The sequence below is a fragment of the Podarcis cretensis genome, assembly GCF_951804945.1.
Source record: "Podarcis cretensis genome assembly, chromosome: 4".
NCBI classification, from domain to species: Eukaryota; Metazoa; Chordata; class Lepidosauria; order Squamata; family Lacertidae; genus Podarcis; species Podarcis cretensis.
In genome coordinates, this window is record NC_137173.1 from 70,326,403 (window position 1) to 70,470,581 (window position 144,179).

Consider the following 144,179-nt stretch of genomic DNA (forward strand, 5'->3'; position numbering starts at 1 on the left):
GTTACATTCATGCCTCCTTATCTATACTACCAAATCAGAACACATAAGACAATAGCTCATATGTGAACTAGGGTCAATTTATGCTGAAGTTGTAAACCACTGTGTGTGTGTGTGTGTGTGTGTGTGTACACACACACACAGTGCTTTCTCCCACTAAAAATAATGTTTAGTGGTACTCTCATTTTCCTACTCATATTGAAATACTGCCCCCCAATGAGGCCAAACTTAGATTCACAAAATGTTTAGGGGTATGCATCCCCCTGCATCCCCCCAGAAAAAGCACTGTATATATCTTATAGAAAAGTGGTATATAACTATTTTAAATACAAACACAAAATACAAATAGCTTCAGCCTAATCCCCCCCTCCATAAAATTGCTTTTTCTAAGTAGGTTTTTCATTTTCATTTTAGACCTCTCATTCTCATATATGTTCAGAAACCGCTGCAAATGTATTTCTCAAAATCAAAATTCATGAAAAATTCATTTACTGGAGATGTAGCCAATATTAGTCATACTTAGAATAGATACTCTGAAATGAATGGATATGACTATCCTAGACCCATTAATTTCAACGAGTCTAGTCTGCATATAATTTAGTGGGAAACGAGGGTATAATCCTACACACACACACATACACCTGCCAGCAAAGCTGTGTGGAGCACCCCTGCTGCTCATAATGCCCATGGTGGAAGGTAGGTGGGGAACAGGATTATTGGACCCAATCCAGGTTGATTGCTGCAACAGGTCCAGGCTCAGCACAGTGGCCCAACCCAAATTGGGTCGATGGTGCTACGCAGTTGGCAGTGAGACTGTCTTAGGATCCAGGGCATCTTGGCTCAGCCATGCTTCCTTCCTGCGCTCAGAATGCCTCGTTTGGAGGATTTTCACTGCCTCCCATTCACCCACATGATCAGTGGATGGCAGGCAGCTGGCTTAGCTGGGAGAGCTGAACAGAAGAACACCTCTGCTCATTCCAATGCCTGCCCCCTCTGCCTGGTGTAAGGGGAGTTCATGTTGCTCTGTACAGCAATAAATCCAGCAGCTACAAAGTCAGACCAAAAATGTTTTAAATAGATATTAAAAAACAACCGAGCGTCAATGGCAGCGAAGGCCTTGGAGGAGAAATGAGTTATGAATTCTTCTTTTATACATTATCCCCATACATTCTCTTTCCCATCTTACCATTGTGTCAGTCTCAATGGAATTTCATGATCTTTGACAGACAGGAGATAGGGGGGAAAAGGTCATTAAATGTCTATGAAATAAAATGTACAACGTGTGAGTTGAATGAAAAGAGGAATATTTAACATCTATGGATGTGGAAATGCAAATTCCGTTCTCAATTGCTCTGGTGACTGAAATGGCATTCAGTACTATTACATCCAATTTTTCATAGCTCAGAACTAGAATTACAGAGCGATTGTGGAAGAATTCAGCAAGGAGCAATAAAGTTAATGAGATATCCAGTGAGTTAAAAAGCAAAGATAAACAGCTGCTAATTTACCGAATTCGATGAAGCAAAAACCAAGGTTAAAATGCATTCCTAAAATTATTTCAGAAGAACAAATAGAACAGATGTAATTACATCTCATTTACGTGCAAATTAAGGTTACTGTGTGCATGCAGATTGTATAGAGGCATATAGATTTAAACTAAGGTGTGGGTGAAAGGCAAGGCAGTGGCAAACAGACTTGGAGGAAAATAAGAACAAGAATGCAATGCTGACATTTCAAAACCTTGACATTTACCATAAGATTTTGGCCATAAGATTTCAAACTGTAGTACTAGAGGGAATCCTGGTGGGATTGCTGTCAATCTGGGATGTGAAAAAAAGAGAACGATGACTTCATGTTCCACCTTTTCAGCTGTTGTTCACTAAATGCACTGTAAAGTTTGAGTCAAACAGAGAGTGTGCCGGGGTGTCTTGAGTTGTGTGCAGTGATGGGGGTGAAATCTGATTCAGTTTGCATCTTAATATCAACCTGAGGGTAGCCTGCAAAAAAAAAAAAGGGGGGGGGCTGAGAATAGTCTTATTGTTATATTGCAAAGAAGTGAGGAATACCAGGGCAGTAATTGATAGTGTTGCAGATCCAAGTTCCAGCTCCAACCACAATATAGCTATTTCTTTGCAGATTTGATGAATACATCTTAATTGAAACACCCCACAGTACGTCTGCAGGTGGGACACTCCACATTGATACTCCTTACAAAGGAGAATTCTCTGCGTTTGACCTCTCCCACTAAACATATAAAAAGCAGAACTTTTATGGGTAGTGAGGTGTCTCCTGCATGTAGGACCATCTGGTGATATTTTAAGGTGTTTCATAACCAGCTACAACTTTTGTGTGTGGATAAAGATGCTCCTCTCTGATTCAGCTCCATCTTAGATACAATGGAAGGGCAGAATCCTTCTTTGTCAATGTCACCTTACAAGTGCTTGTTGTGTAGGTTTGTACGATTTGGAAGGGACTTACAGGTCATCCATTGCAACACCTACTTAATAGAAGAAATTCAAAGGTATAGCATACCCAAAAGATGACTGATCACCCTCTGCTTGAAAAACAGCAACAAGGAAGAGCGCACCACCCCTCTAGGTAATTGGGTCTACCATTGAACTGTTCTTACAGAGCCACCATTTCCCCCTTTATGATGATTGTTTTAATGACATTCTTGCTAAGCCACACCATTTGGCACCAATAAGGCATATAAATATTTTAAATAACACACCAAAATGTATATTGCAGCAAAGGCCTCCTTCTGATTGGCTTAATGGAATGAAAGCAGTCTTTGATTTAATTCAGGTTTTGTTACATTTGGTTTAGGCGAACTCTGCTGTCGTATCTGTGGATATATTGGTGAGAAATTTCAAGAGGATTCAAAAGCTGGTCTCAAGATAAGAGCATGTCAAATGCTCTTATGAACAACCAGATAAATATTTTTGCCACATACAATCCTAATCCTTAGAAGCGAAGAAGCAATGTTGTTTGATACAAGTTGGAGGGAAAAGATTTGATCCATCCTCTTCAGGTTCTAATACTGGGATTTTGGATAAAGTGAATGAGTTTCATCTTGTGAAAAATAAAAGTAGATTTTATTGAGTGGAGGAAAAGTTTTATAACAGAGCTGCATTAAGAGTTGTCAACTTTTCACTCTTAACTTTGTATAAAAAGGTAGATGCTTTAGATAACAAGAGCCTCTTACTTTTATGAAAGGAGAGATTACTGAGGAATGGGGCCACATTCCTGACCCTGCTCCTCGTGTTGGGCATCCTGCTGGCCCCATCTCTTATCTCCACACATTAGTCCACCCACCATTAAGAAGCTGCTCATGTGTTTGGTTCTATGTGACTGAGACATGGGCACAATGTAATCACATGACCTTTTCTCTTTCCTTTTAAAGAGCAAGAAGATAACCCCATATGGGAAATTTATAGTTTAGATCAGGGGTAGTCAACCTGGTCCCTACCGCCCACTAGTGGGCGTTTTAGGATTCAAGGTGGGTGGTGGGGGTTCTACTGCACAAGCTGAACCCTCCTTCCATCTAGCACTGGTGGGCGGTAAGGAAATTTTACCATCAAGAAAGATGCATTTGTGGGCAGTAGGTATAAAAAGGTTGACTACCCCTGATTTAGATGGTAAAACTGGAATGTTAGTAGCATGGATAACAGTTACATCTAAGTTTGGAAACTTTTTCACATGTGATTCTCAAAGATTACCCATGCTATTTATTCGTTTATTTTCAAATGCAGGAGTGAATACTAAGAACATAAGTACATAAGACAAGCCCTGCTGGTTCAGGCCAAAGGCCCATATCAGCTGGCACTCAGTTTTCACAGTGGCCAATCTGCAGGGGCAGCATGACCCATTTCGCTGCTTGAGGCGAAACAGGAAGTGCCACATTGCCTTGCTGCTGATTCCACTCCCATACCTGCTGCTGCCACCACACGCCCTGCTGCATCAATTGCTGGCAGAGAAATGGTGGCACCATCTCTCTCTCTCTCTCTCTCTCTCTCTCTCTCTCTCCACACACACACAAACATTTTGAGGAATTGAACCTTTACTACACGTTAGCTTGTTTTTGTAACTTTAGTACAGTGGTACCTTGGGTTAAGTACTTAATTCGTTCTGGAGGTTCGTTCTTAACCTGAAACTGTGCTTAACCTGAGGTACCACTTTAACTAATGGGGCCTCCCGCCACCGTGCGGTTTCTGTTCTCATCCTGAAGCAAAGTTCTTAACCTGAGGTATTATTTCTGGGTTAACGGAGTCTGTAACCTGAAGCATATGTAACCTGAGGCATCAGTAACCACTGTATGTGATAAATACGCTGCAGGTTTGTTTGATTGTCTACTTACGCGATTTATTTCTTGTGAAAATTTCCCAGTTGTTCTGTTTATTCTTTTCAGTTTATTCCATTCTGCTTGCTGCCTGTTTTCTGTGAGGAGTGGATGTGACCGTGTACTTGATACGTGACGCTACTATTGTGTGTGTAAGGGAGAATTAAACAGAATCCTTTTAAAAACCATATCAAAAAATGTCTCCTTTGAAATGGCAAAACGAAGAAAGCATTCCGGATAGATAATGGCATTGAGGGGAGGGATCAGGGATAGAGAGCTTCTAATGGGGAAAGGAAGCCTTCAGTCTGTGCAGTGTGAGCTCTTGCTGGCACTCCAGCATTGTAATTAGGTCTTTTTGTAATTATTCTGGAATCCCTCATGGGGTCCTTATATCAAAGAGAACTCATGTGTTTCTGCAAGTGCTTTCTCACTCATGGAAACACAATGGAAACACTGCCACCTGGCGTCTCAGTTGACATAACAGTCTAGCTGCTTTTGTATCATCATCATCATCATCATCATCAAATAAAATAATAGTGTACATTATTTGCTCTAATGTAAAATAACACATATTTTCACAGCTTTCCCCAAACTCTTAGGTTCTGCATCGTATTTGAGCTTTCTGGAACTCTGGTGGAATACTGCGCAAGTTTAGTGCTCATTTCCATATTATTTGCAAATTGATTTTTCTGGAAGCAAATAACACAGAAACGAGCTCTAAACTTGTGCGATATTCCACTATAGTTCCATAACGGTTAGGGAAAAGTCAGGGAACTGGAATGAACTGCCTTGTGAATGCAGCCCTAATTTCTTTCTACATTACCAAATACAGTCACAATCAAATACAGAGTGAAGCACGTTTGATCATATTCATTTCAGTGGACTTAAGAATGCAGCTGCAGTTTGGGGTTTTCTTTGGGAGTCAATTTCTGCTGCATTTATTCAGACAGTGTTGCCACATCCCTTTCTTCAACTCATGGATACTCTTACTAAGCAAACACTTGCTATAGTTATTTTCTTTTTAACTTTTTTTCAAATTCCATAGACACCTCCTTGAATAAGGCTTATAGGTCTTCTGGGGATCTTTCCAATTTACCTGACAGGAAATCTTTCAGCATGGTGATTTTTTTTTCCTGAGCAAACACTATCTGCACTCCTGAATCTGAGCTGGGATTTATGTTGTGCAATTTACTTTTGGGTTTAACTCTTTGATTATTCCGCAAGGTTCCTCACCCTTGCCTTCCTGTTATTGATTTTGGTTGAGCACAGTTTCATTGTGAGGAAACCTTTAATATATCCACCAAAGTTTGCAGTTGCAGCTTTCAGTTGTTACAGAGTGTTTTATCACGTACTATTGTGTACCAAGTATTAGCCTATCTGGAGGACAGGACGCACCTGTGAAGAAATCACAAATTGGTCGCTGCAGAGCTTCTAATGATGCATTTTCTGGTTAATCTTTAGGATTGTGATTGGGCATATGGGAAGAGGTGGTCTTTCAGGATAGGGGAAGCAGAGGATAACACACACAACCTTGAGCTCCTGAGTGGAAAAGCAAGATACAAAGATATGTTGCACAGCGCTTCGTTAACCTATGAAATATAGGGTGGCGTTTTGGTGAGGATAACAATATGTGAAAACAGTGAAGAACACAGCAAGTCCCAAGTCAGGCCCACTGGTCCATGTAGCTCAGTACACTGATGTCAGGAAATGGTCTGGATCTGAAGATTGGGGAATGCAGTCGCAGGCAGATCAGCTTCTCTCAGAAGATGAGGGGAAATATTTGTGCCCCCCAACTCCAGTGTTTTCAGAAGCAGAGAAAGAGGCAGACACAGACACAGAAGCTGAACAGCTTAGAGAGGAGTTACCTAGCTACGAGATAATGGCAAGGGAATCAGAAGGGAGGGGACGGCTAGGAGAGATGTCAATCAAGAGTGTGGGGGACCCCTCCCCCACAATGGAATGAATCAGAGAACAAAGGAGGCAGAAGGAGGGGAGGAACTTCCCGTTGGTGCCTTTCTTGCTGCAGAAATCAGAAGGAGGGTTTAGAGTAGGCAACTACCCTCCTTGCGGGGGGCTGTATATTGTGCTTGCAACACAATGCTATAATAAAAGGACTATAAATATACCAACTGCTCGTTAATTCTTACCTGTGAAGTTACCGAAGGGAGGGGGAGGACTTGCCACGCTTGACAACTGACCAGCCGTGGTCTCCTGGGTTCTGGACAGAAGTCAATCCCAGTCCTACTGAGGATTGAGTCTGGGATCTTCTGCTGTGTGGAACAGCCCCTATCTCCATCACCCAAATGCATCTTCTTCCACCCCTTTGCTTCTTCCCACCTCAGTTTTGGTTTCTGCTTTCTTTGCCCCTCCTTTGCACCCTCATGTAAACTATCTCTGCACCTGCCTCATCCATTCCACATTTCCTTATGTATCTCTTCCCCACTTTCTCTCCTGGTTCCTCAATCTCATGTCTCTAGGTGTATCTCTTTCTCTCCCTTCTCCTATTTCTCCTAGCAAAAAGTCTGTTATGTGAGTCCAACAGTTTTATTTTTACTGGCAATTGACATGGGTGAATTAGGCATCCACTGTACATGAATATTTGTTTCCTAGCCCCCCTTTTTTTGGGGGGGGGAGCATGATTATTGCTTCCCTTGTCCTCCGATTTTTGTGATTTTGCAAACCTCAGAGTTCAGCTAAGCATGCTTGCATACCCTTCAACTGCCCTGGAAAACACAGGACATTCCATTTTCCCCTGTGAGAGTATGGCAACCATTTTGGGCCCCTTGCTTGCTGACCGTTCTGGGCTGAGACCTTGCCCCGTAAAGCATTTTTTGGGGGGTCCGCAAACCGGTGCGGGTTGCATGAGTCACATGGGATTCAGTGTCCCAGATTTAGGCTGTGTTGTGTTGGAGGGTATGTATCTGTTATCTCCTTTTTGTGGGCGGCTGCTGCTGCTTTAGCTCCATAAGCTTTGGTGCACCATAAACATTGGGGTGGGGGTGGGAAAGAGCGAGCGACTGAAACGGTAATGAAAAAATAAAATTATGCAGGGACCTAGTATCAAGTTTAAAGCTCACAAATTCCAAAGGGCCAAGGCTAAGCTCACTGTTAGTTCTGAGGAAACTAGACAGGTCTGAAGACAGCCTGAGAGGCACTAGAGTGGTCTTTGAGAGAATTGTGGTTAAAGTCCTGTTGGTAGTCAGATAAACACAAGTGGGAGGTCTTGTTCATGTGTGCATGGATGGCTTTGAATTCTGGCCGCCTAAGGGATTCTAGCAAAAGTATGCAATGACACTGAAAACAGGCTTCCTGTTTTGAACATTCTCACCTCAGTAGTAGGACAAGAATTACATATTCATATATAAACATTAATGAGGAAAAGAAACATAAGGAAGGTGGGCTGGATTTGTCAGCATGTCTTTAAAGTTCATTTTTATGATAAATATTTAATTTTTTGTGTAGGATTGCCTGGCTGACATCTGTCTAGTTCAGAATATTCTGGGACTGAAGAATATTATTTCGTGGGCTGACATCCTGATTTAGAAAGCGGAGGTCACAAGTTTCAAGTAATTTTTTCTGGTTGTATAGACCATTAATTTTAATAAGCCTTGTATTGGCTTTGTCAGGGACCGGGCAAATGTATTTGCTTACATGTACTCTTTCTGTTTTCCCTTAAAGAAATTTGAGATTAATTTCCCCCTTGTAAAATTAATTGCATGAGGTATTTATTGAATTTTCACAGGGTGAAACTTCCCTGGAATTATACTGTTCTTGAGTTATATTGGACAGGATTAATCCAGCAGCACAAAACATGATACTGGTGGAGAAGAACATCACATCAACATAATGATGTCCCTGCATCTGCAGGATGCTACAGACAGCAAAATCTTTAAGCAGGTGGGAAATTGCAGGGGAAAGTGGCAGAAAAAGGAGCAGGGACATAGTGAGGGAGGAGAGGAGTTTAGGAGGGATCATATGCTTTCTCAGGGTTTGCAGATATCCTGTGATGGCATAGCTATCCTTGCAAAACAGGTGCAAGGTTAGGACGCAAGATATAGCTAATCATATCCCAGTAACATGCAGGTGAGATTATTACAATGTGCTGTATCTGCAATTGCTTTTGAAGACTGTTATACACCTTGGCTGCCATATTCTGTACCAGGTGAACTTGATGCAGTTGATGAATCTGTTGTTCAGGACATATTATTCCTGTCTTAAAATACTTCCACTGGCTTCCAGTTTGTTTCTGGGTACAATTCAAAGAACTGGCTCTGACTTATAAAGTTCTAAACAACTGCAACCAGGGCATGGGGAATTTTGCCTGCCCACCCTCTGAGGCCCACCTTTAGAGGTGGGTGGTGACCAGGGATAGGGCCTTGTAAGTTGTGGTGCCTTGGTTGTGGAACATCTCCCCCAGACAGCTTAATCCTCCAGCGCCAAGTAAAAAAATAGTTTCATTTGCTCAACCAATTTTATATTATGCTTCTACTGCTTTTTTGGGTCTATTCGTTTATTTGAAGAGTTTTAACTTGTTTTGTTTTTCTGGTGGAATTTGCATTTTATGGGTTGGATCTAGACAGGCAGTGCAATCAAAACTATTGGAAGCCATCACATTTTATGGCCAAGGTAAAATATGCCAATGTACCTGAACCTGGCCACCATTTTGCCAGTTCTTAGGTCATGTTGCTAGGTCATGTGACTGAGCTGAACAGACCTTGGAATAAGGGTAAGCCTCCCCCTGCTAGGGCTTACCCCAACCTCAACTCAGCCATATTCAGCTGAACTCTGATTAAATCCCAACTGACCTTGGATGGAGAACTTCAACTTTTGTATTTCCAGCTGAGCTGGTATGTTGAACTTCAGCCAATGTAGCCACAGCTGAGTGCAAGCTTACTTGGAAATCCAGCTATTCCAGACACCAAACCCTGGCAGATCTAGGGTGCAGATTGCTCCCTCAGTTAGTTGAAATCATTGGGACTTGGGTCTTAAGTTGAACTAACCACCTGGATCCAATGCTGTGTTTAAATGTATTAATTATGCGAATCACATTGAAGGCTTATTGCATGGAATGGTGAGATACAAATATTTTAAGTAGGTTAATAAATAAGTTAAAACATGCCCACTGAAGTCAGTGGGCAACCCTCAACCATTGATACCTGTCACCTCCTTTTGCCCAGCTCAGTTGCATAACTCCTGTGATGTGTGAAACGATCACTTGCTTTCCCTGTCCCATCCCAACCCCACGGGAACTTCACTTGTCTGTTGTCACATCCTGGATCACAACTATCGTATGATGCTGGTTTCAGTCTTGGATGTCAATGGAATTATTGAAGATAAATCAAGTTATTACCATCTCAGTATCTCATCTCTAGTTTGGCCAAAGTTAATTCTTACTCATGTTCACATTTGCAATGGAAAGGAATTATTCCAAGCAAACGACACCGCTATGGTATTTGTGATGTTAAGGTAGTTTCGACCTGCCTAGAGCTGTCAGAATCCGAGCCAAAGAAAGCAACTATATGGGGAACAAAGCACTTTTTGAGAAGGTGTCGTTTTCATGGCGGCACTTCTGAAAAAAACAACACATTAATTGGACACTGCAAAGCTAGACTAAATTAGACCCAGCAGCTGTGTTTTGGTTTGCAGACAGGTGTGCCTACAGGACTATATTCTCCCACTGAGCCTCTTCATTTGTCAACAGGCAAAATGCTGAAGGTATAGATAAATGCACATACTTTGGTGAACATCTTTTAGGCTGCTCCTTCCCCGGTTTATGACTGTAAGGCAAAGTGTTATTGCAAGGCAAACCTGGGTTCTATGTACGTAATTTATGACGTAGTTTGGAATTGCTGTGGTTGGCATTATTGCGAGTCTGCAAATAATTTCTGGGCTTCTGATTCCCCCCCCCCCTGGCAGTTTGCTAAATAAGTTTGGCTGGGAGAATGCTAAGCTGTTTGCTCAAAAGCACCATCCTCACGGGTGCATCAAAAATAAAAATAAAATAAAAATAATAGTAGTTATTATTTGGTTTTTGGTTTGTTTCTGTTTGGTTATGTATTTTGTATTCTTATTTTGTATTTTTCTGTTGTGAACCAGCCTGGGATCTTTGAATAAAGGACAGTATACAAATTAAAAGACAGACAGACAAACAGATAGAAAATTAGTAAGGTAGTTCTATCAACCACATCTCTGGGACAGGCAACTTTTGTTTTGATCCCTGAGGAGGCGAATTGAAGCCAACAAGTCAATACCAGAAACAGGGGGACTCTAAGTCACTGACACTTGTATGGGAAAGAGATAACAGCAAATTTTGGAATTCTAGGAGGGAGGGAAGGAATATGGTCTGAACACCAGGTTCCTGGTGATTATTGGGACTAGTGGTTGTGAACAGGGTTAGCCATTCACTATATTTGTTCTAGTCTCTACCCTTCTTCAGGTGTTCCTCGTGTGAAGAGAAAACTGCTGCAGGGCCATACACTTAGCCCCACCCCAAAGTCACACTGAATATACATAAGTCTATTTTGCATAACTCTCTCCACCTTGGAAACCTGATGCGATATAATGCAAGATGTGTGTACTTCAGGTAGGTGTATAGAAATGGAATTTTTGTCATGCAGGGCAAGAGACATTCCCTCATCTACAGTATGTTTTCTTTTTGATTGAATTTTTTTTACTGCATATTTATTAAAGAAATTAAAAATAAGAAATAAAAACACAAAAAGGGGAAAGCAAAACAACAATAAACAAGGAGAGAATTGTCAGCCCACATCCACAACAGACATCAATAGATCCATCTTAATTTACACATACAGGTTGATATATTCCATCCAAAAATGTCCAAATAGGTATTATTGAAGCTGATGTTTATAGAAAGTATGTGGCAAGGGCATTAACTTCTTCAGGCTGTTGTGTTATAGATGGAGAGTATTTATACTTCCAGGCTCAAAGTATCAGTCGCTTGGCGACCATAAGGGCTTGTAAAAACCCATTTTTGTTGTCCCTCTTCTATGCTGAATTTCTCCCTTCTATGTATTTATTAAAGGTGCAGAGATGCCTTATTGTCCTTTGCACATGGTCACCTTAAAATTTACCCATGTATTTGAAATATAATTAAGTTTTCCTCTCTTTCTGCTAATAAATAGATTTGACTTCCATGCACACTTTTCTCACCAAAGTAAGTTTAAGGCTTGCAAAATAAACATGTCAAGGATTACGGTGCTATTACTTTAATGGGTTCTTCTGTCATGAACCTGCTGGTTTTCTGACTTCCCGGCTAAAATCTTGGTGTGAATATTGATTTGGGGCTGGTGATTATTGTAAATATTCCTTGGAAATGATTATTTAAACCTCAACCAGAATTCCTTTTAAATGATCTTTTTTATGCACTGTTAATTACTCCACATTACCAGTATGTGGCAGTGTTTTCTGTAGAAAAACAACCAATGACCTTCATAAAGCCTGATATTCAGGAAAGGTGGCTTATAGTTTCAGAGTTTCTAGCATTAGAGACTAGTTTCATATTATTGAACATCCATCTTTGTACTCCAGATTTTTCACTGGCTTGTTTGGGGACTGTATAAGTGTTGTTTCTGTTAGAATTACTTTCTATATTGAGCTCAGAAATACCTTTTCCATCTATCAGCAAGAACATGAGAATGCTATGATGTAAAACTTTCTAAATTATTATCCATTTCAAAATGGGTGGTGAGAAGAGAATTTCTAATATCAAAATGCAAAATGAAACCATGGCTAATGGTTGCTAAAAAGATAGTTCAAAAGGATACGTTTGTTTGCTTAGTGTGTGACTAATTCTATTATTTGTGGCTTCAAAAGGTCAAGCGTACTTCTGTGAGAAACTCAAATAATCATTCCTCTTAGGATTGCAAAAAATGTGAAAACTGTACATTTGACTTGCTTCCAAAACTGTGTTCTGTTAACCATGTAGTTTAATCCCTTTCACTGCAATGAAGGTATACATAGATACTTATAAATGTGCTGTTATGTTTTATTGGGTGTTTCCCTGACTACTTTATTTACAGAAGGATTGAACTAGTATCTGCTGTCTAGAGCTGCAGTCCCAAGGTTGCTTGCTTATAAGTGAGCAGGGTTTTATAAGACATTCCTGAGCTCCAGCTAGCCTGGGAAATCACATTGTGATTCAGACATTATTCCAAATAATGACTAACGAAGTTTAATTGTGGGTTTTTGTAATGTTTCTGTTGACAAACCATAGTCACGTCTTTGCAATCACCCTTCAAAGCTGCTGTGCATTTGAGACAGGTATGTTGAGCAGGAAAGCAAAAGCAGAGAAGCAGTTCTGAAACATGCCTTGCCAGTACATTTTATGGCTCATTTTATGGTTTGGTTCATAAGCTACGTTCAGTACAGTCTATGGTTTCAGGTGTCATGCAAACCGTGGTTCATAGCTATGCAAACAAGCAACAAATCTTAGACATATACATTATGTACCTTCTTCTCCTGTCATGAGTGATGGTTCCCTTTTCTGGTCTGAGGCAAACCATAGGTTGCCATTTCATGTAGATTGGCAAAATATAGCTTGCATTTGTTCTGAAAATCAGAACTCAACAATAGAATGAAACCATAGTTAGGGCATAGAAGGGATGTGGGTGGCGCTGTGGGTTAAACCACAGAGCCTAGGACTTGCTGATCAGAAGGTCGGTGGTTCGAATCCCCGCGACGGGGTAAGCTCCTGTTGCTCGGTCCCTGCTCCTGCCAACCTAGCAGTTCGAAAGCACGTCAAAGTGCAAGTAGATAAATAGGTACCGCTCCGGCGGGAAGGTAAACGGTGTTTCCATGCACTGCTCTGGTTCACCAGAAGTGGCTTAGTCATGCTGGCCACATGACCCGGAAGCTGTACACCGGCTCCCTCAGCCAATAAAGCGAGATGAGCGCTGCAACCCCAGAGTCGGTCACGAATGGACCTAATGGTCAGGGGTCCCTTTACCTTTTTATAGTTAGGACAAGCACAAACCATAGTTGCTGGTTCATAAAAAATAGGAAACGGGGAAGGATTTAGGGAATCACTGTGGGGTTGGGCAGTGAAAAGAACAAATGCATGAACCAGAGGCTGTTTTTGCAGTCTCATACCACTGAAACAACAGGTTGGCATTTTCTCTCTATGATCTCCTTCCTGGAAGGGGGTGGATGCAGAATACCATTTACCTGGAGGCGAGAGGTAACCTTTCACCATATACATATGCACACTAGTTAAATGCTCACTTTTTTACATCTTCATATGATTTACTTTCTTTATCTCTACCATTTCCTAGGGGTAAAGCGGTAGAGGAATATTCCTCATGTGCCATGTTTCTTTTTAGATTATAAGGACTGTGCCATTTTAATTTTTGTAAAATGGCTTGGCTGCAATCCTAACCTCACTTACCCAAGAGTAAGGAAGCAATAGGACTTCCTTTTGTCTTATTATGTCCCTATTATGTCTTTTTAGCTAAACAACATATCAAACTGGTGATCTAGAACATCTTCTTGCCAAACGGCATTCTCCTATTTCTTGATAATTCTAGCTGCATTCTGAGGACTGGTAATGTTTTTCTCATTATTTGCCATGATGCTACAGGTCACTGGTTATATGCATAGTTACATGTACTGTAGTAAGTTGTCACTTGGTTAATTTCCATCTGTATTCATTCAGAGTATAAAACAGATGTGTAGTGACTGAAAATGATTACACCGAGCTATTTCACTTGTTAAATGTCAACAAATACAGTTTTTGTCAGTTTATGTACTTAAGACAGGGAGCTACAGCCAATCCCATCTCTCTGTGTAAATGTTTGCTACATGCACACATAATACGCATGTGAAATATTCTTAAGTGAACTGCACTCTGTACATGCCCAGATGATTTCTGCCCTTTAGTATTACTACTGATTTCCCAAGATGGAGCTCTCTCATTGAAAAGAAATTCCCAGACTTCAGTCATGGCTCAAATCAAGCCTTTCAAGTAATTTCCCTTGGAATTGAGGGGACTTGTACCTAAATGAATGTACAACCAAGGATTGAGTGCAAGTAGTGTTCCCTCTTTATTATAGCCTGATCCTGCACACATCTAAGTTCAATCAAAATCAATAGACTTATTTCCATGTAAATGTATTTTAGGGCCGGGTTGGGTGTTCCTGCTCCTTGGAGGACAACATTTTATGTGGGAATCCAATTTTACTGGCGTAGAACAGCCAGCCTTTTGTCTGAACAACCAAGCTCCCACTTAAAAGGAATTCAAAGCAAGACTGATGATCTTGGTAACTATGACCTTTCTAACACAACCAACTGCATAATCTCTGTAACTACTCACTTTCAAATGAATAAGGGCTTTATGTCCTTTCTGCAGCTTTTTAATCTAAGGAAAGCAGAATTCATAGATTTTTTTTTAAAAAATGTGATCATGTTATACAAACATATGTTGATAATATTACTAGACATTAAAGTGAACAATGGAAAGTTGGAGAATTTTTAAACTTTTTTTAAAATAAAAAAATACATTTTAAAGTGAATTGGCATATATAATACCTGGTCACAGATTGCAAATATAAAAAGTACTGAATCTTGTCAAAGTCATTTATTGTTTCTTTCTAGACTTGGCTCTGCCAGAAAGTAAATGTGGAAATCCTTCTGTGAATCTATCCCCCCCCCCCATTATTGCCCACCAGCAAAGCTTTATTTTTATTTATTTCTTGCAACTGAATGACACTCTCAGTGCAATCTTGTGCATATCCCCACTAAGCCCCTTTGAACTCAACGAGTCTCACAGAATCGTATCGTCATGCTGTAGATGCCACAGTGTGTTGAAATTCCATATGTTTGCTCTGTGTTGGTGCTTCAATCCAAAAGGACAATAATAAATTCATCTTTTAGTCACAGGAGCGCCAACAAGTCCTGAAGCAGAGCCCAAGTTGTGTCAGTTCCTGATGGGTTTCATGCAAATCAGTAAAATAAAAATATGCATTAACTATTAAAGTGAACACATTGATCTAGGGAGGTACTGGTGAGCAGCGCTCCCCAACCCCAGGGGTTATGCAAGGGTATGCAGTATCATTGTAAGAGGGTTCCAGGAACAGTAAAGTGACCCTGACGTTCTAGGTGCATGCTTGCTACTGAAGACTGCTCATTTTAGGTTTCGGCAGAACAGTATGCTGTTTTATTATACAGCGGTACCTTGGGTTACAGACGCTTCAGGTTACAGACTCCGCTAACCCAGAAATAGTACCTCAGGTTAAGAACTTTGCTTCAGGATGAGAACAGAAATCGCATGGCGGTGGAGCGGCGGCAGCAGGAGGCCCCATTAGCTAAAGTGGTACCTCAGGTTAAGAACAGTTTCAGGTTAAGAATGGACCTCCAGAACGAATTAAGTTCTTAACCCGAGGCACCACAGTATTTTATTATATTTTGGCAGGCCATAAGCTGTCTTTCTTATGTTTCCCTTTATATTCTTATTTAATTAATTTGGAACCTGGAACTTAATTGGATTCTTGCTCCACCCAAGTAATAATAATAATAATAATAAAATTGCACACAAAAGCTTATACCGAGAACAAACATAGTTGGTCTCTAAGGTGCTACTGGACAATTTTATATATATATATATATATATATGTATATATAATCTCGACTGCTTCAGACCAACACAGCTACCTACCTGACTCTAGAACAGGGCCTTTTTTTGGTGGGGAGAGGGGGGTACTCAAGGATACACAGTACTGGCACCTCTTTTTGTTGTTGTAAAATAATGTGACACTGACTGTAACAACATCATGGTGAGCACCTATTTCTCTAGGGGGGAAAGCACTGCTTGTGAGGCTGGTCATCTGTAGTGGATAGCATGGCTTGGCTGGATACCTTTCTTGATTTGCTGATGCTAGGGGTATCTGCTGGTAACGGAGAAAGAGGATTAAGAATTAAGGTGGCAATGAGATCAGCACGGTGCAGGCTCAGCAGCAGGAATAGTGGACTGTCGCTGTGCCTGCACCATACTGACCTCTCCCTTGCTCACTCCCGCTCTTGTTAACTGGCAGTGATACCTCGGGTTACATGCACTTCAGGTTACATACGCTTCAGGTTACAGACTCCGCTAACCCAGAAATAGTGCTTCAGGTTAATAACTTTGCTTCAGGATGAGAACAGAAATCGTGCTCCAGCGACGCAGGAGGCCCCATTAGCTAAAGTTGTGCTTCAGGTTAAGAACAGTTCCAGGTTAAGAACGGACCTCCGGAATGAATTAAGTACTTAACCCGAGGTACCACTGTATTTGGAAGCCAGGTAAGCAGTGCTGCCCCAAACAAGTGACCACTACTGGTAATTGATCCAGACTTGTATAGGGATACCGAATACATTCACCCAATTTTAAAAAGCAGCATTTTTGACAGTTCTACACCTATAGGAAGAGGTAACATGGTTGTTTGGGGCTTCATTGATCATTGTTTTGATGTTGTCATCTTCCTGGAAATGGGCTTTCAAATTTGCTGGGAGGCTACAGTATGTCAAAGCCAGTAATAAGCATTTTCTGGTCTACATTTCATGGTCATACAAACTATGGTTTACGGGTACTAGGCAAATGTATGGGCTCTCAAGGAGGATCTCCCAGCTGCTTTCCTCCTCCCCAGTCTTCTTTTACTCAACTACATGGCGACTGGAGGCCGAAAAAATGGCACTCCTCTGGAATCTGTGGTTGTTATATGTAACCTCATGGTAAGGCTGAGTCTCCCAGGGGTCTAAAGTATCAGAGTTTAACAGAGCTAAGAGGGAAGTAGCATTTAACTTACATTTCTTACTGATAATATATAATCTGGAGCCAAAATATTCTGCCCTATGAGAAAAACTTTCTTACCTTTTAAAGGTTATATTCACAACATTATGGTTTAAATTAGGCTGCAGTATCTCTCCCCCTGTCATCTCACATGGTGTTGCTATTGAGGTAAAGCTAAACAACAGCAGCAGCAACAAAAGTGGGATGAAAAACAAGGCATGAAGCCAGTTTACAGTTAGTCGGGTTAGTTTGTTGACAAAACATAGGGGGTTCTTGTGACAGTGAGCCAGAACAGGGGGGAAGAATTTGTTAGTTTTTGCTAATTTCCAGAAAAAAATATAAAAGAATGAATAACTTTTTTGAGGAGCAGAATAGGCCCATTGGGGGCTGTGATGATTCTTCACATCTTTTGAATTAGCCTGTTGGGTCCAAATTCTCCAGTAAATGAAATGCTAGTTTATAAGTAATCTGCCTATTTCAGTGCAATAGGTCCCACTGAAATTACTGGAATTTACTTTTGAGTGGAGATGTATTGGTGTGCCCTGCATATAAAACCACAGTAGCAATACCACAGGACCTATGCTGCATGTACTATTGGTGTATCAGGCAAAGGTAGATATAACTTACGGCACAATCCTAAGCATGTTTATTCAGAAATCCTACCGAATTCAAAAGTGCTTTCTCCCAGGTCAGTAGGGTTAGGACTTTGGTATTAGTTGTAGTCCAGCAGTGAATGTGACTCACAGGTTGGGTATATATGGGGTGGTTTTAGATCTTAACTGAAAGCAAAACATGGACACAATACTTAAAGCATTAGCGTGACCAGCTATTTTACTGATTCAACCAATAAAACACTTTTTTCTTAGCATACCAGTACAGAGGCTTAAAAAGCCAATATACAAACCCTTGAACACACACACGCTACAGAATGGAATGGAATTGTTTCACTCCCCAAGTGGCCTATAGATGAGATTCATGTACACACCTTTGTGAATTGGAGGTGGGAGCAGAAAACCCCTGTGTGCATACTGAACAGGGCAGATGCCACTTTAGAACCCAGAACCAAACATGGTTTATCAGAGTCGTAACTGGTGGGTGGGTAGCCAGGTGCTTTGCCCCAGGTGAAGTCTCCAGAGGGGTGCCATTGAGGCTCTGAGCCTGTGTGTGTGTTGTGTGTTTACGTAAATGCATGCGGGTGTGCGGGTGTGCCAAACTGGGTCTTTGACCTGGGTGAAATAAAGTCTAGTTTCGCCTCTGGGTTTATATTGATTACTTGAATATCTGTTAACACTAGTGATTTGAGCACTCTGAAGCCCAATCCCATGCACTTTTACTTGGAGATATGTCCCACTAGTGAATTGATGCAATGCATATTTGTTCAAAATTAACAGGCCGAGTTCAATGGGATTTACTCTTAAATAAATTGACAAAAGAGGGTAGCCACTGTGGGACTTATTTCTGAGTAAAGTTACATAGGATTGGGCTGCAAATTTCTTGTGTCATGCTTATCTTCATGGAATGGAATGTGTGCTTAGCTGCATATTTAATACAAGTTAAATTCTTTAAATTCCCTGGCATTTACCTCTTAAGTACCTTTAATCTTAAGTACATCTAATGGAGGTTGGCAATGGAGTCCCCTGCTAATATATTATAGAAATGAGTCTAATGGGGACAGATCAGTTAGATATAAACAGAGTATGTTAGGTAGAAGTGATACACTTTGCAACACTTTGTTTCATTTATTTCTTTTTGTTTCTCTTAATAACATGCATCTCTATTGAAAAGAAACATACTGATGTAGCATATGCACTCTTCAGGTTTTCCTTCCATGAAGAGGCAAGGGTGGTAAAATGGGGGCAGTGGGACTATGCTTTTAGTCAGACCCCCCCAAAGTCTCATGGTTCCTTCTGCCCATGCCATGTTGGGACCCTGTTTTATGCATGGATACTGATGGCATGGTTTAGGAACCCTCATCTCCCAGGCTTCTAAATTGTCTGGAGCATCTACACTGCTACGGCAGAGGTGTATGCCCACTGGGTGGTTATGCCCATTGGGTGGGGGTGGGTGGGAATAGCAAGGCATATGCCTTTGGGAAGTGTTGCTAAATGTGCACTTCCACAGCCCCCTTACACTTTGCATGAAAGTAATGCCTGAAGAAGGCTAAAGTCAGTCAAACGTATATTATAAACAGTGTGAGTATAAGGACATTGTGATGGAAATCTGAACTCAGAAAGCCTGTCACTTTTAAGACTCCAATATCCTCCAATAACACCTTCCTTTCTTCAGATATAGAATCATAGTAGAGTTGGAAGGGACTCTGTGTCCAACACTGTGCAATGCTGGAATCTCAACTAAACCTCAGCTTAAAAGCATCCAAGGAATTAGAGTCCAGCACCTCCCGAGGCAGACGGTTCCACGGTCAATCAGCTCTTCCCGATGTTAAGTTGGAATCTCCTTTCTTGTGACTTGAAGCCATTGGTTCAGGTCCTACGCTCCAGAGCAAGAGAAAACAAGCTTGCTCCGTCTTCATGTGACAGCCCTTAAGATATTTGAAGATACCTATTACTGGTATATCTCCTCTCAGTTTCCTCTTTTCCAGGCTGAACATACCTGACTCCCTCAACTGTTCCTCATAAGGCTTGGTTGCCAAACCCTTGATCATCTTGGTTTACATGTCTACATGCAGGCTCACACCCCAGTCAATTGCCCTTTGGCTGCCACTCAAGAGCTTTCTGATTAAGATAGCAGACAATATTGAAATTTCCTTTTATGCTTTGTCACTTCCCAACTATTGTAAGAGTCTGCTGGAAACAGCAAAGTGACCCTGACTTTCTAGGTGCATGCTTGCTACAGAAGACTGCTTATTTTGGGTTTTGGCAGAACAGTAAGCTGTTTTATTATATTTAAGCTGCCTTTCTTATGTTTCCCTTTATATTCTTATTTAATTAATAAAACTTAATTTGGAACCTGGAGCTTGATTGGATTCTTGCTCCACCTGCAATATAGTTCCCTTCAGGGCTTTTTTTCAGGGGGCATACAATACCGGCACCTCTTTTTGTTGTTAAAACGTGTGGCACTTACTGTAACAACTTCATGGTGAATATGGTGGGTGGAAAGCTGTGCTTTTCTACAGGCTTTCAGTTAAAAGGGGAAGATGGGCTGATGCTTGAGTGGTATGGACTGAGAACTTAGCTGGTAGTTGTGTTCCTGGGTTATTAACAATAAGTCATGGGGTGCTCACAAGCTGGATATAGGCTGTCTAGCTGTATATCCACCCTGGTGTGTGTGTGTGTGTGTGTGTGTGTGTGTGTGTGAGAGAGAGAGAGAGAGAGAGAGAGAGAGAAAATTATATCAGAAGTTTGAAGACTGTGTGACTCCAAGAATTAAGGCTTTCACGGAATTGTAGAGTTGGAGGGGACAATGAAGATCATCTAGTCCAACACCTATGTCTTGAGAGGAGTTGAGAAATGGAATGTTAGGGTTTGCAAAACAAATTGGGGGGTGATGGGGAGGTCTTGGATATTGCTTCAAGTCTCATATGGAAGTACTCACTCTTATTCTATTTGGTTTACTTGCATCCCTACCTTTTCAAACGCTTGTTTTTATATTTGTTTTTAATGTTTGTTTTTGGAAGTTGCTTTGAGTTCCTTTTTTTTCGGGGGAGGGGGGAGACTAATAATACTAATATATAATACATAATACTTTGAGGATTCAATCTACAGTGGTACCTCGGGTTACATACGCTTCAGGTTACATATGCTTCAGGTTACATACGCTTCAGGTTACAGACTCCGCTAACCCAGAAATTGTACCTCGGGTTAAGAACTTTGCTTCAGGATGAGAACAGAAATGGTGCAGCGGCAGCGCGGCAGCAGCAGGAGGCCCCATTAGCTAAAGTAGTGCTTCAGATTAAGAACAGTTTCAGGTTAAAAAAGGACCTCCGGAACAAATTAAGTACTTAACCTGAGGTACCACTGTACATGCTACAGTTAGAAATGTATGCTCACACCAAGGCATATTTTCATAATACATATAGCCCAGCATGTACATGTCAGGGCCAGCCTGGTCTCTAGCTAGCAACAGCCTTAGACACATCCAGTCTCCAGATTCCTGCTGATGACTGAAGTGCAGCTGAGAGAGGTTACTTGAACAAGCACGGGCAGATGGCCAGGCTTCTCCTGTTTATGCCAGGCCTTGCCAATCCAGAGGCTTCATACTGCCTGCCAATTGCCTGGTCTCGTCTTGCACGTCCCTTATTCCCTTCTGCACTCGAAGAGTGTTATAAGCTGGATAAGCAAACACACTAACTTCCAGGTAGCTTTAGGCTGCAATCCTACACCCTGTTACCCAAGCCTCATTGAACTCAATGGATCTTATAGAATTGCTCTGTTACTAGGTTAGGATACCAGCACTAGGCTGCGAAGAATCTCTGCTACAGTACTTTCAATTTACAGAGTTTGTTGTCGTGTGAATGCCAGTTATAATAGCTAAAAATAAAAAACAAAGTAGTTCTTATCCATAACTTCAGCAAACTTTTAACAGCTCAAGATGTTTGGCATTTTAAAATGTTGCAGTTTTTACCTAAGGGCACTGGACTTAATGATTTCAAAACTTCATGTTTAAACAACGCACTGAGGTTTTCTACAAGCTTCACCTGCTACATTCAGCATGAAATTGGAATAAGCACAGCTATTTGGAAACAAGTCTCACTTTAAACAGAAAGGCTTAGTTCCAAATAAATATGTTAAAGATTAGGTTGCCAAGCTATTATCTCTTGACACTTTTTTTTTTTTTACAGCCTTAGGAAAAGTAAGGTTTGTAGTTCAGTTGTGCCAAGCTATGGTAGCTGGGGGTGCAAGAAGGGCTGAAGTTTCTGCTGTTGCCACAACATGAAATCACTGCCAAATTCCAGGCAAAGCCACTGGCAAGACTCAGTGCAGAACCATGCAAAAATTCCGGGAACCTTGGGAGCTGGAAAGACCTTTTAGGATGGTGCTGCATAAACAGAACGTTCTTGCCAAGGTTTCTTCCAATCTTCTAGTGATATTGCCAAGATGCAAATTTATGTTCATCTTTGATCTGGGATGTCAGAGCTGCCCTCTTGTTGCAGCATTGCCCCAATTGATACATATGTCCTCTTTTCTGTTTTGATGGCAGTTCAAAGGGGGGGAAAAAGCAAATGCCCCTTTGCTGAATTTCTAAAGCAAAATGATATGTTTAGTTAAAAAACAACAACCCATGAAATATTCCAGCAACCAAAGAAATATGAAATTTGAACAAAGAAAATGCAAGAGGACCTACAAGAATTGAAAAATGTCTGTTCTTATGTCACTAGGCTTAGTGTGCTTGTGACTATAAGCAGTGTTTATATGCACACCAGCTAATTTTATAGGAGAACATATTTGTCTGCTCTTACGATATGCGTAAAGAGTAAAACAGTTTTAAATAAAGAGGTAACACCACAGCTCTAAATATTCTGCTTCCATAACTGTCTTCTCTAAGAATTTGTGAACATTTATAAATATATTAAGTGGCTGTATCTGAACTTTGCCTTGGGCTGCAGCTTCAGTTTCAATAACTCCTGTTTTTCCATTGTCAGGTTTGGAAATTCCTTCAGGGCCAGAATGTTACATTTGAGTAAAGAGTCAAGATGCAAGATGAAAAGAGTTTGTGCCAGTATTAAGACTGGTGCTTTTAAAGTCAGCACCTAAATTAAAGGTGTCCTCTTAAGGCGCAGCCTTAAAGTCTGTGTCTGGGTACAGTGGACATTGTCCTGACGTGGGGCAATTGTCCCTCTCTCTGATTAGTTCTCTGCCCCAGACCATAGGAGGCAACTCCTAGGGGCCGAGATCCCATTGCCCCCTCATAAAATATTTGAGGGGGCCAGGCCACCTCAAAGTTACTGGGTATTACCATTCAAATGGGGTGTGTGTGCCATGTTATGTGATCGATTATGTAGCATGGGGCTTACCTGCCCCCCTATATTTTTTTCAAGATGGCACCCCTGCCCCCGACAAGACCAGCCCTACCATTAGGTAGGAGACGGTGGATGCCTCAGGTTGCTTGTTTAGAGCAGGGATCAGCAAACTTTTTCAGCAGGGGGCCGGTGCACTGTCCCTCAGACCTTGTGGGGGGCCGGACTATATTTTGAAAAAATAATGAACGAATTCCTATGCCCCACAAATAACCCAGAGATGCATTTTAAATAAAAGGACACATTCTACTCATGTAAAAACACACTGATTCCCAGACCATCCACGGGCTGGATTTAGAAGGTTATTGGGCTGGATCCAGCCCCCGGGCCTTAGTTCGCCTGCCCATGGTTCAGAATGTCAGTAAAGGGATGCTGATAAATAATAATTATAATTGTTCTTTATTTTTACTGTTGGGGAGGGGAGGTACTTGTGGGATTTCGTGTCTCAGGCTTCAAAATAACTCAATACTTGTGGGTTTGTGTCATAGCTGTCAACGTTTCCCCTTTTTAAAGGGAAATTCCCTTATTCCGAATAGGATTCCTCGGAAGAAAAGGGAAAAGTTGACAGCTATGGTTTGTGTGTGTGTGTGTGTGTGTGGGGATCATTTGGCGCTCCACCTCAGGCAGCCCAACTTCCCCTCAGGCCCTCATCCCTTCGAGCCTTTGCCCCTTTGCCCGCGCGCTGCACTTGGCAAAGGTGCTCCGTCAGGTGTTTTGCGCGCGACAGATGCACGCCTGCCTGGAGAGGGGCGCCCTCTTCGCGGGAGCTTCGCAACGCTTCAGCCCATGCCGTGTGCAGCACGGCAGAAAGTTCTTCACCCGAAGCCTCCCGCCTTTTCGACAACGCCAAGCCCCCTCCCCGCCCGCCCCACAACCCATTCCCTCGCTTCAGCAGCACCGCCGCTCGCGCGACCTGCCCGCGGTCAGACACCCCGCCCCCTCCCGCCGCGCTGCCACTCAGGCCTCCCGCAGCCAATCGCGCCGCCTTCTGTCACCCCTCTCCCCACCCCCTCCTGGGAGTGAGGGGAGGGCGGTGAGCTCGGCGGAGTCTGGCGGGGGGTTGAAGAGAGTTGGATGGTTGAACTTTTTCTCTCGCGCCCCCCCTCCCCTCCTCGCCGAGTTTGCTCCGCGCGCCGAGGCTGCCTCGTCTCGCCTCCTTTCGCCTCAGTAGCGCGCGCCGAGAGCGTCCTGAAGGCGGCTGCTGTCGGGGCTTCGCTGCTCCTCCTGCTCCCGCGCTTCCTTCTCGCCGGCGCGCGTTATACACAAAGCCATGGGGTTTCAGGAGCCCGGCGTGCCTTTGACCCTTCTCCTCTGGATTACGGCTTCTTCCTGGGGCTGCCTGCCCGGAGTGGCGGCCGGCGGCGCTGCTGCTGCCTCCGCAGCCGCCGCAGGAGAGGCGGCTCGCAGGCAGGACGACTCCTTCTCGGCGGCCAGCGTCTACGGAGCGAGGTGCACCTCCAGGTGCCTCAGTCTGCAGATCACGCGCATCTCCGCCTTCTTCAAGCATTTCCAGGTACGGGCGGCGGCGGCGGCGGCGGAGGGAAAGCGCGAAGCTTCCCGGGCGGGAGGGCAGGGCGAAGCCTCTCTCCCTCCGCAGAGACTTGGTTCGCACCTGGCTCGCTCCAACGCGCGCGCTCCTCTCCGTGGGAAGGAAGCGCGAGGCTGGGCGGCTTCAGCCGAGAGAGAGGGCGCGGGAGGAAGGGGACGAGGGGACGTGAGGGGTCGCGGGCGGCACCTGCGCGCAAGGCTGAGGAGCCTCCTTCGCGCTTTACGCGAGTCCCGTGGAACGCGGCGGGATTTGCTCCCCGGGAGACACGCGTAAAGCTGGAGGAGGTGGGGGGGGGGCTCGGGAGGCGTTAAGCGCAGTGAGCGGAGAGCGGCAGTTGCCCCCCCCCCCGATTACTTATTTACACAAACCCAAGGGTCACACACACACACACACACACACACACACACACGTCTCTGTGATTCTAAGGGAGAAGTGGATTCGTGTTTGAATTGACCATAGAACCAGAAGGTGGTCAGTTACTCCGGATCAAGCCACGCAGATCTTGAAGTGGGGCAACAGGGGTGCCTGGTCTAGCAGGGCGATCGCCGAACCTCTGAAAGCAGATTATTTACTCTTTAACAGTCACTCGCAACCCCACTAGCAACACACACAATTAAAAAAACCCACAAATAAATAAGGGCTGACGTCCCCTTTCCTTTCCGCGATGCCTGTTCACGTGTGGGACATATTTCCCATCTAAGTTACAGTAATTATTATTTTATCCGAATGCTCAAAGAGGTCTCTATTCTTTCTAGTGAGTGCGAGTAACTAGAGAGAGGTGGTTATTCTGGATTCACCAACCCATGATAAAAGTTTGTGATTTCCAGTAAGCTTCCTTCTTACTGGAAAGCGTTAAGGCATGCCTATATTGCTTGACTCCTGAAATTGCTGAAAAGGTAGAAGAAGGTACACAGGGGAACCCCTCCCTTGCCCAGTAAAACATTCAGTTCATTCTTACTGGTCCCTTTCAGTACAAGCCTGCAAGTGTCTGCATGAGAGAGAGTCCTGGTAGATGCTGAAGTTGTTCTTACACTTCGCTGTGGTTAAATGCAGCCCTGCATTCTACAGTTGTGTCTTTGCAATTCGGCTCGCAACCGGTTTGCTAGTTTGATTGGCCAAGAACAGTTTAGCTCACAAGCTGCTTGATTCTTTTCAGAGTTCAGGCTGCCTGACTCTACTGAAATCACGGGCTTTAGATGTTCCAGCCTGCCTAACGCTGCATAGGGTTGGGCTGTAAGTTCAGAAAACAGGGCACTTTGAAAAAAGGTGGCCCCTGAAGGTAGGGAGGAAAGAAGTTAATTTCTTATGTGGCTCTCTGCAGGTGTCCCATTTACTTTGCATTTCTTTCTCTGGCAGTTATTTTGATAGCACAGTGTGTGTAATGTAGCTTCTGTGCTTCCTGCCAAAGGCAATGTGCTGGAGCAATTCTCCCTGATCACTCACGTGCCGATCATGTTTTGATTTTGCCTGGAAAAAGAAGCAGGAGACGATAATGGCTCAATTTTCCACCAGTGCTTTTCAGTCCAAAAGCAGCTGAATGGGTGGTGGTGATGTGATAATCAATAACTGTGTTTTCTGTTACCTACCCTAAGCATTTTTGCAGCATATAGTATCTTGTTTCTTATGTATGCACTCCTTTAAAAAGTAGGCAGATTTGATGGTACTGTGTTTTAGGTTGACATTCTGAAAGTATGAAGTGGTAAGATGATGGGACCATAAGTTACTTTATATTCAGAATACATGTGTGTTGGGGAATAGTTTTTCCTTCAGTAAAGCTTTTCTTGATTTTCATTGTTTCAGAAATTCATTTATATAAATGTCCATTGTCAGACCAGAAGAAAAAATATACAACAAAACATCCCTCTATGCTGCCTCTTAGAAAATGGATGTTACATGCAGCCATGGTTTTATTGTGTAGAATTACAAAAACCTCGTACAGAATAGGTACTGGTTTCCTGAGTGAGGGGGTTATTCTTGTAGCCTTCTGATCAGGCTTTTTTTTAATCAATAGAAAAAATAAATCCAGGCTTTTCCTGCCATCACTTTCTATGCTTAAACTACAGTTACTCTAAAAATCCAGATGAGCACAACCTCTGATCATGTGGGGCTAAAAGTACAAGCCTTTATCTTGGCACCTACTCAGAAGTAAGTCTCATTATGCCCAATGAGGCTTCCTCTTATGTAATAGACTACAGGACTGTTGCCTAATTGTATTTTTTTTCCAGTCCAAAGCTTGCTATCTAAATGCACATCTGCATCTCATAATTATATTCCTTGGACCTTTGAATCTTTCTTCTTGTATGGGTATGCAGGAATCTATTAGTGTTGTTTAGTTCTTCTTTACTTCCTGGCAATTCACACCATGGAACAGAATCACCCAGGTATCTGTTCTGCCAGTGCAGCTTGCATGAGTAGTTCTGGGATAACCAAGGCAGGGATAAAGGGCACCTTGTTTAACAAGGAGGCTATTTGTGTGCATCTCTTGCTTATTGCAAAGCGTTCAATCAACAGCGTGGGAAGCTGCAGGGTGGGAGGGATGCAGTGTGTCCCCTAAGGCTACAATCCTATGACCAGTTAAGTGTGCTTAAGCCTTGTTGAAATAAATAGGATGTAGGTGTGTTACAGGGTACAGAGTTGTAGTCTAGCTGTAGAGGGCACCTGCTGTTACATTTATACAGATGTGGCCTCTCCAGATTCTACAACAGAACGTAGCATATCTTGTGCCACAGAATTCTACTTTCATCAATTTGAGTAGATTTTATTTGAAAAATAAGAGCAAGCTGGCTACTGGTAAATCCAATATGGACATATTTATCATATCCATAAGTTCTTCTTCATTTTAAAATTCAGCACATATTGCTGACACAATGACTCAGGAACTCTGATAAATTAAAAGACTCTTGATACATCACGGTTGCTTGGTTTTTAAACAAACCCACTTTAAATACTTTCTCTGTTCACATGTGCTGGTATCCACTTTGTGGGGAGGAGAGTGTAATAACTGGAGTAGGCAGAGATAAGTTCCTGTGCTCATTTTGAAGGGTTTGGAGGAAAGCTATTGTATATAAAAAGATGATTAAGCTTTGCTAACTGGTGGTGGGGAACATCAACATTTGTAGAGTATTTCTCGATGAGCTAAGCTCTCACATTAAATACATGCATAATGCACAACACAATGTATATATGATTACTTATATTCCATGAAGTAGGCAAGAATTACAATACAGACTAGTCAGCAAAGATATGGCATGAGAATACTCTCACTACCTGTGACAAAATCCTGCTGACTCAATGGGAGATCGTACTAAGCAAATGTATACTGTATAGGATTGACTGCACCTGTTTGTATGGTGCACTCTGTAGCACACTTCTAAAGGTTGAAGTAGACTTTGGTCCATTAAAGTTTATGGCATAGTGAGTTTTTTTAGGCTATAAAATGCTACAAGACCTTATGGTTCTTACTAAATAATGGTTATGAAAGGTGTTATTCATCTACTTTTGCATTCCCGCCCCCCTTTGCATTCTTGGGAGAGATAGCCAATGTTAGTCCTACTCAGAGGAGATGTAATGAAATCAATGGGTCTGCTTCTATTACTCTTAGTTTTCATTCACTTTCATGTTTTCACTTATTCTTTACTTGGTTGTTGAGACCTAGAAAAAGAAGAAGATCTGAACCATGAACTGAATGAATTATAATAATTTCCCAGCATCCCATTTGCAAGTGAAAACTAACACATTCACTTTTTAGACAAGCTCTTCACTTGAATGCACAATGTATGTATGATGATTCCAAAGCACAGAAAAGCAAGACAAATCAAAGCAAATCCAGACTAGATGATGAAAAAGTAAAGAGATAGAGCTTGATTGTCATCCTCACTATTATCCTATGGGGCACTTGGACTTCACATTCAAGGAACAATCTGTGGTAGGGCAAGAACATTTCATCTGTCTTTGAAAATGCCTACTTTTGTAGGCAATGTATTATTCTTCACCCAGGTGAACCAGAAAGAAGAAGAATCAAAAGTGCACTCTGTTGTTTCAAGAATGCAGGGTGTATAGAGCATGCGCGCGCACCCCCCACACACTGTAACCCATCTGCATTCATGATTAGTATAGTTAAGTATTGATTAGATAAAGATACACTGGATAAAAATCCAACCCAAAAACTGCCTGCTATGAACATGTCTTTTCTTCAGGAGATATATCAAAAGCTGGAAATTGTTGAACCCAGTTAATTATCCTGAAAGGGGATTAGTTACCCCCACTTTTTTTTTTACTGTTGTCAGTTGGTTGTAACTCTTTTTGTTTTACAGTTTCACTGGCTAAAGGAAGCAATTTACACCAGCCAGTTCTTAGTGAAAGGCCTTTTTATGTGCGTGCTTTCTTGGCATGATTTCTTTCTGAAGTAAAAACTGCTGACAGAATGCACATTGCCAAACAATAGTGATTACATTTTAATTAGCTGGGGTGAAATAAGCTGCAAATTACTCAGTTAGGACTTAATAACTGGCTGGTGTCCCCCCCCCCCATGCAAATCAATTGCAAATCAGTGGCTTTAATCCTAACCTGTGAAAGAAAAATTCAATCCATCTAAATTATAGGGGATTAAATACTTCTAAAACTTGAAGCAGTGGTAACATACAAAAGGCAAAGTGATCTTGTTAATAAAGGTTAAACTTTCTGTTCTCTTTTAATTGAGAAAAGAGAGGAAGTGAAGAGGGATATGGCAAACATAACATTGTCCTTACTACTTGGGATATACAGGTGATGTCCAGGTCAAGCAGGTGTGGTCAGCATTGTTCTGTCATGAAAACAAAGGTAACTTTGCACTGTTACTTTACCATAGCCAATTCAGAAGGACATTTAAAGTGTAAATGATGCTGCAGTACAATAATCCATTACCTGTCTTCAGACTTTAAAAGAAGTGAATGCTGCTATAGCTTGAACAGCAGGACCAACTGTCTTATAGCAAGAAATACAAGACTTGCATGTTTCGTCCTAAGAGATCTCTGATTCATCTGCACCAGTCTTTGATTTACTGTATGGAGACATTGCTTTGAAGGCAGTTACTAAGCTGGTCTCAAGAAGTAAAGTAGGTTAAATGGTGCTTTTTACTGGGCCACAATCTGTAGGGAATAGTATACAAGCTTTGGAGTTTTGTCAGAGCTGGTTTTTTAAAAATAGTTCCATACATACACACTTTTTCTCTACATAAAATGCTCCGGAGGAATGAGATTGAACTGTTTGTGTGTTCTGTAATTGGTAAAAAAGGATAGTTCAACTTGTAGTAAAATACCCCTGTGTACTTGTGAATAGCAATAGATGTGTGGCGCTGCAGGGCAGAGTATGGCAGATTACAGTTAGGAGAAAACATAGCCAAATCTTTGTCGCGTGAAGACGGAACTAGGTCGTGTTCTCTTGTATTAGACATCCACATTGTGCACATGATTTCAGAAACTTCTGTGCACCTTGCATGGTCCAGTTGTTGCTCACATTCAGTTAGCTAGTTGGCATTGGGCCAAGGAGAATTGGGTAATTTTCCCTCTCAGTCCTGAAGCTCACTAGGAAATCTGAGGCCCAACCTGTGGAAGAAGGTTGTTGTGAGGCTAAAGTGGGATAATAATCTCCATGTGTGCCACTTTGAGCTCCTTGGAGGAAGATCAGGAGTTGAGATATATCTACAAGACAAATACAAGGCTATTAAGAACACAGCCATAGCCATAGTTTTCAGCCATAGTTGTTGAAATTGAGTCTCTTCTAAGATGTGAATGGCTCGTACTCTTCTTTAGGGGATGAGATAAAACCAGGGGTCAGCAAGCTTTCTGGGCATGGGCTGGATCACTCCTGCGGAGATCCTCTGTGGGCTGGACCGGCGCAGCACGATGCTGGAAGTCGCATCTACACATGAAATTGCTTCTGCGCGTGCCCAGATACCGAAAATCACGGCTGCGCAGACGCAATTTCCGGCATCTAGGCATGCACAGAAGCAATTTCCAGAGCTGCAGAAGAGAGTCCCCGCACTGCGCTGTGCCAGTTTAGTGCAGCGTACAGGGACTCACCAAGCAGGCTGCTCAATCTGGGGGCGGCTCATGGACCAGCTAAGCGACCCTCATGGTTGCCGACCTCTGGATAAAACCTCTTAATCCCTGCTTAGCTGTGAACCATACTGTAATGTTTCTTGTGTCTAATGACTCCATATATCATTTTTGTATCATACACTTCATAATTTGCTATAATCTTGGGAGCATGGCAATGAAATTCTAATTTGGATTGAGCTGCCTGGTTCTCTGTCATGCATGAAAACTGCACCAACCGTAGAGAAGCTTAAATACACAAGGTACTTTAACACAACAGAACTTTCTGGTTTTGTGGTTGGATGTTGTGTCTTTGTGGTGGTGGTGTTGCTGCTGCTGCTGTTCTACAGCACTTTTAGCTTTTGGGGAAAATATTATAGAAATATCTTAATAAATTAAATAAAAGAGAGGTGTGTGGGTGTGTTTCTTAACTTGTAACAACTCGTTAATGTTTTCCTGTGTAATCTCTCCAAGTAGGCCCAAGACAGTAAAAAAAAAGCCTCAAAGGGAAGCAATGAAAAGGAAAATGGACAATCAACATGCCTGTATTTCATGCTTAATGTTTTTGCTGCTTTTGTAAATGTAGTCACTCTGGCAAGAATGAAACTATTTCACTTCCTGCCATGTATAGATCTCTGTAACTGTGTAACTGTGATATTCTTTGTGGTATCCATATGTAACTTAACCAGTGTCATGGATAGTTCTGTTGGTAGAGAATCAGACTTAATCTCAGGGCCATAGCTTTGAACCACAAATTGGGCAAAGATCCCTGCATTGCAGGGGGTTGGACTAGATGACTCTTGTGGTCCCTTCCAACCCTACAATTCTAGGAAAATTTACTACACTTGTTCTAGATCAGGGACGGGCAGCCTGTGGCCTTCTGGATGTTGCTAAACTATAAATCACACCATCCCTGAGCATTGGCTATGCTGGCTGAGGCTGATAGTAATTGGAGCCCAACAACAGCCCAGCAACAGCTGGAGGGCCATAGGTTCTCCATCCCTGTTTTAGACAAATGGAAAAGTCTGTGTGTCTGTCTAGAAGAGATGCCTCTGGAGAACCTTCAGATTTCAGTGCATTAGGCTTTTATATGAATCTCTAGAGCCATGTAGTCTGCAGAGCATTGCTTATAATGTGAAAAAATAGGAAAGACAGTATTCTTAGCCCATATGCACAGGTGTGATCCAGTTCCTATTCCTGTGTTCTTTATTCCATTAGAGGAAAACCAGACTTTTTGAGAGTGGCAAAGTGCAGATGGATAGACACAGGCAGAAGAATGCTACCTAATAAATTACATTGTGTGTTATGTTGATTAAGTGCTAGGCATGCAGATGCTTCCATATAGAGTTTAGTTGTGTAGGTGGATTTCAAGGTTCTGGAGATAATCCAAAATAGATTTCTAAGATGAAACCTTGGATATTTAAACTTGTTTGTTTAGGACAGACATCAGGGAATCCCTGACTGACTAATGTGAATTTGCTTCTTAGTATTTTTTGGAAATTCCATACCTCCCTTGAATCTCATTTGTGTGTTATTTTTTTTCATTTTGTGTTGATGCTCATTGGGAGTCTGTGTAAGCTTTTACAAGAATGATCTTGGAAAAAGCAAACTTACAGAAGATAATAATTTCACTTGCAAGTGAACCTTGATGCCCCATTCCAAAATGTATGCATGTATTTATGTTTATTTCAACAACTTATATACCCCTTAATATCGTAGTTTCTAAGTGGTGTACAATATATTCTACAAAAGAGACACCCTAGATAAAATCAGTCAAAATGAATCATAAATCAGAATAACATGTAAAGTGCCTGCTAATATTTATTTCAACAATGCATTGTGACTAAGGCTTCACTTTTTCAAACAAATTTTAGGACCCAGAGTGGAATCTGGACCTGCACAGTACTATATCAGAATATGTACTTAAATTCTCCCATGTTTATGTGAATTTGGGTGAAGAACTGGGAGTGGTCAAGCTGTAGAGGAAGAACTTCCCTTTACAGCTTGTCCCTGATCACTGGTCCTGTTAGCTAGGGATCATGGGAGTTGCAGGCCAAAACATCTGGAGGGCTGCAGGTTGGGGATGCCTGCTGTAAATAGTTAACAAACAAGTATGCACTTTCTTAGACTTAAAGTGCTTCTGAACAGGATTTTCCCTATTGTATAAGTTTTTTAAAGTTCTCATAAAACGAGGGAGAGTGCCATTTCTATGATATCATTTATCTGAATTCTATTTTTCTTCTTCTATTTTTCTTCTGAAAGGCAGTTTTCCTAAAAAAAGATAACAACTTTGGTCAGCCCTCATAGCCCTTCACTTCATCAAATCTGGCCCTCTTTGAAAAAAGTTTGGACACCACTGACTTAAGGGTTTGGAAGGGCCTTAAAAAGGTGCTAAATGAACGGTGAATGATATTGAATGTCACAATTGCATTGTGGTATAATTCTACATCTAATATGCATATGCTAATTGAAAAATAGTAATTTATTTATTTATCTGGAACACTTGTACCTTACTCTTCCACCAAAAAGGTCTCCCAGAGTGGCTTAAAGGTAAAGTTAAAGGGACCCCTGACCTTAGGTCCAGTCGTGGACGACTCTGGGGTAGCAGCTCTCATCATGCTTTACTGGCCGAGGGAGCCAGCGTACAGTTTCTGGGTCATGTGGCCAGCATGACTAAGCCACTTCTGATGAACCAGAGCAGCGCATGGAAACACCTTGAGTGGTACCTATTTATCTACAGTGGTACCTCAGGTTATATACGCTTCAGGTTACAGACTCTGCTAACCCAGAAATAGTGCTTCAGGTTAAGAACTTTGCTTCGAGATGAGAACAGAAATTGTGCTCTAGCGGCATGGCAGCAGCAGCAGGCCCCATTAGCTAAAGTGGTGCTTCAGGTTAAGAACAGTTTCAGGTTAAGAATGGACCTCCGGAATGAATTAAGTATTTAACCTGAGGTACCACTGTACTTGCACTTTGATGTGCTTTTGAACTGCTAGGTGGGCAGGAGCTGGGACTGAACAATGGGAGCTCACCCCTTCGCGGGGATTCAAACTGCTGACCTTCTGATCAGCAAGCCCTAGGCTCTGTGGTTCAGACCACAGCACCACCTGCGTCCCTCCCAAAGTGGTTTACATACAATCAAATAGGATAAGACAGGTCCCTGCCCACAGCCGAACAATTTTAAAATCCACGGCACACAAGGCAAAGGGACAGGGAGGGAATGGGGGGGGGGGAATGTCACAATTTTCCTTGCCCTGATTTCCTGTTGTTGAGCATGGATGTCTGGAGTATGTCCTGTGTGATGAATCTGTCAAGGAAGCTAGGACCATCTGTCAAGGAAGCTAGGGAGAAGGACCATTCAAGAATTATTCAGCCACTTAAGTTCTAAGCTTGCATTCTGAAGTGGTACCACCAAGCACCTATAGTAACTTTATTGCCAGGAAATGTAAGAATGGAGGGACACTGTTAGATTGACATTTTATTGGGCATTAATAGTTCTTATATAAACCAATTCCTCCAAGACACTTTCTGATAATTATACCATGTGTTTTTAATTTGGTTCATCCACCAAAAAATAGCCTTAAATGCATGAAATGCATCAGTATTGTTCATCATTTGTATGTGCAATAAATATCTCTACCTAACTTTGTGCTTTAGCTCAAGATTTAGATGCTCTACCTTTTCCATTTGCAGTGATCAATTTTGTCAATTTTGTCAAATACCATCAAATCATCACATGCCTGCAAAAAGCATACTTCATGATCTTGCAATTTAAATCTTTGTCCTTGGGCACTGTGATGAAACAAAATAGATGAGAAGAAGGTTGCTTCTTGTTCAAAAGGATTTTCTTCCATATTCCCGAAGATAGATTTTCTGTCATTCTTGGTTATGAAAAGAAAGGTATTGGAAAAGAACTTGAATGAATTTTTAAACTACTTGCACATTGCCCGGAGGCCTGTAGATATACCACGTATGCATCTGTGGGCAGTAACACTGTTGTGGATTTGGCTGGCTTCATCATGGTGAATGAGTGTCTAGGGCCTTTGTTTTCTCAGGGTTATGTTTTTAATGACTGTGGATGGTCCCCTGAATGGGCAATTCATTTTACAGGATTAGGGTCTCAGACCAGTGCTTTCCAGAGTTTGTGCATGAGTGAGCTGAGTGTGTCTGGCTGGAGCTAGCTGAAAGTGAGAGAGACCTGCACAAGTTGCTTTCTGGTGTTTGCATATAAAAGTATACAATTTGGGATTTGCAACAATATTCCTCTTGCATAACAGAAGTGTTCTTGAAACAGAAACCTATAACAGGGCAGGGAGGAGAAAGATTTTAGGAGGGGGAAAATGTACACATTTGCTTCTTCCCACACTTCTGAAGTCTTTCCTGTTGTTCTATGTCAGGGATGAGGATGTTGGATTTCACTTGCATCAGCCCACAGACAGTGGCACAGACAGAGCTTCATGCTCTGGCACTGGGGGGGGCAAAGAGCAGGTGGGGGCATGGCTGGCGCGCATCCCGGGGGCGTGGGGTGCCACCTGCAGGGGCGTGACACATGTCCTGGGGGCATGACACATGTCCTGGGGGCGTGACGTGCCATCTGCAGGGGCGTGGTGCCTAGCAGGGGGGGGGGAGCTGTGATGGCACCCCACCGGGATTGCGCTGCTGGGGGCAGTGCTCTCCCTCCGCACTCCTCTTCCTCCGCCAATGCCCATAGATAGCATGACCAATGGTCATGAATGATTGTAGTCCAGTAATATCTGAAGGACAACAGATTTCCCATCCTTGTGCTAACTACTGCTAAAGTGCTCAGATTCAGGGGCAGAAAACTTAATAGCTATATAAAGAGATAGGAGTTCCCTGAATTTGCAGAAGCCAGTACTTTTTCTGACAGTGGCCCATTTCACAGCCAAAGTGATACGCATACCAACTTTGATATTAGAAGGAATGTGGGGGCACAACACTTGCTTGCATGTCCCATAGCTGTATCTCAGATATATATTTGGTGTTCATTTGAAAGTCTCATTCCTCATTTTGAAAGAAGTGGAAAAAGACTTACATGGGTGGTTAAAGTTTGATTAAACCACAGAGACCTCAGAAAGAAAAATAATGGCATGAGTGATAATTCGCCTGTAAATCTTACTCCCATTTTGGCCATACATACTAAATAATTTGGGGGGGGGCACTAGGGGGCGCATCAGAAGATGGCTGACAATAACATCTCTCTGACCCACACGAGGTAATTTGGAGGCTGTGATGGGAGTAAATAGCCTCCCTACCCCCCCAGGATTGTGGGGTGGGACTGCCCTTGCCTGCTGTGCCCTATACCACTCCTGAATTTGTGGGGATGGGGGCACTAGGCACAATGCCCTCCTGTGGGATTTCGGTGCTCCTGGACGCCGTCTCTGATCCGCGCCACTAGCTGCAAGAACTTCAAAAGAAACAATTTGGATGAAGCGAATGCACATATTTCAAGGAAGAAGGGGGAGTAAAGACTGCTAACAGAAGAGATCTCTGATAAAACAAGCAGAGTCGAAGGAGCAAGTATAAATCACGAGAAGATACGCAAAGACTTGGTATGGCTAAGGGACTGATGGGGGAGGGGGAAAAAAACCTTACTTTCTTTCTTATATGTGATTAAACAAGAACCCCCCCCCACAAGTCAGAAATGTCATTTTAAAGACTTAAGCTGTGGATTTAAGCCTGTGTGGAGATAAACTTTCGAACCAAAGCATGTTTTGAGAAGAGCGTGGAATGTATAAGGGCTTTGGAATGACACAGTTAAAAGTGCTGTCGCCATATTGGGAAGTGCTGTCGGAGGACTTAAGTCTGAGAGGAGAAATAGAGAAATAGAGCTGTTTTTATATTGTGGGTGAAACTCCTCAGTGGGACTTAAGAACGACAGTTCTGTAATAAATGATGGAAAGAGCGCTGTTATCTATGAAGGCGATGATATATGGAAACCATCTTGATTCGAGGATTGGAAGAACGGAAAAATTCACACAGGATTATTATTGGTGTTTATCGGCTTAAGGAGACTATCAGAAGAGATCATAAAGAAAAAAGAGAAAATATATGAACAAGAGGTGATGTGGAAACAGCAAGATAAGACTGGATAGAATTATGAACTTTGTTTGGACTGATTTGGACATTAACGCAGTAGCAAGAAGATGATCAGAATCCCCCTTCGGATTTTGAAATATGGGTCCCCTCAACAAAATTTAAAATTCGGCTTTGTAATTCGGAATTTATGTAATGTGATTTGATTTGATTTGATTGGCCGGTTAATAAAAATTATTTTAAAAAAATAATAATTTTGCAGGCAAGCAACTTTTGTAGGCTGTTTTAATTTAGGGGTGCCAACGAATAAAATATTGGGAGAGTAGGTTAGCCCCACCCCACAAGATGCAGCACATGCACACCATTTGAATGGCAATGCCCATCAACTTGGGTGGGGCAGCCCCCCCAATATTTTATTGGGGGAAGCTGAAGGAACCTTGGCCCCTAGAAGTTGGCTCCTATGACCTCCTGCCAGTTTTCATTTTTTGCACTTTACATTAAAAGTTAAAATGCACCCATATTGTGAACAGAAATATTTTCAGAAGGAGAGGGGATAGAAAATGGGAAATTTACTCAAAATGTAGCAAAAAGCTAGTCTTCTATTACATTGCTTATAATACTAAGAATTAGAAGACAGCAATGACAGATTCTGAAAGGAAAGAGTTCTACTTTGCCATAGCAAAAGTCTTGCCGCCTTACAACTTGATGCATTAGAGACTGCAGTCCTAACCCCACTTTCCTGGGAGTATGTCCATTGAATTCAGCAGGGTTCCTTTTAAGTAGACATTTTTAGAACTTAAGCCTGTCTGTGGTATTTATGAAGAACCCATTCCCTGATTCTTCCTAGTATTCCAAAGAAGCCTGAATAATTGCAGTCACACCTATCCCAAACATTGGGATTTGAAAGAAATGGCTGCAAATATTGGACTGTGTGCAGAGGTTATGTTCTGACTGAGGCTATAATCCTATGAACCCTTACCCAGGATTTTGAACACTGTGGGACTTGTGTTGGAGGAAATATGTATAGACATGTATCTGGCATATGAGCGCACACAGTTAGCAGGTCTACAGTTGGCCCGCCACTTACACAAGAGTTTGACTCCAAAGGTCCGTGTACAAAGGTAAAATCATGCAAAGTCAGGAACCCCTGGAAGCACTTGCCTGTGAGGTTCAGACCTGCTTACTGGGTTCTGGGAAGTTTGCAAGAGGGCGCTGGGACCCTCCGAGAGCATGGCAAGCAAGGAAAACCTGGGTGTGCAGGTGGAAGAAAAACAAGTAAACAGAGAACAGGGAATGGCAGATTTCCCCTGCTCTCCATTTGTTTATTTATTTTCTCCCTGCAAAAGTTTGCATTCACATATGGAAAGGGAATGCCAGTTGTGGGCCCACTGTAGCATTTTAGTTTAGCAATTTATAAGCAGATGACTTTGCTACATATATTGTTTGTGTTTTGAAATTGTGTTTGAAGCCTCTAGTGTGGTAGCTTTCAAGGCAAGAAGAAGCAGCCTCTGCATTTGGGATATTTATCATGATAGAATGTTCCAGGTGACCAACATATTCCAAAAGCAGGAGTACTTCATCTGATTTAGTGAAAAGAGGCCACCGAGCTGTAAAACTATGCAGCTAGTTGCTACTAATCTGCAGCTGCAATCATTGTTCTCTTCTGTCATTCCTTTATAGGAAGAATAAAGGATTGAAAGCAGTCCATGAGATATTAGTTTAACATTACTACTGGCTAGGTTTTGGAAAAGGAAATAATAAATTCTTGGCTGGCACGGGGACTGCTAAAGTACTTCTGTTAACTGTATGTTATTTATGACATCCTCCTAAACTTTTATGTCTTCTGTTCCTGTCCATTCACAAGCGTTTGCATGAGTCTTATGTTTCACATTTATTTATATGTATGCTTTAGTATATTTAAGATAACTTTATGGGTAGTTGCTGCCAACCAAAGAGCATTAGATTTTAAGATGACACGGTTTTAAGGGCTGAAGATGTAATGTGCTAATGAGGATAAATGTTTATGTTTCTAAATATTTTGGAAGAATCTCCACCTTTAATGTATTTGGAAAGGTATTTATTTGGCCATCCTGACTAGTGTAAGGCATGGTAATGACTCAAGAAGCACCTTTCAAAAGCACCACATGGGATAGTGCACACAATGTCAAGAGCTACAGCACCCTGTCTCTTATCAGTTACGCTTCAAAAAAAGATAAAAAAGATCAAAGGAACTGGGTGGATGAACATATGAATTTTGCCTGCTAGTGCATGTTATTTTACATCTGCTGTGAGGTATATGTCCAGAATTGTATGTATCATTTTTTAAAATAAATAAAATAAAAGCTATATACTAATTATTAGGACTTCACACAACCCTGCCAGTCTACTCTCTGGTTCCAATCTGCAGACCCCAGTCAAGATGAACTGCCCTGGGCCAACTAGGGACCACCCTCTGCACCTTGGATATAGTCCCAAATTACTTTGTGGGCAGGGACCTATGTTTAATAAGGGGGGAAAACCCTAATTAAACACACAACCATGATGGAGTGGGAAAGGAGACATCATTCCTCTCCCTTGACTGAGCAGGGGGTTCTATTCTCCAGGATGTTCATCACAAGTGGCTTATATGTGGGGAATAACCTTGCGAGTGAGCACCCTTGTTGGTCAAGTCAGCAAGGGAAGTTGGCATCACAAAAAATTCTTAGAAAGTCACCAACCTAACCAGAAATGGAAACAAATTCTTGTTTTGTTTTCAGAGTGGGAAAGAGGTACTATGGGAATGCACAGGAAATATTGGCCTAGCCTGAGAAGGAGATATGTCACTAATACTTCTACTTTTTTTTCTCTCCCCCAGAATAATGGTTCCTTAGTCTGGTGCCAGAATCACAAACAGTGTTCAAAGGTATGAAACTTCCTCTCTCTCTCTCAAAGATATAGTACAAAAATGTTATCCATCATTGTACTTTATTGTTTATGGATTGCTATACATTTCATTTTGTTCTAAGCACTACAATGCATTTATTTCCATTTTCTTCGCATACAACAAAACTCTTAAAATGTTGTTAACAATGAATATATGCACTTGCTGTATATTAAAACTTTGTGGTAGCTTCTTCTTCTTCTTCTTCTTCTTCTTCTTCTTCTTCTTCTTCTTCTTCTTCTTCTTCTTCTTCTTCTTCTTCTTCTTCTTCTATTCTGCCCTGTAAGAACTTTCCTGCAGAGGCATAGCAAGCCCAGGTGGTACCCGGTGCGAAAAAATTTTTGGTCACCCTCTCCCCCCCCATCGACAGCTTGGGGTAGGCTTGGAAGTCGTGGGTGGGTGCAAAATGTCTGCCCCCTTTCCTACGCCTCTGCGCCCCACCCCCACAACTCTAAAGTAACCCAAGCCATCGGGGAAGTGGGGAGCTATGCCGCTTTGCTGGGGCGCTGGCAAAGCTGTGAAGCTTGTCCTCTCGGGAGCCACGACTCCTATCCGTCTGTCCTCCTCCCTCCCTCCCCAGTTCACTGTAAAGTGGCAAAGTAGGAGCCGCTTACAGTGAGCCAGGGAGGGAGGGAGGCTGGGAGGGGGGCCCATGGCTCGTTGTAAGCGGCTCACGCTTTGCCGCTCAGCAAGCCAGGGAGGGAGGGATGGGGAGCTGTGGCTCCTGTCCACCCCTCCCTGGCTCACTGTAAAGCGGCAAAGCAGGAGCTGCTTATGGTGAGCCAGGGAAGAGGGATCCCACCGTGGTCTGTATGGTGCTCCAACGGCACCGGTGGCAAACCTCTATGTACAGTGCATGTGTGGCGTCACTACATACAGCACATGCGTGCGACACTGCACATGCATTGTACGTAGCTGTTTGCCGCCAGCGCCACTCAAACGCTGTACGGACAGTGGCGGGAACTTCTGCTCGTGGCTACAGCCATGAATGGAGGATCCTTCACATGCGGCTGGGGCGGCAGGGCAAGCACCCCATGTGGTGTCTTCTTGTCACCCTCCCAGACGTGGAACTCGGGGTGAATCACCCCCTTGCCCCCACCTTGTGACGCAACTGCTTCCCTGTTCCATTTACTTCAATTAAACATCTTGGCTCTCTTCTGTTTGTAATTAATGGGCAATATCCAGTGTTAGTCATACTCAGAGTAGACCCATTAATATAACAGAGCTCAATAGCTTGATTTCACATTTCATACTAAGCCCAAACTATAGTTTAGTGCAAAAAGGCTGGCTCTTGAGGAGGAGATAGCAGCCCCTTTGGCCAATGTTTTGCTTGGCGTGACATCTGAACCCAATTACAAATGATGGTTAAGGAGGAAATAGCCTTGGACAACACACCAAACCAAACCATGACTTAGCTGCTGCTTGGAGCTCAAAAGGCCAGGGAGAAGCAAAGCTCCAGGAGCTATCTTATTTGTGCTGAACAGTAAGACAACATGCAAACCAAGTCATTGAGCATATTCTGAGTATGACTTAGTAGTTGGATACCACCCTGTGGGGTTTTACAGTTGCTTTATTAGAGCTGGATTGTGCCAGTTAATTTTACATGACCTAAAATGTACTTAATATTTATTCTACAAGCAATTCTTGTTCAAGAAAGGAGAAGTGCTTTTCCCTGAGATTATATATTTTATGCTATTCAGTAATTTAATTTCTTTGGGGCTTTCAGCTGGTCTTACTGTTGTCTTTGTGTGTGTGTGTTGATTCTTTGACCCTTGAAAGATTAGAGTGCAAGTGAGCTAATAAGTATTTGATTCTATTGGAAAAGCATCTTGCTAAGTTGCCTGGAGAGAAGCAACAATTATTATTCAGCTTTAGAGGGTCAGAGTGGAACCACAGGGCTTAGCCACTGACTGCTCTTTTCATTCCCATACAATGCGGATAGCGTCTATTCCCTGCTTTAGAATTTTACCTTCTAAACTATTAAACCAGTGTTGTAGAAAAATGGTAGGTAAAACAGTATTTAGCCAAAATTTCCATGATTTCATAATGGTACAAGGACATGCACTGTAATATGCTGAGATCTATATTTAATACGTAGTTGACTTTCTGTAGAATTTATATTAAGTGGGGACCAAAATCCCAGAAGCTCTGAGGTGCTGTAAGGAGTGATATTCAGTGAAGAACTGCCCTGTTTTATGAATTGAGACATTCCATTTGAAACAAAAAGGTACATGGATTTCTCAACAACAGTGAATCTCAATAAGCTGGTGTGTGTGTCTGTGCGTGCAACTGAAATACCTTTTCTGTGATGTTTTCTTTGTGAGTTCCTGACCAGCAGGAAGACTTCAGATTAGACTTCTATGAGTGCTAACTGGAGGAGAAGTTGGGAGAAGGGCTATTTGTTTTGATTAGAAGAGGAACTGGTTTAACGGAATAGCTACTATACAAGCAAGAATGCAAGTATAGTAATTCTATCTAACCCGCTAAATCATATAATCCTGTAAATACAATTCAGCAGTGGACAGCTGGGTGGCATGACTGTGTTCACCTGTCTTCTGGAAGATTTTGCTGCTAATAGGGAGGTAGAGGAGGAGGGGCGAGGTTGGTGTGGTGCAAATGCACTTGTGGGATCAGTGGATTGGCTACACAGTCCATTTGCACTGTGCTGTTCTGTTGCTCCTGCTGTTGCACTTGTATTGCACCGACCTTGTTCCTTCCACCACCTAGTGAGCAGCAGTGACATGACTGACTGGAGGTCAGGTGAACACCGCTTCCTCACCAAGCTGTCTGCTACTAGTATTGATTGAATAAATAATATATTTGCTTAACCTTTAAAGTAAGCCTCCTTGTTTATCTGTCTTACGCCTGTTACTGTTTATGTGTCATTTGGGAAATACGATATTACCAGAAATGGCTGGTAGCAGAAGAAATTAGAGGATTAAGGAAGCAGTTATAGTCCTCATGTAAGATGGATGTTGGTAAGAGTCCTCCACATAAAGGGTCAGTTAGGGAGGTAATCCTCCAAATTTCACAATTACTTAATTTAGTTTGGGATTAGTTGTCATGTCCTTTATAGAATTTCTGTACAGATACAGGATTTCTTTTAAGAAATAATGTTTAACTCTGGTGTCTCCTCCATTGCTTGAGTGATGCAGTTGTGCTGTGAAATAAGGAACATCCATCAAGCTATTTCCCATGTGATGTTCACAAGCGACTCTTTAAATTAGGACTACTAAACTTCATAAAAACCAACAAAGGGCAACAAAGCCTGTCACTGTCTCATGACTGCTGTTGGTAATTAATGTTGACATGAATAGGTTGTTATGACCCAAACCTGAAAACAAAACCATAATGAAACAATGAAAACGATTTCATACAGTCATCTGTTCTTCAATATTGTTTTGTTCTGCATATTCTCTGTCACTCCACCCCCTCTATCTTTCTCTCCCTCTCTCTGACACACCCACACACTCACTTTCTCTCTTTAGGTTAAATTGCCACAAAATTGGTTAAAATGTGAGCGGCAGACTACATTAAATGTAAGCATATTCATTGCCCCTGAATTCATCATTTTTCATTCAGAAATAGCCAGCACTGAATGCCCAATCAGGATTGGTACTTGTTTGTGTATGGGGTGTGTGTAGGAGAGCTTGAGCCCTTTACCCTCTTCTGTGCTATACAGTATATTTATTTATATGGGTTGGTATCTAGTTACAGATAGGTAGCCGTGTTGGTCTGCCATAGTCAAAACAAAATAAAAAAATTCCTTCCAGTAGCACCTTAAAGACCAACTAGGTTAGTACTTGGTATGAGCTTTCGTGTGCATGCACACTTCTTCAGATACACTGAAACAGAAGTCACCAGACCCTTCTATATAGTGAGAAGATGGGGAGGGGTATTACTCAGAAGGGTGGTGGGATTGGGTGATTGGCAGGTAGCTGTGATGAGCCTGTTGACGACTCTTAACGACTGCAATAGGTCTTACAGGAAAAAGCAAGGGGTGAGAAGGTGAAAAATGGCTTTGTCATGTATAATGAGATAAGAATCCAATGTCTTTGTTCAGACCAGGTCTCTCCATGGTTTTAAGTTTGGTAATAAGTTGCAATTCAGCAGCTTCTCTTTCCAGTCTATTTCTATTTCCAGCTTCTCTTTCCAGTCTATTATGCCATCAAATTCCAACAGTGTCCTTCAGCTCTCTATATTGAACAAACAGGCCAAACCTTACGCCAAAGAATAAACGGACATAAATCCGACATCAGGAACCACAAGACAGAGAAACCAGTAGGAGAACACTTCAATCTCCCAGGACATTCTATACAAGATCTCAAAGTAGCTGTTCTATTACAAAGGAATTTCAGAAATAGAATTGCAACTTATTACCAAACTTAAAACCATGGAGAGACCTGGTCTGAACAAAGACATTGGATTCTTATCTCATTATACATGACAAAGCCATTTTTCACCTTCTCACCCCTTGCTTTTTCCTGTAAGACCTATTGCAGTCTTTAAGAGTCGTCAACAGGCTCATCACAGCTATCTGCCAATCACCCAATCCCACCACCCTTCTGAGTAATACCCCTCCCCACCTTCTCACTATATAGAAGGGTCTGGTGACTTCTGTTTCAGTGTATCTGAAGAAGTGTGCATGCACACGAAAGCTCATACCAAGTACTAACCTAGTTGGTCTTTAAGGTGCTACTGGAAGGAATTTTTTAATTTTGTTTTGGTTGGTATCTAGTTAGGAAATAACAAGAATGCTGGTTTCTGGCAATTGCTAGCTCTTGTGGCACACGTGTTTCATGGTTAATCACGGAATAGGACTTCTAGTGGCTCTCAAATTTTTTTTTGGCCATTTTATCAAGGTACCTCTCCATGCCTCTCTGTGCAGCGAGTGTATTGTTAGGCACTGGTGGGATGATTTTTCTTTTTCTTTTTAATAATGAGCGATTCGATCACTTAACGATGACCATGTGAACATACTTAGTGAACATCCTTACAAGTAAAAAAAGATTACTGACAAATATCTGTGTAGTGCCAACTCTGTCCTGGAAAGGAACCATTGCTAGGGGTGGGGTGAACAGTACACCTTAAACAACATAGCCATAGAGCTGTTGCCAAAAGAAGTTGTTATGTGGTGAGTGATTTGTGGCTGAAACAAATAGAACAATGTATGGTGGGGTTGTCCTACATAATGTTGTGCATCTCGGACCTGGAATGTGTTTCTGGTGCCTAATTTGAGAATCTGAAGATTTGCAGTATCACAGTTCTTAATGCAGCAAGGTTAATGCAGTAGGTTCACGTGGTATGGCTGGGTTTGCTTGCCATGGGGAAGTCCAGTTTTAGTATAATTTATTGGCCAAGAAAGGATAAGGAGGCAATAGCTGTAGAGAGGGGCAGCATGGTAGAAGACACAGAAGAGAGTAGGAAGCAAATGGTCATGTAAATCTATCCATTAAACTCGACTTCAACATGAATTTTGGTTCTAAGATATTCATTTATTCAGATTCTGCATTGGAGGAGAAAAGTGGCGACTGACTCATGCTATGGTCCATGTGAGGCTATGCTATTCTGCTATTTTTTGTGAATTGCTTTGAGGTTTTTCACAATCAAGCAGTGTATAAATTTTAGGAAATAAATATATAATGTGCATTGAAGCTCCATTTTTCCTTCTGTTATGTTGGTTCCAGACTTTTGGCAAGTCTTAGTTAAGGCAGTTAACAATGCCTAGGGGGAAAAAGAAGGTCAGAATTTAACTTCTGTACCAGTATGGTCTACTATTTCAGGTTTCCCAAATTTTCCCCATTAACAGCAAATATCAGAACCCTGAAGTTGTTGCTGTTGGATTGTTTGTGGATTATGGTAGGCTGCTGAATGTTCTCAAGGATATCTGTATCTTGTCTAATGAAACATCAACTGAAAAAGAGTTAATTAAATCTAAACTTTATTCCATTGAGTCTTGTCTTTGATTTTTCTTCTTCGTTGAATCCGGCCTTTCATTCACAATTATGTACCGCCGTTGATTTAATCTTCTTGTCATCACCTTCAAAGATCTGCATAACCATCATCCCTCCTTAATTATCCATTGCCTGACAAGTGTCAAGTTGTGCTGATTCTGTCCACTCCATTAATACATCTAAGTGTGCATCCCTGTTTGTCAGTTTCTAATAAGATACCTTTGTCCTGCATGGTTGTCTACAGGCTTCTGTACACAAGCACATTTGGATCCCCCAAAGCCCCCTATATGTTAACAGAAGAAATCACGTCTTCCTCAGTACAATAAGCTGGTTATATATAAACTTCATATAATTTCATGCTGTTGTAATTTGCAATCAGTGTAACAACATGGGTGGGAACGACCCCAACTGCTTTTAAATACTTCTGATTAATTGTTATTAAATAGTATTCATTACTACTAAGGGGTGGTTCATAGTGGGCTAACTTTCTTATTTTAGCACTAGCAAGGGTTGCTCATTCCTTTCAGCAACGTAATTTATGAGCCTATAGTTTAGAATTGCAGCTGCAAGAACTTTCTCTGGCACTTTGAAATGTGCATAGGAGACAGAAGTAGCTGAGAACTGTAAACTTCCAGCTCATATATTAAGTTGATCATATGAATAAATGACTTCTGTGAAGGCAACAGGCTACCGCAAGAAGGCCACCCTACTGTGTGAAACAGGCCATTATAGCGAATAAACACTGATGATATGTTTCTGATGGGATGAATTACTTCAAACATAATTAAGTGTGCAAGCATTTTATGAGAAAGGAAATTCTACTTTGAGGTAATTTTTGAATACTGATAATTCTACACCTTTGAATTCTAGTACTGCAGTTTGAGCACAGTTGAAAACTAAGTGACCAGAGAGCATAATTTAGGGATGCCTATTCAGTGGCATTTACAAGGGCTGGAAATAAGTGGTGATACATCATGACGCACCATGAATCTCAATCTGGTATTCTTTTCCTTTTTCTTCTCTGTGCCGACAATACATTGACAATAGTCATTGATTGATTGACCCAATGGCAAGGCCAAAAGGCCATCTGAAGTCTTCAGAACAGAGAGGATTTTGTGAAAGAAAAGCTAACTAAGGATACAAACACAGCAGCCAGATAAACATCATGTTTCAGGGAAAAAAAACCAATTTATTTGTAGAATAGCTCACACTCCAAAATGCTGCTGTGAGCTGTTCTTCAGGCTTCCTACTGGGTTCTTCCCAGAGAGAATGCAGGTGGAAAGATGAGTTAATGATCTAAACAATTAGAGATTTGCTGCACCCTTCCATCTGTCAAAGTCCGCTGAAATAAAAGTGCACAGTTTTCATTTGTGCCTCCAGCATCAAACTCAGCCTGAAATCATGTTGTGATTTGCCCTGCCCCATGGTACTGTCATTCTTATGGTAAGTGTTCTATGTTTTCATGCTGGGAGACTTCTATCAAACATATTAGTGTGCATTTGAGGACTAATGGGAACATTTCATTACAAAAAATACAAATATAATTCTACGAGCAGCCCTTTCTTTTGGAAAGTATGCTGAGTTGCTGTTGTATGGTTTATAAAATTGCATCACAGCTCTAAAATTTTAAAAAAATAATGCAAGGTTGTGACTTTATAGTAGAGCAATGGTTTTAAGTATTACCTGTGAGAAAGTGGGATAAGTTACTTTTGAAATCAGGCTTTATACCAACAGAGAAGAAAGAGAATGGCTTCCTCTACTGGTGTATCTTAATAAAAATAAAAATGCTGATTTATTTAAAAATGTGGCATATTCACAAAATATGTATGAAAATTATGGTAATATGGATGATATTTGAAGTTAGGGCACATTTTACTTAGAATATCTTGGGGTATATTTGCTTAGAATGTGTTTTAGCTTTAAAAATATACCTAAGAAAGCATGTTGCTTACCTTTCCCATACACGCGATGACCTTAAATCAGGCACGTCCAAAGTCTATTTCGGGGGCCTAATCTGGCCCATTGGTCAATTTGATCTGGCCCCCGTGGCAGTAAATGTCCTGGTATAAAATCCTAAAAAAGCTCAACAACTTTGGTATGTCCTGACACATGTTCACTTCATCAAATCTGGCCCTCTTTGAAAAAAGTTTGGGCACCCCTGCATAAAGGAAAACTGCATTCTACAAGCCTATCTTCACTTGTCACTGCTCATGCAATTTGCTATATATAGGGATTTCTTATCTGTAAGAGTTAAAATGTTTTGGGGTGCTTATAAATTACAAAGTAGCAGAGCTGGATTTATAATGCAGCAAATGATATAGATCCTGTGCATATTTCTACTAGCAAAATGGCCACATGCACACAGTAGTTGACTCATTCAACTGTTGCTACCAAGTGTCATGGATTGGCTGGATGCAGAGGAGTGGAGGGAAGCACCAGTTGAGGAACCCCCAAGAAGGCTCAGAGCCAGGAGATTGGTGGTATGATGATAATGAATGATCAGAGGAAGAAGAGGGAGCAGATGGTGAGGAGGAGGTGCTGGAAGCTGAAGAGGCAACATGGTTTAGTGAGCAGGAAGAGTCTGTGGCAGAGAGCAGACCAGAAGCAGAGGCAGAAGAGGAGGCTGGAGAGGAGGGAGGCCAAGAGGCAGTGATGAATCAGGTTAGTGTCCCTCTGGCAGTGGCGAGGACTGTGTGGGTGTGGTGGAGTCTGTTCATCCTATGTGCCTTGCCCTGCCCCAGGCACCATGGAAACTTACTCCATCATTGCCCTAGTCTAGAATGATGGGAGCAATGGTCCAATAGCATCCGGAGCTGCAGAAGTTTCCTATTCCTGCCTTACATTTGACAAAACACATTACAGAATTCCTTTTGTACAAGTAGCCAGAGTTTAGAATCCTGTCCATATCAATAAGTATTAAGATTCCTGCATTTTTCTTCAAGAATCTCTCCACTTTGGAAACAATTGCTAACAAAGAAGTTACCATTAAGCCCCTTCAATGGATGGCTGACTTCAAAAGTGGAAGCATGCATCCTGTTGATGTGATTAGAACACTTGTTTGCTTAACAGTTTCAAACCCTTCTGCCTTGTGCCTATCTATCAAAAGACAATAGCTGGCCATGTTGAAAAACAGCTGCTTTAAACTACCCTTTAAAAGCTGCTCTTTCCCAGTTCTAAATGCTCTTTATGTTTCAGACGTTATTTTCTTTTGCATTAAAAACGCCTTGTTAAATGCAGATGCAATCTATGCTTTCAAGTGTACTTTCTTGCAGTAAATACACAGGAACTTGCTTCAGATGTATTGAAGGATAGGGTGTTTTTACATTACGATGTGTCTGTCAGAACTGAGCTAGTTGTATGTAATTCCCTTTATACTTGCAGTTTCTGTAACCATTGAGGGGAGAAGGGGCCATTTATCATTAAGAAGGATTTGCATTTCATGTTTAGTGACACCCTGCATTTACTCACTGATACAAATTTCCACTAAGATTATATTTTGCAGAGGAAACCACTGGGTGTCTTGCTTCTCTCTTCTACTGAATTATTTGTCCCTGTTTTGATCACTGTATTCTTGGTCTGTAACCGATTTGTTGAACTTAACTTGCCAAAGATAAAGTATTCATTGCTGAGTACTGCTTTTCCCTCGCTCCAAAGGACACAGAATCATTGCTAACGTCTGAATTGTGCCACTGTTGAGGACTAGTAATGTAAACCTCGTAGCTTTTTCCTAATGAAACATCTGAGGCTTAGTTTTACATCTCCAGCTATAGTATATGTGTGTCTGCTCAATAAAGGGATGTGGGGAAAAGTGGTGTACCAAGGCTTTTAAAAAAGCACACACAAAAAGATACTTATTAAGGCTGGCATTTTGAAGCAGTAAATGCTCCTTTAATGTGGCTTTATCTGCTTCAGTGAGCACTGTGTTGAGAATCTGGGATATTCACACTGCAGATTCTAACCAAGCCCCTTTTCCATTCTTTTGAGCAATTTGGGCACAAAAACAATCATTTCCTAGAACTTTTAGCAAAAGCAACTGAACTATGCTGGCTAATCAGCTGTAAATCTTTGCCATCTATAAAGCAGTTGATTAAGTGCCATGTAACAGTAGTTCAATCAGTGCCGAAGCAGAGTTGATCAAACAGATTTAAAGACAGACAGTGCTTTGAGACAGTAGACAAATTAACAGTCAAGTCTATTTCAAAGTAAGTAACAGATTTACTGCGTAAAACTTTTAAACAGCATTCCCATGTCTCTAGTTGCACAGTTTTCCCTAACCTTTGTATGTCTTGCTCTCCGTAATTGGGATTGGAGAAAAGGTATGAAATAAATGGCTCTAGGACTTACAGATGTAAAACTTGCAGAAATTTTGAAGCCATGTAAAAGCAGTGTGTGTGTGTGTGTGTGTGTGTGTGTGTGTGTTTCATCCCTAGGGAAAAAGTGGAAATTTGGGAAAGCATTGAAATATTTTGTTTTGTTTGTCAAACATTTTCATATCACAGGAGAAGTAGGATGTATAACTTTGAAGACTGTCTTCAGAGGGGTAGCCATATTAGACTAGTTTTTGTTGCAAGGGACTAACAACTTCATTATGGCACAAGCATTCTTGAACTACAGCCCACTTCCTCAGATTCATGAAACAAGCCACACTGAACACTGAGTCTCACTTTTGAGGAAACATGGATAATATTGTTATTCGATTTCATCTAGTGGACCAAAATTCTAGTATTATGAGAGAGAAATTTCTCTTTGTTGTTGTTTAGTCATTTAGTTGTGTCCGACTCTTTGTGACCCCCTGGACCAGAGCATGCCAGGCACTCCTGTCTTCCACTGCCTCCCGCAGTTTGGTCAAACTCATGCTGGTGGCTTCGAGAACACTATCCAACCATCTCGTCCTCTGTCATCCCCTTCTCCTTGTGCCTGCCATCTTTCCCAACATCAGGGTCTTTTCCAGGGAGTCTTCTCTTCTCATGAGGTGGCCAAAGTATTGGAGCCTCAGCTTCACAATCTGTCCTTCCAGTGAGCACTCAGGGCTGATTTCCTTAAGAATGGAGAGGTTTGATCTTCTTGCAGTCCATGGGACTCTCAAGAGTCTCCTCCAGCACCATAATTCAAAAGCATCAATTCTTTGGCGATCAGCCGTCTTGATGGTCCAGCTTTCACTTCCATACATCACTACTGGGAAAACCATGGCTTTTACTATACGGACCTTTGTTGGCAAGGTGATGTCTCTACTTTTTATGATGCTGTCTAGGTTTGTCATTGCTTTTCTCCCAAGAAGCAGGCGTCTTTTAATTTCGTGGCTGCTGTCACCATCTACAGTAATCATGGAGCCCAAGAAAGTAAAATCTCTCACTGCCTCCATTTCTTCCCTTTCTATTTGCCAGGAGGTGATGGGACCAGTGGCCATGATCTTTGTTTTTTTGATGTTGTGCTTCAGACCATATTTTGTGCTCTCCTCTTTCACACTCAATAAAAGGTTCTTTAATTCCTCCTCACTTTCTGCCATCAAGGTTGTGTCATCTGCATATCTGAGGTTGTTGATATTTCTTACGGCAATCTTAATTCCGGCATGGGATTCATCCAGCCCAGCCTTTCGCATGATGAATTCTGTATATAAGTTAAATAAGCAGGGAGACAATATACAGCCTTGTCGTACTCCTTTCCCAATTTTGAACCAATCAGTTGTTCCATATCCAGTTCTAACTGTAGCTTCTTGTCCCACATAGAGATTTCTCAGGAGACAGATGAGGTGGTCAGGCACTCCCATTTCTTTTAGAACTTGCCATAGTTTGCTGTGGTCGACACAGTCAAAGGCTTTTGCATAGTCAATGAAGCAGAAGTAAATGTCTTTCTGGAACTCTCTAGCTTTCTCCATAATCCAGCACATGTTTGCAATTTGGTCTCTGGTTCCTCTGCCTCTTCTAAATCCAGCTTGCACTTCTGGGAGTTCTCGATCCACATACTGCTTGAGCCTTCCTTGTAGAATTTTCAGCATAACCTTGCTAGCGTGTGAAATGAGTGCAATTGTGCGGTAGTTGGAGCATTCTTTGGCACTGCCCTTCTTTGGGATTGGGATGTAGACTGATCTTCTCCAATCCTCTGGCCACTGCTGAGTTTTCCAAACTTGTTGGCATATTGAGTGTAGCACCTTAACAGCATCATCTTTTAAAATTTTAAATAGTTCAGCTGGAATACCATCACTTCCACTGGCCTTGTTATTTGCAGTGCTGTCTAAGGCCCATTTGACTTCACTCTCCAGGATGTCTGGCTCAAGGTCAGCAACCACTCTACCTGGGGTGTACGAGCCATCCATATCTTTCTGGTATAATTCCTCTGTGTATTCTTGCCACCTCTTCTTGATGTCTTCTGCTTCTGTTAGGTCCTTACCACTTTTGTCCTTTATTATGGTAATCTTTGTACGAAATGTTCCTTTCATATCTCCAATTTTCTTGAACAGATCTCTGGTTCTTCCCATTCTTGTTTTCCTCTATTTCTTTGCATTGCTCGTTTAAGAAGGCCTTCTTGTCTCTCCTTGCTATTTTTTGGAAATCTGCATTCAGTTTCCTGTATCTTTCACTATCTCCCTCGCATTTTGCTTGCCTTCTCTCCCCCGCTATTTGTAAGCCCCTTCATGGATCACTGCCTTGCCGTGGCGAAGGGGCTTGAATAACTCAGAGAAGCTATGAACTATGCCGAGCAGGGCACCCAAGATGAACAGGTCATAGTGGAGAGTTTTGACAAACGTGATCCACCTGGAGGAGGAACCGGCAAGCCACTCCAGTATCCCTGCCAAGAAAACTCCATGGACAAATTTCTCTTAATGATGAATAATTTCATAAACTCATATTATGTCCCAGTTGCCTTTCACCTAAATACATAAGTCCTAATACCTTAGCTTTTCCTTATAATCTGGTACTTCATGAAAGTTTTAGATACTTTTCTACACCTTTTCCAGCTCTACAAATAACCTTTTTTTGAGGTTGAGTTGAGCAAGAACTGTATGCAGTATTTTACATGTAGTTGCCCCATACATTTGTATAAAGGCTTTATAATACCAAAAGACTTAATTTAAATACTTTTTAACATGTCCTTTTCACCATTACTATATTTGGTTGATATTTTTATTGAAAATTTCACCTTGATATCTTTTCTGATTATTACTATAATTTCAGACCTCATTAGTTTATAGGTGAAATTAGAAACCCATCTCCTGCCATGTCTATCACTTTATATTTACCTAACAATGAACTTTTTTTCAGCATATTGTTGCCTGTTGAGCCCAGATTGGAGAAATCCTTTGGAGTTATTTGATTTTTCCATTTTTTAAAACCATATTGAATATTTTGGTGCTGTCCACCAACTTTGCTACCTTTGATTCAGACCTACTTATAAATACATGAAATAGAACATTTATTCCAAGTACAGGGAGGGGACCTCACTACCTTTTTGTTTAAATTGTGAAAATTGTTGTTTTACTCCTACCCTTTACATCATGTTTTTTAATCACTTACTGATCTAGAAGAAACCCAGTCCCCATCATTTGGTATATAATTCTCTTGAAATTTCAAACTAGCCCACAGGTTCACTATTTTGCTCCTTTCTATCTTTTTGTCAGAGAAAAACAAGTCAAAACAAATGCAGAATTTATTATGGAACCTTTACCATGTTTGTCTCTTCTCCAGTCATTACCTGGAAAATATATACTCTTTTGCTTGCCTCTCTATCCTTAGATTTACTCCTGCAGGGCAAACTGCAACTTTGCTGAGGGGTGGAAGCAGGAAAGGAAGTATCTTGAACAGGGAAGCTGTATATTTACAGGATTAAACCCCCTTCCTTCATAATTGGGTCATAATCAACTTGGCAACCCCCACAGTTGCTTTTAAGGGGGAAAAGGTGGGATTCCAGATCATGGATCATCTGAATTTCAGTTGGTTTGGTCCTAATATTGGAGGGGGAGAATGAGTGGACAGCCTTTCTTATCAGCCCCCCAAAGAGAGACTCTCCCAAACTTCTGTTTCTTGAATCACTTGTTTTGATCAGGTTACTGGTTTTGTGTATTCAGGGGGTTGACATTTACAGTTAAATCTAAGTTTTGTTTCATTGCAAAAGCATCTCATTAAAAGAGCTTCTGGTTTTGGTTTTGGCTTGACTACCTCCTTCCAAGAAGTAAAGATACAAGGGGCAATATAAAACCTTTTACGCAAGAGTCAAGCTACTCACTGTTCATTAAGGTTAGTCATTAATGCAAATACTGATTTTACAGGACTTGATGGATGAATAAGACCATACAGATTATCATTTCACCATGTGCTTTTCCATAGACCTGCATTTCATATGTGGCAAAGTACTATATTTTTCCCTCTTGGGAAGATGATATAGATGACCAACTACTCTGGAATGAGACAGTGCTCTCTGCTGGCTTGTTGCCATCTGTATGGGCTCAGTGTCTTAAGAGACACATACCCATCACTTCTCCCCTTAAAATATGGGTCTTGATCCAGTGCTTCTCTATGAGTTAGATATTTTTGTTCTTGGGTGGCAAAAGTGCTGATTTTGAGTTTGGCTGTGCTCAGCAGGAAAGGAGCTGTCCGCTTAACGGTTGTTAATATTTGTTTGGTTCTGGACTATACTGCTGTCTGATATCTGTAACTCTCATTATTCACTCACTGGGTGGCAGTTACGGATGTAATGTTCATTAAAAGCATTTGCTGAGAAAAAATTTAGGCAGGGTCAGAAGTTGATGCTTGAAAACTTGCACAAGATGGACAGCTGACACCTACTATTTAAGCCTCTGAAAACAAATATCCATCCATTTTCAGCTATCTGCGAGGAAATTACAGATTTGCTAAGTATTTCTTAAATTACAGCTGGCAACTAATTGGGAGGTGGACATTTCCTCCCCATTGGTGGTGTTCTGTTGTAGAGTAAACTTCAAGTTTGTTTACATTTTATGGTATCCTTATTTTGGTTAAGTATATCTGCATGACACTGGCATTGGGTAACTGAATAATATCACTGTGGTTGCTAGACATTCTCTAACTGAAGTTATTAATATCTTTTTTAAGATCTGAAAATCAGTATTTTTTAAATACCCCCACTTGTAAAATTTGCTATAGAGATGTGAATTTAACACTGAAAAGATGAAGAAATGTTATGAACTAGAACCACATCCCCACATGGCACAACACTGTGTAACCTGAACATAAAGTTTTATTCCTTGTAATGTTTCATCCTTAGCAACAGTAAAGACCTAAGCTTTATGTGGGATCATATAATTTATCTACTCTGAGCATCCTCCTGTGTAAGCATTGGTTGTAAACTTTTGGTACTTTCGGTCATTGCCTCTGCACAGATGGGATTCTCAGGACAAATTGGCTATTGTGGTTGCTTATTTTGTTTATGAATTGCTTACCATGAGGTTTCTTGAAGTTATTTGCGATAAAAATGACATATAAAACTGTTACATATATAAAAACAGTTAAATACAATTGCATATAAAAACAATTGCAAGAATGGTAAATATAAAAACACTTTAAAACAGCAATACATACATAAAATCAATCCAGATCCAGGACGGATACCAACTGCAATAAATATTTTAGATGTGTTGGTAGAAGGCAATTCTAGCTAGTGAGGTTACCTGGGCCTAGAGTGACAGAGATGGATCTAAGAGCACCCCCGGTTTATAAACTTGCTCCTTCAGGGGGAATACAACCTTATCCAAAGCAGGCAGTTGACCAATTGCCTGGACCCACCTCCAGCTTGCCAGGATTGAGTGTCGATTTGTTGGCCCTCATCCAGCCCACACCCAAGTCCAGGCTCCAGTCCAGGGCTTGCACAGTCTCTGCTGATTCAAAGAAATAGAGCCAGATATCAGTGGCGTACTAATCACACCTCACCCTAAATCTAATGAGTGCTCTCAATGGCCTCATGTAGATGTTAAATAGAGGCATCTTGTGGTGCAGTTGCCAGGGGGCAACACTTAATCACCCAGTGCTATTATCTGAAACCAACCCTGGATATTGGACTTTTCTAAAGGCAGGCTGAACTTCAGGAGGACCACCAAGAATGCCCCATCAGAAGATCTGGATGATCTGGTGGAGCACGGCCCTTAAGTACTTTAGGCTCAAGTTGTTTAGGGTTTTTCAAACTAGCACAAGAGCCTTAAACTTGGCCTGGTACCAAAGTGGCAAATGTTGTAAAGAATACAAGAAGACCTTTATATAAAATGATAAATAGTAGTGTAACATTTGTATCCTACTTTCCCCATTAAGGAATTTAGGGGAGTGTATCCCCATTTTATCCTCCCACAAGTCTGTGGGGTAGGAGAAGGTGAGCATGAAGTACTTAGCCAAGGTTATCCTTGTATCTTTTCTGTGACAACAAGATCTGTAACACCAATAATAATAATAATAATAATAAATTTATTTATACCCTGCCCATCTGGCTGGGTTTCCCCAGCCACTCTGGGTGGCTCCCAGCTGAATATTAAAAACACAATACAGCATTAAACATTAAAAACTTCCCTAAACAGGGCTGCCTTCAGATGTCTTCTAAAAGTAAGGTAAGTCTAGTTGCTTATTTCCTTGACATCTGATGGGAAGGCATTCCACAGGGCAGGCGCCACTGCCAAGAAGATTCCCTGTAACCTCACTTCTCGCAGTGAGGGAACCACCAGAAGGCCCTCGGTGCTGGACCTCAGTGTCCGGGCTGAACAGTGAGGGTGGAGATGCTCCTTCAGGTATACAGGACTGAGGCGGTAACTTATACATACGAGATCAGTATTTTAGACAAACTATACAGTTAGCATATACTGAAGAATCAGATTGTTTCCAGCATTATCTCAGATAAAACTGAAAGATACACACAGCTTTGTGAAGTGTTAAATTCTGAGTTTCACAATTTCTTTTAAAAGAAAAAAGCAACATTTGTATTTAGTTTCGATGGGTGAACAATTTCAGCTTGTTGGACATAGAGCTGTTTAACACCTTAAATAGAAACCAGGATGAAACTTGTGTCACTTGGAACAAGAAGCTTAGTGTGTTTGGACATCTGTCATGGCAAAGTCAAGACTATAAAGTTGTCAGACCTTCTTTGACCTTTTTGCTCCTTTATTTATTCTGATGATTTCGGTTTAGCACCTATTTTCACACTTGATATTTAAATTGCTACATGATATACTGCTTTGTTTGATAAGAAGGCATCCTAATTGTTGTTTACTATCTGGAACAATTAATCCATTTTTATTTACTTAAAAGTCACAGACCTTTTAAAAGTATATGTGTTTAATGCCTGCTTTCTTACTTCTTCAAATACAAATGATTCTCATGGTTGGGAAATTTTAGGGTCATGGTCAGTCCTTTTTCATGACCTCATTGAAGCAGAACATTATGTGCATCAGCAGTTACATGAGCTTCACTGTTGTACCCAATTTGCACATTGAGTTATATTCTATCAAGCTTGTGGATAACATGATACTGTGTCCTTGTTTGATTATGGATCACAGTTACTGTGAATGCTGCAAGAACAGTAAATAGAGCCTGGAAGAGCTGTCAAGTCCCCACTCCCCCTTGCCATGACTTTTCAAGGCAATGTCATGTAATTTTATCTTTGCCTTGTAGTAAGAAAAGATTTAACTGTGTTACATTGAGCTTTTATCGCTCACAACCTAAAAATGCCACTTGCTGTATACAATACAAGTGAAAAGACACTTGCTACATTCTTAAGAACTTTAAAGAAAATAAAATCAATGGATGCCCCTTCTTTGTTCGTGGTAATGGACAGCATTAACCCAGTTACTTGTTTCTTAATGCTGCTTGAAGCATTAGCATTCAGAGTCTTTGGGGATCCCTATTTGGCTGAACATTAAATAATTTTAGTTTGGACTTGTCTATATTTGCCGTTTGAAATATTCTAAAGTTCAGATATCCACAATTTATGTAGCAGGGATCTGTTGTTAGCAATTTTCTATACACATATGGCTGTTCTCCAGAAGTCTTTTGATCTTGTGGCGCAAGGCAAAACTCATGCCATCTGAATTGTCTGATTAATTTTCTGTTAGCTCATGTCAGCATTTTTCATGCCATCATTAAAAGTACTTACAGTATTTCATATTTTGTTGATTAAAGGTATATCAACACTATAAGTAATACTCTCATCCACAGCGAATGGTTGATCATGCTCATGCTCAGAAGCTACTTGGAGAGGTGTATGTGCAGTATTCACAACATTTCTTTTCACATATTTGCCTCCCTATGTGATTAAAAATGTGCATTTGAGGAATATCTCTTGGAGAGAGATGTACAGAATGCTATTGAGCTTGTCAGATTTGAAGTCCAAGGCCCGATTTGTTCTCCAGTTAACTTATTCATACATAGCACCTTTTTCTGAGCCTTCTGGGCCAAGGTCCATATGCATGGTAACCTTTTAAGGGGAAGTGATGTGTGTAAGTTGAATTATAACAGATCAGAAGTGATGATGTGATGTGTGTGCTCTATGTGGAGGTGATCATGGGCCTTGGAGGTGGAACATTTCCTTAACATGCGATGCCGTATGAATGGTAAATGAGTGTGCCTTTCATCCATGTTTTTGACTCAGAATGCTAGCCCAGTGAGCACATAAACTGGACCTTGGAGTTGTGTTTCAACTTACAGTAGAAATTATTGATTTGTATTATTCAGAAGATATTTGGAGAAGTTCAGTGGCGGAGCACATGCTTTTCATGCCAAAGATCCCATATTCAATCCCCAGCATCTCCAGGTAGAGATTGGAAAGACTCTTGCCTAACACAAGAGCCGCCACTACCAGTCAATGCAGTCAATGTGGACAATGTTGAGCTGGATGGGACCCACTGTCTGACTCAGTAGAAGGTGCCGTCCTTTGTTCCTGGCCCCATTTTTACATGTTTGGCTAGAATACTGAATTTTCATAAAATAGCATAATTAATAGCGCATGCTTACGTTAGCATGATAATATCTGCCCACAGTAATATCTGATGGTAAGAATATGACTCTGCTTTTAAAAAGGATCTGCAGAGATGTAAAATTTTCCAGTTGTTCAGTATGTTCCAATAATTGAACCTAGGGAATGCAATTTCCATGGGTTTTGTTCTCACTTGTGCTTCTGGATTAGTACCAGGTAAAATCCGTTAGGAAAGTGTTAGGTCCATGCCATACTCTCTTAGGGGCAAGAAAGGGTAACCATTTTATTATGTCCTGCTTGGTCCCCTGTTCCCATCTTTGCTTTTTCCATATGAGATCAACTGTTTGAATCTAGCTTCACTTTTGTCTTCCTATTTTAACATTTTCTGGCTTGCAAATGTTCTTTTTTCAACATTTACTCAATAGAACAAAAGGATCTGCCATTTAGAAGATACTCTCATTTCTATATTTAAACTTTCAGTCATGGGGGGGGGGGGAGAGGTGAAATAGGTGTGTAACTTTGAAAAGTACTACTTTGGTTTGTGTTCTGTGACTCAACTGTTTTTAAAATGCCCTCCCCCATCCACCCAAATAACTACTCCTTTGCTGAAAACATGTGTGCTCCTGATGAATGTCCCAACTGTAATACCCACATATTTTCTCTCTGCTTCAGAGAAACCCATACGTCTTCCATTTGCAAGTTTGTAAATTTAAAATTAGGCTGAAACAAACAGAAATGTAAAGAAAGTATAATTTATTTGCCCCTGACCACCTGGAACAGCAATTGTGCTGATAAAGGGACTCAAAGGATTCATGAAATAAAATCCCTAAATGCCAAATGCTTTAAAGCTTTGCTTTTTTTCTTCTTGTTGCAAATCTTTCATTGTAGTCAGTGTGAGTTCTTAGTGTGAAAAGGAAGTTATGACCTGGCAAACATTTACTGCTCTGTAGATATTCTCATGGAAGCTTTCCACAAATCCAAGCAAGGTGAAATTATTTAAGTAAGAAATTGAACTGGATTAGAAGGCTATAAAAATCAGGGCATATTACTCCTGAGATGATATTGTGTTTCATGTGTTTCATGTTTTATTTTCCAATTTGGCTAAGGGATACTGACTTTCAAGAATCTGAACATTATATTTGGTAACGTCGTGTGTGGGAAGCAGTGGTGTTTTTCTAGAAAAAGAGGTGTTGGAACTGACCATGAGCATCTCCCTTGTTCTCTTAGAATGACAATGGTGCCCACCTGAGAGGTGCCAGAACTGAGTTCATATGAGTTCTCCCTGAATAAAAGCCCTGGTGGGAAATATTTCAGAACAGAAGTTAAACACATGGTGCACCTATATTATAAGGAGTCTGTGCTCTGGCTTTACATGCTTGTGTAAGGTGCAAGATCTGCCTAATAAACAGGTAAGGCAAAGTAGAGTTCAAAGGTGGAGAGGAAGTTCATCTAGTGGAAGGAAGAACTGGGAAAACTGAAACTGGTTCTCACCTCAACCGAGGGCAGGAGGGCTCAGAGAAGCTCTTGAAAGACTTCTCTATGAGGGGACATCATAGCTTGGATTCAGCATCAGGAAGGTTGAAACAAGTCTTGTGGAAGTTTCCTAGTGAGAATAAGAGGAGTTTGATTTTTGATTCTAGTGTTGCACTAGAAGCAAGGCTTGGCTGCTGCTAAGGAAAATCAAGGAGTGGCAGTTTCCATCAGCAGAAGTTTGTGAGGCAGGTGGTACTGTTGCTGTTTACCCAGCCAGGGATGGGGTGAGGCAGCAGCAAGGCCAGGGGAGCTATGGTTGGCGTCAGTGGTTGGCCTGCAGGTATGTGCACACTTGTGGGGAAGCCATCAAAATAGAACTCTCCCAACCTCCATGTGCTGTGTCCTGGTGAGTGGCAGTGCTACTGCCCATAGGAGGACACCATTGCCACTCCCTCATACCCCACTGATTCCCCACATGTCCCTCTTTCTTCATTTGTATTTCTAAACATTCAATTTCCCACCTTCATCTACCCTTTATGGCTTGGTGGGCCTCCCCCTCCTAAAATTATGACAGTGATAGTTAAAAAATGTTATGGCAGTACATGTTATTAGGCTTATTAGTAATGGTTCTCTCAGCTTGCTCTGGTGTTACAATGCTTTGGGGTGTGTGTATGTTGGTGTTGTTTTTTAATGAAAACACAAATTATCCCATCCACCTTTTTCTTAATTCTTTCCCTCCCCTGTGCTCAAAGCACATAGCAAGATGGCAGCCAAGTGATAGATAAAATGCTTATGTTTTCTTTGCTAAAATCCCTGTGGTGCAAATCTGGATTTTGCTTTTTTTATTTGGAATGGGACTTGGAAGCTTTCAGACAACTGATAAATTTTGGACACAAATTTTCTAAGAATGGAAATTGGATATACTATTCCATGAATAACAGGAAATGTGCAGCCAGCAGAAGAGCATTAGAATAGATCTTTCTTTGTGGTGGGTGGCTTTTTATTTATTTTTCCAAATATTAGTGCCAAGCAGAAGTTTGTATGACTCTTACAATTCCAAAAGATGCTTAATGCTGGTATAAGTTTCTCTAAGCTGTGTTGGCTTTGCTGTGCATAAAAACCTTCTGATTATTAGCTTCAAGCTAACTTGGATGAGGTGAATCTGTCAATTTTGGTTTCTCATTTTACAATCTTAAATTTAGTTCTTCATATTTCCACAGCAGTTTGTGATTTTTTTTTAAAAAAAATAAAACCCCTCATAAAAACTTGGGATTTTAGTGCAAATTTCCCCCAATAGAATATATAGTGTACATTTTTGTATGCATTTTTGCCTTTATATAATTTCTGCAAAGCAATTTCCATAATAAAATGCATTTTTGTATGTTAACTGTGGTTTAAGTGTGCATAAAATGCATGTATTAGCAAAGCATTACATTTTTGAGCACATTACTTGCCGGGAAAACTGCGCTGCAAAATCCAGGAAAATTCCAATTTTAAAAGATCAATGTGTTTTAGTTTGTGTATTGCAGTGATGACTAAACATAGCCCTCCAGCTGTTTTGGGACTACAACTCCCATCATCCCTAGCTAACAGGACCAGTGGTCAGGGATGATGGGAATTGTAGTCGCAAAACAGCTGGAGGGCCAAGTTTGGTCATCACTGGTGTATTGGTTCGAAAGGTGCAAATTAGGTAGTTTCTCATTGAAATGCAAATAAAATCAAATTTGTCCCCCATTCCTAGTGAAAACACCCCGATTTGCAATATTAAAGTTTTGACTTGGTCTCCCACTTTCATTCCTGCTTTGTTGTAATAAGCAGAGCAGCTCTATGGACCTGGAACAGTGGAGAGGGAAGATATTTGCTGTGTCTTCTTGATCCTCCAAAAGGGCTTTGGCAGTAGAAAATGAATTTAGTTTTTTGTGCAACTTGTTCATCAGTTGTCAGCATCAGTGACTGGAGAAGCCCCCTGTACAGTTGGCCAGTAGGGAAACAGATGTGAAAATACAGCCTCCTACCTAATATACTGTATTTTTCGCTCCATAAGACACACCTGACCATAAGACGCACCTAGTTTTTAGAGGAGAAAAACAGGGAAAAAAATATTCAGAACGAAACAGTGGATGTATGATTTTTGTGGCCACAGACATGTGATTTGACGGTGAGTTTGGCGTAGCCCAATGCAAATATCCTGAGAATCCATGTGGATCCGTGCTTTGTAAACATGTTTTTGTGCCATTGCGGCCCTACGAAACAGTGGGTGCATGATTTTTTTGGTGCAGGCTGTAGCCATGAACATGCTATGTGATTTGATGGTGAATTTGGGGTGATTCAATGCAAAAATCCTGAGGATCCATGGGCTTTTACCTCCCCCCTCCCAGGCAGCCTCGTCCCTTATCTCCCTCCTGATTACTTGCTGATCAGCTGCTTCCTTTCAACACCCACTTCCCTCTTGTTTGCCTTAGTGTCTTTTCCTTAGCTGAAGCAGTTTTTTGCTCCTCCTTTTCTTCTAATTTCTCTCCTTGTTGCTTGTTTTAGTATTCCTGTCTCCTCTCCTTGCAAGTTCGCTGTCTTTACCTCTCCCCCTCCCCAGGCAGCCTCCTTTACTAGTAGCCTTATCTCTCTCCTGATCACTTGCCGATCAGCGGCTTTGTTTCAACATCCATTTCCCTCTTTCAAAAAAAGAAAAAAAGGGGGAAAAATCATAATCTGCTTTTCGCTCCTGGGCAATTCGGCTCCAGGGACCACACATTCACTCCATGAGACACACAGACATTTTAGGAAGAAAAAAGTGCGTCTTATGGAGTGAAAAATACGGTACTTTGAAAAAAAATGTGTTTTGCTACATATGCTTGTTGAAAAGTCACACATACAGTAGATAATATGTCTGTGGTGTTGTTCACTGCTTTTTTCCTGATATACTGAAGTTAATAACTAGGACATTGCATGGGGCAATAGGGGATTAGTGTGTCTGTGATTGTAAGTATACAGTAGAGGTAAACGAAAGATGTTGAAAGGGGAGTTTTAAAGAGGCTGAACTGGAGCACACTCTGAAAAACTGGAACACGATGTCATGAATCTTGATTCTTACCTCTTCCCTTCCTCTTTTGACATTACTTTAATGAGCTTTTTAAAAGGCCATTTCTTAATTCTTGTAGCCACTGTTATAACACTCCTTGTTATACAAGCTAAATTGTCCTGAAGCCATGGCTGACCATTTGCTACCTGCCCTATAGGTCTGTGGGTATTGTGATCTTTGGGGTGTGAGTGTATGTGTGCAAAATGCATACATGTGAAGACAGTATTGCTTCTCCTAATGCTTTCTGGGGAGGACTGTTTGGGCACACATGTTTCAGTATGTGTGTCATGCAAAAATGGACCTCAGGCTTCTTGTAGGAACGTAGGTAGCTGCCTTATGAGTCAGACATCTGTTTTGTCTACCTCAGTAATGTTTGTAGTGAAGACTTCATACTTTGTCAGTTTCTTTCCAGCTTTTCAGGAAGTAGTCTTTTTTCCTAGAAGGACACCTTTCCATTTGTTCTAGAACTGGGCTGCAGCCTGAAAAGATACCTTTAATGGAAATACATTGGCATTGCATTCACACGTAGAGCTAACCTAATACAATAGTACCTTTTGGTTAAGAACTTAATTCGTTCCGGAGGTCCATACTTAACATGAAACTGTTCTTAACCTGAAGCACCACTTTAGCTAATGGGGCCTCCTGCTGCTGCTGCACCTCTGCTGTGCAATTTCTGCTCTCATTCTGAAGCAAAGTTCTTAACCCTAGGTACTGTTTCTGGGTTAATGGAGTCTGTAACCTGAAGTGTCTGTAACCCAAGGTACCACTGTTTAATTGGATTTAATCTTTATACTTAAAAGAGAACTTTCTAAAGGGCTGAGCATACGGTTGGCAACATCCCTTGTGCTGCACTTCCCAAGCACTTGACAGTCAAGTCGAGTGATGATGACTTCATGTGATTGACAGGTGGGTTGACCCAGGCTTGGGGTCCCTTTCAACTCTATGGTTCTATGATTCCATTGTTCACTGAAGACCTGTACACCTGTGAAAGTGGGGGGGGGGGACATTAATGGTGGAAGATTTCTTAAGCAGGAATGAAGCATATAGCTCAAAGCATGACAACTTTCTGATAAATCTCTGTTTTATGTACTGTGACCATTTTTAATTCTAGAGCAGTCAGTAGAAGTTTTAGTACATTCTTTTGGGAGCCACAGTTATGCTCTATGAAATATCCACTTGTTAACAAATGCCGGAGGTTAAATTTACAATCCCACAGTGGAGTGCATAGGCCAAGTGCCATTTAAATTCAGCATGCATAATAATTTATGGTTTTAAATTGAATTTATTCTAACATTTCTGGAGAGTAGAATTTCATTCCACTAATATTGATTCTATTGCATTTGTTAACAAAAGGCTGTGAAATTCAGAATCCAATACCTGTTGTTTGATTTAAGGTTGTAAGCACACCTACCTGGACAAATATGTTATGGAAGGATTAGAGAGCACATCAGTCAATATGCTAAAGAGGAATTTAATTGTCTCTCCGAAATAAGAACAGAGCAGACACAGGAAATTTCTGACTCCTTTCAGTTTCAGCTAAGTCCAGTTGCATTGTAAGCCTCACTGAAGTAAGCTTACTTCTGAGCAAACTTTTGTATGTCCTACAATCATGCAAACTTACATGTAATCAGGTCAACTTAATCTAATGAGTTCCATGTAAACATGCATAAAAAGGTAAAGGACCCCTGACAGTTAAGTCCAGTCGCAAATGACTCTGGGGTTGCGGTGCTCATCTCACTTTACTGGCCGAGGGAGCTGACGTTTGTCTGCAGTTTTTTCGGGTCATGTGGCCAGCATGACTAAGCCGCTTTGAATCCTGCCATGTAAAATTTAGTGTATCATGTCAGTATATTGATCAAAAAGCCACAGTTCCATAATACAACAAGGCGCTGCAGTGTTAAAGTCCAGACAGAAGGTTAATATGTAGTGAAACTAACCCTGTGGTTTGTATTGTGTTGGATTCCAGCTAATTACATTTAGTTATATCTTAAATTGTGATTGTTTAAAACAACAAATTTATGGTTTGTTGTACATATAACATCCCTGCCAGTGTATTTTTTTTTAATGTCAAGAACACACAAGATATTGAGTAGATATTTGGAGATAACTTAAGCAAAAGTGATACCATCTAATTGACACACATGAATTCTCTGCTCTAGATTAATCCCTAACTTCTTGCTGATTGTACAACTATTTTAATAGTTTTTCAGTAGCTGAAAGAACATGAAAACTAATACTTTGTGTGTTCAACAGGTCTTGGATTTCTTAAGTGCAAAACATGTTTCACATGCTTCAGTCTATTGACCATAGACCTTTTTTGAATTACAAATTATTTGCAGCTTGAAAGGCTGTTGTTTGTGAAACACAGGCAGGGAATGCTAATTTGAATCTGTGTAAGCAGCTCACTACTGCAGATAGCGTTGCCTGTTTTTACTTCACCAGTTTGTTATAAAATGTATATATGCACATGAAAAGTATGCGCTGTAGATTGAGACAGCCTTATATCTTGTTAAAGAACTAAAGCAGAAATTAGATTCTGTTTTCACTGTAGCTCAAACAGTGCTTAGCTAATCAACTGGCTTGTATGCAAATGTGCCTAGAAATAATTTCCTTGTGCAAAGAAAAGTAAAGGAGCTTACTTTCTTTATTCTTATGCAAATAAGTGGGCTGCTGTTACACAGGCCATCCTGTAACTACTTTGAGGAGACTGATAAATCTATTACAGTAGCTGTCAACAACAGTATCTGCAACAGGCACAGTTCAGCCAGGCGAGTAACAACTCTGTTGCTGTACAGTTGCTATTGTCTCTTCAGAGCATGCACCATGCTCTTCCAGTTAGAGATGGTACCCCATCTTGTTTCTATGAGCTTGCATGTCACTTGTGAATTTTGTCCCTCTGTAGAATCTTGTGTCTAGGGAAAAAGGCATCTTCAGATGTTCTGTTACAAAATGTTTGCTTCTGCTGTAGTCATGTTTTTGGTACAATCGTTACCCTTACCTGGTGGTTCAAAATGTGGTTTGCTTTTCCTGCACATGCATGCTTATACCGTACATGGTCTATCATATTCCTGCATTATCATGCTAATAAAGAAGTAAAATAAATAATATGGGGTGGGATTTAGATTTAGATTATCTAAATCTAGATGATTAGAACCATGTCAGAACATTTTGAAAAAGGAACAGCAAGAGAGAAATGGGGTGGAAAATTTTGGATCCCCCCCCACTCCAGTGTATTGATAGATTCAGGTTGTGTAGATCCAAGTGAAAATTATCTTCCATTTGCATTGAAGCTGTGGTAGAACCATATGGATCCACATGGTTTCCAAAATCTGGTTGAGTGATTTGGAGTCCTAACAGAGTGGCTTCTGACAGTTGGAGAGAAGCTGGTTAGTTAGTGTTCAGTGAAAATGTTCATGCAGAAGGGTCTTTGGATTCAAGCCCTTCTCCTCTTCAGTTCTTTGTGACTTGTTATTCTCTGAAACTGTTAGCATGCTACACCAAACTATGTGATCCCATGATCCCATGTACTCCTGGATAAGATATTGCAGCTGCTTTCCTCCTGTCCTTCTGTGTGCTGTGCTGTGAGCTAAATTATAGTTTAGCTTAGCATGTCATCCAGACCTGGCCTCATGGTTTGTACCACTCCAACAAAGCTTGAGCTGTGAACCAAGAGCCTTGGTTTTTCGCTTAGCAGTACATGTGAACTCTGCGCATGTTTCTATTTTAATGAAATTGCTGCAACTGACCCCGAGCTCATGATATAGTGACGGTTGTCAACATAAATGAATAAGTCACATGGTCATTGAGGATGTGGTTTGTTTTGGCTCTGTATGCATGATGTGACCATCTGTTTACAGTTTTAGGCTTTTTGCACATTATTGGAAAAATGTTTTAAATATAGGGTTTTAATCTGGTCTGGTTAAAAGCATGGCTTTGCAAGTAACGTTTTATTTACCACTTGTGGGCAGCCAATGCTTACAGTAAGTGGAAACACCTCTTGTTATTATGTCAGTTGGAGAACTGTTTTAAACAGCTGGGCAGAAATGTTTAAACCAGGGGGTTCTCAAACTATGGCCGCAAGCTTCATTCATATGGTCTGTGGCATACCTGTTAATGAAAATCAATTCATTAATATATTGAATTCCCCTCCAATAAAATAAGAAATAAAAGAGGCAATAAAATTACAATTAAAAAGTCATAGAATGCCCACTACAATTGCTATGATAGGCCATGGACAGCCAAGACACTTAGAATTTTTAAAGTGGTGCATGGGGGGAAAAGGTTTGGGGACCACTCGTCTAAATCATTAAAATAAAAAAGCCTGAAAGTTACTCTGCAGAGCTTATATTTCTAGCAATATTTAGGAAAGATTGTGCTTTTGAATGGAACATGAGAGATGATAGAACTTCTGAAATATTACATTGGAACCCCCCCCCCCCCAATACACACACTACATGGAATCCCACCTTAAATTCTATTCACTATGCTGAAAATAACAAGATGTTTGTTACAGTTTGGTTTCATGCGAAATGACATTTATAGACGGCATGGCATGAATAGTTTGGAAAATTAGCTTAATTCTGCAAAGAGATTTATTAAATTATAAGGCAAAAATATGAGCAATGGAAGCATTCCATAATCTGATAGATATATTACATTTTAAGGAGAGATTGCTTGTTACTTTTATAAAAGATAGGTTTATAACCTGAAAGAAGGGAGGACAGTCTTATTTCTATAAATATAAACTTAATATTTATGAAAATAAGATTTACCCTCCCTTTTAATGCTTAGCATATTTTCATCCGTGCCTTGGCCAGCAAAGTAATTGTAGAAGCATACAACACAGTCAAGGGTTTTGTTTGTATTCCTGCGTGGAAAAATATTGGCCTCTTAGATTTTTCTCTGTGATAAATTTGTCCTAATGTCTTTGAAACTTGGCAGTTTGTATAAGTAAGTACAAACATTGTAGCCTGTAAAGTTGAGCATCATTCTTTTGGGTTAGCGGTAACAGAATTAGTTATGGATATTATATCTCATGACTCTTCCATGGTATCCTTTTGAGTGGTTTTTGAAATGTTTTTAGCAATTATTCTTATGGATTGTAACTCCTATTTAGATAATTCTAGCTTCCTAATGTGAGTATTTTTTCTGACAAATCTTATTTCCAACTATAATGGGTAAGAGCTGTTAATTTTTTTTAATAAAAATAATACACTGGGTTGTAGTATATTTAAGGAGATGCACAGGTTTTTAAAAGAGCCTAGAGAGAATAAGCATTAACTGTTGAATAATTATTAGTGTATTCAGTTTCTTCTCCCTGAATATTTGCTAACGAGACTTGGTGCCCAAGTTTGAACAAGGCTTAAACTTGGCTGTTTATAGAGCAGATTCGAAGTTGGCTATTGCTGCTGTTGCCATTGTTACTGTAACTTTCCAAGCTTGGTCTTACTGCAGCAAGCATCAGTGCTCTGTCCCTCTCTCCCTTTAATCTTTCATGGTCTACAAAATGCTTTTGGTTAGTGAATCTTAATTGGCCACTAGAGTTAAGATTCTGTGATTTTTGTGTGTGTGGTTAATTGTAGGACTTATTCCCAATGCTAAGCTCAAAGTCAAATGCATGGCTTTTCTCACAGGCTAATATTAAACGAACAGCTCTGGACCTGATGGGCAGGCTAGTCAATGCCTACAGATGCCTTTGACATATTCATTGACTGTTGCTGAATACAGAAATTGTCCATAGCCGTTTGTTTTGGGAGTAAATTTAGGAGAAACCAAGAAGTTCTGGATTTTTTCACCCTGTTTTTTTTACAATACTTGATACATCTGACAGTGGGCAGGTTTGCACATAACGCTAATCCTAAGGAATGATAGAAGTTTGTCAGCTTGGCTGGAATTAAGATTTCGCCCCGCATCCCTAAGAACTGGTATAATTTGGTGAGGCAGGCTGAGAACTAGAAGAGGTTCCAGAAGGCAGAGAAGGGAAAGGAAGGGAAGGAAGACCAGTCAAATGGTGGGGCAGAGTAGCAATAGCAGGGACACCAACTATAGGGGGCTCTGGGTACCTGAACACCCACAAATTTTTTTATTGCGGGTGCTCAGCACCCACACTTCAGGGCCCCCAAGGTCTCACAAGGCTTTGGAACCTGATTTCCAGTGCACCGGAAGTCAGGTTCTGAGGCGGGGTGGTGGTGGTGCATGACGTCATGACATCACATGCACTGGGCACCCATAACCGGGGGCTCAAGTTGGCTCCCCTGAGCAGTAGTCTTAAAGCAAACACCAGAGGAAGCAATTAGTGGCGAATACCTATTTGGCCATAGAATCATAGAACTGCAGAGTTTGAAGGGATCCCGAGGGTCATCTAGTCCAGCTCTGCCACGACAGATGGCTTATATTAATTTATATGTTTAATTTAAGAAATACTGCTTATTATTGAATTCTTAATGTGAGGTGATGGTTTATTGTTGTTATTATTTTATTTCTTTTTTTATAAAAATATATAATATTTTTATTTAATTCTTTATTAAAGTTGGGAATAAAAAAATTAGAAACATTGAGAACCACCTTGTGAGGGCTTTCCTTAAAAGGCAGCTTAAACGTTTTCCCAGTAAATGAACTCCTGATAATATTCTGAGGAATCTCAGGGGTTGTTGCTGCGGGAAAACAGATGGAAAGCAGTATTAATATGAACTGTAATCGTCTTCCCCTACAGCCCTTTTCTGCCATTTCCTCTATAATGTAGTAGCCACAATGCAGTACTCTGCTTTCCTACACTGCAAATGTCAGAAAATGTCATTTTGAAAACCCAAAGAGTTCACAGCATGGTTCTTGTCCATACCAGCATTGCTCCAGTTTTTGGGAGGGCCAGTATTGGTGTGACAAGAAGCTACATTGTGGCCTCCTCCCACATGATCTATGGCTTTTGATCTTGCCTTCATAGCAGTGGAAAAACCTGCTATGCAGTGCCTGCCAAACCATGGAAGTAACATGAGTCAGGGACCTTAGTAAAGGGCTGTGTGATTTTAACCGTGATCCTTCTAAGCAAGAACCATATCAACCCTTAAAGTAAGGAACAGAAATATAGCAACGTTTGTAGTGCTAACTGTGTTTAAAATGCAACTAGCTGAAATAGTTTCACAGTAGACTCTAATAATTAGGGCCTAATTGATTTGTGCACCCCAAGGGAGAACCTAAATTGATCTGTACTTCACTTATATTGGTATAATGGGAACAGAATAGGCCTAATTTCTTTAGTGAGGAAGATCATTATTAAGAACCTTGCATCGCTTTCCTTGTTTATGCTTTCTCTTTCCCACCGCCATCCCAGCTTGGTGAAGTACAGATGCCTGGTGCCGGAATGTGGTAACCTGGCCATCAAATGGGCCTCACAAAGAAAGCCCTTTCAGGTCTTTCAGTGAAACAACTACTGCATCTTATTATAGCGTGAAATTAGAAGTGAAAAGCCCTACAGTTTTTTTGCTATTTAGTAATGCGGAATATGTCGCCATGGATGGCAATGGTAGTGCTAGAAAGAGAAGCCAGAAGCCAAAAAGAGAAACCTAGTAGCAGTTCAGACAAAGACGGTCCCTTCTCTCCCTGTTTCTGACTGTTCGGTGGTCTGTAAAACTCAAGTTCTGTAGTAGAAACTGAGCAAAAATATTTTGTTGCATCTCCTTCAATAAGGTGCACAAATGTGAGCTTGCAGTAGAGGGTAAGAAGAGGAATAATCTGATAGCAGTTCAATTCTAATAACTAAAATATAGGTTGGCTGCATTTTTACAAGTTACGCAACCACTTTTATAAAAAACGGAGATTTGATGTTCTAATGCTATAACTAGATGGGGTTTTCAAGAAGGCAGAATGAAGTTATCTGAAGCCACCTTGTAACAGCTAGAAATGGAAAACTTGCCAAGTCACTATCCTTCCATAGTTTTAAAGTACCATTTTCATTTCCAAAAAAAAAAGCTAAATAAATTTGTTTTCTGTGCGCTTTTTGTACAATGCCAATAATGTTCCCTGAGGACTTAATTAAATGTAGTAAAGTAATTGTAACTTTAAATAACTGAATTATGTGGTAACTGAAGCCTTTTGGAAGTTGGTGGAGGGGGGGAGAGATTATTGTGGTATCTTATTATGTTTGTTTTGCAGATCACGAAAAATAACCTCAAATGTTTTAAATATATACTTAATAAAAATACTGACTAAAACAGATTTAGGACATAAGCTCTCTCTTGCACAGATCGTGTGGAAAGGCATTCTAAGGTTTGTGGTATCACACTGCTGGCTATGTCTTTTGGTTTTGCCTGTTAGCAGAGTAAAGAAAGAGATTTCAGAGAAATCTGAATAAAGAAAATAGATTTCAGAGAGGAATGAAACTGAGATAACTGAACAAGAGCCTGGTATAGCTTAGCTATAGCTTAGCTAACCTGTGTGGTGATTGGATTAAGTGTGAAGAGACTTGGGTTCAAATTCCCACTCAGCCATTTATTTATTTATTTATTTATTTATTTATTTATTTATTTATTTCTAACTAAATTTATATAGCTGCCCCCCCTAAGACATTATATGATTGGCCCAAGAAACAATCTCCCAGGATGATCTTGGTGCAGTCACACTATCTCCTCCTAAGCTGCCTCACAAGATTGCTGTGAGAATAAACTAGGAGATGAGCACTATGAATTCTTCCTTGAAGACCTTAGAGACAGGGCCAGCCCGCCCATGAGGTAAGGTGAGGTGATTGTTTCAGGCAGCAGGTTCCACAGGGGCAGGAGACCCTGATGTAAATTATTTATTTCCTCCTCTTCCTGATGTAGAACTTCACTCTCAACTTCTTCCCTGGTTGGGAGCAGGCTCCGTTTTGCAATTCACCTGAGGTGCCAACATATCTTCGGCCGGCCTTACTGTGAGGAAATATGACATGCAAATAAATTATGTGCAAGCAAGAAGAGCCATGGAATTTGTATAAAGTGTATTATTTATAGGAAGTTGTAGCCCCTCCGCTTGTGAAAAATAGCATTTTAAATTATTGTTCCTTAATCAATGCTTGCTTTTTGCTTTGATATGCACCGGGGCATGCCTTCTATGGATATCAACAACTTGACAGGCAATAAAAACAGTAGATAGTGGATTATAGCAAATGCAATAAAAGGTTTCTTTCCAACTAGCTTACCATCAAGACTCTCACTCTGCGTCCTTTTTGTGTTTATGTGAATACTTGCATTTATATATATATATATATATATATATATATATATATATATATATATATAAACTAACCCACGAATAAAAGCAATGTAAATCTAATCATATGTCTCACCCTTCAAATTTAATGACCATTGCAAATCCAAGGCCTGGATTTCTTTCAAAAGTGGCATTTCAGTCATCAAATGGTTTCAAGCAGCATTGCCTGTTTTCCCAGTATACATGACAGTGTTGCCAAGTAAACCTTAGCTGGAACTAATTGACTTAAGACTCTAGGCTTTGGTTATAAAATTTCCCCTTCCCACCAAAGGGTGGTGCTCACTAACCAAAAGTCGTTTAAACACAGTCAGATCAGATTTGCACCCACTAACTGTTATTTCACTTCATTGACTCCCCCCCCCCCCGTTACCCAATTACAGCTGTTAGAGTTTGCTATTTCCTTAAAAACATATTCAAAATGGATGCTTGAAAAATCTGGAAAACAGTCTCACAGATCTCCTACTTTGAGCTTTATCAGAGGCTTCATAATCACCACATGGTTTTTACAGAGAAAAATGTTAAGGTGATGTGGTTATAATCAGGAAGGATTTTCTTTTCCCTCCAGGAAGGGTTCACAATCATTTGTTAATGTTATTAAGGAACAATTGGAGTTGCAGAGGAACTCGTAATGGGAAAGTATCTCCAAAAGTTTGTATCATGTACTCGTGACTACTACAAGTGTTTTGTATTAGAAGGTGCAAAATATCTAGATGGGAAAACTAATGGCCCTCTATATGTTTTTGGACTACAAATCTACAACCAATGGCAATGCTGGCCAGTGCTAATGGAGTTGGAGTCCAACAAGATCTGGAGGGCCACAGTTTCTTCACTGCTGATCAAGAAAACTCTGTTCTGATCCTGGAAACAATGATAAATTTAAGTTGAACCACAGGTAACTTGGGCTTTTGCTGCAAGAGTAGGTGAAAGAAAAAGCAGTCTCTGACCTAAGGGTCAAAAGCTGCTGGGAGCTTGCACTTCCTTTTTCATCCTCAGCTGCTAGGTAGCCTGAAAAATTAGAGAAGGAACCTTTGACAGATCAGAAAGGTGAGCAGGGACAGTTCAGAGTAGGAATATCAGAAAAGCCCTGCTGGATCAGACCAAAGACCTATCTAGTTCTGTATCCTTTTCTTGCAGCAACCAACCCAATGCCTATGTCATGCCTTTTAGTATTGTGTGACTGGAAAAATTGCTTCCATCTCCTCTCCCATTTCAGATCAGGACAAATGGGCTCTATTGCAAACTGGTAGCCTTGGGTGAAATAAATGGGTTTTTACACATGGAACACTTGTTTCCTGTATAAATGGAATATGTGACTGAGGCGGAACTTTTATAGAAGAAAGTACAATTTGATATCATGGGTAGGCAAAGTACTATCATACTATTTCATCTGTTAATACTCTGTAGAAATGATTTTCTCTATCTTCCTCTGATGTCTCTAAGCTCTGTAGAATAATCAAGTGCAATGGAGCTATAATTGGAACCCTTGTTAAGCAAGCATGTTAATGGAACGTGGGCATAAGAAACAGATGCTACTATAGAGGAAGAGTATTGGAAATGTTAATCTAATAATGGTTCAGAATAACTTCGGTTATGTGACAGATGTAATGTAAAGTATTCTGAATGTGCTGCTAGTTCCCTTTAATATGAAAAGAATGTTGACAGCACATTCACAGTGCTGAGCTCCTTTTAGATTACATCTATCTTTAGTCTTTGCTCGGTAGCTATGGAACATGCCTTGTCTTCCTGATAAACTCTGTTCAAAATTTCTTTTATTGATGCTTCCAATAAACAGGCCTGTTTTGTAGGCTGAACAAGTTGAGACATATATATATTCCTGACAGTTTATTTATTAATTTTCCCTTCTTTTTAGTGTCTGGAGCCCTGCAAAGAATCCTGGGACTTGAAGAAAAACCATTGCCAAAGTTTCTGTGAGGTATGCCATTTCTAAAGATCTCTTTTTAAAATTCCGTCCTGTATATTTCATTCACACTATTAAATGAGTTTGTTTGATGACAGCGAACTAACAAATAGGATATGTTCTCTATTTCCAGTAGCTGAACAGGACTACAACTGATCGATGACCATTTTGAAATGGTCTTCAGAGTCTTTGAAATAATTACTGTCGTATCCTTCTATGTTTTCTATCAAGTTGTTATGTGTCAATTAGCTTTTCTTTCTTGGGCTGCTGTCTTATATGTACAATTGCTGTACACATGAGTTATCAGTGTCCTTTTTCCTTTCGTTGCTGCAACAGCAAGATGTCTTCCACATTTGTTTGTTTATTTAAATGCTTAAAGTAACCTACTAACTTTTGACTGACCAATTCAAATGTGCACACAGTCATGTGATACAGTCATCCATATAGCACATGGGAAATTGTTTGCAAGCAACTGTACCTCAAATTCACTTGCAGGTGTTGAAGTCCTACGTTATGGTTATGTTGGAAGTTGGCTTACTGATATGGAAGCTGTCCACATGCAAGAGGACTTCAGCATGAGTGTACTTTCAAACAAATGGCTTTTCATGTGCTTTTTGAGGTGGCCTAGGCCTGTGAGGAGGGTTGTGCAGTGTCAGAAGCATCTAGACTCCAGGAATTGGCTACAATGCACATCTTTCTACTTCTCCTTAGCACAGTTTCATTCAGTGGTAAATGCAAAATACATGTCAGTTATTGATGATACACATATGTAAGTTGTCATCCTTCTTAACAAAAGCGGTGATTATGTGGGCACAGATCTTTTCCTAAGAGAAATCTCTGAGACATGAACAACTGTGTTTGGCCTGTATTAGAGCTATAGTACTATGTGAAAAAACCATCCCAAAATAGGTATTATGGATATGGCCTTCTTATCATGTGAGCACAGTACTTGTTCATGGGAAACAAGCTGTAATGTCATAAGCTCACCAGCTCTATATTCCTCTTAAACTGGTTGCACAAGTCCACTCCCATAACATTGTTTACCTTGAGGCATTATGCCAGGTTCCACTGTGGAACCTAATTATAGTCAACATTGTTCACCAGTACTGTAGTTAAATATGATTTCAGCATGTCTCTGTTGAACTATATTACATTATTGGGCTGAACACAGCATGAATTTGCAATGGCTTAGTTGCTGTTGTTTTTGCTTTTGTCCCTTGGGTTTAAGGAAATGGCACTGAGCTTTATTTTATACATTTGTGCTCCACTTTTTCCATAGTTCAAGGTGGTTAACAAAGCACTACAAAAATGCATATAAAAATAGGGGAATAATAATATTAAAACTCTTAAAGTAATATATAAAACCAGATCCATAAGACCAACTAAAATTCCAACAAATTTTGCAAGCTTGATGTTTACAACTTCATCAAGTTTTAGGTTTATTTGACATACACTGTAAATTGTTTTTAAATTATGGCAGCTCATTTTTAACAGGGCCTAATGCACAGCTTTTAGTAGCAACAACCAAGCTACATTGACTCGGTTTCATTTAAACTAAGTGGGATCTTGCGTTCTTTAACTCCCTTTTTATCAGTGTAAACAATAACAGATAGGTTTTTAAAAAAGAATTCTTCCTAGCTGCTTCTTGTGTCTTAGCTTCTGCATGAAAATTATGTAGCTGAAGTGCATAGCAATAGAGGCATCTGCCACATGTGTCTTGATTATCATACTTCAGTAGAAGGGAATTAAAAAGCACTTTGCTTGTGTCTTAGCTTGGGTAAAAAGTGAATGAGGTGCATAACTGTACATTGGCAGGGATAGTGCAGAAGATTCTTTGAGATTGGTGGTTTATATTGTAAACTACATTGGTTAGATTCAATCCCAGACATCCAGTTGGCTATCACATATCGTATATAGATCACCCTGCTGGACATATCTAATGTTTATGTAAAATGTGGATCCTATTTCTGTCCACTGCATGATAAGGAACATCATGCTATATTTCTGGTAAAATCTGAAGCAGGAATATAGTAGACTTTGGAACTATAAGACAGAAATAAGTTACACTAGGTTTTTAATTTAAGGGCAGATGTTTGTATTTATTTTTAAGTACACTTGCACTTACAGGATAAGAGGAATCTTAAATTTTTTCTTTATTGATTCAGATGTCTGGATGTGCACCAGTAAGGGAGGTTTGTTGTGTAGAAAGTGGGCTTCAGATTTTGTAACTTGGAAATTACATATATGTCTTTAAAAAACAAAATAAAGTATCAACACACCCCTTCTGGAATCCTATCACAAGAATAATGATGAGCTTGACAAGGATGAGCTATAATATGAAGTTGTTATGTTTGTGAGATGTTTATTGAGTAAAAGGAGTTGGCTGACTGGGAGAATAAACACTTCCCACTTGTAGTTAGGATCTGCTAATATCCCTGTTTAATTAGTGATTTTGAGTTTGAAACTAAGCTTGAAACTTAAAAGGCTGGAAGTAAAAAGTTGCATATTTAACATTTCACTGAAAAAATAAGTTGTGAACTAGGGTGAAAAACAGAAGCTTCAAAGGCATATTATGCCTCAAGGGACTAGAAAAGATTTTTAATTAAGTAGCTGAAAATTTGTGATGTTTTATATAGGCACATACCCAGACATGTACACCTGCCCATTTCTGATCACAGACATAAATCAGAAAAGCAGGTGCATTTTGTTGCTATTAACCTCTGCCCTTGTCAGCTACATTCACAAATCACAATCTCCTTACCCAGCATTATATTTGAAAGCAACCATTTATCTTTGATCATGGTTCCAAAAGAGAGAATAAGTTAAGCAAGCTTAGAGTTCTTCCCCAGACTCTGTTCTCCATGGATGATCATTCTAGACTTTCTAGCTCTGCCAGGCACTGTAGCCCATGGCTGCCATAGAAAGGCAACCAGACTGCAATCTCTGATGATATATGGTGAAATAGTGATTCAATAAATGCAGCTCCTTATCTCTCCATACCATCAGAATGGAGGCATTCTGAGCTCTACTGTAAGAACAAATGCTGTACATTTATTGTTGATGAGTGATATTTCACTAAAGCACAAAATGTGTTGTATAAAGTGGGTGTGAGTGTGAATGTAAGAAATGATGGGATAGAATGTGCAAAACAGCAAACACTGAACTAAAGCCACATTATGTACAAAGCATCTGTATCACAAACTTGATTGCTGCTTTTTCACAGGGAAGAGCTGCAGTGGATGAGGGTTGGAACATAGAAAGGATTTTTCATCCTTTTCTTACTCATTTCTGGTCCTCCCCCTCTTTGGAGTTTCAAAGACATGTTTGTGACAGGAGCCACAGTGAGTGGGTAGCAGGAAGTGGCTTAGGGGGCAGACCAGATCAAGGATTAAGCACTTTCTGTTCCTTCTGCTATTTTTCTGCTCCTGAAGCTCCCTTTTCATAGGAAAAGCAGTTGGATTTTTGCTTCTTGTATATGAATGCGACACAAAGCTTTGGCCTAAGAAGAATGAAATAAATTTGCATATACTCATTTGCAAATACAGTAGTTTGTAATGTAGCCATCAGTTCTGCAGTGATTTGTGGCTATGGAAAGCTTTATATGGAAGACCTGGCAGAGGCAAATGATTTAATTTAGTAAGGGATGATGATACAGCTTCAGAGACATCACTATTCTGTATTTTGCCGCTATTGTTCAGAAGCTATAAATCTATATGAATTCTCAAGGCTAGACCTGTAATTGGTAGCAGTTGGTTGGGGGTGGGGTGGGGCCAGTGGTGCTCACCTGACCTCCCATGCCACTGCTTACCAGAAGATGTAGGGGGAGGCAGCAAGGATGTTGATGTGGTATATTTGCACTGGTGGTGGTGCCATATTAGCTCCACTGTTGTATTTGCCCCATGCCAACCTTGTTGCTGCCACTCCTCCTATGCCTTCTGCCAAGCAGCAGAAATGCAAGCAAAAGCAGGCCAGGAGACCTCTGCTGGACAGCTACTGCCTGTAATCTGAATGATCTTTTCAGCAACATCTTGGAAATATTTCAGTAATATTTGATATTCCTGCTGAAGGCTTTGTACAATTTTCTTGTCTTCCCTTTAGCCTCTTTTCCCCAAGAAGAACTACGAATGCTTAACTAGCTGTGAATTCCTCAAATACATCTTGTCGGTGAAGCAAGGAGACTGTCCAGCACCTGAGAAGGCCAGCGGCTTTGCGGCTGCCTGTGTGGAAAGCTGTGAGGCTGACAGCGAATGCTCTGGCGTGAAAAAATGCTGTTCCAATGGATGTGGACATACGTGCCAAGTACCAAAAAACTTATACAAAGGTAGAGATTGTTTGTAGGCATTTATTTTGGAGCCCTTGGCAAATAAAAGTAGTCTATTGCATATTGTAGCAGGAGTGCAAAGTGTATTGGAGAATGGGAAAAGGGTTGGGGGAAATGAAATAGAGGTTCATAATTCTTCCAGCCCCATAGGTCTGCCTACAGAATACAATTTAGTACGTGGGTTTTCATACTCCCTGTCCCATCTAAGCACTTCCGGGGCATCAATCCCCCCCCCTTCTCTGTTGCTGGATGCATGATTAGTCATTGTGTGCAAACTCGGAGGGTTAAATCAGGGACTGACACAAAAGTCCAAATGAGGTTTTAAAAAAGAAGTTGAAGAGTGAACATTAGTTTGTGTTAACAAGGGTTAACATTGGTGGGGTCATTATGACACTCTATTAAAGCTAGCAAGGCTAGTTCATGCATGTGGTGGTAGGAGCTGGAGAAAGAGAGTGTGAAAGCAGCTATTCTAGATCATTTGACAGTAGTTAAGGGGTGGATGTGGTTACTTCTGCACCTCCCCAAAAAACAACTGAAGAGTTTTAAAAGTGCTTAGTGGAATAGAAGTGTGATGGCTTCCAATGTTCAGTTGAGCCTTGTTCATGTTTTGTCAAAAGGTTTCTTCAGGCTAATGCTGGAATTACTTTATACCAGAGGTTTTCAACCTTTTTGAGTCCACGACTTCCCTGACCAACTACATTCTTTCTGTGGCACCCCTGTGGGGATCAGGAGCCCAATTATGTCACCTCTTCCCTGCAGAGCTGGCAGCCTCTCACCCTTTTTCGAACACCTGCCCTTGTGGAGTGTTCCCTCAGACTCCTCTCTGCTCCCCTTTCGTTGTGAGTCCTCCGGGCAGCTGCTGCTGCTGCCCCTGGTCTCTGAGCTTCCCCCACCCCAAAAGAGGTGCCTCCCAGAGGCACCATTTGCCTGTGGAGCTTATAGCCAGGGCTGCTGCAATAAACAGGTGTGCAAGCGTTTGGGAGGCAGAGATGCAAAAGGGCATCACAGAAGGGAGGGAAAGAAAGAGGGACACAAGCTAGTTTTGCCCACAGCATCCCTGACCATCATTCAAGGCACCCCAGGGTGCCATGGCACACTGGTTGAAAACCACTGCTTTATACCTTCTAACATTTTTGGTGAAAACAGTTGTGTTTTCTTCCTCATAAATACCTTCAAAGTCAGATTTTACATGACTGCACTTCTTGCTTTTAAGTTTATTGCATCAGAAGATTATAGTTCCCATGATTTCTTACAGGAAGTTGTAGCAGACAAACTTTCTTAAGAACAATGTTATGCTCTGAAAAATTGTACTGTAGAAGAAATTTGTATTGTTATAGAAAAAATACAATACAGGAATGATACATCACTATTACTTTAGTTAGGTTAAGATAAAAAATAGAACCCCCCCAAGAAAAATACTTTTTAAAATTTCAGTTGATTAAAGCTGAATGAATTAATTTGGATTTAAAAGCAGAAAGATATTTTAAATGAATAATTCACTTATTTCACTAGATTTAATGGACATGGGATTAGACCCTCTGTAATAATGAAAAATGATTAACCTTGGTTGACTTTCTTCTCCATTCCCACCTTAGTGACTCTTAGATATATCCTCACAGGAAAGGGATGGCAGGACAGACAGTATTGGTAACACCCACTTATTGGGTGTTGCATGTTTGAATGCACTCCTACATTTATTTTAAAAATCCTGACTCTAATCGGAGTTGTTGCTTGTAGGTGATTACATGATTAGCTCTTCTGCAAGAAACTGGAACATGCTGGAAGTGTGCTGGAATTTTTTTAGGGTGGGGAGAGGGGCAGAGGTAAGCTGTGCTTGAGAAAAACAATTCATACACTACAACAAATGCCCTTAATTTAGTGAGTATTGACATACATGGGGAAATGCTGATGATCGGAGATGAATTTTGAGCAGCCCCATACAGAATCCATTGCAGGAATGCAAGCTGAGGCTCATCAGTGTATGTACAGTAGTGGACCAGTATTCCAGTCCAGAAACAGATGTTATCTGTCTTGTGCTCCGAGCTCCAAGAGCTATCCCCCATGGTAATAAAGACACAGTGGAGACAGAATTTACTTTTAATGGTAATGGGCAAATATTGGCCACAACTTTATTAAATACACAAGTGTGACTGCTATTGGTTTCGGCATTGGTATCAAAACTGTAACTGGCTCCTGCCCCACCTTGCAGGAAGCCTGGAAGGGTAAACTACCAGCAAGGGGAGCTCCATCAATGTATATTGACTGGTGCTCACCTCTGGGGTTCCCAGGGGTCCTGGCATGGCCCTAGCCCCTCTCTGGGCTTCAGACGAGATCCAGACCCCCGGATTCCGTTAATGGAATACCCTATTAATTGGAGGGGCAGGTGAAGGCTGCACCTCCCCTCCCCACATTCCCCTAAACCAATGCCTAACCTCCAAACTTTAAAAAGTTGTGACGATTGCTAAGAGGTAGGCAAAAACCAAGTGGCCACAGCCAATCTGCCACATTGGAAAAAATTCCTACCCGGCCCCCGTTCCAAAACAGGTGACCAACCAAAGTCCAAAGCAAGGCATCACTGGCTGGAGCAGGGCAAGCCCCGCCCACAAGCCAATTGGGGAAGAGTTTCAGGGCCGAGCACAACATGGACCCTCTGTTAGGAGGATCCAACTTGCCAGCCATAGCTGGTAAAGATATTCCTAGCCGCTGAGGCCACCCGGGCCTCTAGTGACAGAGATTGAGGAGCACCCCACCAAAATATGAACCTGCTCCTTCAGGGGGAGTATGACCTCTTCCAAAGCAGGCATTTGACCATTTATCCAGGCTTGAGAGCCGCCCATTCACAGGACCATCTTTGGGGAGTTATAGTAATGAATGTTGGCAATCACATTTTGATTATCAATTTGATTATCTCGATGTTGACACACACTGGGTGTGAAGGCTAACTTTCACCATACTTCAGATATTTACTGTAATTTACAAAGGCATTACAATTCTTGGTAATATGTGCTGTGGCTAAAAGGAGATTTATTTATTTGTCATTGGAGAACCTGACTTAACTGCTCTTAATGCATCAAATCTACATTTGTTCTTATAATTTACTGAGGAGCACTGGTGTGTTGAACTTGATTTGTGTTCCATGTGCTGCTACTCAAGCTGCCACACAGGTTTGTAGGATCTAAATTTAGAATCTAAGCTAGTAAGCCTTTGATGTTCTTTTGAATACTGCCTACTGTGGAAGTTCAGCCCAACCTGTCACCATTTAATGCTAAGTCTACATGGTGGACAACAGCATTTCCACAACGGCAGCTCTGCATGTAAAAAAATAAAATAAATAATGGCAGGGGGGAGAGAAGAAATAAAACTTGTCTGGTATTAACCCAGTAAAAGGCCAAGAGGTACACATTTTTCCAAAAGCCAAGAAATCTGGAGTTCAGAGGACTAATTTGTGCTTCAATGATGGATACAAATCTTTTTATCTAATAAAAAGCACATTTCTAAATGACTGCAAATGTACATCTGGACTTGAAATTGATTATTCTGGTTGTATTGGAATATTCCAAAATGCACTTGTGCTATGTTCTGCTTACACTCATGAGAACCATCTGAACACAATTACAGCCACCAGGGGGGCTAAGTTAGTTCCAATCAAGTGAATCCAACAAACCCTAATGTAAAACAGATGGAAGGTTTCTCAGCATGCAGATTGGAGGGTTATTATACATAATAATTAAGCATGGATTTTCAAATGCATAAAGCTGAAATATCATTCTTAGCAATATTAGTTACAGTGTACGAAGACTGGTGGCTATCTAGTGATATCCAGAAATAAATGTATGAGCTTTTGATGATATGCTTTATTCCTGGCAATTTTAGGTCTCTCTCTCTCTCTCTCTCTCTCTCTCTCTCTCTCGTGTGTAATACATTGGAACACTTAGAGAAAGGGTCTGTTTTTCGATCTCTAGGAAAGGTGGTTTGTTTATCCATAGAAGTGTAGAAGTTGAAACAATAAACCTCAGATTTTGCCAAAGTCATAAACTAAGCTGGGAATTTATGTAAATCTCAAACAATCCTTTAAATCTGCAGTCACTTCAAAAAATGGAATTGGAGGGGAGAGAGAAATTCCAGCTTGACCTCTCTGGAAGCAGAACTGCCTATTATGATAAATGTGGAGCAGCTGCTAAAACCAGTACAGTGGTACCTCAGGTTAAGAACTTAATTTGTTCTGGAGGTCCATTCTTAACCTGAAACTGTTCTTAACCTGAGGTACCACTTTAGCTAATGGGGCCTCCTGCTGCCACCGCACGATTTCTGTTCTCATCCTGAAGCAAATTTCTTAACCCGAGGTACTATTTCTGGGGTAGTGGAGTCTGTAACCTGAAGCGTCTGTAACCTGAAGCATCCGTAACCCGAGGTACCACTGTAACTGTTAAGGTATTCTCATTTTTTTGCAAGATGTAAGTACACTTACCTGTGAACTTGCAGCACAGTGTTGTGCCCTTCCTCACAAGTGGCAGTCAATCATGTGGAAAGTGGGCAGGGAACCATATTACATGTGGGATAAGGGTGTGCAAAGGATGATGATGAGAATTTTATGACAAACATAGGGCAGTCAGTGAAAACAGTAATCTTGTTTCAATTACAGTTTTCACTGATTGGGCTTCTATGTTTGCTGTAATGAATGCGCAGTCCATTTTGGAACTCCATACTCTGAAGTCAAGGCTGAGCCTTTAGTTTTCTCTAAAGATGATGTGTCATTTAACAATATTACATAGAAATTTGTTAAGACTTGTGGGGCTCTTAATATGTGAGTTCTGCCACCGCCCCCCATTTAACCTGTATATTAGATTATCACACAGATGTTGGCTTTATTCCACCCCAATGCCTTGAAAACCCTTGTATAGTACCATATTCTGAAGATAATTCCCAATGTGAAACAGTATGTAATAGCTAGCAGCTGCTTTCCTAGTATGGTGATGACTTTTGCAACCACCACGATCACAGAAATGGCTGCTTGCTGTTATAAATGGCTGCTTCTGCAAAGAGCTAGTTCAGTCTTGACTTTCTTTGCAGGAAGGATCACCTGGAGGAATTAAATAGCTGGTTTCATTTTGTAAACTCACCAGTACTACTAATCAAACAAATGTAATGGAATAGGGGTCACCAATGGGAAGATTTTGATTTTTCAACAAATTCTGGGGGTGCCATCCCTGTTTGGTCACTACTTTTCTCTCCCCTGGCTCAGCCCCACCACTCCAAGACACAGGAAGAGAAACTGTGTGTGCACAGTTCACTGCTTCCCAAGCCATCTGGGTAAAAGTTGGATTCAGTAGAATTAATCTGAGCCTTGAAATCACAGAGTGCTACAAGAGGAAGTGGGAAAGAGCATTTCTCTTAAAGCTTCCTCCTTAAGCTCTACATACTTCGGGGGGGGGGAGCAGGCGGGGACAGGTAACCACCTTGGCCACCTCATGACTGTGTGAAGTAGCTCAGAGGCTTTGAGGACACTAATGGAAGCTCTTGAAGATGTCATTGCAACCACAGGCACTGTTTGCAACTCTTGGGATGGCTTGTGGTTGAATAGTGTGACTCATCAATATGCTTCTGTCCTGATTCAGTCACTGGAGAAGAACAGTAAGATAATGAAGAGAGGTCTCTTTGGGCTATAAATTTAGTGGTAGTAAATATATAGTTGATCCACAAATTTACTTACACACAGCTTCTTTGCATGCATCACTTATGCTTCAGGTGTCCCTTTGAAACCCAGAAAAGAATTAAAATTCAGTGAACTTCAATCTGGACAGCTGGAAGTGAAGTGGTCTTCAAAATTCAATATCTCTATTGAGCCTGTGCTTTATGTGGTGCAAAGGAGATGGAACTATGGGATTCATCCTAGCGAGGATGATGCTACCAGTTGGCAAACTGTAGCTCAGGTTAGTCCTTTCTACATAAATCTGCATTATTTTCATGCCATTCATCCTGAGTATCAGACATTGAAATATTTTTGGCTGGTCTTGGTGGCCAGCTATGAATTTGTTGTCCTAGAGACTCACTTCTTCCAAAGTGCAGCCTTTAATCTAGACTTTTGCTGCACCAAGAAGTGAAGCGAGGTCCATAAAAATTGCTGCTCCTCTTTCTAGGGTTAAGCGTAGATGACTGATTCTGCCAATTTAAAAAGAAACCCCTGGTCCCCTTAAGCTCAGAGCAAGGCAGGAGTCAGTGGTTTGCCTTGACTTTGTGCTTTCTGGGGACTCAGAAGACTCACCAGGTGCAGGGGCAAGCCATGGAACTCCTGACTTCAGCTCCAAGGTGGGGAAACATTGGCTTGCTCTGTGCCTGTTAGGTGTCAAATATCAGACACAGAGGGAAGCCTGCAGCTGGAGACAGGAGCTGGAGGCTTGGTATGTCTGACAACCACAGAGCCAATAAAAATTCCAGACTTCTGCTGAGCTTTTGGGCTTTGAGGGGTGGAGGTCATCTCCAGTTCTGTTTCACGGCTCTGGGGTTGGGAGAGAGCTTTTCTTACTTGCCAAAAACAAGTATAGCAAAAACCTTGATCCTGGTATTCATTCATAGATGCATTGTTCAATGTTGTGTTGCTTGGGCTTGCATACAGAGGCATATCTTTGTTAATCTGTTGCATCAAATATTGGGATAAGTTCCATTTTACAATTGATGGACTGAAGGTAGCATAGAGAAAAAACTTTTTTCATCTACTATACAGGGAAACTCTAAAAGAAGCTAAGTTAAATTCCCATCTATGGCAAATAAATGTTCTTGGTGTTGCGTCTGGTTGCCATCCGTCCAGAATTTCCCGGACACAGCTGGTATTTAGCCCTTATTAACAACGTCTGGGCAGAAATCGCTTACATGTCTGGGAAAATCTGGCCATATGGCAGCCCATGTTGGTAGTATAGATTTTGGTGACTTTCATTTAAAATAGCTCAAAAACACAATTTTAAAAAAAAGATTTCACAAAAAAAGCTCTCAACTGATTTTTTGTCTGGATTTTCACTTTTTGAAATATGGCAACCCTAGTGTTGCATTACCTAAGGAACACATTCCATGAAGGGAGTGAAATACAGCTAGTCATACAAAATGGTGTGGTGTGAAATTACTAATGAAGATCCAACCTACATCTGTGGTTCACAAGTTCATTTGGTTGAGATAGCTCAGTGGTAGTTCACTTGCTCTACATGCAGACTGTCCCAGATTCAGTCTGTAGAAACTTTAGTTAAATTAAGGCCCTGATTCAACTAAATCATTGCACTAATGGGAGCCAGAGCAGCAAGTCCTTCTAGCACAATAGGGCTCCCTCCCTCTTTCCTGCTATGCCTCCCCAAATTGGCACTGCAAGGTCAGGAGAACCTTCAGAACAGCACACGTGTGGGGGGTGGGGTGGAGGAGAATGGAAATTGGTCCATGTGGCAAGCATGTGCTGACAGTGATCTCCTTAGTGCTACTTTGAATTCCACCCTTTATCAGGTAGCACAGGAAAGACTCAATAAACAAAGAGTTGCTTGACATAAGGCTATTTTCTGTGCACCTAAGGATATGAAGAAGATCTGACCCAATGCTTCCGCCTTCCTGAATAAACAAAGTATAAGCGAATACAGGATTCACTCAGTCAGAGTAAATGAAGTCTCTGTGTTAACCTGGTTTCCTACTGCAGACTACAGAGGAGAGAATACAACTGTCCGACATCAGGCCAAGCAGGTGGTACCAATTCCGAGTGGCTGCCATTAACGTGCATGGAACTAGAGGCTTCACAGCTCCTAGCAAACACTTCCGCTCTTCAAAAGGTTGGTGCCAACGTTGTGCATATCACATCTGTCTTTCCCTGGAATGCAACCCAACCCTCTACATTTCTGTGGTTGCAACTTCCCAACAGGTGATTCTTCATTCATTGAATCATTGCCTTTATGAATGGCTTCAAGGTAGTTTATCATTTTCTTTTTAAAGGTGCCATTGATCCTTCAAGCAATGCTGTAACGAATAGGCCTCCCATTTCAGTTTCTTTGAACATTATCATTAGTAATAACAACTGAGATTTCTTTATGTATTTGTGCAACATGGAACATCAAATGTGAAAATAATCTGAGACTGTTTATCTGCTGGCCCGGTCAGCGTCTAATACAGTTTGGCTTATATTTGAGCTTTACTAGTGATTCTGACTTCTTGCCATTTTAAGAAAACAGTTTTTGAACATTTAGAATTTCATTTCCGTCTCTTATTTGCTTCTGATATGCTGTTACTAGGATGCAGCATTTCTATCTCATTGTATGTTGCTTTTATTTTCCAAACACGTTTCATGACATAATCAACAAACAATTGCTCTGGAAAAAAATTAAGACATACTTTCTTTAGTGTGTGTAAATTCTGGTTTTCTTTTCTTTTAAATTAGGAACATTTAATAATCCACTAAACTTTAAAAACACTAGAGTTACTGGATTAGTCTAGTCCTTAACAAGAGCCATTCAGCTTCCTCTGGTTCATGAGTAAGTTCCAAAAGGAAAAGTCCCAATGTCTCTCTGCAAATAATACCTTAATGCTTATAAAAATGTATATATAATCCAAAAATACACTAAAAAGACCTGTTTCATTTATGGTGTACTGCTACAAACGTTCTGATAGGGTAATAGTGCTATTATGTGAAACCCTTATTACATTCAATTCGGTGCTACATTAAACTCAAACTGTTGTGTGACTGTGTTGGTGGTCCAACAGTATATTTTCTGAGTCCATGGCCAATTCACTCAACATATTTAAAGTGTTTTTAACACAAACATTATTAAAATCCTTCAAACAACAAGCAATAATTATTGGACAAAGTTGCGATTACTTCCTCAGTTATAGTATCTTAGAGTGGCTCCATTCTTACAATTGATAGTGATTAGTTGTTATTAATTTTTAACTCTCAAAGGAGGCAATTTTTTATATGCTTTGAAATAATGATGACCTTTAGGGTGTGTTTGTATGCGCCAGTGTGTGTGTGTGTGTGTGTGTGTGTGTGTGTATTTTATATATATATATAAAATGCCAGCCAGCCAAGGTACCACAAAAAGTTTATAATTTGGTTAATATGTGTATTAAAATTTTTTGGTGTCAATACTAATTGAAGGCTGACATTTTATAATCTATTTCCTCTTTCAAAACTGCAAAATGATATATTTTTTGAAAACCTGAAAGCATAATCCTGCTGTCCCATAGTAGATTTCTTTTCATGTAGCGAATATCACATTCTGAAAAGCATGTGAGAACCTATCAATAGACACTAGGAAGTGTTAATAGGTTTCTCATTCCTTTGGTGTTAGCAGGCTCTGTTGTCACAGAATGGGATGCAATACAAATGAACAGATTCCTTTCCTGCTGCCTCAATCAGGATAAAATTTAGGTGAAGTTTAGTGGGAGTAATAAAGGCTTGCACTGTCAGCAAAATTTGTTGTTACCGTGTTCCTTTAATGATTCCCACACCATCTTGTTTGCTTTTTAAAATGGCCTAAGGAAGATTAAATAGTCTCTTTTTTAAAAAACTTGTTAAAACAAATGAATTTATTCAGCCATATACCTTAACAAGAACATATATGCTGAAGTATCAGCATGGAATAGAATCCCAAATCAACAATGTTTGCATAATTACTGGGGATGTGCAATCTGAAACAAAGATGAAAGATCCCATTCATATTTCATTTAATAAATATGAGTGCTTTGTTTGAAGAGAACACCTTCACACATATAGTGGTATTTGAAAAGGTTTCCTTGGAAAATGGATCAGTAAACAATTGGGGGCCCCTCCCCAAGAGGTTCACAAAATACATGTTGGTGTCAAGTGAGTGGCAGGGGACCCCTATTCCTTCCTCCATTGTCGTCAAACACAGGAGTTATTAATTCCCAAATAGGGCTTAAATACCTCTTAGTCAACTGGAGTACTAAGCATCGCTAAATAACATATTTGATGAAAAGGAATCTGAATTCTACAACTGCAACAAACAATTGCTTTTTACTTGTTCATCTCATTCACAGGTACATTAATTTAGCCAGTTTTGTAATACAGCTTTTAGATCTACAAGAGTTATATTTAGTAGGACTGACAGAGATAAACTTGTGTATTCTATCATAAGTTGCTTTCAACATAGGCTTTATATACTGATACCAACTTGAGTCAGGCCAGGACTTGTTTTTCTAGTTTAATAACAGCTTGAAACTCATCAAATAAGAGAAAGAAACAGGGTTGTGTTTTAGTTTACATTTTGTTTAATCTTTACTAAATGATACAGCTGCTCTTAATGACAGTTGACAGGCACAGACTATCAGTATTGTGTGTGAGCAACATAGCGCTTCATTCTCATGCATACAGGTGTATGTAGGCTACCAGTGTGTGTTGGTATTTATTGCATATATATTGTACTTTGAGAAGTAGTAGTAGTAGCAGCTGTGTTTTTGCAAACCCATCTCCTTTGCACATGTGATAGCTTATAGAGCTGGTTATACATATTTTTGCATTATGCTTTTTAAAAAGCACCTTAATAGAAAAATACATAATTGAAGAATTATAGCAGAACTATATATTGCTCTAATATGAGCTTAATTTTCAGAAATTGCAGGTTCAAGGGCTCCAGCAGTTGAAAGTCACAAGCCCTATCAAAGTTTCAGGATTTATATATTATTTTTTTCTAAATTAAGACACAAAGAGGTATAACATGTAGGAAGGGCTGTTCATTGGTTTGCTTCATTAAGGTTAACCTGATCTTTCATAAAAATGTTATTGACAGCTTTTTCATTGTCACTGAAATACTTGATGTTTTTCTTCATAGGTGAAGGTGAACTTGGCAAATTTAAACAAAATGAATCTTAGCAGTTCATTTCTTATACAATATGGTTAAGAGGTTCAGAAATTCATTACAATACTTTTTATGCAATGCTAGTATGCTTTTTGTTGTTGTTGCTAAATTTGTATTTTATGGTCTTGGGTGCAATCTAGAGTTAAGCATGCTTGACTCCCATGGCAGTCATTGGGGTTCAAGCTCTTAACTGTGTACTTAAGCACCATTGACTGAAACCTAATGGAATCTAAGCATTCTTAAATTTCTGGATAACACTGCATTGCTCTTATCTCAAGAACCATAGGTGCAGCAGAAGGCAGTGAACACTCTACTGTTCTTGAGGTTAACAGTATCCAGTTGACATTGATATATTTGCATGTATTTCTTCTTGAATGAAATATGTTGTCCCTCACATTTTGGATGCAATCTGTTTTGGGTTATATCTGAATCTGTACAGGAGTTCTGGATCAGGATATTTATGTCTATATACTCAAGTAGCAACCACCTCTTCATTCTGTTTCAATTGATGCAAGAGGGAAGACATCTTCTTACAGCTGACACAAAAAGCTCCTAGAAGAGTTACTTTACATCTACCTGTCTCAGATTTTTATTTACTTATCCCACATTACTTTCAAAGCGGCATACATGGTGTGTCTTCCCCTCACCCCATTCGCATCTAGTGAATTGCCTTTAGTCACTGCTTTTGAGAACAGCTTTCAGCTACCTGGAAATAAATCTGGGAATACAACACTTGTTGAAGAATGATGAGAAACATAATGGATAGAATGAAGAGGAAGATGTGTGTGCTTTAATGCTTGTTGAGACAGCACAATTTTTGTACATGGTTTTTGGGACTTGAGCAGTGGCGTAGCATGGGTTGTCAGCACCCGGGTCAAGGCAAGTAATTTGCGCCCCCTAACCCATGGATATGCGCCCCCTAACCCGTGGATTTGCGCCCCCTAACCCTAACACCCAGATGTTGCGCCCGGTGCGGCCGGCCCCCCCTGCACCCCCCACTCTATGCCACTGGACTTGAGTACTGACTTGAGTAAAAAGCTGGTGGGGATGTCGAAAAAACAATCCCATCCCAGAAATCAGGCATGAGTTTTGCCATTTGGCAAGATGACTTTTATAATAAGAAAAGGACACGCGCCACTGAGAGTTGAGTACATACCTGCAGATTAGTTGTAAGATTGAATGTGACCTTAAATCTGTTTAGTGTTCTCTGCACTATGTTGAACGCCTGTACAATGCCATGGAAGCAGAACCAAAATTATGTCCTATCAACAAACAGATACGTATTCTTGTCCAAAAGTTGGAAACAGATTTTCTTCACTAAGGTGAATGGTGTTAGCATTTCCTACAAAATCAGGAGTAAGTGAAGCGGGCAGTATTGTTTTCACAGGACATAAATGCCCATGCTGTATTGTGATTTCATGCATACACATACACAGAGTGTTTGTAAAAGCAGAACAGACTCCCACTGGTAGCAATAAAATTCTCTCTGCTGTTCCTTTGGGGCCAATGAATTTTTTTTATATTGTTGCACAGCAGGTTTGTATGTGCCAATTCCAGTGGGCAAAGCATATCCCTTTGTATATGCCATGAAGCTGTTTAATAATTGGAAACTTGTCTGTGGTTCAGGTTCAATGGTCCTTTAAAGAGTTACATTTTTTTTTAAAGAGAGAGCCGTGGGTGATCCCACCTTAAATTAGAAGAGAAAAGCACTCTCATCTAAAGTGTAAAAGGATTTTGAATTTATAGCTAAACCTGAAGTTACACACACAGTTGAAAATGAGTTTTCCAGATTCTTATGTACTTTCCCCCTATGGCACACATTGTGGAATGAATTCATTTATTCTCTTTCTTTTCTCTCACCATTTAAGTATGCTCACCAGTTAAATATGCAACACTAATGTTCATCCAGATGTGATACATTTTCAATGGTAATTTTAGTGGCCTTGGGCAGGTCATGGATTCTCAGGGCAGCCTGGGCCAGGAACCAGGGGTGACTCTGCTTTATATCATCTTCTTCCTCAACCTGGTTGGCAATACATGTCAAGACCTCACATCTGGATGTCAAATCTACCTAATCCTCTATGACTTCTCACCTATTGCCTGTGTTGAGAGTTCAGTTTAAGCTATCAGGCAAATTGCCACAGCTCTGTCCACCCACTGTGGAGACCTACTCAGGAATTATTGCAAGCAAACTGAACTACAACCTATACTTACCTGACCAAATGGGGGTAATGTTGGCTCATTATCTCTATAGCCAGGGCAACTCCACCATAGTTGTGGCCCACTGAGACATTATCAGATGGTTTTATTTGGTTACTTACTAGACACTCTTAGCAAATGAGAAGGTAAAACATCCCTGGATGGGGTTTCCCTAACACTGACTACATCTGGCTGTGTAGGCTACTTAGTCTGCACTATTGTCTCTGTCAGTTGTTTGCAACTAGAGGATTAGCATAGACTAAAACACCTTGCATGCCTGCACCTATTCATGCAGAGATCACTCCTTCCTCACCCTAACTGAACCCACTGGGTTGTGTACTACTGTACCAGCACCAGTCTTCAAATTTACACCAAGAGGAATCCCAACAGTAAAATTTGGGGTCAGGGCTATCCCTTGGATAGTATTTTTTTTTGCTAAATAATCAGTATCCAACTGTTGATCTTTAATAAAACTAAAACTAAACCATGGCTCAAGAAAAACCCTGTAGGCAGAGTTTGGCTTTGCTTTTGGAAAGGCTCTTCTTTGTCTAGACTGATCAGCTTTAATTTGCAAACCACACTGCCATCGGCTTCTGTTTGAAGGAGAAGTTTCCATAGACTTGGTGGAGCTGTGTTCAAACTTGAAATGTAGGTTGGAAAAGGAACTGGAATCATGATTTAAAGTTGTAACGAAGCTTTCTGATTAAGGACAGAAACAAATACCTCATGGGCATAGTTTGTTCGGTGCTTGTTAGCCAATTGCTGTATTTGCAGTGTTTTGCAAGTGTGATGTTAATCTTGACTCAGAGGCTATTGCTTTCTGGGAGTGAAAGGTGTTATATCTGTCACATTGTTGAGTCCAAGCCTTGTTCACAATAAGGATAGCTCAGTGAGCTAAACCAAAACCCATCTGTTTATTGTTTGCCTTGACTACATAACTGACCACCAAGGACTGAATTACAAAAAGGCAAATTTCCATCTGTGAGCACCCAAACATATTCAGTATAGTTCCTTCACATACAATAGGTATGCTGAATAGCCTCATAACTTGATGGTAACGTAACATGCAACAGTAGCATTCAAACTAATATTGTGCATGCTTTTCATCTTCTAATGACAGGGCTTTACCTCACACAAATATGCCCATCTATATTGGATTTAGAGATGGTGAATGAAGTGACAAATTTGTGGACTGGAAAGCTGATACATTATTACAGAATGTCAAGACTGTAAGATTAGGTATTCTAGTTTTATAGAAGGTACAGTCTACCAACAATTACACATGACAGACTCTAGTACTGTCTTGGCACAGGTGAAACAGGTGTTGGCAACTTGAATAAAATATTAGTGGGGGCAGGCAAGCCCCACTCCAAATAATCAATTACAAGATACGGCACACGCACACCATTTGAATGGCAATATCCATCAATTGGGGGGGGGCTGTCCCCCTCAAATTTTTTTGGGGGGGCAAAGGGACCTCAGGCCCTAAGGAGTTGGCTTCTATGGAAATGTCTAACCACACTGCTGTTGCCAGATCAATAAACCTCTTATCAGTGCAGTCCTTTCCTAATGGTGGGCATGGTATTGGCTATTTCAGAAGTCATTCTGTGCCTTGCCTTGCTTGCCTTCCCTCTATGCTTTCTGCAGGCTATGTGAGAGAAAAACAAAGCAGGATGTGCTGGGAAAATCAAAAGGCATATACCCATTTTACCCTTCAACAGAAGTGCAGGCAAATGAAAGGAAACTAGAGGTAAGACAACAATTGCCTGTCTCCTCTTTCCAAAACATAGCAGTTTGCCTGAGGAAAAAAAGAGAATACTATCGTAAGACAGCTAAACTGTTCTGAGAAGTAAGCATTTCCCCCCATCATGCAAGTAATGTTTACATTGCTCAGAAGTGTTGAGCAAAACACAGCAATAAATTTGCTGTGTTTACAGCCCAGGACTTTGACTGGTATGTGTCAAGATGGAAGCACATACAATTCAAATTTCTCCCATGATAATTATTTCATATCTACTAATCCCTAAATAGGAAGTCCTGTCTTCCTTAACTGTAGTTGTGTCAGTTTGTATACCACAAATGAGAGGATTTTTCAGTGAACTCGTAATCTTGGAGTTTATTTGATGAACTTAATGTGTCTGGCCATGGACAGTGCATTTGGCATCTTATTTACCGTTACAAAAACAATTAAGTGAACTGTGCATGAAATGAGCAAATGTCAATGTCTATTTTTAAATGTTCAGTTAAATACAATAACTTTTCTTCTGGCTTGAATTGGGTTCATTTGGCTTACACTTTTGAGAAAAGGTTCACTTTCAATTCTATTTTTAATAACTCTGCAGAAAACTGTTAATATCTGCTACAGTGATGGTTCACTCAGTGCCAAGTAGTAGCTCAAAAAGAAGGATGTATACTCTCTCTCTCTCTCTCTCTCTCTCTCTCTCTGTGTGTGTGTGTGTGTGAATTACCGTATTTTTCGCCCCATAGGACGCACTTTTCCCCCTCCAAAAATGAAGGGGAAATGTGTGTGTGTCCTATGGGGTGAATGCAGGCTTTCGCTGAAGCCTGGAGAGTGAGAGGAGTCGGTGCGCACCAATGCCTCTAGCTCTCCAGGCTTCAGGAAGCTCTCCGCAAGCCTTGCAAGCCCGGCGGGAGGTCCCGCAGGCTCACAAGGCTTGCGGGCAGCAGCCTGCTGCCCGAAGCACGGGGTGCCCTCTGGAGGGCGCCCCCTGCTTTGGGCGGGTGTCCGCAAGCCTTGCACGCCCGGCAGGAGGTCCCGCCGGGCACGCGAGGCTTGGGCGGCAGCCTGCCGCCCGAAGCACAGGGCGCCCTCCAGAGGGCTCCCTGTATTTCGGGCAGGTATCTGCAAGCCTTGCGTGCCCGGTGGGAGGCTTGGGGCAGCAGCCTGCAGCCCGAAGCAGGGGCGCCCTCTGGAGGGCGCCCCGTGCTTCAGGCAAGTGTGCGCAAGGCTTGGGGCTGCAGCCGCGGCTGGGGGGGGATAATTTTTTTTTATTCATCCCCCCCCAAAAAACGAGGTGCGTCCTATGGGCCGGTGCACCCTATAGGACGAAAGATACAGTATATGCAGCATGTTTTATCATTCTTCTGTACATTTGTTTCCTATTGTTTAACATTGTTTCTAATTTTCTGGGACACATTTTTATGAGTAAGATTGATGATATAAAGGTTGGGATATAAATGAATAATAATAATAAAACATCAGTATCAAAAGATTTCTTCTAGTAAATGCATTTTTAAACAATGTGGCATTCTACTGTTACCATAATATTAGTATAAACACTGCTTTGGAGCCACTATCTTCCTTTGATTTTGACAAAAGGTGCAAAGGGTGGATTCTTCTTCTATTAAAGGTAGATAAATATTCAGCACCTTCAAAAGAAAACCATTCCCATGCTTCCTTGCCATTAAACTCGTTTCTAAAAAAGTTCACCTCTCACAAATATTTTCTTCTGTTGTGTACAGTAGCTATTCTTTTCTCTTTTTTATCTCTAGCATAATACATCACTGAAATTTTAAAATACTGGAGAGTGTGCTAATGTCACTTCATTTAGGCTAAAGAAACGAGTCCTAGAGAATTTGAGTTCTCTTTGTATTTTCAAAGCAAATGCATTTTTTGTATAGTGAATATGCAGTGGGGGAGCTTCATGCTCCGGCACTGGGGGGGGGGGCATGGCACGGCACACCACCTACAGGGGTGTGACGCGTGTCCTGGGGGCATGGCACGCCACCTGTGGGGGCGTGACACCCAGCGCGGGCAGGGGGCGCAGCCATGATGGCACCCCACCGGGATCACGCTGCCAGAGGCGGTGCGCTCCCCCTGCACCCCTCTTCCTCCGCCAGTGTGAACATGTTGATGTCATAGTGAATATGACATTCAAAATGAAGTGTGGTTTGCAAAATACTATAGCAGATTTTCAGTATGGCATAGTAGACATGTGGTTTCTCTCGCAGCTGGGGCAACCAAACCGGATAGGAAGGGTACAAATAAAATAATAATAATAACAACAACAAGTCTATCAATAGCTATACCCTTCTTGCCTTCTCAAGATAAAGCTACTATATCATATGCTAAATTACAACTGCTAGTTCAATCTGGGGGATTAAATTTTCTGAATCTAATACTGCATCATTGGGCATTTGTCATTCCTTAAGCAGTGAGGGGCTGAAGTCGAACTGATGCTAACAATCCTAAACTAGGCTAGTTTTTGTTGAGTGGCTAGATTGCATTAACCTCATGTTATCTGGCTAAGGCAGATAGGCCACTTATTACTGTGGCTAGTATAGATATCTTTTTACAGAAGGAGTAGCAAAATCCTACAATTTGGGTATGCTCCCTAAAGCACCCCCTCCTTGTGCCATGGACTGGCTGGATGCAGAAGAGTGGTGGGAGGCAGCAGCTGGTGAACCCTCAAGGGAATGCCATGGGAAAGAAGGTGCAGAGCTAGGGACAATGCGTGGTCAGAGGAAGAAGCAGCAGACTTGGGAGAGGAGGATGTGTTGAAAGCAGAAGAGGTAACAGGGTTTAGTGAGCAGGAAGAGGCTGTGGCAGAGGGCAGTTCAAACTTTGAGGCTGAAGCAGAGGCTGGAGAGGAGAGGGGCCAGGAGGCAGAGTTGAAATAGGCTGCTGAAGAATCCAGGGAGTCTCTCCCTCCTGCTGCGACTAGATCCCCTGCCTGCTGGTCTGCCAGAGAAATGAACAGAGCAGAGAAGAGATTGGTTGTGCACAGACACAGTTTGTGACTGTTTGGGAAAGACCCTGGAAAGGAGGAGCCTTAGAGAGTGGTGCGAAGGCAGGGACCTTCATCCTCACAACTGCCTCACTGGGACAAGCCCTACTGGGATGAGTTGCTAGGATCACTAGACCCGTGCTGTTTGGGCTTATTTGAATAAAGAGTTAACTTCACTGACGCCATGTTTTTTTTAATTGCTGACCTACCCTTGACTCCAGCTCTGATACCCTGTGAGACCTACTAGTTTGGTCTGCAGTGCAAGGGTGAATTCTCTGGCAGTAGGGGCTATGAAATTGCAGTGCAAATTGTGCTGCATGTAAGTTGCATTACTAGACAGAGGGCATTCTAGGTAATGGCGCCCGCCCTGTGGAACACCCTCCCATCAAATGTCAAGGAAATAAGCAGCTATCCTATTTTTAAAAGACATCTGAAGGCAGCCCTGTTTAGGGAAGTTTTTAATATTTAATGCTGTATTGTTTTTAACACTTGACTGGGAGCCACACAGAATGGCTGGGGAAACTTAGCCAGATGGGCGGTGTATGAATGAATGAATGAATGAATGAATAAATAAATAAATAAATAAATAAATAATAGATTAGGCTAATCTGAGCCTAAATGCTAGTTGCACAAAAATAATCAGAAAGTGATCTTTGAACTATCAGCTTTGACCTAACAGCAAAAATGTGTATTCCGCAAATGGATAATTCTGGCATCTTAAACTTTATTTTCAAATGAATATTTCATTGAGTTTTCAGTTTATATCAATACAGCACACATCAGAAGCAGCAAAAAAACCAGGTTGTAGTTGCGCTGCCTGATACTCACATATCTTGTAGCTTGGTATGCACATTTGGATGTTTACATATGTGCAAAGCAACACAAATTGCCGTCTTAACTTTACTTCTCCCCCACCAGACCCATCAGCTCCACCTGCGCCATCTAATCTCCGAATTGCCAACTCAACAGTGAACAGTGATGGAAGTGTAAGTGTCAAGATTATTTGGGATCTTCCAGAGGAACCTGACATTCCAGTCCATCACTACAAAGTCTTCTGGAGTTGGACAGTCAACAGCAAGTCTTTTGTACCAGCTAAAAAGAAGAGAAGGAAGACTACAGATGGGGTAATTAAATTTAAAAATGTGACACTGTTAACTTTGACTTAAGTCAAAGATACTTAACACCTTGACTTAAGATGATACTTAAAAGGAAAGAGAGAGAATATTAAGGTGTTGGCTATAATCAAAGGGGAACATAAAAACTTTAAAGAAGGCTATTTATTTTTTTTGTGTGTGGAAAATAATAAAACAATGTTTGATTTCAAACCTTTGGCAACTTGTGGTTCATTCACTGAAGTAGCACACACTAAGCCCCCTTCCTATATAACTGTAATTTACTGTGTTCAGACATTTCCATAGTTGCCGCACAGAAACCTGTGTAGGCTACCTTTGACTACATTCACATTATAGTAATAGAAAAAGCAATATAATAGTTTAAGGTAGTATCTGGTGCCATTTAAACCAAAGCTGATTGTTTTTAGTGTGAGAATAACAATAAAGAACACTATAGTCTTGTATCACCCCCAAAACACATTTGGGCAACGACTTTCATATGCTCCACTGATTTGGGTTTTTAAAACTAAAACTACAACAAGGGCAAAAGGCAAAAAAATGGTAAGAGACAGTGTGGGTATGTCCCACTACTTTGCTGAACACAGATGAATTCATGATTCACTGGGACTGTCTGTGCCCTGCTGCAACTAAGCCCATAGGGTGCACTAACTGATTGGCAACTAGTCTTCAGTCTGCATACCTGTAAAGAAAGATTTGACACCCCAGCACATACGGATACATGCTGTAGTAAGCTAATTGTTGCCAAATCTGATACAGCTCAAGTACAATAGTGTCAAATGTACTACAGTGTGATGTAGCCAAATGTTGCTAACTCAACAAAAGAAACGAAGGAAGAGGAGATGGTTCTAATTGCTCCAGCTCTGAGTGCTAAAATCTAAGTACATTCCGATCCGGTTTTTTAAAAAAATCAAAATCTCAGCTTTTACAAATTTTTATTTGGCAAGTCCCCTTGTTGGATCAATGCAATGGCCAGCTTTGTGACTGGTAAATGTTTCCTAACCGTCATACACAAAGCAATAAAATGTACCTATATTGTTGGCAAAATGGTTGCTTTATTGAATTTAAGTTGGCGTAGAAGACAGCAACAGTTTATCTACCTTCACCTGTTCATTTGATAGAACACACAACTTCTAATGTGATTGTGTTTTAGGAAATCCATCACTGAACTGTGCATATATTTTATTTTTTAATTGTAGTCCCAGAATTATGTAGTTCTCGAAGGCCTACAGCCAAACAGTAACTTCATGGTGGAACTGCAGGCAGTTACATACTGGGGTCAAGTACGCCTGAAAAGTGCCAAAGTGTCTCTTTACTTCAGTTCTACTCAGACAGCTGTTAACAGTAAGTGCCGTTTTTAGAAAGGAACCTAACATCTCATAACATTTGCTTAAGGAGATATCTGTCTATACGAATGTTCTAGGTGACACCTTTGCTACATGTCCAATTCATAGTTTATGCTCTCTGCTCTCCCACTTCATTAGCAATCTACTTGCAGCACAACGTTCTTGTGTGTAGAGAATAGTTTGACTGATATAGCTTGAAAATTGCCTCCTCCTTTCATTCAGGGATGTGTGAGTCCAGAGGTGCATTGAAAATGAGTGCCACAGAGGTTAGTGCTGAATATGGTAGCATTTGAAAGAGACTAAAAAACAGATCCTTTGTTTCTTCTGAATTGGGTGCCCTTAGACACTCACCCAGACATGTGGGAGTTGCTGCTTCTTGTCCATGAGTACTTCCCACATGGCTGGGACCATATTTAAGTGACTAACTACATGGGCAGAACCCAGTCATGTTACACAGTCAGAACCTTCTCCCACGGCAGTGCTGATTCTGTGGTAAAGTCTGGAATCTGATCTGCCTGTGTGGTTCTTCTAGATTCTTTGGAGTTCCAGCAAGAATCTCTGAGTTGGGTAAAAATTACGTGTGTTATACGTCTAGCTCACGTTATGTGTCTGGCTCATAGATTATATGTTGTCCAGTGTTAGCTAAATGGAAGGCACTAAGAAGTACTTACACATGGGAATATGTGAACTATTATTCTCTTTTTATAGTTTGTGGTTGTCCCGTGAGAGCCAGTATTAGTCTTCAGTTCCTATAGCATGTACACATGCGGAGCCAATTTAAATGCTGCAAGGAGGCAGGAGATAATTAATAATTATCTATAGTGTACAGACAGCAAAAGCATGAGCATAGCTGTTATGTATTATGAGAGACACTGTGAGGACACATGTTATACAAAGAGTTTCATAATGCTAATTTGTATAATTTATGAAGCAGCCCTGAGTGACGTATGGCAGGAAGACATGTGTCTTGTCTCCCAGTCAATATATTGAGGACATTCTTTTGTAAAGCACCAGTCTCAGTTCTATTTATTTATTGAGGGATTTCAGGAAATACATTATGTAAGGTTCATCTAGTTTCCCTACGCACATTAGAAGTGATGGAGAAAAAGAGTAGTTGTTACATTTTTACTTTTTGATGGTTAGCTTCCATTCTCTGCTGCATATCATATTCAATTTGCAGTGTACGAAATCTTTGCCAGTCTAGTTTCAGTTACCCTAATCTGCTCATGTGAATCTTGTGGTTTCAGCAGTTTATATTCACTCGCTCTTTCCGTTACCAAAGCTAGTTTTAAATTCACACCTTCAGCTACTTTGGGACTTTTAATATTTTCTTGACTTTCCTTCTTCCTCTTTTGTAGATCATATTTCTGTGAAATGTGTTATCTGTCCCATCATCCCCCCCCAATTGATTTTTATATTTTGTATTGGCAGTTCAGAAGCAGTCACAGATCACTTTACCTATTGTTGCCTACGCATGACTTGCAAAGGTCTAATCTTTGTAGTCCTGACACTAATAGTGTGTTTTATATTGCAAACAGCCCTGTGAAGGCAGTATAGAATTATTATTATTATTATTATTATTATTATTATTATTATTATTAAACAACTTTTGTGTGACACAATCTTGGCAGGTGGTGGTACTGATGGGTTTAAGGTGACCTTCTTTGTAAAGCTTCATTTTAATAGTTAGCTCATGAGAAACTGCCATGTCCACTGTCCTAGATTAGCTTAACTAGGAATTCTTTTTGTAACTCCTTTAAAGGGATTCTACCTTAAAATGTGTTCGTGAAACACATTCTCCTATGTAACACATTCTCCTATGTAACACATTCTCCTATGTAATCTATAGAACTGATAAGAGTTATCACTACAACTCACTTTAAAAACACTGCTTTAGGGCTATCTAATATTTCCTGTTTCTTCAGCAAATAGCAGAGAATGTAGTTATGTGAAGTCTGCTGTCCTTTTCACCTTTGAGGTCCCCCCCCCACATATTCTGTTCTAGTTTAGTTAATTTATATTTTTTGGGTTGGCTCTTGTATATACAAGTTATCGTTTTACTAACTACTGCTTTGGTTGGCTTTATATAAGGCCTAAGGGACGCAGGTGGCGCTGTGGGTTAAAGCCTCGGCGGTTCGAATCCCTGCGGCGGGGTGCGCTCCCGCTGCTCGGTCCCAGCGCCTGCCAACCTAGCAGTTCGAAAGCACCTCCGGGTGCAAGTAGATAAATAGGGGCCGCTTACCAGCGGGAAGGTAAACGGCGTTTCCGTGTGCGGCTCTGGCTCTGGCTCTGGCTCTGGCCAGAGCAGCGATGTCACGCTGGCCACGTGACCCGGAAGTGTCTCCGGACAGCGCTGGCCCCTGGCCTCTTAAGTGAGATGGGCGCACAACCCCAGAGTCTGTCAAGACTGGCCCGTACGGGCAGGGGTACCTTTACCTTTACCTTTATATAAGGCCTAGCCAAATATTGCATTTATTTGAATGTTCAACTATCTGAATAATATGAATTCATAATGGCTGCAATTCATTGATTCACTTTGGCTATGAATATATTTCATGATCTTCCAAGGGAATTTTTGGCTTCTTTGAGAAAGAAGCAGAAAATAAGTTAATCTTAGAGAGAGAAAAAAGTGTAGGTATTTGGATTTATTTTTTCCAGTTCATTATTTATGTGAAAAGGGAGGACTGGCAATAAATAATAGCACTGTTTGATCATAGTCTTGTGTGTTTATATTTAATCTACATTTGTAGAGATTCCTCCCCAAAATATTGGGTCTGAAGTGTGGGCATGCCCCGCCCCAAATGTGCATGTTCTCAGGCATACTCCAACTATGTATTTATGTGGCTGAACAGCTTTTAAATGTGGTTTCATGTAGTTTTCAGTTGTGGCTCATGCTAGATCTTGACCTCTTCAAATATGATAAGCCCTGAATGGGAACAAAGCTGTAAAAAAAAAGGTTAAATCCAGATGCTTAAGAAAGGGGCAATTTCTGATTCTTAGGATATAGCAACACCACATTTTTATACCATTTTTAACCACAACTCTCTACATCATTCCTCTTCCCCAAGGAACTCGGGAATTGTAATTTAATGGGATGTCTTACTGTATGTGTACTTTTCTTTTTTTAAAAACCCTACATTTATGGAATAATTTGCAATATCCTGTGAATTCAGTGGAATCAAAGCAATGTCCTTCACCAATGAAAACACAGATTTCCCACTGATGTTTGTTTTGCAGAAGAACAGGTATCTATAGTTGAGAAAGCAACTGATGCTGCCCCATCCTTTAAAGGAAGAAGACCCACTCGTCTTCTTGAAATCGGAGTGCCTTTTTATCAAGATGATCAACTTCAGGTGAAAGTGTATTGGAAGAAAACAGAAGGTGGGTAAAAATCTATTTGAAATCCAGATAGGTTCATGGTGACCCAACTACAGAAGGACTTCTGCTAGTTGTACAAAGTTTGATTAGCATTTTAGGAGAAGGATAATAAAATCTTCTGGGAATTTGTGATGAGAGCAGTTGTGGACTAAATATACTTTTTGTTACAAGTGAAGAAATTGAAATACAAGTCACAGAACCACATTTTAAACACAGTACCCTTTTGAATTAGTTATATTTGCATTGTCCCCACCATTTCAGTGGGCTGGGTACTTATCCAGCTCTCAAACCTACCATATTTTCCAGCAGTTTAGTGCAAATGTTGTATTGAGACCAATCACAGGACCTTTTGTGGAAACCCCTTCGCAGCTTACAACAAAGCTTTGTCCTGCCTCACCAGAAAGAAAGATTCTATGTTTTGATGTGATTCTTTACAGAGTTAACTAGGGTATATGTTTAGTTGTAAAACTCACAATAGAAAATTAAGCGTTGTAGCCAACTAAGTTCTACTCAGAGTAAACCCACTAAAATGAATGAACCTCGGTTAGTCATGTCCATTAACTTCAATGGATTTTCGTTGAGTAGGACTGGCATTGGATAGAATCCAATACATTTCTATCAAAATACAGTATAATTGGAGGCTACATATTTAATGTGCTTCCTCCTTGAATACTATCTGTACTATTGAATATGCACTATAGAAGCGAAAGCTGTTATAAAGTGATGCAAACTAAAATGCAGATTTAATTAAGCAGTAGAACAATTCTACTCAGTGATTGAATTATAGAAGCGTTTTAAAACTAAGTTGTGGATTTAGCAAAGCAGTGCCAGATTTAGGGTGATGCGGGTGGTTCCTGCACATAGGGCACTGAGCTGAGGGGCGTATAATAATAATAATAATAATAATAATAATAATAATAATAATAATATATTAATATACCTATATTCATATAAGTACAAAAAATACTATGAAAATAAGAAATATGAGGTGGGGCATATTTTGTCATCACCCAGGGTGCATATTACCAAAGTCTGCCCCTGAACCAAGCCAAAGTGGACCAGCACTGTGTTCCTTGGCTTTCATTCATTCTTACTGTTTACATGCTTTGATAAGTGCTGTTCATCTGGCTGGTACCTGGCTCTTGGCACTTAGAAAACAAGATATTTTAAGATTAAGGTGGCTGAATTGGAGAAATATGATAACGTGCTAAGCATACACCTCTGTCTGTTGTGTGGGAGATTTTATAACTTGGAAACATAATGGTGGGTTTGCGATGCTTGTCTTGACTTGCCTGTTTGCTTAAAATGCATTTCACAACGATGAATTTTGCCATCTTCCTAGCTTTAAAAATATATATTTTATATTTCCCTAAAAATAAAATAAAAACTTAATTAGAATATTATTCCTTATTCCTGTCATTTTAGATTTATCAGTTTGTGATGTTTGAAGAGCAAGGCTATTTTCCCTTGGTATAATCTTCCTTTTTATGTGACTTCGCTGAGCACATTGTAATAGACAACATCCTCTTTTCTTTTTTTAAAGAAACTTTCCCCCCCTTATATGAGCTGTAAGTGACTAATGTTGTTGCTATTCACATACAGGGATCTAGGAGTATGTCACTTATTCAGGCCACCCAGCAAGTTAATTATTGAGCTGGGATTTAAATCTCTGGAAACCAGGTTCACATATATAGTGCTCTATCCAGTATGCCACACTGCCTGAAAGCATTTGTGGAATGCAAAGAATGCAGTATCTGGAATAGTTTGTTAAAATCTTAATCACATTTTAAAATGAAATTAAGCCTGAAATACTGTTTTTATGATAGCAATAATACATTCACTTTGGGATGCGTATTAACATGAATAGACACATGCCTGAGGTAGTATAAAAAGTTTAGGAAATATTCATGATTTTCTTAGGTATAATTGTCACTGAAGTATATAGCAGTTAGGTGAGGACAATGGGTTTCTGTTTTGGAAAAATAAAAGATGTCTTTCATTTGCTCCTTTTGACACAGAGCCGGGATTAGAGAAATGCTGTAGATCCCACAAACAGCCTGAATTCAACCCTTGTCAATGAGGGGTGGGGGGTGGGGGGGTGCTTGCGGCTACATTTTTTTGGCCATTTTAGCTGTGTGAAATTAGAAATTATGTGCTATTTATGTAACACAGGGGAACTTACTCAAATGCTTTTAACTCTTTGGCACTGGGAGCTGACAACTCTGGGACTATGTTGCCAGGAACAGATGCATACTCAACTCTCAGCCTGAGATGATTAACTGCATGTGACAATTAGGGTCATGTGCAGTACTGAAATTGCTAAAATTAAAGTTTCTCATGTCACCCTCTCCACTCCACTGTTTGATGAATATAGAATTGGGAGTTTCGCATTTGTATGAGAAGCCTCTAAGTCCTTTCGGTGTCAATATCCGCAAGCTTTGAAAGTAAAACGTTTCTTCCCCTAATTTTTAAAGGCTTTAATCAGTTCGTACTTACTGCAATAATTGTGATTACTTTGCCATTTAAAGTAAGAAGCTTTCTCACCCTTGGCCCTCTGGTGCTGGGCTGGTGCTGGGCTAGGTAGAAGGAAGTGGCATGAGAAATCTAGTGTTTATGAAAGCCATGAGATTTTGGAGGCAGTCTGGAGAATTGGGTAGCTATTGGGGATGCACAAGCAAAAAAAAAAAAAGGATCAAGTATTTGCGCGTCGAGGTCCCCAAGACACCCCCCCCAAAGAAAAACACAATTGACACTTAATTTTTGTTTAAGGTTTTTGGCATAATTTTGGCCACAACTTTATTCAAATTACAGCAATGTGAGTGGTTGCTTAGGCATTGGTAGCACTAACTGACCCCGCACAGGGACAGCTCTGACATTCGCACCCCCCGCGAAGTCAGCAAGGGTAAGTCACCTGGGGAGAAAGACGGGACTAGGAACCATGCCTCACCTCTCCCCAGAATGCTCCCAGGGGCTTGCGTGGCCCTAGCCCCTTGCCAGGGGGTTTCGGACAAAAGCATGGGGAGCCCCTGGGTTCCTTTAACGGAAAACCCTTGAAGCAGCAGCAGCATTTTGGAGGGGCAGGCACAGCAGAATCCATACCCCTCCACCAGCAGCAGCATTTTGGAGGGGCAGGCACAGCCGAATCCATACCCCTCCACCAACCAATTCCAAGACCAATGCCTAACCGCAAACCTTACAAGTTGTGACGATTTGCTATGCAGTAGGCAAAAACCAAGTGGCACACACTAATCAGCCAAATGGACAAAATTCCTACCAGGCCCCTGCCCCAAAGCAGACGACCCCATGACAGGCATAGCAAGGTCAAGCAAACAGCCTAAAATTAGGGAAGGGAGGGCGGGTGATCCGAAGTAAGCAGCGAAAAGAGGAAGTTCCTCGCTGTGAGCACTGTATTTAACAAATAGGGCTGTCAATCAACAAATGGCAACATCTAGATTTCCCCAGTAACAGCCCGCCCCTGCTTAAAGGATGGCCAAACCATTTGCCTAGTAACAGTGAGGTGTCTTGTCAGCCCCGCCCGCAACCTGTGCTCTCCATGAGGGAGAACACACTTTCTGAAAGGCCAGTTCTGATGTGCACAAAAAACTTGAAGGTACTTGTGGATCTCCAATTCTGCTTCTTTCACTTCACTCTTTGATTGTTTCCTGAGAGCCCAGCAACTTATGTGCAGCAGCAGGGATGGTGGCGAGAGCACTCCCAGAATATTTTTGGTCATTTTGCCATAAGGACTCTGAGACTAGTAGCCACAGCCCCTGTGGGAGGAGACACATGCTGAGGTTATGGGAGTATCTGCTGCTGCTACCACTCTCTTTTTCTGCCCTGCTCACCTTGATGCTGCTCTCAAGTATTCAGTAGGGATGTTCAGTTTTGTGAGTACTTATATTCAAACACGCTAGGAGCTATTTGGCTCCCCCCCACCCCATTCACCACAAGGTTAGCCAAGTTACGTCAAATGTGGGATGCATATCTTAGTTTTGTGCTGATTATTTTATTATTCTTTGGGTTATTCACTGTTTTCCCCAAAGGCTGCACATGGAGTGTCTGGGGCAACACAATTACCTTTTAATGATAAGTGTTGCTCACACTTAATAACTGTGTACTATACTCAGGCACACCCTGGGTGATTTGTTATATATGAGTATCTCAGAATGACTACAGTTTCTCGGTGTAGCATACAATGTCTGCTCTTCCCATCTGAATACTTGTAGTGGTTGGATGGTAAACTTTATCTCTGGGTTTTTAATGAAGCAAAATCCACCATAGATCAGCACTGTACCAAACCATCATGCATACATGTAGAGAATCTCCTGTCCTACATTCAACTTGTCCAGTATTATTTTCAGCAAATGGAAAGTGTGCTAGCTAATAAATAAACCTTGGTTCAACAGTAAGGACTGCACTGGAAATATATAATAAGCTAGAGAGCAAGCATTGCTTGTTGATTGATGTGCACGATTTACACATGGCTTTCATTGATGTGGCAGATTCCAAACCACAGTGGAACAAGCAGTACTTAGTCTGTTTACTAAGAACCTGTTCATGGGCAGCTGTGCCTGTGTCATAGGCAGCTTTCTTATACTGAATAAGACAAAATAGATAATCTAATGCTGTCTTGAGCTTAGCTCACCCCATCATTTTGCAACTGAAGTCTACCTTAATATGGCCTATAGTGCAACAAGTTGAATTTGATGCTTGGCCACACATGCAGAACATGCACAAATCACTGTGCCATCTAAGAATAGAAACACCTAGAGGTCATCATGGGCAGGCTGTTTTTATGGTCACCTCATGTAGAAGTAATTGTGATAACAGGACCTAATACAGAAATGATTATGTTTGTGAAATCTTGCATTGAAATAAATGTCCAACTAACAATAATAAAAAACATTGAAAAACAGGAACAAAGTATTACACCTTTGCTTTATTGGTTAATTTTTTTTGAGCTTTTGGTACACATATATAGGGTGTGTACCAGCACAAAATGAGGGTGCCAGTATAAAATAGCGGCAAAAAAGAGGTAGACATTTAAAAAATGGGTGTTAGTATTCCATACCAGTGAGTGTCATCACAAGAAAGTTCTCTCTCTCTCTCTCTCTCTCTCTCTCTCTCTCTCTCTCCTATTTCATGCAGCTGATACTGATCTTAATTAAAGTATTCCCTTAAGCAAGGATTGCTGACTCAGGCCTTCTTAAGGTTTTTGCTTTTGTAGAATCAATAGGAATGCTCATTCATTCATATTGTTCTCCACTAGTAAAGGTAAAGGTACCCCTGCCTGTACGGGCCAGTCGTGTCTGACTCTAGGGTTGCGTGCTCATCTCGCTCTAGAGGCCAGGAGCCAGCGCTGTCCGAAGACACTTCCAGGTCACGTGGCTGGCGTGATGAAGCTGCAGCTGGCGAGCCAGTACCAGCACAGCACACGGAAACGCCGTTTACCTTTCCGCTATAAAGTGGTCCCTATTTATCTACTTGCACTTAAGAGTGCTTTCGAACTGCTAGGTGGGCAGGAGCTGGGACCGAATGACGGGAGCTCACCCCGCCACGGGGATTCGAACCGCCGACCATACGATCGGCAAGTCCTAGGCACTGAGGTTTTACCCACAGCGCCACCCGCGTCCTCATTGTTCTCCACTAATGAGATATAAAAGCAGTATTCTTTTTAGAATGTCCTCCACACCAAGAAATTGAAATATGTTTCTTTCTTGGGTATAACATGGGTGCATGCAACCTTTCAACGAGAACATAAAGCAAACGGTTCCTTCTCACTATCCGTTTAGATCTTGTGTGGAGCTGCATCACAATGTTCTGAATGTATAACAAGTTAGAAAGTTTGCACAGACTCCCTTTGATCATTCACCAAATATTTTGCAAGAGAAGGCTATTCTGTCTTCTGTGGAAATAACAACTGATTCTTACATTTCTGCTATATTATATATTGGCTTAGTTGTATCCTTTTTACTTGGTTATATTTTCCTTTTTTTGTACTTGAGATTGTGAAATACTTATGAATGATGAGGGACTGGCAGTGATTTTTTAAAAGTTGCAAGTTATTTTAACGTGTAAATAGTATTTTCCTATTTTGTTCCATTAAGATGCCAGCAGCAGGAGCAGATATCATGTCCAATGGTTCCCAGAGTCTTGTTTGCACAATGATACAAAAGGGTCTGAAAAATCCAGTGGTATAACGTATGTAAGTAGAACTTTAGTAATCAAAAATTGAAAATAGAAAGAGGGGTATCTTAATAAAGAACATATGGGGGTATGGAAACTATCTTTATAAAAAATCCATTGCATCCAATTCTTCTCACTGTTTTCAGAGGAGCCACAACAGAGGAAACCTACTTCTTCTGTTATCCCATTTATCATCCTATACCTATTCCCTTTCATATCTAGCACAGACTCCTTGTCCTTACCTTTTGAAACCTCACACTATCTTATGGTCCTTATTTCTCATTATGTTCCCATCCATGAAATCCTCCATCTCTAGCACCTGAGCCAGGCAAAGATCTCCTGCTACATTAAATGACTCTGCTGTTCTTCCTTGCTGCTTTTATGTCTGAACGTCCCCCCTAATAGATGATGCCTCCTCAGCCCTCCCATCTTCAAAGCACACATCAAAAGCTATCTATTCTGTGTCGCATGTGACTTATATCCTACATCTTTATTCCCAACTGTAAGCAAGCTGTAAGAAAATGTAATTGCATTCTTCCCCTCCTGTCCATTTGGCCTATGTAAGGTTAGTAGTGGTGTGTTGTAGTGGTTGCATGGAAACTCCTTCCTGACACTGGCTTTACTGCTGCTTACCTGGGCAGGGAGCAGGACTGCATAGCTGTACTGGTGCATTCACATAGCCCTGATCTCACTACACCCCCACCGTGCCCCAGCCATTTCCAGGTAAGCATTAGTGATGCTGTGTTGGGATGGCAGCTCCGCCACACATGCTACTACTGTGTAAGACATCAGAAAGAACAAGAGTTGCTGATTTGTGATGGCTCCCATAAATTCTGGATGGTCAAGTAGTTTGAGGACTACTCTTCCACTTTGTGTCCTTTGGTTTCAGAGTGCTGCGATGCCATCAAGTAGCTTGGATTTGAATTCTACCATTATGCTGATGACACATAGGCATAACTTTCATTTCCATAACCAGATGCTAGGTGGGTGGTGTAAACTCTGAACTGGGGTTTGGAGATAGTTCATGTCTGGACGATGGTAAGCATACGTTGACTAGGATAGGATAGCAGAAGATGACTTAACTGCGTGATAAGGAAACTAGTCATTTAATTTTTGTAATCTTGTTTTCTAAATCAAAATGACTGGCATAGATAGCTTGATATAGGGGTGGAAGTAAACATTTAATCTGAAGCCAGATACCTCAAATGAAAGTTAATAAACTGATTTATATGTAAACTATCTTTTTGTAGGAAAACTATATAATTCTTCAAGACCTGTTATTTTCCTGCAAATACAAAGTTACAGTCCAGCCAGCAAGATCCAAAGGCCAATTAAAGGCTGAAAGTATTTTCTTTACTACTCCACCTTGTTCTGATCTTAAAGGAAAGAAGCACAAGCACATCAATTGCCCCACTGAAGGAGGTAAGCAGAGATCTGGAAAACTGGCAGAATTTTTATTATTATTATGCATTGCATTTGTATCACTCCCAATACCCACAGATCTCAGGACGGCTCACAACATAAAATCACAATATACACAATCTGGTATCTCTTGAAAAGATTAGAATAAAATAAAATTGTGAGAGAGTTCATTGTAAATAGGCGTGTTGGCAAGTCAAAGCAGGTGGAACTCTGGGGTGGTGGAGAGTCCTGCAAGCAGTCAGTTCAGAATCCTGACGAGAATGAACTGTCCCTTACCTATAGCCCTCTAGGGAGGGATGCAGGGAGGAAAAGTGAGAATCAGTAAAATAGGGGCAGAATAAGTGAAAGAATTCTGTGTGTCTATATTTTTTATGTGTCTATGTTTTTAAGCTTGAAAGAAATGCTAATAATGCTAATTTCTTCTTGTTGTGGTGGTGATTTTTGCAGTTCCAGTTGTCCCCAAAGTATTGGCCAAGCCCGAGAATCTTTCTGCCTCTTTCATTGTCCAGGACATCAACATTACTGGACACTTTTCCTGGAAAATATCAAAAGTAAATCTTCACCAACCCATGACAGGGTTCCAAGTCACTTGGGCAGAGGTTACAACTGAGAGCAGACAAAACAGCTTGCCCAACAGCATTATTTCCCAGTCACAAATACTGCCAGTAGTAAGTATCTGTGTTGTGGGATAGGAGGGAAGACTTGAGGGGACAATAACATATGCACCATTGTAATGAACATCTTTGGTTTTTTTAAAAATAATTTTTATTAACAGGCCAATCAAATCACATTAATTCCAAATTATACAGCCAAATTTTTAATTTTTTTGTTGGGGGTACCCATACTTCAAGCTCCGAAAGGGGTCCAAACATCACTCTTGCTGCTGCTTTGATTAAACAGTTCTATCCAGTTCTGTCCAGATAGTCTTTTTGTTATTTTCTTCATCCTCTTGTTGTTATCATATATTCCTTTCTTTGGGATCTCTGATAATCTTCACAAGCGGGTGAAAGACAGTAATGCCCAACAAAACAGCTTGCCCAACAGCATTATTTCCCAGTCACAAATACTAACAGTAGTAAGTATCTGCTACTTCTGTGTGGTGGGATAGGAGGGAAGATTTGAGGGGACAATAACATATGCACCATTGTAATGAACATCTTTGATCTAGCTAATGCTTTTTTTTAATTACTGTTCCTATTTTCTTTTAAGGATCATTATGTTCTGACAGTTCCCAACCTGAGGCCATCGACCCTCTACCGTTTAGAAGTACAAGTTCTGACAACAGGTGGAGAGGGACCAGCTACAATAAAATCATTCCGAACACCTGACTTGCTGATGTCTCCACACAGTGAGTATTGACAATTTATGGGGAAGTATTTTGAAAGATGTCCAGGTAGTATATCTGTTTACTAGAAGATTATTTGTCCTTCTGAAGTACAGATCACACCTGGCAGGTACTTTGATGCCCATACAAACCTTGATGGAATGCCCACTCGAGGGTATTTTTGTTTGTTTCATTTAAACATGGTGGAACCAAACCCTGTTGCCAGAATTCACCATACACCGTGGCCTTGATTCAGTGGCTCAGGTTTGTGCACCAGACTTCTAAGAAGCAAGAAAACTATTGGTGCCTGCAATGAGCAGCTTACATGTGTGCCAGCCTTCTACCGCCCAGAACGACCCCCCCTGCTTATTTAATCTTCAGAGTGATGCAAAAGAAAATATTTTTTCTTCTACCAACATTAATACAGATTTGTACCAGTCATAGTTGATTTATAATGTTTTCCTTTATAGGACCTCATCTGAAGCAACACCACTCACATCATTATAAGCCACCACCTGAAAAGTACTAAGTTGCATTGGATTTTTAACTAACTGGAAAGGAACATAAAAGAGCTCTTGTGAAAATATCAGAAAAACACATCTATACTGGACTATGAAATGGCCTGTGCTTTCAGTGGATGCTCATCATTTGAAAAAATGTTTTATGAACTCCAGGATGAAGTATGCCAGGCAAGGATCACGGTATTCACGTAAATAGAAACATCCTACATCTATGAAAATTTAAAGAGTATATGAATATAGTGATTTGCCAGCATCATAGCGTACACTGTTTGACATTCACACACTTCTCAGTCTTTTACTGTCTATGTGCATGGTGGTTTTTTTGTATTATAGAGAGTTTTAAATGTATAGATGTAAACAAACATTTATCTGTTATCAATTTACTATATCTCTGATCCTGTAACTATTTGTCAAGAGAAACAGAATCTGTTGACAGGGCGGTCTCCAGTTACAATGCAAGCACAACCACTTTTAGCTGCACAGTATAAATTCCCTTCCCACTTCTATTTCTGTGGGCCAGAGTAACTGTTTAGATGGCTACCACCCACAAATCCCATATTTTGATTGGTTTAATGAAGACCCTTGATGCACTGTGGCAGATGGGGAACTCCCCCCCCCCAGCTAAAGTGTTATCATTCATTTGTAAATGCTGCCAATCCCAGATCATCTTGGCAGAAAGGTGTGTGCATTAGGAGAAACATACAAGAGGTTTGTTGGCATCCATCTGTCCCAAGAGACAATGGCAGGAGTTTCTGGAAGGAGGCGTACAAGGTGCCATCCAAACATCTTAGGGACTCTCCTCCAGATTTGTGTAGGGTTTGCTCCTTAGCCTTTTCTTCTCCCAAAGATAACCTGCAAGGCAGTGGAGGTTTAAAATCAGAGTTTTCCTTTTCCTAGATAGCCTACCTTCCCAGGTTGATTATCCCCATTTGCCCCTCACTTCCATCTACAACATGTGCAGAAACTGCCTTTTTGACCATTAGATCCATTATTGATCTCATCTGCTCTATCCACTGGAGCCTCTCTCTGCATGCGGGGGCAATCCCTAACTGACAGAGGCTTTGAGACCCATTGGCTACCATCACCTGGTTTAGCTGGCTAGTTGAAGCCATTTTTCGGGTGTGGCTGCTATCACATGCTGACAGCTTTTAGGAGCCACAGGTAAGAGCTGAGTGCAGAGTGAGGACCAAGGTGGACAAACTACCCCAGAAGGAGCACAACGTGTCCCACACCTAGAGGTACTACACCTCCCCCAAACAAGAGGTTTACTATCTAAATAATAGTGGATTTTGTGTGCATGCACAAGAATGCTTGTTGCAATCTGTTCTCTTGCCATAAATCAGAGAAAGGAAAACTCTGTTCAGACCGAAGGAAATATTCTTACATGGGGAGCTTTCCAGGCCACCTGGCAGATAGACTAGATGAAAAAAGTGGACTAGGCAACTCGTACCTTTGTACAGTAGGCTACATTCCTGTTACGAAAAAGTCAGACATCCATTCCGCCAATCTCTCCATCTCTCAGGCAAGCAAGAGACATTATTACAGTTCAAGAACACATTCCAGCCAGGCAAATGCATTTGAGGAGGGTGCAGAGCAAGGACAATGAGGGGTGTTAACTTTGGGAAGATTTGTGACTTATTGAGAGTTCTGAGGACTGGATAGAGAGGCCTGAGGTTTCCCACCTCTAATGTAAATGAACATGGAAGCACATACAGAGAGAACTTCATGTAGAAATTCCAGTACACATGATCCTCAGGATGAAGCTGTTAGAATTACATGTGTTCTTAAATATTCAAATATTGATGTCATTTTATTGAACTAAGCAACACCTCTGAGGATTTTGAATATATTTTTTTAAAGGAAACCTCCTTTACTGTGTTATGAAGCACCACAGCCAAACTTTATTAGCCTAAATAATTTCCACATGTTTTCAGCAAAATAGTACAGGGTGACGCCTTCAGATTTACAGTTAATCATTTTTCTCTTGCCCATTTTGCTTTGTAAGCACAAATTAACATGCTTGATAGAAAGTTTCTAGATATCCTGCATGTTAATTAATGCACAGTTCTGATTTTGGTGATAAGCACTAGAAGACATTTTCCTTCATATTTTTATGTTTTAACTTCTAAAAAAAAATCTAAGCACACATGGGTTGTTGTTTTTTAAAGTCTTCATTAGCCCTTCATTTTAAGCTTTGTATTCATAGAGAAGAATAAAAATCTAGGAAAAGGGAAAGGAACCATGGATGGTTAAGTCCAGTCAAACTTGATTATGGGGTGTCGCTTTCCAGTACTTAGAAATCAAGAATATCTGAACTACATCTGAAAGTAGTTCCCACAATTTAGGCTTGCCATACGTCAGGAAAATTCCTGACATGTCCTGGTTTTGGGGTGTAAAAATGGTGTTAGGGGGAAATTTTGTGGGTGCCAGGAATGTTACTTTTTGAAATATGGCAACCCTACATAATTGCCAGGGGATCCGAAAGTGGATTAAGTTCATGGGAGGGTGTAGAATTCTGAACAATACCTAGTTCATCTTCATGTTCATTCCCTCATCCCACCCTCAGCAGCAGGCTTGGATTTTTAGCTTTCATTTTCTTTTCTTTTTTTAAAGTAAGCCACTCTATAAAGAAAGCTAGAAAACAAAGTGTGGAGGCAACATTTTAAGGCTTACTAGGCAGATGTCCTTGAATTATTCCATAGGCATTTATGGGCTTGAGCAACAACTCTGTACTTGTTGTTGCAAATACAATTCATTGTTTCAGAGAGGTTACATGTGTTCATCACTTCACCACAGTATCAAGAGAAGACTTTAACACCTATGAAGCAGCCATTACATTTCAAGCATTGCAATCATATATACCTTTTGTGCCATTTCATATCACCTGGATGGTGAACACAGTTATATGGAGACAGCTTCCAAATATTGAGGGACTGAGAACAGCTTGTATGCATTCAGTTTTCATGTAATGCTTTTTCTTTCTGTTCAATAGATAGAACAAAAACCCACATATATGTTGAGTTCTAATCTCTTCAGTTTGGATTTTAGCCCTAAACTATGGTAGAGTGTTGGACGTGAATGTGGCCAATGCTGTTCAATAGCATTGGTTTTTGTAATCAGTTGCAAGTAATCAAGTTAATCACATGTATCAGTGAACATCCATGAGCATGGAGAGTAAAACTTCAGCTGATATCTGTGTAGTTCTGAAGACAGTTAAATAGATACTTAAATGGCATTGAAATCACTGAGTTATATCATTATGCCAGGGCTTGTCCGTGTAGGGATGAGTTTAGCTACAAGAATATCATCAGCCTTCAACCAGATCTTGAATAATATACGATCAGGGCCCAAATAGTTTTATTCCAATGTATTGCCCTTGACAAAAAAGGTGATATACCAGTAAATACTAACTTATTTATTTTCAGAATACATATCCTTTTCCTTAATCCTTTTGTTGTGGCTGTTAAGTGTTCTTAAACCTTTGATTGATACCTGTGGACATGCAAGTTGCTATAAATGTCATATACACTTGCACATTGTAACCAGGAATATGATGCTTATATGTTGTTGCATGTTTTTTTATTATAAAAAAATTAAAACTTTATTTAAATTAGTAAATTAATACCTACAGATGTTGATGGCTCTATATGGTTTGCATGCCAAAACTCATAATTCAGTTATAGGCATGAAGTCTATAGCTGTATTACCTCTCTTGAATATATTGGTAAGGTACAATTTGAAAAGTAATTAATAGAGGTTCTATATGTAAAAATATTTTTCCGTTTTATGTAATTATATTGTAGTGTGGAGATAACAAAACTACTTATCTGTTAACTAAATTGGCTGTAGAAATCATGTTTTTACAACAGTCATTTAAAAGTCAGTATTTATTTATATATGTTTTACAAAAGATGGTTCATTTGTGTGTGTCAATGTTACTTAGAATAATCCTTGTAAAAACATTTTGTAAAAAAATGTAAATAGGCTGCTGTTTCCTCATTATTTTAATGTTTAGATTTTGTACATAAGTTTAAGTAATAAACTACCCTTCTATATAGAAATTTAGTCTCACATAATTGTTAATTCATTGATTCAAAGTGCCTTCCTATAACCACAGTTCTCTATAGAGAGTGGTTGCGATTCTAACCTAAGCATGAGGCTGGTCATTCATAGCCCTGTTTTATACTCTAGTCTAATGCATCTAGGGTAGAGAGGGATGACTAAATTCAGCATACCCACACCCTGCTCTAAACAACTGTCCAACACTAGGCAGAAGGCATTCTTGCTCTCACTTGGCTTGCTGTTTTCTTAAAGAAACTTGAAAGGTGGTGTGCATGGGCTACACACATTTGCTTCTCAGGAAACTCCCGCTAACCAGTTTGCAATTTATGTTTCTTCCACACCAGTTTATGTTTCTTCTATTGTATGGTTACCAGATTTTTTTCAATGAATCCAGGGACACTTTTTTTTTAAATTACATGCTTTGTTATCCATAATTACATCTATACATCAGTTGTTTTGCTGTCTTGAGAAGTCCGGAGGAGGAGGGAAACCTGGGGGGTGGAGTTGGAAGCAGAGGTTGAGAATATGACTGTGGGATGATCACAGAATCACAGATTTGGAAAGGGCCTCTGAGGGGCATCTAGGTCAACCTCCTACAATGGAGGCACCTCAACTCAAGCAGCCTCAGTTTAAAAGAACATAAGCCTTCCCTGCTCCATTTACAGCTATTGTGACCCAGAAGGTACCCTCCCCAAGCCCCATCCCACCAATCTCTCCCTTTTTATCAAAGGGAAGGGGAGGGAGGCAAGCAAGCAGAGGTATTTTTAAAGGCTCCTTTAAATTTTTTAAGGTTCATTTTTAATAAGGAGGGAACAGGAAAGCTGTTAAGGGGGAACCAACATAACCCCCCCCCAATAAACATCAAACATTTCTCCCCTTTTATTTTTTGCTAGTGGGGGTGGGTGCAAAGAAAGAAAAATGAAGAAGCAGCACATACATGCAGCACATAATGATGTATAAGGTTGGGGAACCAAATGTGTGAAAAGACTAAGGGAGAATTGGGAAGAGTTTATGAGTAAGGAGGAAAAAATGGGGAGACAGACAGTAACACAGAGAGAAGGGAGGGAGGGAAGGCAGTCCAATGTAGCTCACAAACACGCAAAATGGAACAAAAGAGGCAAGACAACCCCCCCCCCCGCTTAACTTTGAAGCAACAGCCTCTGTCTGCTTTTTGCCGGCAGAATTCCCCCCTCACCCCGGAATGTCCCCAGATTTAATGTAATGTCCACAGATTAATCATATGCCTGGGGACTTCCAGAGATGGAACATGGCGGGCACATGCAGGCACAGTGGCAGCCTCAGCAAAACCCCTCTGCACCTCCGGCTCCAGAGGAGGCACTCTCTGGAGTTGTATCAGATGACGGCTCTGGGCTCTGGGGAGGGTCTCCTCACGAGCCAGAGGTGCAGCGGGGTTTTGCTGAGGCTGCCACTGAGCCTGCATGTGCCCACCATGTTGCATCTCTGGAAGTCCCCAGGCATATCATTAATCTGTGGACATTACATTAAATCTGGGGACATTCCGGGGTGAGGGGGGAATTCTGCCTGGGGACAGATTGGTGGATCCAGGGACTGTCACTGGGAACCGGGGACGTCTGGTAACCATATTCTATTGCCTCTGTTATTAAAGTTCTCAATGCTAAGATAATTTTTCAGGTCCTTTATGGAGCTGCTATTTGAATCAAGGCGGCGTCTTTGGATTTAAATGGTGTTTCTTACAAGCGCTTTTATTCCTGTACCTGTTTCTAATGCAGCTATGCTATTGGAAACAGAGGGGACTAACCCTTTGAAGCAAGAGACAGGCAGGCAGTCCTGCTTAAAATTTATACCTTTAGGATGGCAGCAGGGCTGTTGTTGTGACTTCTTGATGGCAGTGATTGTAGTGTTTGGACAAAACATGTCACCCCTAAAACTTGTAGCATTGGAATTCCACCCTCCCTTGTTCTTCAGTTGGGAATATCACTCAGCATCAACTTTGGTAAAGCAAAGATTATGGATATTTTCCTGGACCGTTTTGCTCATTCTTTTCTGGACTGTTTTGCTTGCCTGCCTTGTACCTTAGTCATTTCTAACATTGATCCTTTTCAGTTAGCTGCTTGTTTTAGGGATTTGCATGTAGTTAAATAGCAAAAAGCTTTTATTGTGGACAGATTTAAGTTATTGCCTTCTCAAAATTGCTTTTTAGTAGATATGCTGGTGTTCTTTTCTCCTTGTAAGATCCAGGAGGTAGAATCTGTGTTATATGTTCTGTTTCCTAATTTTTAGGCTGGAACTCATCTTCCAATGATTGTCCTTTCACTGGCCAAACTATCAGGAAGGTCAGGTCAATTGTATTTTAAATACTTGCTGGGAAATAAAATCCCATAGGTGTCATTGATAGGGGCCATTTTTTTTTTTACCAGCTGCTGTGAAAGCAGGAGGCAATTACCCATCTCAAGTTGGAAGTCTATTTTTGGGAGGGGGAGCCTACGTATAGCAAATACAATACTATGTGGCACCAAACCAAATTGAATCTGATTTAGTGATGGTTTATTGCTCTTCAAATATGCTACCGGTATTACACTATTCAAGGTGCATGTTTGGCAAAGGGGGAGGAATGTCTATGTCTTTTGTTTACAGGTGATATAATTTTATTACCTGGAATGAACCCAATCTCCTCAAGAAAGGCCTGAAGCCAAAATACTGGCTTTTCTCCAATGACAATACCACATAAGCAAAATCAAAGGAACCAGACTGTGGATTGCAGACAGATATGAGCTTTGGAAAATGTATAACTGCAGGTGATGCGACAGAGAATTAATCTTGCCAGTAAGACACTGGATTTCCCCACCTTTGTCCCTGCTGTCAAGGTAACACTTCTTGGTGTCTTCTTAACATTTGGGGCTGGTTTGTAGCCATCATTCTTGAAACTGCAGAAGTAAAAGCTAATAATAGGATACCTTCCCAAAGACAACACATTCTACTTTCCCATAAATTCTGGAGGAGATACATTTATTTTAGCCGTATGCAGATTGAAAAGGGCATAGTGAAAGTCCATTGGAGAGATTAAATATTTTACTATGCATGTAGGTTTCAATGAGGGCATAACTTGCTGGTAGTAAGGTGGGGGGAGGATGGAATCTATGTACTAAAATATTTGTTTCTGGCTTAATTTTTACACTCAAAAGGGAAAGGAGCAGATCCCCAATGGTAGGGTCTAATTTAGGTTGAAGAGAAGACTCCCTGGAAAAGACCCTGATGTTGGGAAAGATTGAGGGCATAAGGAAAAGGGGGTGACAGAGGACGAGATGGTTGGACAGTGTTCTCAAAGCTACCAACATGAGGTTGACCAAACTGCGGGAGGCAGTGGAAGACAGGAGTGCCTGGCGTGCTCTGGTCCATGGGGTCACGAAGAGTCGGACACGACTAAACAACAGCAACAATGAACTGCATCTCTTTTCTAATAGAGAATGATATTCTTTGCAAAGTCTAGTAGCCAGTTTGCTGCCTCTTTGGACTTGAAATCATGTTATGCAATCATCAGGGTCAGTGGCATAGCGTGGGTTGTCAGCACCCGGGGCAAGGCAAGTAATTTGCGCCCCCTAACCCGTGGATTTGCACCCCCTAACCCGTGGATTTGCCCTAACCCCAGATGTTGCGCCCGGTGCGGCCGGCCCCCCCTGCACCCCCCATGCTACGCCACTGATCAGGGTGACTAAAGTCAATCACCTTCTGGGGTCATGATCAACACAAAATGAACAGTATGATTCGCTGAAAAGAAGCTAAGTGGGCTGAACCTAACTGGAAGAGAAAATAGGTTAACAGCAATTAAAGTTTGCAAAAAAAGATATATATACCCACATACTTGGGAGTAGATCTCACTGAACTGTTCTGAATAACTGCATTCAGAGCTGCAGGTTAGATCTGACTTTCTGCTTAAGTACTTCAGCTCTGAGATCATTTTAACTGTTGAAAGCAGAATGTGACATCTTAAACCAATATAGGTTGTGATATCTGCACACCTGCTTTATGAATTTGTCTCTGCCAGAAAGCCATAGAAAAACAAAGGACAGACCACTCCTAGTTTTAATAACCTTGGCTGTGATTAATTAGATACTTTCCCAATGGTAAAGGCCTACTTGATTACTCTTGAGATTTTTACTTTATTTTGCCCATGTCAAATATGCATCATCTTTTGAAATACTTGGCTGCAGTGATCTCAAGAAGTAGCGTAATTTATACGTTGTTCGGTGCAGCTGCTTATTAGTTCCATCAGACTACTTTGTAACTTGCCCAGATATATTGCTTCAAACGTGTTTGCCAAATACTTTTGCTAAAAAAAAAGTTGAATTGTCACCTATAGCTTGGCAAATTCTGCAAGGCGTACAAATTATGCTAGAGTTACATGACCTAGATTGTGGAAGAACCCACTTTCAGTTAGTTGCCTTAAACAGATGTGAATGAATAGCAGAGATGGTCCGATAACTGGATAGCCAGAAAGAGCAATTTAAGTTCCCTATGTCTGGATAATATCATGCAGCACAAAGCTGACACTACTTTAAATCTTTGCTGTATGTTTGTCCCTCAGGAACTACAAATGTGTATCCATTTCATACCTTTATTGGGGGGGGGTATCTCACTTGAATGATTTGCATTTTGTTTTCATATGTAGTCTCAGCAGTGCGAAAAGAGACTTTTGTTTCAGAGTTTTCTGATAATAATTATCCTAAAGTCAGCTAGCGAATGTAGCAATACATGTGCAGGCTAAATACGAAATACTACTTAAAAGAGAGGCCATTTTAGATCCTATTTGGTTTATTTTGCCTTTGGATTCTTTCTCTTCCTGAAATCCAAGCTAAGACTTCAGCTTAAGTTTCTGTTCTTGGGGCTACTAGAGCATTTTTAATATATTTTTTTACAGGCATGGTTTCTTGAAGCCTTTATTTGATTATTTAAGACAGTATATTTTTTCATAGATATTTTTTGTCAGAATTCTTTGAGGGTCTTTATTTTTCTATGCTTGCTTATCTCTATAGCTGTAAAATTATTTCTCACCCACAAAGTTACCATATTTGTGATGGGGAAAAAAACTACTTGCAAAATAAAATCTCTGCATTTAAAATCTACGTTTGGTTATGGGATAATTAAACACCCATTTTGACATTAACTGGCTAATAAAAACCTCATGTGAAAAAATGTGTCTGAATGCCATGGGTAATTTAGTTAGACAAATCAAATCTTACAGAAGTCAAAACAATTGCCTTCGCACAAAGATTAAGGGTTATTTTGCTCCCAACATGAACTCGAACAATGACAAAGTTAGCAGGGATTTGTTCTCTCTGAATGCAGGCTGAAACAGTATTTGTGCCCCTCTGTAATTTTCAGTGCATGTGCTCCTGGAAATCCTGATCTTCAAGGTACACCACAGGATTAATTAATTTAAATGTGGCTTGCTACAGTTCAGATTTTAGGCTATTCTGTCAGTGGGGCTCTCACCCCACACTGAAACTATGCAATACAATATGGAGTGAAAGGGCAATAGAAAGCTTGGATAGAAATTCCAGACCTTGTTGGCCAACTTTGTTGGCCTAGCATTGAAGCTGCTTTAGGTCTATATACCACTGGAACAGGGATTTGCTTTCATCAGCAAAAAAAATTCCATATTTGGGGGGATTTTCTCTCTAGTGCAGTAAGAGTTACAGTAGGAGCAATCCCATCTCTCATCATCTGTCAGATAGAACTTGATAACTTGATTTGCAGTGAAATCCTTTTAACTGATATGAAAATGTTATGTTAGACTTCCCTGATGCTCAGATAGCGGGCGAAATTATTCCACAATAAGCAGTTGATTTTATCATCACATAATAAACTATACCTGACATATTCCAAGAATGACTTGTTTTTTTATCTCATTGAAATAGAAGCCCCACTTGTTTAAAATGGCAATAATATGTGTGAGAGAGGTCTGCATTTCCTTTGAAGACATATATTCTCCGTGTGTGTTTTTCTATACAGAAAGGAATGTGGTAATAATATAATTTTTTAAAAGCATTACTGAGCCTCAAATCCTGTTTATGGATTTTTGCCATTGGTGTCTTGCTACTACAGAAACCACTTTATTGCTGAAGCACTGGTTCATATTATCTTGATCCTTATGTTGTCAAACGGGCAGCATTTACACCCAAAAGGGAGGTGTCAGCAATCTAAGGGAGAGATCCAAGGTTTGCAGAAGTTCAACAACAACAAAATCTTTGGAAAGTAGGAAAAAATCTAAAAGAGGCAGCGGCGGGGCGGTCTATAAATGCAAGGATTGGTTAATGGTGGTTTTAAAATTTAAATTACCTTAATAAGCTGCTGTTAGAATGAAATTACAGTTCCGTAGCCTGCTAGTTTAGATTCACTCCTTAAACACAGCCATACTTTTTTGGAAGTGGTTTCAGTACTTCCCAAAGATACTAAATTAGAACAGCAGCAACCATGGAGATGGGTGTCCATTAACTGAACATGGCCCACTCACCCCTTCACAAAATTTGAAGACATGATGAGTTAGTCATCTGTAGGATTACCCCATGATAACTTAAACATAACTACTCATATACATGGAAAGTGGTGTGTGAGTGTCTGTATCTAACATAAGACTCCAAGAGCAGGTTCTTCCATATTTGTTTTCTCCTTGCAAGCCCACGCAAACACACTGATTATAAATATTTTAGAAAGCATCTGTCAGTGTCAATGCAATGGACTGCCTTAACAACCTTTGGGATATATCAGCTATTAGTGCTTCTAGAGCCCTTCCAGTCGGGATTCAGGCCTCATCATGGGACTGAAACTGCCTTGGTCGCACTGGTTGATGATCTCCGGCGGGCTAGGGACAAAGGTGAGAGCTGTTTCCTAGTTCTGCTGGATCTCTCAGCGGCGTTTGATACCATCGACCATAACATCCTTCTGGACCGTCTTGAGGGGCTGGGAGCTGGGGGCACTGTCATACAGTGGTTCCGCTCCTTCCTCCTGGGCTGTGTTCAGAAAGTGGTGGTGGGGGATGAGTGTTCAGACCCCTGGGCTCTCACTTGTGGGGTGCCTCAGGGTTCTGTCCTCTCCCCCATGCTTTTCAACATTTACATGCAGCCACTGGGAGAGATCATCAGAAGGTTTGGGCTGGGTGTTCATCAGTATGCAGATGATACCCAGCTCTACCTCTCTTTTAAATCAGAACCAGTGAAGGCGGTGAAGGTCCTGTGTGAGTGTCTGGAAGCGGTTGGAGGATGGATGGTGGCTAACAGATTGAGGTTGAATCCTGACAAGACAGAAGTACTGTTTTTGGGGGACAGGAGGCGGGCAGGTGTGGAGGATTCCCTGGTCCTGAATGGGGTAACTGTGCCCCTGAAGGACCAGGTGCGCAGCCTGGGAGTCATTTTGGACTCACAGCTGTCCATGGAGGCACAGGTCAAATCTGTATCCAGGGCAGCTGTTTACCAGCTCCATCTGGTACGTAGGCTGAGACCCTATCTGCCTGCAGACTGTCTCGCCAGAGTGGTACATGCTCTGGTTATCTCCCGCTTGGACTACTGCAATGCGCTCTACGTGGGGCTACCTTTGAAGGTGACCCGGAAACTACAACTAATCCAGAATGCGGCAGCTAGACTGGTGACTGGGAGCGGCCGCCGAGACCATATAACACCGGTCTTGAAAGACCTACATTGGCTCCCAGTACGTTTCCGAGCACAATTCAAAATGTTGGTGCTGACCTTTAAAGCCCTAAATGGCCTCGGTCCAGTATATCTGAAGGAGCGTCTCCTCCCCCATCGTTCTGCCCGGACACTGAGGTCCAGCTCCAAGGGCCTTCTGGCGGTTCCCTCACTGCGAGAGGCCAAGTTACAGGGAACCAGGCAGAGGGCCTTCTCGGTAGTGGCGCCCACCCTGTGGAATGCCCTTCCATCAGATGTCAAAGCGATAAACAACTACCTGACATTCAGAAGACATCTGAAGGCAGCCCTGTTCAGGGAAGTTTTTAATATGTGACATTTTAGTGTATTTTTTATCTTTGTTGGAAGCCGCCCAGAGTGGCTGGGGAAACCCAGCCAGATGGGCGGGGTACAAATAATAAATTATTATTATTATTATTATTATTATTATTATTATTATTATACACCTTGAAGCAATGAGTGAGCTCTTTATAGGAGGAAACTAACCCTACTGAAGTCAAGCTTCTAGCCATTATAGTTACTAATCCAATCAGATATGCTCAGGGCAGAGGAACTTTCCTCTTTGTTCTGAAGGCCTAGCCAAGCTGTCAGCACACCTGCCAAGTCAAGTCAAGGGTTCAAAGTCCGGGGGTCAATCCATGCAAGCAAAGTCCAAAGGTCAGGAAACATAGTCCAGTGTCAATCCAAGTAAGCCAAGTCTGAAGTCCAAGTCTGAAGTACAGAGTCAAACCCAAAGAACAGCTCCATAGAGGTCCAGGAGCATCCAAGCCAAACTCCATCAACATGGATAGTTAAGCAGACACAGCACCTCAGCCCTGCTTCCCTTAGATACTTTGCATGCTGATTGCAGCATCTGGGCTTGATGAGACATGTGGCCCTCACCTGTTCTGAGCCTACTGCAGCTGAGGAATCACATACTTTCTCCCAGAGCCTGCAAACCCCACTAGCTAAGGAGCAGAGCTGTGGGCCCTTACCCACCTCAGCATCCTAGAACGCTCCTCCCGATGCTCCCTACACCTCAGCGCCGGCTGTGTTCGTGCTTCCTGTGCATTGAGCCCCATGGCCTTGCCATGCTCTGTCACTCTGTCATTCTGTGAATACTTCCTTCCCCATCCCCTGCTTGCCTTGGAACTTAATTCAGGAATTCTGAATTCAGGAATTCTGAATTCTGGGGTTCTTGCATTCATTGTCACCTCTCGCCACATGAAATGCTTTTCTTCATCTGCACTACAGAGAATGGGTCAGAGAAGAATAATTTGCCAGGACCAGTAATCAGCTTCCATGATGAGGCTGTCAGGAGTTCAGCCTACACTTGAGTAGGACCCTGGCAGAGACACATGCCCGACTAGCATGTTCTCTCCCTCCTGGTCGATCATTTGGGAGCTTCATAAACTTTCTTCTGCCCGAACATCACAGTGACCGATGCCAACCGACACTGGCACACTTAGGGATCCGCAGAGTTTGCGCATCATGCATAACAGACTTCAGCAACTCAGCATTTTGACTAATCTACTTTATTTACATATAAACACACACGGAGTACTGCAATATGGCTCCCTCTCTCTCTAGCATCAAACAGCAAAGAAAAAAAGACCAAAGGACAATAGTCCCACTTCACGGAACACAGTAACACAAACATTCTGTCTCCACCACATCCCACTCTGTGGAGTCAAAACATACACCGTCATGTGATAGATAAAAATCCCATGACTGCAATCATAGATCAGGAACTCTAACAGAGGCATGCATGCATGCAGATACTCTTAGTCATTTTTACAATGCTAAAAATAATTGCACACTTATTTAGGAAAATCACTGTTCAATTCTTCTGCCAAGGCTGAGCTTCGAGATTTAAATGGATTAAACATTTCTTTCAGATTCAAAATGTGATTTTATGGCCCGCAGGACTTAAACCACATACACTATAGAATAATTCAACTGATTTCAATAGCATGACTCCAAAGTAAGCAGCCTAAAGTTTGTAGCTTAACCCCTTTTTAGGAGCATGGCTTTACAGTTAGATACTAAACATTTTTGCTTGGGAATAAATTTCATTGGGTGGTATTCAATACCTGTCTTACTCTAAGTAGACCCATTGAAGTTAATGGAAAGGGCTAACTTAATGTCATTAATTTCAATGGGTCTACCTTGAGTAGGACTTTGGTTTTTTTTTTTTTAAAAAAAACTAATTCCATTGGTATCAGAAATATTGATCAGCAATTTAAATAATACGCCATTTATAAGTCATTTGAACCTTGAAATGGATGTGTGATTAGAAGAACCTATGAGAGATGGAAATCAGAAATAGGTTACACTGAATGAAGGAAATGTCCTTTAGTCCCATCAGAAATGTTAATCAGAACGCATCTGCATCCAAGCAGGTTAAAATTGAAATGTCCCCATGCTTCAGCTTAGGGCTTTAAATGTATGCAGTTAGTGCTTGTTATGTCACCATAGTAGAATGGTGGGCACCTCAGTATTGCTCGTGATTCCATTGAATATCAAACACAGTCAAGTATATACAAACATAAAGTATAACTGTAACTGAGGACTGAGCCTGGCAATTGTCTATGAGGTCGTGGAAAATTCCTAGTGAAATTCTAAAGCCTGCAGGTGGTAGATTCAAGACGAAATCGCAAAAGAGCACTATCACTTAAGAACATATGTTGTGCTTTACTTCTTGCTCATAATCACCAGAGAGGCAGAGGTGCATCTGAGGAATACATGTGGTCTGAAACATAGACCACATTGTGTCTGTGTCTGTGTGTTTGAGAGAGTCAGTCAGTCCTACTGTCAGGGACTCAGCGGGAGCGCAGGGAGGAGAGGAGATGGAAAGCGAGGGGGAGCAATCCGAGGGCAGCGTAGGAGAATATGACAGCAGCTCGATAGATTCCATGAGCCTCTCCAGCGAATCGGAAGATTCACAGAAGGGGGCGCCGATGGGCAGGACAAGGGGCGACCCAAGGGGGACACCCCAGAAGCAAGGGGCCAGCGGGGACTCCCAGAGCAGCAGTTGCAAATCAGGACCAGCTTCCCCACCAGAGCGTAGTGGGGGGGAGGAGTTCCAGGTGTCAGAGCCCACACATGCACCACCAGCGAGAGAAGATGAGTCAGGGTGGACCACGCCTCCATCAGAGAGCGAGTTAACGGTTAAGAGGAAAGTTGCAGGCTGGGCGCGCGCGCCAAGTTCAAAGGTACAGGCGAGCGGCACAGAAGGTAGCCCGGATAGGGAACCAGGTCCTAAAGCCCGCCGGAAGGAGGGGCAAGAATCGTCAGGGTCAGCGTCAGAGGAGTCCAGGAAGGATGAGACCCTAGCGGGCAGGAGGGCCCAGAGGAGAAAGGAATTTAGGAAGAGGTGGACCAAAGCGAGAGTCTTAAACTGGTGTGGAGGGGGAGGAGACTCAGACAGGACTTCGCCGGTCTAAGGTCGGGACGTAGAGCTGCACGCTGCGGCTTTAAAATGGAGACTGAATCTCAATAAAGACTTTTGTACATAACTACAGCCTAGCGTTGGTCCTCTGTGAGCTGGGACCTGGAGGCAGCTCTGACACCTACATATTTTCTTCCTTCTCTAAGCGGTGCCCATGGGATTATCTCTTATTCCAAGACCTTGCTGTTTCGTGGTACAAAGCAGATGTTCTTTACTTTAAAACCCATAGGTTTAATAAAGTCCCACATTTTTGAAATGTTGACGTTGCATCAGCTCATCCCAAAGCCCACTTAGAGTGGGGGATGACAGAATATTACATGCTTACCTCGAGGGACCGCCCTGGTGCAAAAAACAGTGATTCCATTGGTTGTTGATAGCAATTAGTACCATTGCAGGTTTCTGTAGAGGGGGAAAGGTTCACAGAAAGGATCAAATACTTCTTCTTAGATATATTCAAGATTAAATTCCAGAAAACCAATGCATTTTTAGAACATGTGTCATAATAACCTGAAACATAGTTACCTCTGGGGGAAAATCACAAATCAAGCTAACAAACTTTTCATAAAAGAATGGAAATGGTTTCTTGAATATTTACAAGCAAACTGTAAACAGATAAGAACATTGGCAGGATTATTGTAATATCCTGCAGTTTGATAAGAGTATATATTTAAAATAGACGAATAAATGAACAAATTATGATCAAGGTGTCTTCCCTGCCAGGATTCTATGTTTCTGGGGGTTTTCCTGTTGTTATTCTGTCTCTCACAGCTACAATAAACCTACCATTAAAATTATGGACTAGTCATTTCTTCGTCAGAGGGCAAATGGGCAAATTTAGCACGGGATCAAATGCTCCCCCCCCCACTGTATAACCACCCTGGCTGTGAACAGTAGGAAGTCGCATAAAGTCTATTGTGATTTATGATCCTGAAATCAGAATCCCAATTTGATACAGTGGTACCTCGGGTTAAGTACTTAATTCGTTCCGGGGGTCCGTTCTTAACCTGAAACTGTTCTTAACCTGAAGCACCACTTTAGCTAATGGGGCCTCCTGCTGCTGCTGCGCCGCCGGAGCCCGATTTCTGTTCTTATCCTGAAGCAAAGTTCTTAACCTGTAGCACTATTCCTGGGTTAGCGGAGTGTGTAACCTGAAGCGCATGTAACCTGAAGCGTATGTAACCCAAGGTACCACTGTAACTAGAATTTCCCACAAGCTGGACGTATGGTTAAGGGAGCATACTATCATGCACCATGGAAAGGTAGAGTTCTGTACTTTGAAAAATGAAGGCTTCCTTTATGCTAAATATCAGTCTGCCTGGTTCCTCCCCCCGCATTGTCACAATTTACAAATAAAAAATCTAGAGAATAAACAGTTTGATACTATCACCAAGCAATCCCAGTACTCTCTTATCAGGTGCTATATTAAACAGCTAGCACAGAATTTAAATAAGCTTCAGTAGTTTTGAACTTGTATAAAACCTGAGCTTTTGAAAAATCACCTATTATTACAAAGCATTGCACTGTGAATTGTGCTTCTAAAATGGATGTAAATTGCATTGTTGTAATCAATTTTCTGTCATTAAGGAAAGTACCGTAGATGTTTAAGCATAAGGCACTAATCACATCTCAGTGCACGTCAAAACCACCAACTTCATATACACCTATGGTATAGTTTGATCCTCTAGAGAATAACATTTCCCTTTTTCTCCAATAACGTCCCATTTGACTTCAAATCTCTGTCTACCTTCCCCTCTTGAACTAGTGCTTTGACATTTCGGCAGGAAAATTACTGCTGGTAATCTGAGGAGGGAATGCTTAATAAACAGTATTTGAAGAACCTGCAGTCTTTCTCCTTGAGGAGAGCTTCTCACATGACCATTCTCTGTTAGGAATGGCCTAGGTGAATTGCACAATTTTACTGCTTTAGGTTGGGTGCATAGCTGTATTTATGATACAGGATGCCAATACCCCAAGTCCTACTTCCAACTGCATTCCCAGCAACCACATAGAATGCCAAGGATAGGAAGAAATTTGAGCATATTAAGATACAAGACTGAACGTGAGACTACTAGCACCACACACAATCTTCTGTTAGTTTTAATTCAGCAATGAAAGTCTACTACTGCACTCATGTGGAGTTACATCTCACAGTTCTAATTGTATGTTTGGTAGAAAGGGGAAATAGTGTAGAAAATGAGGCCCAAATCCAGACTTAGTGCCCTCCTTTTCTATCCATTTACCTTTGATGACTGCTGAGAAGGCTTCATTAGAAGCCATTTAGAGCAGCTGTTCCCTGCTAGTCAGGGGAAGAAGGAGACAATGCAACTGAATCCAGGCAGGCAGTTGGACTAAGACTAGTTCCTTTCTAACAGCAGATAAAGTTCCTCACAGTTCTAATCTGACACGGGTGGAATTTACACCCATATAAAAATGCTATGAAAAAGCTTTTTTTAAAAAAAGTTTTGAAAAATATATTGAATTTGCCATAGCTCACTGTCGCCATCTAGTGTCACATTTGTACATTTCACATTGTTGTTGTTGTTGTTTAGTCGTTTAGTCGTGTCCGACTCTTCGTGACCCCATGGACCAGAGAACGCCAGGCACTCCTGTCCTCCACTGCTCCCCGCAGCTTGGTCAGACTCATGCTGGTAACCTCGAAAACACTATCCAACCATCTCGTCCTCTGTCGCCCCCTTCTCCTTGTGCCCTCCATCTTTCCCAACATCAGGGTCTTCTCCAGGGAGTCTTCTCTTCTCATGAGGTGGCCAAAGTACTGGAGCCTCAGCTTCACAATCTGTCCTTCCAGTGAGCACTCAGGGCTGATTTCCTTCAGAATGGAGAGGTTTGATCTTCTTGCAGTCCATGGGACTCTCAAGAGTCTCCTCCAGCACCATAATTCAAAAGCATCAATTCTTCGGCGATCAGCCTTCTTTATGGTCCAGCTCTCACTTCCATACATCACTACTGGGAAAACCATAGCTTTAACTATACGGACCTTTGTTGGCAAGGTGATGTCTCTACTTCTCAAGATGCTGTCTAGGCTTGTCATTGCCCTTCTCCCAAGAAGCAGGCGTCTTTTAATTTCGTGGCTGCTGTCACCATCTGCAGTGATCATGGAGCCCAAGAAAGTAAAATCTCTCACTGCCTCCATTTCTTCCCCTTCTATTTGCCAGGAGGTGATGGGACCAGTAGCCATGATCTTCGTTTTTTTGATGTTGAGCTTCAGACCATATTTTGCACTCTCCTCTTTCACCCTCAATAAAAGGTTCTTTAATTCCTCCTCACTTTCTGCCATCAAGGTTGTGTCATCTGCATATCTGAGGTTGTTGATATTTCTTCCGGCAATCTTAATTCCAGCTAGGGATTCATCCAGCCTGAGTCCAGGAAGCCACTAGACGTGCAAGCAAGTTGTTTGAGACTTTCTCTCCCTCTCTCTATGCATTGCAGGTATGTTCTACACCTGGTGACCATGTCCACCCTGAAATGTTTGGGATTCAAGTATTCTATTGTAATATTTTTTGGCATTCTGGGAAGCTTCATAGTTCACCTTTGGGGCATCTATTTCCTGTCACAATCTTTTTGTAGCTGACACCACATGAAATTTTAAACTTAGCTTCTCCTCAAAAAGATCTGGTAGGTTTCTCGCCCAAATTTCCAGTGCATTGCACTTCAAAGAAATACTTCCCCTTAGCAGAACATGAAAGTATGTCAAAGGTACATAAATTCAAGGCCGATTAATTAGCTGACTCATTTCAAGGGCAGAACAGAAAGCTGTTCCTACCTGTTGTCAAACTGAAAGGACAGCTTTGGCAGCCTGACCCAACAGAGACCCTATTTTCGTACTTAACCTGTGATTTCTTGGGCATCACATGTACCATAATCTTGTTTCTTTTGACATTTTTTCACACCCACTAATCCTATCCACCCTGTGACATGCAAGCCTTTCTAATATGCAACAGTGCACAAGAATATGAGAGCTTTCGGTTTCAGCTACTTAGATTTGCCATTGTAGTTCAGTCATTGGCACCAAGACTTGGCATATGGGATAGCTGAAGGTGGAGAAAAACACACCCGTCAAAGAGTTGTGCATGTTTTTAAAAATCTGGTCTTTTAGATGTCAAAGCTTTACAAGACCCCTATTGAAGACTTTGGACCACTCTTTCCAAATGGAGGCCTAGACAGTAGATAGTCCAGTGGTCTAACTCAGGAGCAGGGTCAAATGTTCAGTGATCTGCTGGAAAACATAGATGCCACTGCAGACCTACCTGTTGTAAGTAAAGGTAAAGGTAAAGGTAAAGGGACCCCTGACCATTAGGTCCAGTCATGACCAACTCTGGGGTTGTGGCGCTCATCTCGCTTTATTGGCTGAGGGAGCCGGCGTATAGCTTCCGGGTCATGTGGCCAGAATGACTAAGCCACTTCTGGCAAACCAGAGTGGCACACGGAAGCGCCGTTTACCTTCCCGCCGGAGTGGTACCTATTTATCTACTTGCACTTTGACATGCTTTCGAACTGCTAGGTGGGCAGGAGCAGGGACCGAACAATGGGAGCTCACTCCGTCGCAGGGATTCGAACCGCTGACCTTCTGATCGGCAAGTCCTAGGCTCAGTGGTTTAACCCACAGCGCCACCTGCATCCCTTTTGTTGTAAGCAGGTGAGACTTAATGCATTATTTCTCTTCCAGCTTTATGTACCATTTCCTTCTTTGAAATTCTTCCTAGGTTCCGAACTACTTTATTATACTCTGTGGGCTAACATTTCACCTAGCATGTCACATTGTTCCATATATGTCTACTATCCATTGGACCCACCAAGCTCTCTGTTTGGGCAGTTTCTTTGAAGGTTTGGCATTTTGGGAAGTCTATATTGACCTATTACTGCTACCACGCGAATGACTGATTGTTTCCAGAAAGAAAGGCGGGGGGAGGGGGGGATGGAACATAAAGCAGAATCATTAAGCCTTCTAGACATGAAGCACGTTCCAAACGGTGGACTTGTTTTCATAAATTAGCTAAATGGCTTCCAGAGAATTATGTACTCACCTAAAAAAATGTGTTTGGGCCACACTCATAAAGAAATAAAGATGAAAAGAATCTCTGAGTACTTCCAAATGGAGCCTATTGGTTTCAATTAAATAGAGAGCGAGAGAGCGAGAGTGGTCACCTGGACAATGTCTGTAGAAACGAGAAAGTGACAAAGTATAACGAACTTACTATAAAATTTAACCACTTTTGATCCCTAGCATTTTTGAAAACAGTAACATGCCACGTACTGAATGCTGAAAGAAATTCTTTAAAAGTAGCGTATGATAATGAAGTCATGGATTACCCTTTAGTCCCCAAAACTTACCAAAGCAAAGTTGACAGTGCAATATGTCTACTCAGAAGTATGGATGGGAGAGAAATCTGCTTTGCATTGCATTTTAATGCAAACCTACCTAATTTGTGTTGGTATTTTGTTAAAAGGGGAAATACTTAGTATGGTAAAATCAAATGGGAATTCCCTGGATGTCTAGATCCAGGTTTGGTGCAAGTACTCTTTGATGAGAGCCCCAACAGACATTTAAAATCACAAACTACCAGGTTCAAATGCTCATACATTTTTCGAGTGTTTTCTGAACTTTCTTCCAAGTTGCGCTAAATATTAAATATAACTGCCACCAAATGATTTAATCTGGTTGAACAAATACGTGCAACACCAGAGATATATTTCTTAGCTTAATCAACGCTAGAAGGCAGTAATGACCCAATATCTTTTCCAGGCATGTAGCCTTACTTCAGGAGAGAAGAAACTTTGGGATGTTTACACACATTCTTTTGAGAACATTCTTAGTGACAGATGCTGTACCATTGGACATAGCATGTGGCACAGCTCACTTAGTGGCTGAACAGAGTTAGGTTGTTTTACTGAAGCCAAGTGGAAGAGACCATAGTTTATTGCTGAAGTGCATATTTTGCATGCCAAAGATCCTATTTTAGTTCCTGGCATCTCCAGCTAAAGGATCTCAGGTAGCAGTACTTGTAAAGAATTATGTCTCTGGGGCCTTGAAAGGGCTGCCAATCACTGTATACAGTGTAGACCACTGGTCTGAAGTCAGCTTCTATGTATTCAAGCAGAGCAATGGGCAAAATACTGCAGAAATTACTGCTGGAAGGAGATTCAACAGTAAAGAAAGCTGAACAAGTAGTATATTATTCCAAGCACAACTCAAATTTTTTTAAAACAAAGGGCTTGGAGTCTATTTTCTCTCTACTAAGTTTTTTAGCAGCATCATAATAAACATTTCATTTGTCTACCGCTTTATATTTTAAAGAAAAAATCTCAATGCGGTGTACAACACATTAACCATCGAATAAAGCAGTCCAGAATAAAATGTTACTGAAGAAAGTCAAATATAAAGTATACATTCAAAGTTACATAATTAACAGGAAACTAAAATATTATCTTAAATATTTCAAAAATAAAACATTACAAAGGTTAGCTACAAAAGACACATTTTATGCAGCAAAGTTGACAAAGAATTCCAATATTTCAAAAGAAATCCTTTCTAAAGGAAGCCAAATATAAAATGCACGTTTAAAACCACATAACTGACAAAAGAATAAAATATTATCCTAAGCATACAGCGTATCTGCTACTGACATTCCTGCCAATGGTGGTTTGTGGTGGCCAGTGGCTGTTGAAGCTCAGGCTCAATATGACCTAAGAGACAGCCAAAATGGCATAAGAGACTCCACTACTAGTATTGTACTAGATAGTACACTAATCTCTGTAGTTGCTCACTTGGCTCTAGCTCAGTTGGTAGAGGATGGGGCTCATCTCAGAGTTGTGGGTTTGAGCCCCACACTGGGCAAAAGGTTCCTACATTGCAGGGGCTTGGATTAGATGACCCTTCAAACTCTACAGTTCTAAAATTCTCTGGTGTCTGTGCTGGTCCTACAATAAAAACTGCACAATCATTAGAGTCCTTTTTAAAAGAGATTTTTTAAACCCCCCGCAGCAATGGTCAGTGAGCTAGATTAACTCCATATCCCAGCTAAATTTGGATTCAGTGAGGGTCAAAAATCCATAGGAATGTGAAAGGTACATTGGTAGAAAGCTAGGAAGAAAATGATAAGCACTTGGTGGTTGGTGTGAGAAAAAAGAAGAGGGGTTGCTTTGGCCGGTTTCTGTGTCTTTCTTAATAATAATAATAATAATAATTAATAATTTATTTGTACCCTGCCCATCTGGCTGGGTTTCCCCAGCCACTCTGGGCGGCTTCCAACAAAGATTAAAAATACATTGAAATGTCACACGTTAAAAACTTCCTAAACAGGGCTGCAATGGTGCAAGCACACAGCCCCACATGCTACAGATTACAGTAGTCTAGCCTAGATGAGAATAGAACATGGATGACAGTGACCATGCCTTGTCTGTCCAGAAAGCGTTGCAGCTGCCCCTTCTCTGATTCATGGAAGTGTCACATAAGAAAAATAATATTATATTATGCCCCAGCAAACTAATGTATCATTTTAAGCTATGCAACTGTTACTGATGTGAACATTCTGCGTGGGACCACAACAATAATTCATACACGATCAGTCTCTCGGCAGGATTCATTAGAGGAAACAACCTGATTGCTGTGATTGATCTTAGCCATGAGTTTGAACAAAGGAAGGATCAACACAGTACATTATAAATGAGTATAAAATGTGTGTAAAATATGCCAAAGTGCATGATTTAAATGAACTGACACAGCAGTGTATCAGCCTTGAAAATACACAACCACAAACCCTCTCCTACTTCTGTGGTGTAGGAGGTCTTTTGCAAAGCTTCTGACAAATATTATTGCTGAGAATCGACTTCCTTTATTAAAGTGAAGAGATAAATGATCTCTAATTTGATCTCAGGGAGGAAACCTTTCACACATTCATTTTAGAACCCAAAGCTCCAGGGAATTGTTGATGTCATGGCAAACAGCCTTAGGCTGCAGGCCGAAAGTGCAAAGTGCCAACTATAGACAAGGTAGCTGCGTACATAAAGATGTTAAGGCTGCATTGCTGTACAGTGGTACCTCGAGTTAAGTATTTAATTCGTTCCAGAGGTCCATTCTTAACCTGAAACTGTTCTTAACCTGAAGCACCACTTTAGCTAATGGGGCCTCCCGCTGCCACCACGCCGCCGGAGCACAATTTCTGTTCTCATCCTGAAGCAAAGTTCTTAACCCGAGGTACTATTTCTGGGTTAGCGGAGTCTGTAACCTGAAGCATATGTAACCTGAAGCGTATGTAACCTGAGATACCACTGTACACACTTACTCTATGTAAGTTCCACCGAATTCAGTGGGACATATTTCTGAATGCACAGGATTGTGCTATCATTTGCTTTGGCTGGGGGAGGTCTTACTCTATGTATCAAAAACAACCAGTGCTCCAAGGGAGGGAGAAATGGCCAGCCTCCTTTATATATTGTGTGAAGGCCCTCTTTCTAGAAGGTTCCAGGGAAAAGCTACAATTTGACCCAAATGGGATAGAACTAAAAGGTGTCACAAGTTTGTGGCCTTCATTAAGGGCCCTCCTATATCTCCCACTTCAGTAATTTGAACTCTGAAGGCAACAACCCATCAAATCCATTCATGTCATTGGTCTTACTTTCAGAACCATGGTGTTGGGAGTCCTGAAGTGGACATGAAATGGGCTCTCTGGCAACACAGTCAAAACCAACCAGCACTGAATGAGACTGCACTCACAAGACAATACAGGGAGATGGGAGTGTTGCCTGCTGGCCTTGAAGCAATGATGTGATACGTTCCACTTCAGTAAGATCTTGAAGCCTAAGTCTTTTGGCAGGTACTCTGCCAATTCATGCAAGACTGATCAGAAGGAGCATAATATAACAGACCAGTAAATGCATACAAGAGTCAATAAACACTGGACCTGGCCTTCACTCAGCTGAAAAAGAACTTTTAAAAGTAATATATATATATATATATATATATATATATATATATATGGTAAATATGAGGCATAGAATGATTAAGAATACAGTTTCAATTTAACATATTTTCTTCTATGAAATCGAGGCCATTTTGCTTACCATAGAAGGCAAGACACGTAGCCAAATAGACTGATAGACAAAGCTGACACAAAGTTAAATGATTTGTAACTTCTGGCAAAACACTATAAAACACTGTCTAGACCCGTCCTTTGAAAAACCTTCCCTGTATAAAATAGGTGTGTTTTCTCTCATTACTTGAAGCAATATTTACGGGCATGCTCATCAAGCTGTTCACTAAAATCTACACGTACTGAGTTAGTGACAAATCACAATGTTAGCATATTTCATAAATGTATGACATCCTAAATTATTGCATTATTGTTTCTCTGGTTAATAAAAGTGCACTTCAGACATTCAGTAGGAGTGCGAGGAATTACACAGGGGAAGGGGTCAGCAATTTATGGGATTTTGTGCTACCCAGATGTCAGGAACCGGCGCTGGAGGAAGGGGAAAAATCTGAACAGTTGGAGACAGGGGAAGAGGTGCAGGACCCATCGGAAGTGCCGGAAAAGCCTGTTCCTGAGAGGGCCAGGCTGGTAGAATCCCCTCTGTCCTTTCCCCCACTGACTCCAAGGACCAGGCGGGGCTTGAAGAGCCAGGTAAAGGCCTGGGAAGGGGATGCCAACTACCTAGTCACCTGGTGTGTGTGTGTGTGTGTGTGCGCGTGTGCGCGCTCAGTGCACCTTAGGAGCTACTGTATGTGCTTTGTCAATAAAAAATTAAACTACTGGCCGTCTGACTGCCTTGGGCTGGGTGTGCTCAGGACACCTAATACAGGTATTGCCCTAATATTGATTATGGAAGAAAGTGGATCTCTTTTATATAACTCACTAAAACCCTATTTGTCAGGAATGTGGTAGGTTTAACCCACTCTTGGAAGGCTTATGTGCCTACAAGTTTATTCTGCTTTTGCCAACAGGGTAAAATGTCTTAGCCATTTTTAGAATCCCCATAAGAGTGAATGGGGATCACAAAGCTTTGTTTTATACAGAGCAGTTCTCAACCAAAATCACAGATCGAAGCACAGGACATTTTAGATATAGATAAAACACACCGACTGACACCTACCATTTCCTACAACATTGGAAAATGCCCTGTATGCTCTTAACACTTGGTGTGGTGTCCTGGTTACAGTGCTGGTATAGGATTGCAAATCCCTGCTGAGTTTTGAAGTTTACTGGGGGATCTTGGGCCAGTCACTCTCTCTCAGCCTAACCTACATCACAGGTGATATGAGAATAAAGAAGTACTGAGATGGTAACAAGGTAACTCACTGAACTGACTGGGATTTACTTCCGAATAGACATAGATAGGAATGCATTGCTTGCCACAAAAGTCGCTTATGTGCACTGAAATCACTGTACAGCAGTGAAACATGTTTTAAAAGAAATTTTATAGCAAAATATCTGCTAAATATCAGCTAAAACAAAATGAATTTTAGTTGTACGGTTTCTCAAATTTTCATCTCAATAAGGATTAATTTGGGATTGCCCTCCCTCCTCCTATGTCCAGATGGTATGCTGAGACAATAGCAATAAAGTTCATTTTGAGAAGATTAATCAGATCTAATGGATCGAGATACTAATACTAATACTGTTTTAATGTTTAATTTCAACCCCCTCCGCCCAGCCAGATTTATAAGCATGATGTCGTTCCTCAACATGTAGGTCATCTAATGGTTTCAGATTTTCTTGGGACTAAAGCTGATGGTACTAAAAATATGTACAGTACATCCACAATCAGAAACCTCAATTTAATTATAATTGCTCTTTTCTCATAAAAATAAATACATTGTATTGCATATATAAATTATGTTTGCTCAGAAAACTGGTTAGGAGCTTAAAGTAAACCATGTAATGATTTTGGACCTTGCCTTGAAAGCCAGAAAATATTGCTGGTATCATTTTGTTTTTGTTGTAAATTTGAGCATTTGTGATGTGGAGGATCACTTAATGAATCTTTAACAAAACTCTTGTAGTGTGTCTTGATGTTTAATGGCAAAGAGTAGTTTGTTGTTTTACTTAATATATCCAGAATATGATGTCGTGTCCCTTAAATGCTTTGCCTTTGATGACTTCATTTATTGGTCAGCTGTTACTGAGGGCTTGATCCTGGATGAAGACTCTAGGCTTGCATCATCAAGCCTTGCGTGACCAGGAAGAGGGATGCTGATTTCTTGCAGCTTCAACCATCTTCACAGTACTCTACAGTTTTAGCATACGTTTAAAGGCCAAAGGAGGGTGGGGGGAAAGCCATAGCTTCAAATTCTGAACAGTCACTGTTAGTCAGTGTAGACAGAATTAGATGGTCTAACTCAGTATCAGGCATCTTCCAGTTCTCACTTTGTTTCAGGGCCCACATTGGTGCATCAGATCAAGCCTCTATTCACTTTGGATCACTTCAGGATAAGTGTGTGCATCCTCCTATTGAATTTTATTGGAAAACCTAAATGGCCATAACTTTGATTTTTCACCTACATGCATGAAACCTGCAGACATAATAGCTCCATCAGATGGGAATAATTCTGCCAAAATTTTGACTGATAGATAGAGGGTGTTTTGTACTTGGTCACCTTTAAAGTTTGCTTACCTCAATATATTTTCAAATGTAAAATGGCCATTGTACTTCCAGTTTCTTTTAAATAAGTATGAAATTACAGACATCTGGAGAAACATTGATAACACAGGCAAATGAAAAAACCTGCCAACACCACCATCATATTAGATATTGTTTTGGGACAAAATAAGAAGGAAATTTGTTGCACCAGTTCTGCGGCTGGCATAGATTTATTCTTATTTTTGGGGGGTGGGGGATCCATTGCCTCCTTTGCTATTCCTGCTCCCCACCCAATAAAAGTTCCAGGGTCAGAGGGCAAATGGTCATGGAGGTTTCTGTGACCACAAGGAGATATCTGAGGACAGTTCTTCCTCCCCTTTAGGCCTGTAGAGAGGAAAATGTCCACAATATTTTATGCCTCCTGAGACACCTTTAAACTCTTCCCATGTGGAAGTGACTCCCATTTTTCTAGTGCTGTGTGAACAAAACTTTATTTACCACTAACTTTTACTGGATAGTGCATACAACTGAGCTGTAAACTTGGCCTTTTTTCATATCTTGGGTGAAGTTGGGTAATGGGATCCTCTTAGACGAGGGTCCTGCTTGTGCACGGGTCGCGGTCCACCCCCCACCTGGCAGGGGCCGGGCTTTGCCCTAACCCTGCTGGGATGGCCCCATGATCATGCCAGGCTCTTGCAGCCAATGGTTTTTGGGTGGGCGGGCTGCATGTCGTGAGACTAGTGCTTGCTTCTAGCAGATGAACACCCACCCACCTGCCCTGTAGTTGGATTTTCCTTTGGCCTTGCTTTGGACTTTGGTTGCTCGTCTGTTTTGGAACAGGGGCTGGGTAGGAATTTTATTCCATTTGGAAGATTTGCAGTGGCCACTTGGGTTTTGCCTACCTCTTAGCAATCGTCACAACTTTGTAAGGTCTGGCGGTTAGGCATTGGTTTAGTGATGTGGGGGAGAGGGGAGGTGCGGCCATCACCTGCCCCTCCATGAATAAGGGTATTCCGTTAAAAGAATCCAGGGGTCTGGATCTAGTCCGAAGTCCAAGGGGGGCTAGGGCCATGCCAGAACCCAGCGGGAACCCCGGGGTCAGCTTCAGTTGGTCGCTATCGACAGAGCTCCCTCTTTTGGTGGTTTACCCTGCAGGGGGGGCAGGAGTTCGATATGGTCTGTTGCCAGTGCCTAAGCCAATACCGCTCACATTGCTGTAATCAATAAAGTTGTGGCCAAAATTTGTCCAGTAACATTTAAACTAAAATTACGTTTCAGTGTGAATTTATTTCCTTGGGGGTGGCTTGGGACCTTGATGTGCAAAAAGTATGTAGAAACATCCGTAGTCAAGGAAGCTAAGGTAAACTGGGCTGTGATTTATATCTGCTGTTTCTATTGCATGCAGTTGATGAAAAAAATAGTTTTAGCAAAGTCTACATGAACTGATTTTACACAACTGTTTGTACCTTAAATATACTTGCAAAACTTAAAATATACCTGAGAGTTTAGAGGAAAAAATAGATCATCTCATTATCTGTATCTGTGTAAACTGTATTTCAGCTCTACATTTCCCAGCTTGGGATAATTATGCTCTCAATAGTTTATCCATTTTCATTTAAACTTAAACTTACATTATTACTTATTTCCCACTGAGGGATTTAGGATTGCTGCCTTGGGAATTATATGTATGTGGGTTAATACTTAAAGTAGATGAGAACTTAATAAGCCAAGAAACCTGAAATATTTAGATAGGAATTAAATTGATTAGCTGTCCAAAGATAATTAGCTGTTGATAGATGTTCTAGGATTATTTCACAATGTGTGGAGACTCTAGGACTTCAGCATTCCTTGGCAGATAGACTTTATTTTTTTTAGTAAGGCTGCAATCTTCACTACGTCTACTGTTGAATTCAGTGGGAATTACTTGCAGGTAGGTGGGGTCAGGATTATAGCCTTAACTACCAACTCATTGTTGCTCTATCTAGCGGAGTAGGAGAAAATTTCATGTCTCCTCTCATGTTATTTATATTGTTATAAAGCCAGTGTCTTTGAAGAGACAGTTTTCCCAGTTCCTTTTTTTAAAAGAAAAACCACACATTCCAAAGAAAATGCTGTGGGAGAGCCAAATGTCACCTGCCCTGATAAAATAGCCACTACAGAAATCTAGATTTCTTTCTTCCAGCTTGAACGTCAGTTTCTGGAGAAGGGCATTTCCCTCTATTAGCTGGGAAGACTCACTTTCTTCAGTGGCCCAAATTTTACCTCACCCCTTCAGCCTGGTAGGAGGCAGTGTGGCAGAAAATAAGTTTTCCATCATGACCTTGCGAATTTTCTGTTAGAAATGTCGCTTCTGGGCTTAAATCCAGCTGCTCTTTGTGGTAACTTTTTATTTTATTTGAAAGAAAGCACTTTCTAAAGATGGAACGCCCTCCCATCAGATGTCAAGGAGATAAACAGCTATATGACATCTGAAGGCAGCCCTTTATAGGGAAGTTTTTAATGTTTTACTGTGTTTTTATTTTCTCTTGGAAACCTCCCAGAGTGGTTGGGGCAACCCAGTCAGATGGGCAGGGTACAATTATTATTATTATTATTTCCCTGAAGAGAGTTTATACTGTGGCTGTATCATCAGAGAGTAGAAATGATATGTTAGAATAATGAATGGTGTTTATTCAAATGTGCAGAGTTCACCAAATGTCTGCATTCTCTCCCCCTTTGATTACTTACAAATAATGTAATTTATAAAAGATATATATATATATATATATATATATATATATGTATATTCTATAAAAATAAGAAAGAGATGGGTGCTATTGAATTTTTTTAAAAAAACCCCACACATTTTGAAAACTTCCAACTGACGCATAGGGCTTCTTTGCTTTTGTTTTTGTTAGAAAAAAATGAGAGTTGGCGTGTGCAAAGATAATCTTTAGTTAAAATTGCATGATGGTACAACAGCTTGCTAATATAATCTTTCACTGATTAAAATTATTAACATCTCCACTTCAGACAAGCAAATCATAGACTCTGCAATATTCTTATCACAAATACCGATAATTCAATTCATGTCTCATCCTATCTGATGATTAAACACCACATCCCATTTTGGCATCCTCTCAATAGCTTGTACAGCATTAACTAGCCTATAAAGTTGGATCTGAATTGCATAAGGTCATAGTGCTCAGTCACATTAAAAAGACATTGATTTTGGTGTGTGCATGTGTAGAGCTAAAAAGATAACCCTGTGCATATATATTCAGAAGCAATCTCATTATTTTCAAAGGTGCTTACTGGGGGTAAGTTTCTTTATGTCTCTTTGAGTTGCCTGTAGCAAGAACAAAATGACTAATAGATTTAATAAATAGTAATAATAAGTGCACATCAGAAAAATGTTTCAAAACAATGATTCATTATCCCAACACCCATGCATGAAATTTAAACAGACTACAATATTGTACTGGAACTTTCAGTTGTTTGTGAATTTTTGGATGGGGTTAGTAAATGGGACAGCTTGAAGTAATATCAGTAACTCCATGACGTGCATGTTCTTGTTCCAGACTGCCCACTGGCAACATGGACAGTCTGGAACAAGAACATTCTGGTCCTTGACATCTGGCAGACAACAGACATTACACCACCAATTTACATCTTAGACTCCGATTCTGTCAGAACTGCATATTTTTACCCTTTGCAAAAATGAATCACCCAGGACAGCTCTATCTTTATGCTGCAACCATGACGGCTGTATATTCTGCACAGATATCATGCTTGTGTTTCTGTGTGAGATGTCGGTTTATACCAATGTGCAACGGGCTATATCAAATGAAGTCATCTCAATAGTGCAAGGACTTCCGCTTTCACAGCAGAAATTCCTCTCCATCTCCTTCCCCTGAACTCTACCTCAAATCTACTCCAAACCCTCTGGAGCATACTGAGAAGTATGGGGAGGCATGGAGACAGGAAAGGGAGTTCCATTGTACAAGTGGAAGTCCTTGCTCTAGCAGGACAGCTTTGTTGGCTACACACTAATATGTCTTCAGATATACATAGACTTAGAAAACTTGGCTCAGTCAAAGGGTATGTGTCAGGAGTAGGAAGCCCATGGATCTCCAGATGTTGTTGGACTCTACCTCCTATCAGTTAAAGTCCAGCAACATCTGAAGGACCTTACCCTGGTCCCCCACACTTTGCAAGCTTATAGTGGGAAGCACAGCTGAAATGTAGGTGTGTGCATGCAGCAGTTATTTATGTTTAGAATCAAGAAGATTTAGGCTCCAAATCATACTAAGATCCGAAGTTCTCTTGGCTAATTACTGTCTCAAAGCCTAACCCATGGATAGGCAAACTAAGGTCCGGGGGCTGGATCCTGCCCAATTGCCTTCTGAATCCAGCCTGCGGACGGTCTGGGAATCAGTGTGTTTGTACATGAATAGAATGTGTGCTTTTTATTTAAAATGCATCTCTGGGTTATTGTGGGGCATAGGAATTCATTCATCCTCCACAGAAAATATAGTTCGGCCCCCACAAAGTCTGAGGGACAGTGGACCGGCCCCCTGCTGAAAAAGTTTGCTGACCCCTGGCCTAACCTATGTCACAAGGATGTTGTAAGGATAAAGCAGGGTTGGGAATAAGAACCATGTACACTTCCCCTAGTGCACTAGGGAAAGTGTAGTATAATAAAATGTAATAAACAAATAAAAGCAATCTGATATTTATTAAAGGCCAATCTCTGCAAAGACTACTAGGAAAAGCTCTATTTTTACTCACTGAATAAAGTCAAACAAGAAATTTTATAGGGTGTAAAAGCCATCTGCTGATTTCTCTTCAGCAGCCTGAAAATAAAGATTAAAGCTTGGAGATAGACGTCATTTGCTTCTTTACACTTGTTGGAGGGAAATGAAGCCTAATTGTCATGTTACTAATTGATGTGATAAAGGTACCATGAAATGAGTTTCATATGGGAAATATTTTTAATGTGTCTTATGAGGTGAAGAATGATATATGTACCACACAAGAGAAAAAATGTTCATACTCAAAGTTGTCTGAAATTAAGTAAATAAAAGGCTCTTTTCAGAGGATTCCTGATTATTTGAGGAAAGTTTTCTGAATGTAGAACAGTAAATGGCAAGGGGATTTTCAGATTACATGTGAATGTTTGAAGACCAGCCATGTGTAGTTTCATTCCCCTTCCTTCCACGCCGTCATATAACATATGAATATGGACATGCTTAGGCCCAGACAAAAAGGGGCTGAAATTGAACTTTCAGTTATTTCGAGCCTTGAAACTGGTTTGTGAAGCTTTGGAAGTGAGACCTGAAAAATAATTCAAATGTTTTTAGTGGAAAGGTTGGTGTTCACTTATCATAGTGATAAGTGGCAGAGGCCAACAGGTGTGAAAAAGTGGATACTACCACCCACTGCTGCGATAGGCACCCTGTAAACCAAAATTATCTAGCCAATTTCAGCTCCCTTATCCCCACACGTTTGCTACCTGAAAATGGAATGGTGAATTTTGGAGACCCCTTTCTTTCAGTATCAGATATATATGAAAGCATATATCTGGTGGTGATTTGCCCCATTTAAACCTAATGTGAGAATTAACTGGAGAGCTAATTTTGTGTTTTGTGGATATGGTAGCTTGCCCCTGAACCTATAGCTTGCTTGCATCCACCAACGGGTGTTATGCTTATTTGCTCTATGGATGAAAGCTAGATGTTCCATTCAGCCATGCTA

The 144,179-nt window shown here is 40.9% G+C and overlaps 1 protein-coding gene across 1 annotated transcript; it reads left to right on the plus strand.

Moving 5' to 3' along the window:
* The first annotated feature begins 24,090 nt into the window (after positions 1 to 24,090).
* On the plus strand, positions 24,091 to 115,738 carry ANOS1 (anosmin 1). The gene is made up of 14 exons (XM_079972687.1): positions 24,091 to 24,598; positions 39,617 to 39,664; positions 74,217 to 74,279; positions 78,363 to 78,585; positions 84,331 to 84,515; positions 86,255 to 86,384; positions 97,289 to 97,494; positions 98,700 to 98,844; positions 102,084 to 102,227; positions 108,332 to 108,429; positions 109,661 to 109,832; positions 110,280 to 110,500; positions 111,042 to 111,180; positions 111,627 to 115,738. Exons 1-14 carry the CDS (start codon positions 24,356 to 24,358, stop codon positions 111,683 to 111,685), a joined length of 2,076 nt encoding a protein of 691 aa, XP_079828813.1. The 5' UTR covers positions 24,091 to 24,355; the 3' UTR covers positions 111,686 to 115,738.
* Positions 115,739 to 144,179: the final 28,441 nt, after the last annotated feature.

Bases quoted from the DNA above. Each gene is read 5' to 3' on its own strand.
- ANOS1 (XM_079972687.1), top strand. From the start codon at position 24,356: ATGGGGTTTCAGGAGCCCGGCGTGCCTTTGACCCTTCTCCTCTGGATT. The intron at 108,430-109,660 runs GTAAGTAGAACT...ATCTTTTTGTAG, and splicing joins AATCCAGTGGTATAACGTAT to GAAAACTATATAATTCTTCA. The intron at 110,501-111,041 runs GTAAGTATCTGT...TTTTCTTTTAAG, and splicing joins AGTCACAAATACTGCCAGTA to GATCATTATGTTCTGACAGT.